Here is a 144,179-nt window from a genome sequence, read left to right as displayed (position 1 = left end):
GTTCCTCCTAACGAGTGAAAACCCTCTGAGCAGAAAAACTGTGATGTCTCTGGTGGCAGGTTGCAAAAAGCTTTCTCTTCGCCTCTGTCTCACCCTCACTCTCCTTTGCTGCCGTCCTAACTCCTCAACCCCCTTTTCCCTGCTGCAGCACACACGTGCTCTCATCCCTTCATCCATCCATAATCTATGCACATCTCCATCTTTCCCTCTAATCAGCCTTTGCATCCATTTATCCACCCCCTCCACATTTCCATCTAAATATCCATTAGAGATGTCAAAATAACCGGAATGCCAATGCTACTTCAGTGCTGTTGGCCAAGATTGAACTCAACATTGGAATTTCTAAACAGTCAAGACTTCCACCAAGTGTGTTCTGCAAGCTAAAATTTCATTTGAGCCTCACCCCTGGGGGCTAAATTAGAAGAGTGGAGTCGTGCGGAGAAAAATAGGAAGAGGAGGAGAAGGAGGAGGAAGGAGGTAGAGAATAAGGGGGATCAGAAAAATAGGATTTGAAATGGACGGAGCTGGCAGAGTATAAAGCTGTACCCCGACTCCATACATACTAATCTGAGGCAGGTTTCACAGTAAGTATGTTGTGTGATCAGGCTGGAAAACTGGGTAAATTTAGTACACTCAAGGAGGGACACTGCTGTCCCACAATGCAACGCACAAAGCAACTGAAGGAGTTACTCACAGCTGCAGACAGTACACAGAGATCGCAGACCGTGGTGAGACAGCTTGAGAATGATCCCGGAAAAAAGTTTGAAATCATTGGAAAAACATTTTTTGCATTTGAAGTCAGAAGTGTGTAAGTGATGCAATACATAGAGCACACAGTAAATAAAGCTTTACTTACTCAACACTGTCAGTGTATAGTGTGAAACTGGGACAAATCAAAAATGGACATTTTGACAGAGAGCTGTCTTGAACCGGATCTTAGTCCGTCTAAACTGGTACATAACTGGTGTCAAGAGCTAAATATGAATGTTTTTAGAGAAGATGGAAACCTGACTGACACCTACACCCCCATGTCAAATATGATGACAATGGTGCAGTATGTTTTCCACAATCTGCAGTGATTTATAGAGTACTGGTTCTGTATTTTGGTCTAAATTCTCTCATCATGCCAACACTCTCCAATCCAGTGATGCCTTAAGCCATTCATCCTAAAGCTTGTCTTTCGACCAAAAGAACAAAATACATCACTATCTGTCATTATTGCAGATTTTGTCTCTTCATCTCTTTCTTACACATCACTCTAAGAATGACGCCAACAGACACAGCAGCAACTATGTTCATCCATCACACATCCTCCCTCCTCCTTCCTCATCTCCTCCACCTCCCTTCCTCATTCTCACCTCCGTGTCCTCAGTGACACCTGAAAAAAACTGAGACGACTGACAAATCCCCTGTCGAATAGACAAAGAAAATAGTGAGCACTTGGAATAAAGTGGAAGTCTCAGCAGGCTAACCCACTCTGAATGCCAGTAAAAGCTCTGCTTTACCTGTATTTGTATGGAATGCCTGTAATCATATATTGTGATGCCCCCTCGGTTTCTGTGGCAGTGTGTCTTGCAGGGTTGGATGGTGACACACTGCTGCACTGAAAAACTGAGCAGCAGAGAGACGAAATTGCAAGACTGCAGAAAATAAGCAAAAGCACTCACTCTGACTTTGAATTGAAAGTTGCACCTCTTTCAATTTTTAAGGTGGCATGAATTTATTTTTAGGGAGCATATGCTTCTAAAATGAATACTGCTGTCTCATCTGAGGACTTCTCACTTAAGTGCATTTCAGAGTTTCTGTGCCTGCACGGACCTCGACGCACCCACAGGGAGGGTAAAAGCGTCTGCTGTGTAACTCACAGTTCAGCCGGTGTTTGGCTTTGTCCACACCGCTGCCGTTCACTGTCTGGAGACGACAGGAAGGGCAGGAGCACTTTGAACCACAATGGACATCTGAAAAGTCTGAAACGTTCTGAACAAAATATAAAAATTTAATTGTTTGGTTTCAGAAGCAAAGCATTGATCGAATGTTGGGGAAAATCATGTATGTAGTACATTTAGTTTCTCGTCTTTATCTTATCTTATCGAAAATGCTTTGGTTCACAATAAAAATGTTTGTTTACAACTTGCCCAATTAAAACACTTCCAAATGGCCCTCATATTTATTCCTGTGCTCACCTGAGCCAGGTGAGGCAGGCAGCAGCTGCACTTTGCAGTGTTAAGAATTTAAACAATGCTTGAGGCTTACGAAATGTGCTCCACAAAATAAAAGGCAGCATACAGTAAAAGGTGACTGTAAACAGTTTGTGAATTTCAATAAGTTTTCATGTACACCGAGGATCAAATGGATGTCTCAGCCTCAAGCTTTTGTGCTGAAAGTCTGTCACTGAAACATTATTTGTAATATTCTCACAAAACAAGAGGTGACACATCAATTGTGTAGTGTAGCCGTGAGGTTCAGCGTCCAACAGCTCCACAGCTGCATTTCTGAAATGGGATTTCAGTCGGTTCATACAAACTGTTTTTAATTTTATAACAGTAGTCAGGTTTCTCAAATAATAAAAAAGGCTTCTTAAAAGAAAGGCTTCAAGTATTGACTTTTAAGATTTGCAAACCTGCTGCAAGATGTCAGCAACCTTGGTGCAGGGACCTGCACAAAACACTTTATTTTTCTTTTTTTCTTTCTTCAACAAGAAAGCAAAACTTTATCTGCTTTTTGTTAGTTTTGCTAGTTGTCTGGTCAACTGGCCATTATTCTGTGATTGATTTACTGATTGGGTTATCTGTGCTGTATGCATCAGTTTTCATCTATCTAGACTTCATCCATCATCATCATCATCAAAATGAGAGGGATTATCTGATCTAATACAGACCTGATCGTCTGATGGAGCAGATCACTCGTGCTACACTGTATGTGGATAACTGTAGCCTGAATGTGTTTTTACACTTCATATCTATTTTCTTCTATTTTTTTTAGGCAGTGGCGGTGTGTTGGGCTGTGAGCGTTGCAGGTGGCCTACGCACAGTACCGTGCCTGAATGCATCCTGTGTAGACACAGCCTGAAGCTGCTTTCACTGCTCTACTAAAATGTTTCCACGATGCAGACATGGTGTTAGCATTTTGTTATTTCCCCCGCTGACTTTCCTGAGGAACTTTATGCATTAGATTCTCACCACTTTTGCATCATGTTTCTTGTTCCCCTTGTGTTTGTTTAATCAGTTTATAATTTATCATCAATTAATTAGCTTTGTCTCATGGTGATGCAATGTTTTCTGTGATTTTTCATGTAGGTATACAATGCTGACTATTCATGCATCACACCTGAGCAGTTATCACAAAACCTGAGAGTGTCTGTGGCATGTTTAACATGAATTCCTTGTGAACACAATGGAAATAATATGTGCCTGCTTAGTGGACCAGTGGATTCTGACACATTCAATGTGCATCCAATAGTGTTAAAATTTGACCCTGTGACCTGCAGCATTTTTTAGTTGTCTTGTTCCCTCATACATGACCATTTGGAGTTGAGCAGAAATGTGTGTATGAAATACATTAAAGCACATTGTAATGCTGTATCCTGCTGGAGGAGTGATGCATACTGTAATATTAAAATATCACAACACACACACACACAAGCCTACTCAATTAATCATAGCGTCCTTTGGCCCTATCTACTGAATGCTAACATAATGGACCTGAGTGATAAACCACTTCCATTTTCACTCTAAGCCTGTTTAGTGAAGTCTGGGAGGAAAGAAAGGATGGAGCGACAGGAAAAAAAGCAAGACTGTGATTGAGGGAGAGGAGAAAGGAGAGAAAAGGCAGAGAATAGGGGATCAGGAGAGGTGAGACACTGACGAAAAGCATGTTTATATTGCTGAGAGGAGAAGGGATATTAGATACAAATTATTCATGTGCTTACGCCACTCCACAGCTCATGAGAAGGGTCCATTTGTACCTTGAAGACAACATCAAGAGAGAAACAGAGAAAAAAGTCGAGTGAGGAGCATTACGTAATGGAAAATCTGCAACAAAAGCACCGTCGACAAATATGATGCAACTTGCTGTGACATTTTAGGCATGATGCTGTTGCTGCAATGAAGAGCAATAAAATAGACACAATGTATACACAGTGCAACTGATCATATCATGGCTGTCTGAACAAACCATCACTTCAGTGATAGAAGCTGCACTGATAGTATTTTCAAAGAAACATAAGAAGATCAGAACTCTGACACAGAGATTTAAAAATCTAATTTCCAGCTGCTGGCTGACGGAAACCTAAGTCATGTCTTTGCTAAGTGGTTGAGTGTTTGTCAATGAGCAACTAATAAAAGGTCACCCATAGCAGTATACTCTCTACCAGCACACTTCATTATGTCCTGTCTCAGTTGCCTTTTTTTTTTAAACATTAGCAGTGTACTGGAACGATCCTAAAAATACGCATAAAATTTAGCATTATAGAACTCTTAAGCAGGGTCTTTTGAGTGAGCACGTGAAGGTGGGAAAATTATTTGGGCAAACTAATGAAAAAATCTAAAATAAACAGAATAACAGAGCCAACGAGAGCCAGGCAACACGTTCAGGTAGCAGCTTTTTATTTTTAGCTGGCACTAAACATCGCTCTCCAAAATGACAAACCTGGGTCATTTCAGCTGCCGCTCATTAACGTCAACTTGAACAGAAGCAAATTAAACTTGGCTGTTGTCTGCAGCCGGTGTCTGCAGTCAGCCAGAGATCACCTGTGAGGGAATAATCTCCACACTGTGTGACACCACCATATAACCGTGTGGAGTGATAAAACAAGCGAGCTGAGCTTATCAGCTCAATAGTTGTGAGCATCTCTGGCACGCAGCTCTTTTGTGGTGAAATGAGTTCCTATCAAATCTCATTTTCAAGTTAAAGCTACAGGTTTTGAGCATTAATTAGGCTGCTGCAACTGTTTTCTCTCGACCTTCACATTTCTGATGAATCTATTGAGTTTTACCTGCATTTGATACTCAGTTCTGTCTGGAAACCTTGCTATTAAACCCCGGCCCTCGCTGCACTGCCTCACATGAATCAGCAGCTTCTACACAGTGTGAAAAGGGACACATTAATAAAGCACAGTGCATTCCTATCATTTGTTTGGTCCCAAGAGTAACCTCATGTGCATTCAGTATGTTTGATAAAAAGATCTGCAATAATGCTATTTCTGACTTTGATCCAACATTTTTGTTGTGCCCCTAAAAGCAAATGAAAGATTAGAGCCCAGCTAAGAAGTAACGAGGTAAAAAAGCTGTTGGTTACTACTGTACTGTAGATGTAAAGTGATATTTTGCCTCTTTGTGTTGTTTTGTATCTGTTGCTAAAATGTCTTAAAGACAACAACCAAATTCCCAATTCTTCTCTCTTCCCCTCAGTGTTGTTTTTAAACAAGGTCTCATCAGTTTTCCATGAAGAGTTTTATTCAACATGATGAAAACCTTGACCTAACATTAACCAAACTGCTTCAGTTACCTCACCTTCATCTGGAAGACCAGGCTCCCCACCCTGCCCCTTAGCAGGACTGTAGCCATCCTTGTACCACAGGTGAGGGCTGGAGGGAAGAGAGAATGGCCTTTAAACTCCCTCTTCACCATAACAACCAGGTACAATGACCCCAACACTGACAACGGTGCACCGATCCTCTGTGGATCTCCAGTTCCCTCTCACCCTCACTGGTGAACAAGATGATCTGAGGACGTTATTTGGGAGAGCAACTCAACACAAAAGAGGCATATTGTGAAAAAGTCCTGCTCAACTTTTCTTATTGTCATAATTACATGCTTCACTCATCACATGAGCAACAGTAAAAGCTATATGATAAGAGCTATGGAATATATATTCATTAAATGCTAGATGGACTATTTATACAGCGTTTTTCTGCGTCCACAAAGTAAGCACTTTACGATATTGCTTCTCATTCATCCATTGACGCTCACATTCACACACAGATGGCGGCACAACTCGAAGTTCAGTGTCTTGCTCAAGGACACTTTGACACAGACAGGAGGATTCAGGGAACGAACAGCCAACCCTGGGAGTAATGGACGAGCAGCTCTACCCTCAGAGACACATCCACCCCAGTATGAGTCCACTGCCTGTTTAAAATCCTGTTCTTATCTGCCTATAACTTGTTTACATCCACATGCCTATCACAGTACTATATTTTAATTGAAAAAAAAAAATATATATATATATTACATTCTTTTGCTATATTTTGCCTTGCAAGCTATTTTATGCTTTTATGTCTTAGATTCTCTCATTTTACTGAAGAGGTTTTCTTTTTATGCATTGTTCTTGGGCATTGTTGGAGGGAGCCTGAGAAGACTCCCGTTGCTAATGACTGCTTCACTGTAACTGCTGTGCACGACAATAAAGAGCTTAAATTAAAGGTATATTGAGGGGGTGAATTTTGTCTGAGTGAGAAGTGCTGGGAGAGAAGACGAGGCACACGCTAGCTTGGTTGACAGATTTGAAAGCGAAACCATGTTAACGTCCAAGAAATCGAGAGGTGGAGAGATGGATAGACGGAGACGGATGGGAAACCTCAGTTAAGCTGGCGGTGAAGGGCAAATGCAGCAGGAAGCTGATCAATGGGAGATGACTAATAAAGACTCTGATCGCACACAGCATATCAGTGTGTGTTTGTGTGCTTCTGTCTGTTTGTGTTACCGAACACGGTGCTGTCCACTCTGCCCGGGGGCACGCAGCAATGCGCTCACGGTACACCAATGTCTCATTGTGTACATGTGAGATTGTGTGTTGACATGTGTGCGTGTGCGTGTGTGCGTAATGTAACCTGACACATCCGTGCAGCTCTCATTAATGAAGAGTGAGTTGCTGCTTCTGGAGGACATTGACCACAAACTCCATGAGGCAAACACACATGCACCAGATTCCCTCGTCACACAACAGCATACAAATCCATATACACACACGATAGTAGCATGTGCTCACACACACAAGCACAGGTGCACACACACACGCACACAAAGGAGAAAGAAGTGCTCCAGTGCTTCTTCCAGCTTGAGAGTGGAGTTGAATAATTCAACACAATTAATGCTGGCAAAGGCCTCATCTCTCTCCCTCTCTCTGTCTCTCTCTCATTCTGTCTCTCTCTCTTTTGTGTGTATCCATCTTCTCTCTCTTGCTTTCAATCACTCTCTCCTAAAGTCATCCTTTATTCCTCCTTCTCTTACTGTCTCTTCATTAAGGGCAACAATTTATTGGAGTGTACTACCTAGCTAACCACCTTCACTCAGGTTATATCTTGTCAGACACACAAGTAACAATATTTGCTGCTCTAAACAACATACAGGTACTGCAGGTTTTCCTTCATGAAAATATGTCACAACAGGATATGTGTTTTACACTTCTAGAAGCAGCAACAGCAGCTTAATTGGTAACTAGACAGAGAAAGACCCTGTTGAGACTTATTTAACAGATGAAACAAGTATAGAAAATGAAGAGATGTCACAGGACTGGGTGCATTTTGCATGATTGTTAAGCATCCTCTGAGAAATATAGAATAAAACCTACAAAATCAAGATCACTTGGTACCAAAGGTGTCATAAAAAGAAAAACTTTCCTGTTGATTACATCAAATTGTCTGCAGTGATTGGAAGGCAGGAGTAGAAATTGCCGATGCAGATGTGTGCATCTCTTATGATGGTCATTCCATTGGTGCCATGAAGCTTTGGAAGAAATCATTGAGCTTCATTACCGTCAGCGTTCAGAAGAAATCTCAAACCTAAAAACCACCTCTCTTTCATCTGAGTGGTGTGACTGATGTCAGGGTCTATTTTTTTGAAATGTTCTTCAATGGCTTGACTTGGTTCAGGGGTCATGAATTGCATTTTGTACAGGTGAGAGTAAAGGCCAGCTGTCAGACTAAAATCCCAAATTGGAGATACAAGTGAACTGTGGATAACACTGGCATCGGATCTGTGTTTATTCGTTTTGATTCCCCTTCATCTTCTATCTCTTCCTCCCTCCCTCTCTCTTTCTATCTTTCTCTGTGTCTCTATATCTATGGTAGCCTGAAAGGTCGAACTTTGCCAGGCTTTAGTGGCTGGCTGACTGGCTAAAACGTAATCAAGCGTGCCAGACTATTTCCCCAAACTGAGACACACACGAACACACACACACACACACACACACACACACACACACACACACACACATACAAATACACACACAGGTGCAGCTAAGCTATTTCCTGGTGTTGACACTTTGTCATTTGTTACACAGACATCTCTTCTCCTTCACTGGCCTGACTGGACCATGGCCAGGGTTTTGTTTTGTTGTGTCTGCTAGCTAAATAGTAAAAGAGGCAGGGGAAGAGAAAATAGCAAGAAATAAGGGTTAAGGGAAGGGGAGTGGAGAGAAGGAAAAGGCAGATAGACCAGGACCAGATTTAAAAAAAAAAAAAAAGGAAATAGCGGTCTCAGCCTGGCAGTCTCTCCAGGATCTGTTATTGTGATTATTACAAACCTAAATGGATGAATTTGCAGCAAACTTGGACAAAATATATGTGACCTTTTTTTGTGGTGTTTCTGGGATGAAGTGTGGTCATATGTAACAATTGCAAGTCAGCTGCTATACAGTGCAACTGCATGAAGAACATACTATTGATCCTATCATGTGACAAGTTCAAGTAAGAGCAAAAATGAGTTGAGGATATCTTTTTTAGGATTGCATGAAAGTGTGCAGTTGGCTGGGCAGGAAACTGAATGCAGTTCTATATCTTAATGTGTGAGGTAACATTAGTTTCAACCTTGTAATGACGACTTACCGAGAAGCTCCATGAACCAAATGCTTTGTTGAAGGTATCCGATGAGAAATGGTTCAGTTTTGGTGAGACTTTGTTCAAGTGGAGAAGCCTGGTTGGAACCGTTGTTGCAAGGAAGATAGTTTATGGGGGCTGGAGCTTGTTTTCACTTGAATGTCTCATAAAAGTGGCTCCGATTTGGAACTTTTGGAACATAACTCATTTATCTCGTTAAATTATTGTTTTTTTTTGTTTGTTTGTTTTTTAATTGAATGAATGACGGATGGATGGTAGAGAATTTGGAAACGACAGATTTGTAGATGGGTTGATGAGCACTGTCTTGATTGTCACCACATCAGCTCTTGCCATTCTCAACCAAATGCTAAAGAGACAGTAAGTGAGGGAGAAAATGAAGGTAAGACGGGAGGCAAGGAGATAAAGTGGGATTTAAGAGAGAAAAGAAGGAGAGAGAGCGAGAGAGAGAGAGAGATGAGTGGGCAAGTGATGCACGAAGAGACTGCTGGCAAAGGCAAGGGTGAGCAAGAGACAAAGAGGGATGGATGAAGTGAGGGGCAGATGAAGTAAATGAGGGAAGGATAGGATAGAGGACTGTATGGCAGAGAGACACAGTCCATCATGCACCCTGTCTCGCTGTGAAAAGAGGAAGGACAAAGTTTAACCAGGATTTATCGCCTGTGTCTAGTCACTGGAATAAGGCTTGGGATATAGATCATTATGGAGGACACAAATAGACTTGCATGCACCTGAGCTGGGGTCAGTTCACTTCCTGTTCAGAGCATCCCGCCACTGGAGGTGCTCCTGCTAAAAATGTGTGAGGGACTGGGAGGGATATTGATCGATGAAGTGTCAATCACATGTCATGTTGCTGTAAAGAGATCATTTAAGTCACATTAGCCCTGTATCGCTCAGCCAGGACGCAGTTTATTCATATCTTTATGCCCCAGAAATGTCCCTATAATCTTCTTTAAGTAGCTTTACTCAGACTTAATGCAAAATAGGGGTCCAGCTTCTGTTTTTAGGCAGAATAAGCTTTTATCAGAGATGTATGATCCCATATAATTAATTTTGACCACATGTAAAGCTTTTAACTGCTCACTTTTCATCCTCAAAATGTTACTCTATAGTTTAAAGACTGACTTAAAAAAAAGGGAAAAATACACTTCAGGAGCAATCACGTATTATATGAAATAGAGTAAATAAAAAGGTTTAAACTACCGGCAGCGCAATGCTCCTCCAGAAAAAGTTTCACAATCTTGATCATATCAAAGAATTTAGTTTCGTGTCCGTCTCTGCTGGTATCAAGCAAGTCATGTGGCTCAAGTCTGAGAATGACAAAAAGATGGCAACAGGTTGTGAGACTGACCAGTCTTCAACACAACCCATCCCGGCAGGTGTTTGGATGATCATCTCATCAGACCTCCCACAGTCAGTTAACTCATTAGACATGGAAGGCTGCGAAAAGAACCAGCTCATGTTAATACCATCATTAAATTTAGTGTTGGCAAATTTGAATAACAGTTCTGTTTAATATTCATTAAAGTAATTTGTGGATGGTAAAATATTAATGCAAACATCAACAGGATTTGGGCAATAAATGAATAATCATTGGGAATTAAAACCTTATTAAATACACAGCATTTGCTGCAATTTTGGCTTTTGCTTGAATTGGATTTGTTCCAGTTCACTCCTTCTTCATATAAAGTTGCATAATTCAGAGTCAACATATAACCAAATGAAGCACTCAAAATTCAAGTTTTTGTGTCTGAGGATTCCAAGATTTGGAAAATATACTGTTCAATAGTTTGACCATGTTTCCCAAGTTATACCAAACTCCTGCAAATGCCTCAGGTAACCAGTCTGGAGAACACGAATGTAGGCAAGTGGCTGGAGGGTACAAACCAGGTCTAGCTGGATTCCTCAATATTTTGTATGGTTCTGAAGCACACGTTTTTAACCTTTATCAACTCACCTAATAATTCAAAGCCATTTCTGGCCATATCTAAATAAACCATGCAATACGTCTTGCTGTGTTTTCAGGAGTAATGACCTGGGAGATAAGTCTATGCAGTCATAGTTTGTTAAGACTCTTATTATCTTTGTCAAAGTTACTGTGTCATTGTGGTCACATAGCTATCTAAAGATGCGTACAAGTCGCAGGACAGAAGAGGTGTGTCTGTACTGTATCTAAGCAGTGGCTTCGTTGTGTTTAAGTGAGTGAAAAATCTAATTATCACAGGTCGTAGATGCACACTGTAAGGCTGTGTAAGACTGACCTTGTTCCCATGGTGGACATTTTAATCTTCATCACATGGGGCAGAGAAGTCTTCCCAGAAGGACACGTCCAGTGCAAGCTACAGACATTGAAAAATGGAGGTTGGAATTAAGCCAAAGTACCTCACTAATATGTAGGCAGAAAGCTCTTCGGTAAAGTTTAAGGAGTCACAGATGGGACTTGGAACAACAGGACTGTCATACCCCGCTGCGGCTACATGAGTCACTTCTGTGTTTATGCACATTCTTGCACAAACACGTGTCTTTTTGCAAATGTAGCATGCAATATAGGTTGGTGTTTGAAATACTTATCCCCGTTAAACCTATTCTGAGAAGAATCCTAATGCATGCTGGTGTTTAGATTATTATGAAGATAGGCTGCCCTGCCTTAGCTGTTGATGTAATGCCACTTTTATTGTATTTACAAACCATTTGTTATTGGGCCCAGATAACCCTCTGAACTGCTGTCTTCTGCTGTCTGATGTTGATTAGCTTTCTTTCTGAAATTATTGCTAAGCCACAGCTCACAGTCCCAGCCTGCAAACCCAGTCACTGGAAATGAGTTTCATTATCTGCTTTTCAATATGACATTTTTCAGCTACAATCATGATAAGGATAATTAGATGTGCGATGCTATATATAGCTTTTGCATCATTATCCAATCACTTAAAGCTGATGAATATATACTATACGTTCTTAAGGGAAATTGTGCATGTATATTGCAATAAATGTGTCATTTACTTAAATGTTTTCTGGGAACAAAGCAGAAGGAAGTAGGTTTAGAACTCAATAACAACTGCTTCGTAATTAGTTTGTGTGAGCTGTTCCGCCTACATTGTGTACTGCATTTACATAAAATGTAATGTGTCTCAGCTTTCCCTTCATCTTGAGTCGCTTTTGTGTCCAGAGTCAATACATTGCAATGCAAATAGGTAAACACTGTGAGAAACACACAGTTATACAGTGAAAATCCTTTTTTAGTAACGGAGAAAGTGAGACCTGGTCGAGCAGCACCATAGTAATCGAGTAGCAATTTCAGTTGGATGAGGACCAGTGAATCAAAGAGTGAAAGCCACTGTCAATGGGTTCAGTATGTTAAGGAGTGTACATTGGACTGCATTAACGTTATGGTGATTCACAACAGATGGCTCTGGAGAGAGAGACAGAGGGAGACAGAGGAGTGGGGATGCACAGTGAATGAGGAAGTCTGGAAGTTAAACTGAAAGAGAGAGAGAAAGAGGGATGGAAGGAAATTGAAGTAGAGGGAGTGTGTTTGAGGGAAAGAGGATGTCTAGACTGCAGAGAGTGTGCGTTGCTCTGTGGGAGGGTTTCTGATTGTAATGACTGCAGTAAGGTTACAGGTCTAATTAGTGGAAGGGTGCACAATCAGGCACCATTACTGTACAAATACTTTGGATAAAGTCAGCAAGGTTAAGAAGTTCTCTGTGTCTGACTTAAACTGCATCAGAGTCTGGTTTTCATTATGCCTCATTATTTTACTCTATTTGTGGCTCTGACTGCATGTATGAAGTAAAGCAGCAAGAATATGTTCACAGGAACCTGAAGAACCTGGGATTGAATAGTTGTGAGAATAAACTGACTTTCAAAGCAAGAGCTATTCATTAGCTCTTGCTTTGAGAGCCAGTTTCTTTTAATAAATGTTAAAATTGTGATTCCAACAGGAATCTGAGCAATGTTTACAATTTCATATACTGAGATGTAGCAGAACCGCTTGTACAGGCAGTATGTTGTTTTTAAGACACAGCAACATGTTTTTAAAGTAAAATATGTGGTCTAAGGTCTTGCACTGTGTTGTAATTCCTTTTCCGGTGTAAGACACTTCATGAGAAGTAGTATTCAGACTGTAAAAACAGATGTATAATGTCTTCTGTGGAGGGAGCTTTCCAGTGTTTGAAAAAATAACCCTGATGATGTTATCAGGGTTAAGAGTTTTGCATTACAACCTGGAGGAATTGGAAAAAAAAAAAGCTGGCAGGGAAGGAACAATGATAGAGTCTTAAACCAATGCCAGGGACAGAAACTCTGGATATCTAAGCCTCTGCTGATACACACACACACACACACACACACACACACACACACACACACACACACACACACACACACACACACACACACACACACACACACACACACACACACACACACACACACACACACACACTTTCCTAATCTGCCCCATGGGATTCTTCCAGCTTTATGGAGGTGCAATATTAAATTGCTGGAGTAGCCCTAAAATGACTCTTCACTGTCCCCAGCGAATATGTATGAAGTTGTTTTAAAGGTGGACTCCACTGATTTTGCACATCAAAGTCTGTTTACAGATCTTGGGGGGCACAACTGCATATGTGAAAAAAAAGTATAAAGCTTTTTGTGGCTTCAGAGGGAGATGTGTGAAGTCTGCTAAGTTGCCTCAAGTGATGTCACTTGAGACTACAAGTTTGAAAATGAAATAAAAACTGGTAGGTGGGGAGTAAGAGAGAAGTGACCTCACCAGACCTCTGTGCCCACTCCTCTTCCTTGCTTGAGGCTAAAGTCTCGAGGCGACATTTGCCACTACCAGCACAACACAACCAAATGCTTGACTGAACTGTCTGCGGTTGCGTTGTATTCTGGGTAATGTCGGTGCCAGACTTTGATCTGGAAGAAGGATGTGTAAAATTAAAGAAGAAGAATGAAATTTGAGTATGGGGCCATCTGAATAAAGGTGAACTGCAAACTAGTTTTGGCGCTTGATGCGCTGTCGTTGTGTTCATGCTCTGATTCCTTTGCTGCCCTGGACTGAAGTTACTTGACAAATGTATATAATTGACAAAGCTTGACATTTATAGCTAATGTTTTTTTTCTTTCTTTTGAACTGTGGCTGTTTTTGTTTTTTGCTTTTTTGTTTTTTTTTTTTTTGGTTATTTTTCCTTTTAAATGATGAAGAAGAAGAAATCCAAACATGTCGACCAGGTTTAAATGATAATCGGTTAACTGACAATATTTTTCCACTGTTTTGTATATCATACTGTTAAGTATGTCATTCTATAGGTTCATTTGCACACACACACACACACACAAACACACCTTTCGTAACTGCTTCTCTGATGTCCTCCCTCTCTCTCGCCTCCTCTCCTGATTCAGTGAATTCAGTGTTAATTTCAGCCAAACCAGAGTTGGTGGTGATCGTTGGAGCAATGGAAAGACAATCCCAGAAGGTTTAGTGAGCTGATTTTATATTACTGCCGAGTTTGAATTGTGTTTTGAAATGAAAAAAATACAGTTTCTGTAAATGGAGTCTGGTGGCTTTGGCAAGTTAGTGATTTAACACAACAAATAGCAAATGCCCAGCACATTTTGGACATATTTAGCAAACAGATGTCTTCGAGTTAGTAAATGTCCAACATGTGTACACATGTGCAGTCACCTTATTATACTGTCTATTGATCCTGGTCCCATTTTATAGTGTTTAATAAAGTAATTTCCTTTTTCCAGAGAAAATCCAGTAATTATTTCCACCAAACCAACAAAAACCACAATGTTTCCATGACATTTTCCCTAATTTTTGTGCCAATACCAAACCAATCTTAAATCATAGCATCAGGGAACAGATCTATTTTTCAAACAATAAACTGGAACAGTTTTGGAAGACACAGATAAATAAAGCTCTAATAGGAGCGTCAGATCAGAAAACGCTTCTATGTGTGGAGCACTTGTTGCTATGGACAGGACAAAGAAAATCCTGTTATCTCCATAAACAGCTTCACAATCTATTGGTGTGCGCTGTAAAACACTGCAGCAATGAGTGTTAATAGTACCTGGGAGCATAGTGCCAAAAGGAGTCTCACAGACTATCAGTTTATGAACGGAAATCTCCAGTCAGTGCAAACCCAGACTCTGAGCCTGTGTTTCATGTCTGCTTCCTCTCCTTCTCTTTCATTCTCTTTTTTCCCTAACTTTGAGATATTTTTTTTCAGAAAGCCTTTTCTATGAAATCACAGACTGAGGAGTAAGTGACTTCTTCCAGATGAGACAGCCACAGCTACACACCCCTGGCCTGATTTCCTTTCTGCACAGGTGAACTCCATTTTGACCGAGGTTATGACCGTTGATGGTAATCATACATCATTTGGTGGATGTGGACTGTTTTCAGGGACGCTTGAATGCAGTCGTGAGTTCAGTCAGAGAGCTTTAATGAATGTCAAATTATACTCTCTGCCACTGCTGCCCTCAGGGAGGCGAAAAGTGCTGTGCGCTGACAAAGACACACACAACACGTAACTCTGATGCACACATAAACCAATGACAACTGTCTGTTCCTCATTGTCCTCTCTGCTCTTTGCCCTGTGGGTGCAAACTTGGAGCATATGGTGGTGTTCCTGTTGTGCTTCCAGTTAGGAAGGCTTCGTCTGCATGTGCGTATGGTTCTGGTTAGGAAGGACTATACAGGGGACGCACAGGGGCTGTTCTGAGTTATGAATAAATGCATTTTAGCAAGTAGATTTGAGTGAAGAAATAGAAAGACATGAAATCTGATGTAATATCTAATAGCTGAGAGATAAGATGAGAACAGCAAGGATGCAGGGCAGGTACAGTCCTTGAAGTTTGCTTACTTAGCAAGAAACAGCAAGAAAAAAAGAAGAGAAATTTACCCATTATGCTAAAAACTAAACAACACAACAGCTGTATAGCTCATACTCTAATGGAAAACATTTGGAAAATGATTCCCTTGTGTTTTAATTTCTCATACAAACTCAAGATCACAGCTTGTCGGTTTTGGTTCGGGTGCTAAGAAGCAACTGCTTCATGATAAATCGAGACTTGTACTTTCTGTCAGATTTACAGCTGTTGTAAACCCACAAACACAATCTAATGACAACTGAGAATTAATGTTTTGTTACAAATACACCAGACTTCCTGTTTACATTCTGAATTGATTAAGAACAAAAGTGATTGACTCCAGGGCTGGCCAGAGCTAGCGTGACTTGATCCAATACAAGGATTTGCTGATGATGTAAGATGATGTCTGTGGGGTGGAAGGAATGAAACATTGCCCTGACTAGCTCAGCATATTTCATTATTCACGTCTTATTTCATCATTTTATGTTTCAGCAGATTTCAGCAGAAGCAGTACAATAACCATCTCTCAACAGAAAGCTGTGTTTCCTTTCGTTTTCCTGTCAGTGTCAGTCCTGTGGGCCAGCAAACATTTGAATGTACTCCTTCCTGGTCTTTCTGAGTGATTTATGCTGTTATACCCATTACAACCTGAGGCGTGCACTAAAACAACACTCTGAAACCGAAGGCACTGTTTGAAAACAATCTCCCAAAACCTGAGGGTTTTCTGAAAGACTTGACAGAACTGTCGACGTTCACTAAACCCTTTATTTCTCAGCCTGTGCAGCAGATAGAAACATGAAATAAAAACCATTTGAGAAATTAGTTGGTAATTATGATGTCTGCCCTCTTGATTATTAACTTTAAAAATATCAATACACAATAAAATAAAATACATTTGTACACATTTTACAGTGCCTTGCCCACATGCACTTCAGCCAATCACATTTCTTTCCATCAGTCATGAGTCTTGAAAACGATCCGGCTCGACAGGGAGAAGCTTGCAAACACAGAAACCTGATGTAAATCAACCAAGCTTGGAGTTTGACTTTTTAATGTATGTTTGAGCAACATTTATAATCTACCACAATTCAGCTGAGAGGAGAATTTCACTTAAGCATTAAAAATCTAACTCAGGGATGCAGTGAAGCTAAACTCACTTCCCATCATTTGCACCATGTTCTCATCACAGGTTGTCAAATAAGCCAACCAATGCTGCTTTTTCACAAGCCTTGGCGGCTCATACAGACACACTATGGAATCTGTGTGCAATACACAGCCTTTCTAACCTTTAAAACACTGATGACAAATGAAAAATTAGTAATTAGCTGCCACACACTGTCAGTCAGTCTCTGAAAATGTCAACCAATTCCTTTGGAGCAGAAAATCAAATCGACAAACGTGTTAAAACTGTGATAAAAAGCCAGAAATGGAACAATTTGGTATGTGATACCTTTTTAGCTGAGGAGACAGTGCATTGTTGCGCTAATGTAGATTGATAATACGGTAAATTATTAAAGCAAACCATCTTTTTCCTCTTTATACTTTAGCAGGCAAAGTTTCATCATCTGCTCTGTGTTCTGTATTGATTGACCAGCTTTCACTCCTGCTGAGAGCAACATCGTCCATAATAGAAACCCTGCTCAGGAAACCACAGTCCGCCCACCCTTCCAGTGGATTAGCACACCACAGCATGTAGAAAATAAGCATCACAACACAATGACAGACTGTGCTTCTGACCTTTTAAAACATCTATTACATTTACTCTCTTATCATGCTGCTTTACAGTTTTAGATTGTGTCTTGTCAGTGAAGCTCTATGGAACATTTCCATTAAAAGGCAAAATACTCTGTGTGAGTCGTAGCTAAACGCTGCACAGCATTAAAAGGTTTCTACAGGCTGTTAGCAAAGCACTCGCAGTAAGACAGGTAATTAGATAAGCAGGCAACTTTGTGAGAACAGTGTGAACAGGTGTTGTTGTGTCCTGAGCACAGATGCAAGCAGTTAATGACATTCAGATATCAGATGTGCTCTGTGAGATGTGCAGTGTTCATGCTGTGTGTAATCCACAGCCTCAGTTCAAGACATAGTGACAATGGAAACACCGGCTCATCTTTCTGGAGAGTCAACTTTAATGCCTAAGTTTCATGAAAGATTAATTACCGCACAATAAAAGGTTCCAGTCATAGTAAGCTGGTAATGTCAGAGCATTCAAACATATAAGAGAAATGTCTGAGGAACTGCTCAGCTGAGCAGGAGAAGCAGGTACTTCACAACATTAGCCTGTTAGGGACTGAGAGAGTTTTTCATGAGGGAAAAATACACTTGTGAAATTTTGTAAACGGATGGTCAAAAGTTTTTCAGTGTTTGAACTGGCGAGAAATATCACTTCCTGTGTGTGTGGCATGATGGGATAATAAATTGTACTAATCTATAATATGCACAAGTGCGCACTGTGGCTGCCATTGCATTCAGTCAACCATTATGTCTGCATACTTTCAGCTGTGGGAACCATTCAAATGCCAAAATGCTTACATTGACATTGACTTTTTTCGACCTTCTAAAAGTTTATTCAACAGTTGGTTACAATGGAGGTGAAAGGGAGAAATCCTCTTCAAAGCTAACCTTTGCAAATCTCCAACTTGAACATCCTTTCCCCTACAGACTTAATTCAAAAACGTCAAACGTAACAAGACTTTGAACTGCTAAACTTACATTCAGGTTTCTTTTATATGTTTTACAATTTTTGAATAGAATTTTGAAGTTTCATGCTTTTCATTCTCTTATCTTATACATCCTTTCCTATGTTTATCATGAGTGTCTATTATACCGCTTAGTGTGTCACATGACCCGCCATGTCACCCGCTGATCCTATGCTTTTTAAAAATTTGAAGACTTCAGCTCATTACTGCCCAAACATTTACTCAGCAGACAGAATTTAGACATCAAAATGTAAACAGCTTTGTCCACGTTCACACATCATAACTGTTGAAACAACAGGACTTTCAGTTTTTGAAATGTCTGCCTCAAAACAACAAGATCCCCATTGACTCAAATCTAATTTTGGCTCTGACACTCTAGTGGAAAACACAAATATAAAAAGTAAAAAAAAAAACCCAAACAAATAAATAAATAAGAATAAAATAAATGCAAGCTGTGATTTTCTCATCAATTTTTAGCTTTACTTGCACAAATAAATGTGCTGTCAAACAGACATGAATTTTTTGGAGATTTGAACTTTAACTTGGATGTTAAAATGTTTATGTCCCCACAACATCAGTAACACAGTAACACACACGCACGCACGCACGCACGCACGCACGCACATTTCTCTGAAATTTCGTAATTTGGTAATTAAATTTAGACATGTGCCATGTGAACTGCTTTGTGATGATGACAGATAAAAACATGACCGTGTCTGTATTTTATTGAATTATGTGGTCACATTCCTTCGTTCTCTGCATCATTAAGAGTTGTTGATTTTGAACCGTCCACTGACCAATGTTTAAAATAGCTTTTAAAGCTGTTTCCTCATACTGTTGTTGTAAAATGGTTGTTGAGAGACCAAAATGCTCTCATGAAATCATTTACCACAACATGACTGTGCTTCCAGTGCACAGTTCACCACAAGCTCTTACAGTAAAACCTCATGACTCAACTAGTGCCCTCAGGTTTGAGCCAAATAGTTGACTCCCCACATCAGTTTCACTTGTGAAATACTGGGGTGTATTTACATTTAACAGGCAAAAAAAACCAAACAAAAAAAGACCGGAGGGAGTGGAAAGTGAATGAAAGTTAATGTAATTCAGTCCACAACACATGCTTATTTTAAATTAAAGATCAGGTTTGTTGATACCTTGAGGCAATGCCACTCATTTTGCTGAGCTGATTGGATGCAGCCTGCCACAGTCAGCTCAAGTTCTACCTTGAATGTTTGGTCAGATCCAGTTCTTTAAGCCTTTCTGTTAAAAAAAAAAAAGTGACTGCTGTTAAGTTGACCGAAATATTGGCTGATTAGTGATGAAGAGCATTGCAAGAAAGTCGTAAACTAGCTGAAAGGCTACAGTTTAAATCTCGCAGTCTCTCCCTGCCATACAAATCACCCACATACTACATTTAAAATGCAAGTCGAAATCTTATGGATCTGAGTTGAACTCGCAGACATCGACCTATCCACCATCAGGATTGTCAAGAGGACTGACTGTTCTTGTTCTGTCACTCTAATCATCTTCAGTAGCCCTAACATGGCTGAGATTTAGTAAAGCTGTCAGAGACACTGCTGTTTTTCACAACAAACCTTTTGTACATTACAGATGAGCTCTTTTAGTAAAGGTAGTTGGAGTTGTTTCATAGGCTGCCATGTGAACAGAGCAGCTGAATCACCATTAAAGGGGAGGAGCATTGTCTTCCGTGGGTAGTCATTCAAGTATGAACCAGCAGACATAATTATAAAATCAAACAGGCCTAAAGAAGAGCTAATGAGACCAAAGAAAAAAGCTTGGCCAATAGACAGATAGTAGAAATCAGCAGGAGGCTTTTCATGACGAAGAGTTTAAACAAAAGACTTTGGAGTGACATTTAAGTTGCTTTTTTCTTCCAGTGGACAGCTCACTGACCAAAATATTAATTTGCCACTGTGATGGCCTGGCAGTGTGTTCAGGGTGTACTTAAACTCTTGCCCAGTGCATGCTGGGAAATGATCTCAACTGTGAACAAGATAAACTTAGAGATGGATGGACGAACAAATAACCAACCATAATAATAATTCATAATTTTGTCGATCATTATAGCAACATTCTCGGTGCACTACGTTCAAAGACATGTTGGTAGTTTTTAATGATGAGGAAGAACCATGAGGAAAAACTGATGAAAAAAATCACTTTGGGCTCAAAAAAATGTGCACTGCGGAAGTTTCAATGGAGTTAAATTTGTACACGCTTGAAAGTCGATTGCCTGAACTTGGAATCAGTGGGCTGACGGTATGTGGCAAACAAACAAAGGTGTTTAATGGACTTTTGGGTTGCTGAACATTTGTTTCGTGTGATTGTACCTGAAAACACTCAAAGAAGAAAAGAAAGAAAAAAAAGAGACATTTACAGCACTAAGTTTATTAGCTCAAATTAAAGCCTGCATACTGCCAAGAGTGCTACTCAGCCAGTTAATTGATCTGCAGAGACCACCACACACAAACACACACACACACACACACGCACACACACACACACACACACACGCACAGAGAAGGGAGGGCTGTCTATTTCAGTCTGTCCTCCTCCTCCACAGGCACCATGTCTCTTTATGTCATATTTCTGTTTCCAATGTGAACAGACAGCCTGGTAGCAAACAGTGACTTGGCCTAAACATGCAGTACCTGCTATTGCTATCAGGCATGACAGCAGGCCACAAAGAGGAAAGATCGAGCACACGTGTCTGTGCCTGAAAAGGGAGGCATAGATACTTCTGCCTTCAAGTGTGTGAGATAAAAGCTCTGGATAAATGACCTGTGTGTGTGGGTGTGTCTGTATGTGTGGGTGAGACAAAGAAGCAGGGTGAGGTGTGTGCAGACAGGTGCGTGTCACCATCTTAATTTCATATTCAACCAATTTTAGAAGTGCTCATATCATCATAGTGTGTGTCTGTGAGAGAGAGGGACAGACATCTGTTTAAATGGTAAATGGACTGTATTTACACAGCTCTTTTCTAGTCTGCTGACCACTCATAGTGCTTTTACAACACAAGCCTGCATGCACCCATTCACACAATGGCTTATTATGAGCTTTAACACACCCACAGCAATGCGGGGTTCAGTATATTACCCAAGGATACTTTGATATGTAGTCTGCAGCGGCCAGGGACCAAACCACCGATCTTCTGGTCAGTGGACAACCGCTCTACCTCCTGAACAACAATCAAGCTTTATGTTGAAAAAGTCCCCATAATGTAACGCCGACAGTTCGGGTGAGTGTCCAGGAAATGAATGTAAGTCTACATAACGTCCCAAGGTCTGTTTGAGGTCTTCAAGGCAACTTGATCATCCAGTTAATGACTGTTCACTTCAAAGCCACACACTCACACACAGAAACACACATGTCCCCATCTGTGTTACATCTATTGTGCCTCTAAAAACCACTGCTCACATCTCTGGTGAGCTCTCCAGCTGTGTGTGTGTGTGTGTGTGTGTGTGTGCGCGTTTATAGTTCTACGTGCTTTTATGCATGTGTGCATGCATATTGGACGAATGAGTCAGTGCATGTCTCTGTGTGTGTGTGTGTGTCTGTCTCTGTGTATGTGTGTGCACACTTGAATTGTGGATTCAGCAGTCCTGCAACATCTGCAGCTGTCTGACTCTCGCTCTATCTCAGTCACACACACACACACACATACACACACACACACACACACACACACACACACACACACACACACACACACACACACACACACACACACATAAAGACATGCACAGGACTATACAACGAGAATGATGGTCATTCGATGGAACAAAACAGATGTATGGGTGTGTGCGACTGGTGTGTGTGTTGTGTGAGCATCTTTCCAGAGTTAAAACTGTGGACAGGCTGATGAAACACTTATCGCTAAAAATAGGATATCAATTTATGAAGATATAACATTCGGTTCTGAGCAGCTGTCATGCATCTGACTTTTTAGTTAACAATAATTTAGTAAAAAAAAAAAACTAAAGACATGCTAGTTTGGTTAAATCGCAGTTCTCTCCACTGCAGAGCTGCAAATCATTCAGAGGCTGGATTCACTCACTTGTTATCTAAAAAACTGACATAATGACACTTCTTTAGCAAACATGGTGGATTTAGAAGAGTTAGACGGTGGGACTTCCTAATTCCTTCCAACAGCAACACGATTGATAGTCCACTGAAAGTAATGTCAACTCACAGCCACATCCGCAGCACCTGTGATGTTTGTGTCAACGTGGATAACATTACCAATGGATTGCAGACTAATTTAGTCCACTTTGAAGGAGATACTTCTTCTGACAGCAGGTCAAGCAGCTAAATAAACCTGAATATGTCTGATATTTTGGGTGGCAGATTGTTTCACTTAACAGAAGCTTGAGGCTACAGTATGTGATTCGGCAAATGAACGCAGGTCACTGAAAAAGACTTTGCAAGAGTAATGAGTTCATCTTTCTACCACACGTTTGTTTCATTTTTAGTCTTTAGCAGTGAAAAACAGGTCATCAACGGATAGTTTCTGGTAAAGAAAAAATAACACTGGTTCTGAGGTGGATAAAAGAGATGAGAGGAAGATGGGAAAGGAAATAGAAGGAGAGGAGCTAACAAAGAGATGAGGGCCTGTGCCACTTTTCTATCTCTTTTCAGACTTCCTGGTTTCTAGCTCATGGCCTCAGGGCCAGAGTGAGTCTCTCCCACACACACACACACACTGGTGTGTCCCTTCTTTCATGCAGTTGGTGTCCTGGTATGAATTATTAGCTAACTGTCCTGGTTACGTGAGTATTATGCGATGCAGCTTGTATCGGGCTTGTTGTCTGGCTCATGTTACTGTAAATTCAAGTCTTGAAATTCAATAATGAGCTCATGCTCCCTTTGTAGCATCCCAATTTGGTAATATCGATCTTCACACTAGTAAGTCATAGTTGTATACATTAGATGGTATTCTACAGAGGAAAAACTACAATAGGAAAATCACTGATGTTGGATACATCTGTCTGAGAAGAAAACATTACATTTTAGAATGAAAAAAGGCAAAATGTCTATCTCACTATCTTATTTTGGCGGTAAACAAATGAAATATCATTGATATAAATGATATACAGTATGCACATTTTAGACTTGCCGCCCTTACTTTCAGAAATTAAGAATTTATTTCCTCATTATGTTAATAAAAAACATAATCCAGTCATTGGTACAGCTGAATGAAGCTGAGCATCCGTGTAACAAGGTAATGTTTCTCTGACCACTGCCTGAAGGAAAACTAGTAATGGATGTGACCTATGACCCGCAGCACCCGCTTCTACAGGTGCTTTCCATTCAGCTAATTACGATTCCTCTTGTCCTCGACCTTCCAGCCTATGGCCTACAAATCAGTTGAGGAACTGGTCAACGTCGAGGATGTTTAAATCACATGAATGTGTCTCGGACAAGAGGGGCTTGACGTGGGGACCAACGGGAATCCCACATAGTTTTAATCAGATGACAACACCCCCTTCAACACAATTAGTTCATTACAGCTGAGATGCAGTGATGCAGTAATATTAAAATCATTGTATGATTGCAATACTGTAGATCAGGCAAACGACCTGTGGAAACAGGACCAACCACAGCTCTCACATAATTCATGCTTATTCATGAAAAAAAAATTAGATGTGATCATGTAATTAGATGTGCATTTTAAAGTGAATCATGAATGAATCATAAAAACAATTAACTTGCAACTTTGTGTTCTTCTTCAATAGCCAAAAGGCTTTTCTCTTCTTCTTCTTTTCTGTTTCAAGTGCATCTTGGCTCATTCAGGAAAGTGTCCAAATGTTTCAATATCCAAGCACTCGTCTTATATGAGACAGTCACAGTTACTATCGGGCTAGTAATAACCAGACAGTGTCCAGGTGTTTACTGGACCTGCAGTATTAGAGAAAAATGATTTGGTAAATTCCATTTCCCCAACCTCCGGCTGTCTCCTTCTCGTATCTCTCTCTCACATCCCCATTGGGAGGAGCTTAGACACAAGGAGGAGACGTGAGCGAGGGGACAGAGGGTGTCCTCTGCTTCTCCAGCCTCACTGATCATCTTTGGCTGCTCGCTCAGTGTACCTCAGCCTCTATTTTTCAGAAGCCTTATCTGCTGCATTTTCCAGTGGCGGAGAGAACTTTACGTACACAGACTGCCAAATGTTGGACCAAATGCCAGGTGACATTTCAGGTCGTTGCTGATGAGTTCTGGCAAGACAAACATTTTTGGATGAGGTTGGCTTGTATTTCCCTTTTGCTTGCATCATATAGTTGTCCTCAGTCATGCCTTGTCTGTAATCCCTTCTGGCTCCCCTTGTGTCTATGAAACCAATTTGATGCTAAATGTTTAGGACTGTGACATAACAAGAGTAGCCCACAGCTGAGAACAAACCCAAAGATTACTGAAAGCAACTGTACGGCTTAAAACATCACTTAAAGCCATGTCCACACATACAGTTTCTCTTTTGTATTCACACGCATAAAATACATAATGAACGTAGAGCAGCCTTGGGAAGGCTTGCTTTCACATGCTCCACATCAGAGAGGAATGATTTCGTATATATACGACTTCATCTTGACATTAAATAGTCAGTTATCAAAATTAAGAATGCATGGGAAGGGGAATTCGGATTACAATTGAGTGAAGAGGTCTGGGAACATGCTATACAGAGGATACAGTCTACCACCTCTTGTGCTCGTCTTGGACTTATCCAATTTAAAGTTCTATACAGGGTCCATTTTACTAAGTTAAGAATCTCTGAATTATATCCAGAAGTGGAAGACAAATGTGACAAATGTCATAGTTTCTGGACCTGCTACTTGACTATGATGTCCACTGTTCTTGGAGTAAATTTGCAGCCTTGCCCTCTGATTGCTATTTACGTGGTTCCTGATGTCTATGCAAAAGGATATTATAGCTTATACATCTTTATTAGCGAGACAGGTTTTATTGTTGCATTGGAAGTCTGCTAAATGTCCCAGTAACCATTAGCAGGTACTGGTCATGATGAGCTGAGGTGGGGTGAGGTGGGTTTGGGAGGTGGGAGGGTGTAGTTTGTTCATTTTATTCTGTTTTTCTTTTCTCTTTTTTAATTTATCAATTTGGTTTGTTTAGAGAGTGCTTTTTCATTTTATGTTTTTGTGTGTATATGTGTGTGTGTACATATGTGTTAATTTGTGCGCGTATGTGTGCATATATGTCCATATTTAAAAAAACAAAACAAAAGAAGGTAAATTGTCATTTGCGATTGGAAGTATCTTACTTTTTTCAATAGAAATATTTTGAAAAAAAATAAAATACATAATGAACTAGTGCAGATGACAACACAAATCTCATTAACTCATGTTTCAATTTCCACAGTGCAAGAGATCCAAGTGCTAAAAAAAAATAACGAATTTGTTCACAGTTTTCAAATAAACTTAATGACAATGACAGGCAGCGACTGGATCAGAAGATAAGAATCATTTAAAATCACTCACACTGTATGATTTTATCTCCCAGCTGTCCTCCCATTCAGTGATGACATGTCTGAATGCTGAAGAGAAATCAAGCCTCCATTGAGATATTAATTGAGGTTTAGGGTGAACGGGAAGCTATCATTGATGCACCATTAAATCATTTAATCCAGCTTCTGTATGACTTTTTCTTCTCTGTACTTTTCAGAATACTCGGGACAACATAAAACATGCTTTTTAGCCCAGCTTCTTGCTCCCATCGTGCTGTAGTTTCCCGTGGGTGCTGCTTTGTTTCTTGTGAGCCTTCGCACCTCCTCTTTTTCCCATAATTTCTCTTCATTTAAAGCTCATCTTGTGTTGTTATCTCCTGTTTTGTCTTGAGTTGTTTTATGTTGTCTTCACAAACATTTTGAGCAGAGCGTTTGGCAGAACCTGTGTGAAGCCAGGTTTCTACCCGTGAACAGAATACATGTTTCCTCACAGGCCAACTGATTATTCCTATCAGTCGAGTCTCAGTTTGCATAAAAAATCGTAGCTACTGGTCTCTGCTTTCCTCCTCTCTACTCGTCTGTCTCTTCACATTCCCTCGTCCTCAGCCAGACTTTTCATGCATAACAAGAGAGACCACATTTCTGTTCCCACTGCTAACCCCTTTCTAAAATTTATTCAGACTTTTTTCTTTCCTTCTCATTCACCAAATCCCCACACTGTATGGGTATTAAAATACGCGAAGCATGCGTGAGACAGAGCGAGGCAGAGAGAGTGAGTGAAAGAAAGAAAGGCAATGACACAAGAATGTGGGCATGCTCATGAGTGTGTGCAGGAGAAAGGGGGGATGACAGAGAGTGAAAAGAAGAAGGAAAGCGAGACAGTGTGTCCTGAAGACAGCATATTGGAGAGAGAGGATGTTCGAGTCGTGGAAGCAGAGGGAGGAGGGTTGGAGAGCAGAGTCGAATCGAGCTCTGTCCTCCCTCGCTAGCTTGTTAATCTCCCCGGTCTTGACATTTGAAAACCTCCACCCCTCTCTCCTTCTCCACACCCCTTCTTTCCCCCACCCCACCCTCCATACTCCCAGCGCAGTGATGTGTGTAAATCCAGTGCTACCACTGAATAGACTAAACTTCTCCTTGGCTCTAAATCCCTTCTGAAACCTGGCAGGACAACAATTTTTCTCAGTGGTAAAATTCACCTTGAACAAATGACTCTGGCTTTACATAGACTACAACACTATAATAGGGTAAATTATGGGCAATGACATGCAGGTAATTTGTGGACAAGAGCAGTGTTGCCTTCTAGCCCAGCGTCCCAAGGAATTACATTTATATTCCAGATTCTGCAGAAACCAGTGAGTCACTCGCAAAGTGAGGCAAAGAAAGGGCGTGGAGGTCGAGGTGGTGGACGGGAATCGGATGGGAACTGTAATGAAGATCAGAGTTTGCAACTTTTTTGCCACAGACTTCTAATTAAATGCATTTTCACATCTCCTTGTAACATCTGAAATGTCACTAAATCCATCCACTTTGCTGGAACTGGGTGTCTGCAGTTTTTTATTATTCAATTTTGTTTTGTTTAATCATTTAGAATTACTCTGACTTTGACATACTTGGTTTCCTAGGAGACCACATATTCACTCCAGGTCATTACAGTTGTCACTCATAATTGAAGTGCCTTGTAAAATTAACACACAGTTTGCCTGGGAACAACTGTAATGACTTTCACAGAGAAATTCAAGCACTGAAACCCAAACATGAGAATGGGAAACGTTAGTCTGTCGTCCAGGTTGCTTCTTACATCTCGTCAGAGAGGTATGCCGGGCATATGACAACACTAAGAACATCACTTCATCTGAAGAAAAACGCAGTTAGAAGAAGGAATCCAAGCAGTCCATGGTCCACAAACAGCACGTTAATTTTGTGAGGAAAAAAGACAGAACACAAAGCTGACGCCATGCCGGTACTTTCAATCATACTTGGTCTCGACTCACATTCAGTCACTGAAAAGCAGACAGCTGAGAAGTCGGGGACTTGACAGCATGTTTCATTTGTTTTCCCAACAATAGAACATCCAGTCGTGTCATTTAAAGCAAGTTTTTCATGGTTCTGTTTAGGCAATAAAAGCACTTCTTCGGGATGTTAGACAAAGATCAATGTCTTGGTTTAACACTGAAAAAGTCAACAATGACTTAAAGCACAGGACAAATTTGCTCACTTCATTTACATTTAACCCTAACTTTAGTGCGCTTGTAGCCTAAACCTAGCAACACATAATGTAACATAACATGTGTCTGTGGTGTCTTTATAGAGATATTTATCAGTTTTGACGTGATATCTATCGGTTGAAGCGATCAGTTTACCCATCGAACACCAACCAACATAAGCGAGAAAGAAATGGAGACACAAAACAAAAGAACTGAACCTTGTCACTTGAATTATGGATGTTTTAACAGCTGACAACAGCTAACAAAGTTCAATTCTTGGTGAATTATGAAACAAGGCAACCAGTTTAAATGCATGTGCAGTTATATTGAAATGGTTTTGCATTTAAAAGTCATCCAAAATTGACTTTCAGGGACCTAAAAAACTAATTCTAATTTAAACAACATTTTTTAAGGATTTATAAAAAACAAATATTGTTGGTTTGGCTTGGTCTCAAGATAATAAAACATTTTTTATATGTCTATGTGGAGGACAACATTGGTTTTCCTTGGCAATACAAACACAATATTGGGATATAAAATTGAGAATGTGAACTTTGTACTGAACTCTGCGGATATATAATGTATTTTCCAAACATAGCATAAGTCATCTGCGCGGGGAAAAGCATGAAGGGTTTGTATGTGAATGGAATGTAAAGAATCGCTGATCAGAATTCTGCTGTAGATTCAATCAGTTCAAAGCTGTGATGTGTTACGAGAAGTGGCAGTCAGACTAAATTGATTCCATAGAGTGTATCTGCAGCAGAGGTGTGTGTGTGTGTGTGTGCGTGTGCGTGTATTTGATCTTCAACTTGCAATGACCTGATTGCATAAGCAGCATAATGATGACCATGAACATAGCAGGCACCGACTGAACGTGCAGTTTACACTGATTGCAATCACATGACCACACACACACACACACACACACACACACACACACACACACACACACACACACACACACACACACACACACACACACACACACCTGTCAAAAAGAAGGCCAGATACACCAGGTGAAGGACTCGGTATCTAACTCAGTTACTGAGGAGTCAATCATGTCGTTTTGGATTTCATTACAGAAGAGGGCTGAGATTAAAAATGACAGTAACACATGGTCATATCGCTGAAACTGGAGCTTTTGTGTTTCATTGAATTAAGTCCAATATCTGATCTCATTAAATCAAACATACTTGCAATTGTTCTGAAAATGGATATCATGCTGTTACTATGATGTTATTCACATATACAGTACATAGATATAAAGTTGGGTGTGCCAGTTACTGACTTTGCAAACAGAGCCCCCTCCTCCAGATTTAACACACTTGCTGAGGAATTCAGCTCGAAAAAATATGGAAAAGAAGAATGCTGATTTGCACTCTGCGTGTGTCTCCCTGTCTCAGTCTGAGTACGGTTTATGTCTTAGGCAGCTGGATGCCAGCTGCCTGTCAATCACTCAGATAACTGGCTTGACCACAAACACACAGACAGGACCACCCAGGGGCCAGTCTGTCAGTGTGTGCGTGCATGTGTGTGCACTGGTCTTACTCACATTGTGGGGACATAAAGCTGTTTACACATTGTGAGGATTTGCCTTTTTATTGGAACAAAAAGGCAAATCTCTATCGTGTAAACCATTAAATCTTTGGGTGAAGACTTGGGTTAAGGCTAATGTAAGTTTAGGTTTAGGTTAGGCGAGCAGTGGTTTTGGGTATGGTGAGGGTAAGTTGACAAGAACGAGAGAGAGAGAGAGAGAGAGAGAGAGAGAGAGAGAGAGAGAGAGAGAGAGAGAGAGAGAGAGAGAAGAGAGTTGTTTTCTGTCCAGCTGAAGTCACTGGCCCTCACCCTGAGCCATCCATCACAAGGCAGATGAAGATGGAGATAAAGCTAAACATAGAAAAAGAGAGTCAAGGGCTGCTAAATGGTTGGACAGAGAGAGAGAGACAGTAAAAGAGGAGGGAGAGTGAGATAGAGTTATGAGAGAGACGCTAAGCCAAACAGTGGTAGTGAAGTTACTCAATGGTAACAAAGAGGAAAACAGTAAAAAGACAGAGACAAACAGACAGAAAACAGCTTGTGTTCAGTATCCTTCTTCATTTTTAGGACGTGCGGTTCTTCCTTCGTATCACTGTTTGTAAATGGAATCAGGAATGTTTGTTTCGTGATAAAGAACCCAAATATAAAGATTGCCTCCGAGGCCAGTCTGTAAAGTGTCTGTCATTTGTGAACCATCTTCCAGCTGGTGTCTGCACAACAAAATGTGAAGTTGTAAGTGAGCAAAAACTAAACTATCGGCTAAATTTATGACAGCGTGTGATGCAGTCTTTTCTTCAAAATTGTTCAAATTATAGTTTAAGCATTCTCACAGATGACAAAAGCTTAGCTTTCTCTTGAGTACAGACTGAAGCACATCAGTGACTGTGGTGCCAAAGCACAACACCAAGAATTTTAATTCAGGGCAAGACAGAGACAGACAGCTGGGAAACTTTTCTCTAAATTTGTTACTGGGAGACCAACAATATTTAGGGTTAAAAGTGGTTAGATATTTCTCTGCTTTCATTTTTTTTAATATATTGTTTAAACCAAAGCCTGTTCTCACATGTCACACAACTCTTCTCCAAAAATAATCAAATGAATAATAACATTTTTGCACTGGGAAAGGTCTCTCTGTTTTCTTGTTGTTCATTTGGCAGCTTTATAGCTGCAGCCAAAAAAATTGCATGTTGGGTCAGCACCCATTAAAATCAAAGCATTGAACTCCTAGTTGTAACCAGTAGTAATCTTAAAACACAAGACCCCAAACACACCCAACTGTGTTCTAATACTAAAAGGGGGGAAAAAAACGTGTTTTCACTTGGTTTTAGTCAAAAAAAAGCAGGAAGGAAGTTAACATGCAGGAAGCAGAGGCTCATTTTCACCGGCAGAATCTGTAAAAATTCACATTTGCATTCATTTGAAATATGTAAGCCGCTGTGAAATACTTTTGTCTCTGCCATACTTCTACGTTGTTGTGAAATTCAGTCCTGCTGAGGTGTTTTCATGGTCTGCAAAGAAACAGTTCTCCAGTGATTAGTGAAAAACAGCTTCCCATGCACCGCCACAGCACATGTTTAACAATATGTGAAGGATTTATGTTTCATTACAAATTTGTAATAAACAAATTATCCCTAAAGGGTTAACTGAATCCTGCTGTTATGCTTTAAATGGCTGGGCTTTTGGTGAGGTAAAATGTGCATGTTCTTCACCCATCGATCACTGCCGCTGTGCTTGTGAAGCAGACAACCGTGGTTTGAGTAACACATGTAAAACCGCTTACTGACGAGAGGCACAAAGCTTATCAGACAAACGCTGACTTCAGGTAAATGGGAGACATACCCATCATGTTTTCGCTACCTCTCACACACCTCATGAGACTTGAAAACAACATCAACTTTTGATTCGATTTTCCAATTGACACCCATGCAATCTTGGCATTTTACCTTTAGCAGTGGCTGTCTGACATTTTCTCACAGTCACGGACTGCAGTGAGAGGCATGAATGCTAATCATTTCAACACTGTGCTGAAATGTCTGTGTCGTACAGAAAGTACGGATATGACGAAGAATTTTAATGGAAGAAATAATAAAAAATAGCTAATTCATTCCTACAACCCACATATTTTTCTTCATTCATATTTAACAAAGCATTCTTAAGAGTCTGGACTTTGTACAGAAGAGTGCTCTAATGATTTTATATTGGTCTGTCATCTGATCAGTGGCCCATAACAGGCCCATGTACCCAACTTGGCCATTTTTATTTATATTCTTATGTGTGTGGGTGGGTGGGTGTCAGAGACAGAGAGAGGGTGTGTGCCTGCTTCTGAGGATCTACATGGCAGCTTCATAACTCAACCAATTCCACAGTGGGTGGTTGTGTTGTTCTATTGTGTTACAAATATGACAAATCGCTAACTCTCTGCTCGCTAATTGTCCCTTGAGCCTGGAATACAAGCGCTTGCTGTGAGCTAATTGTCACCCAAAGGGAATGCACAAATCCACTGAAGTGAGCTGAAACAATATGCACATGGTTGAGACTCTGTTATTAAAATCAAATCCATAATAGATTACTGATCACCTGAAGACGAATTCCAACCATTAATCCACGAGGGATCTCATAGATTCTTCAAAGCTGCTAACACAATGCCGTCAGTTCGAATGTACTGACCCTCAAAAATTCATTGAAGTTGAGGTCAGCTGAACAGTTTCATCTAATTTGCACTCTCATTGGAGTCATCTAAAGTGTCAATTAACTGCTGCCCACTGGGAGCTGCCTGATTGGAACTAAAAACAGTTGACTTCAATGCTTTGTGCAAACAGAAGCATCTTGTCCGTAACTTAGCCCTCGATATGCCGGGCACATGCATAAATGTGGATATTTTTTTTCTGTAAACTGACAGAACTCAAATGCTTTCTTGCATGTAAATACACTTTGTCTTTTTGGTTAAAGATTCTTTGAGCAAAATCACGTTTCATCATTTTCAACCAATGGAAATTGAGTGTAGCTGTTAACAATCTGACCAAAAGAAATCACAAAATATGATGTGGGTCCTGATCCATGATTGAACCAAACACAACCAATTTTTCAAATGGGACCATTTCCACATTTTCTTTGCTTTTTGCTGACTTTTATTCTTCTTTTTGTCAACTACAGACTGTCACTACTGTTATATGCGCATATAAAATCTTAATCTTACAATCGTTTCCTGGATGCAGCTGTGATTGGGTATGAGTCACTTCCTCCTCTAAATTAAACATCATTTAAAGTCACAACACACATACAAGCACTTAAAACAAATGTGCACGCAAACACATGTACAAAGACAAACACATAAAAACATGTGTGATATTCCAACTCTTTAAACAAGAGAATATAGATGTATTTAAGCAGTTTTCAGTTTTCTTATACCTCAGTCAGTCCCTCCGTCTCTCCCCTCTGAACAAATGTTAATTTTGACCCTGAGATGTCTTGCTGTTTGTTGTTCTTAATAAGTCTGTGTATCTGTATGCATGTGTGTGTGAGTACAATTTGGTGTCTTGCTGTTAGTTGCTCTTGGATGTGAACCTCAGCGCGTCCATCTGATTCATCACCTCATTAATTATTTGTTGCCATGGCATCCCACACAGAAGCGCTTCTAGATAAAGTCGCAATTCTCTAATTAAAGAATAAACAAAACCACGGGGTTGGATCAGGAGGATTTCTGTGTGGTTGCTATGTGGCATCCTCGGAACTGTAGATGCACAGCATATCTTCTCAACACAAATCCAAGTCACACGCTAAAGCTCCATTTAAACAGAGAAGTTGATTTGTTTAATTTCTGGTTTCCTGAGAAGATCTGATTCGTAACGCTGCCAGCACTTTTGTTACTTTTTTCTTCTTTTTTTTTCACTGTGCAGTTATTCCCTGCTGCTGATGAACGACTATGTTGAGAACATCTGATCTCACTTCCTCTCACTTCTACCCAAGACATGCTGTAAGTGGTTTGGAGACCCACCGTGAGCCACGCTGTGCAAGCAATCGTAATCAGAGCTCATGATGCGGGAACAGCAATGAAAATAAAGTGAGCAGATGAACAGGCTTTCATGAATTATGCTTTCTCTCTAGTTGCCTGCATGACCAAACTTGTGTTGTACAAAGCACGGATCTGAAAGTGGCCTGGCATCCCCTGCTGCAAGACTGTAACTGAAATGCATGTGATCAAGGCTCAGAATGACACTGAGAGGCTTGACCAGGCTGAGTGATGGGATCCTACAAAAACACAGCATTTTCTACCAAATTTAAAGCAGTTTTGGTTATTTAACATGAGTTCTTGTTTTCTATTTTACTATGTATCACCGGTTTAAAGTTGCTGAAACTCAGTTGACATTGATTGGAGTATGGCTGGGGGCTGTCTGATCAAATCAAGGTTTTTGAGTGTTACATATCAATCAAAAATAGTTAACATTTATTCAATTGTTTAATGTTATGGAGAAAAGCCCATTGCGCCTGCTGAACTTCCTACCAAACCATGACATTTACAGGTATTTTAAACATAAACATAAACAACTAATTGATGTCAAACCAATGCAGCACTGTTTTCAAACTGAAGCTGCAGATGTGAAACAAGAAACAGAAGTTCGGGGTTGGCACTAACAAACAGGGTTGAAAGCAATAAGCAATTCATCTTCTTTGTTGCATGAGTTCCCTTATTTTTCACTTTTAGCAGGAGCAAAAGTTGAGTCTGCTTGGCCATAAATATTAGACTCTCTTGCCAGGTTGGGAAAATGTGGGTGGGGAAAGTGAATAATTGCCATTTAAGTATCTTTGAGGAAGGCAATTTGAGCAAGGCAGTTGCTTAGTAGCCAGCAGGAGAAGGCTGTGGATGTACTGGGCAGCCCAGAGGGCAGAGAATTGTGACTGGAAAATAAACAGCGCTGTAGAGAAGAAAAGGCTTCAATGTACTAAAAACTAAGTGTTAAGTGTGTAAAGAAGACCATGCAAACAGAGAAGCAGATGGAGTAAAGTGTAGCAGCTCTGATGGACATAAATAGGGAGAGGGAACACAGAGTCTGTGTTTAGTCATTCATTTTCTTTATCTCTATCTCTCTCTCTCTCTCTCTCTCTCTCACACACACACACACACACACACACACACTCACACACACATGCACTCACACACACACACAGACACTCTCCACTCAGTCATCAGTGAGGGATAAGATAATGACAGGAGATGGACAGAGTGAGGAGTCCTGCTGAGAGACAAGATGCAGAAAAAAAACACAGGAGAGTGTGTGTGTGTGTGTGTGTGTGTGTGTGTATCAGCAGGGGGCTACGGCTAAAGAAAACAGAAGTGGTTTTCACAGATTAGCCGGCAGCATACAGTAAAACACACACACACCAGGAAAACGCAGGGGGCCTTCACACGATTGCCAGCCTTGTGGAAAACCTGACCAAACCTTATTTAAACACATAATATGCAACATTTCTCATTAAAATGTCAAGAAACAACTGGACCTGTGCTCCATATTTTGCTGAGTTACATCATCCCAAATGTTTCCAACAATGTTCAAACCCAGACAGTATGTAACTTAACATAAGGTAAAGCCGCGTTTCATTTGGTCGCCTCCAGTGGCGATGCGGGAAATACCAGATGATACCTCAGAGAGTGTGCATGACTAAATATAATGTGAATAAAACTTTAATACATTACGTCACCCGTAACATTTCTGTCTGAATAATGTCAGATAGATTTTCACGTGCACTGGTGGTTGTGATCCCACGCTACTTCATTACATCATCAAACAACGTCTTCTGTTTTCATTGTTTACATTGAGAGACCCGCAGTGGCAGAAATTACATCCTGTGTGTTTAAAGGGAAATTCTTCCACATCCAAAGAAGAAAGTGCAGAGAAAAGAGCAATTTATCATGTGAGATAAACATTCACAAAAATCTTGCTAATTTATCTACTTTTTATTTCATATAGACCTCAGTAATTTGAGGAAAAATATATTGGACTTTTACTGTAATTTATCTTTCCAAAAATAACAGCACTAGCTTGAGTCTAACTACGATTAAATCCCCAACATGACACAAATAATAACACATGGGTGCCTATTCAAGTGTTTACAGATGAAAAATGGGTTCGATCTTTAATTACCTGTGCTGTTTTTAGAAGGGATCTGAAATCTCAAGATAAACAAAATGGTGTACCCCACACTGACAACCAAAACACACCTTTCACCTTCAAACTGATTGATTGAGAGCTACAAACCCGTAGGTGTGTGACAGCTGAAAGGCGGCTCAGCTGGATTTCTAAGCTGGCTCAACACTGTTGGCAATTGCTGTGAAGTTTGAATTTAGCTGCTTGTTATTTATTGATGAAGGCAAAACATCTTACTAGAGTGGAAACGTGTCTAGGTCTTAGCATGAACCTCTTTGTCTCAAGGCTATTTGTGATGGTGGGATTCATAAATACTGACTTGCACTTATCCGAAGTGATCTACAGCGTCAGCTGAATGCCTGAAAAGCAAATTTGCTTACCATCAGCTGGAGTCGAGCAAGCTAAGTAAGCATAGCATTGTTTTGGCTCAAACAGTGTGCTGCAGTGATTCCCTAAAAGCTGTTGTGCAAAATCACAAGTTATGTTTCCATTAAAATATTGCACATATTGTGAGGTGATCTCTGAAATTCAAGCTGAATAGAAAAATAATCAGTGCTTCCATCAACTGACTTACATCATCAACGGAGCACAAGTAACTCTGATACATCATGGCAGTTTATTGTTGCTTCCCACCTAAGATGGCATTTGTGGTTTTTTTTGATTAATGAACCATATGTACCCCTGTGGTGTTTTTATCCCCGGGTACGGTGATGGTGGTTAGAGGAGGGGGGCATGTAGCAAAAGCCCCCGTCTGGAATCAAATCAGGCTTTCTTGTGTCGTGGAGGCCTGTAATGATTAGTGGCAGCATGACATGAATGCTTTGTCTGCAGTAGAAGAAAAAAAGAAGCTGGTATCACAACATGAAGGTCTGTTCAGAAAATATATTTGTCAGCTTTTATCACATCTCTTTTTCAATATGCCAACTTATCCACACCAGTTGTTTTTTGTTTGTTTGTTTTTGTACACAAAATGAAAAGAAGGCCTCGCCACATGTTTTCAAATACATCCAACACACATTTCTAAATGTTATGTTAAAGTGAGTAAAATGTGTTGGACGATTGGCATTCATGTTGAATTCAAGCCACTGGCAAAAGTTTGTTTCCAAGGACATGAGAAGTATCAGCAGGAATTAGCACTTCAGCGGGAATTTGGAGTTGGTCACTGTGACGCGATCAATTTGGAAAAAATTTACATCTAGTTAAGTGAAATGTTTTTGGATCCCCATTGACTTGCACGAGCAAAATGCCGGTCTCCTGCAGAAAGTCTGCATCCTTTAAATAAGTTAACCTTTGTTCAAGTAATGGAACAATTGAAGAAAAACCGAGGAGTGAAAACTAAACAGCTTGCATGTGGTTTAAAGAGTGAAATAGTTTGGTTCCCCATTGACTGTGACTACCCAATGCAAACAGGCCACAGCTGCCAATTTCTCCAGCACAACAGCATGAAAACATTTTGGATGCATGGAAGGAAAGTGTGGTTTCGGTAAGAGGGGGGGGGGGAAATCATCATGGTTAGGGATCTTTTGCAGGGACTTCTAAAAATGCCACCGACCCATTCTTTAGCTGCAGTGCGTAGCAGCACGCCCCTGTCAATATTTTCTAATTGGAATGAATTGAGGTAGAAAGTGGGAAAGGGCATGCTGTGTCTGTGTATGTGAGGGGGGGAGAGCTCGACTGAGAGAAGGATAGTATAAGGGAAAGGAGAGAAAGAGATGAAGAAAAAGAGAAAGAAAGTTGCTATGTACAGAATGATACTTATTCTGTGAAATCCAATAGTCAATATTTTGTCAGAAGCTTAATCTCCAATGTCTGGTGAGTGTGTGAGAATGGAATTTTGTGTGATGTGGTGTGCTTTGCCCACTGTGCGTGCTTCTGTCTGTGTGTTTGGAGGCTGTTTATTATGTGCATGTCTCCTCTCTCCCTCAGGTGTCAGCTTCAAGTTGTAAGAAAGCTGAATTCTGGTCAGGAAATTTTGACATCCCTGCAAGAAATATCACTTCTTCATACATAGCATTGTGTCATTTTGAGCATACAGGCATCTGAAGTGCTACTTGTGGTAAACGTTGGAAGTGTTGCCATTGTAAAATGCTTTGATCTGTGCGTATTTGTGCACATTTTATGATACACATGTAAATTGGAGGGCTGCTTCCCGCTGTTTGAATCAGAAAATATTGGCCTAGTTACCAACACTGTCTAAAGAGCTATGATGTGCTATCAGAGATAAGAAGAAGAGGAGAAACAGATAGAGAAGAGATCGAGATGTGAAGGGTGGAGCAATACAACAAGGAAGAGCCAGAGACAAGTACACACAGTGGTAACACCAGTGTAGATGCAAAGCACTGTATAGGTTCCTGTGCAGGACCAACCGCCTGAAAACCAGACTACCTGGTCTGACCTGAAGCAGGTTTTGATTGGGCTTCAATTTATACTGATACAGGTTCTGAACTATGCTTAATTATAATTAGAAGACCTTAAATTGATTCGAAAAACATGGATCTTGGGTGGATTGTAAAGTCGCATATGACACTCCTGACCAACATTTGATGCACATTCATGCCAACACTGAACTCTGCATCCTCGTTGCTGCACTTCTGCCTGCTTTCAGAAATTCTCCACTTGCACAGCCTCCTTCTACCTGAGCACGTATTATTCATTTATTTGCATGTTTCTTTTAACATAACTCCAAATCCCCCCCAAAAAAACTTGGGATGTCACGTAAATCCTAAATAAAAACAGGATGCTATTTGCAACCTGTGTTTACCGACAGCGTTTTTACCAATCGCCAAACCCAATCATGATACAATCACCTGTTACCAATCAACCTGTTTACCTGTGGAATGTTCCAAACAGGTGTTGTTGGAGCGTTTCTCTCAGTCAGCACCAGTGACGTTTTTTTCTGCCTCTTTTCAGGGGAAAGAAATTTAACATACTGGTGAAATCATAAATGGAAGTTCTGCTTTTAGCAATTAAGACCCAGTTTGTTAAACTAACAAATTTGGTTAACTTGTGCTAACTGTATGCTGGCTAACATAACCTTTCAGCTTAAAATTATGTTAAAGCAGCCATAATCATCCATTAAGACAAAATAAAATCTAACACAGACATGTTGGGCTGAATGATGTAATGTTAATTAAATGGCTTCTGAGACCATAATTAAAATCTTTATCATAATTTTCTGTCCTCGAATGTGTATATGTTAATTTCTGTAGACTGTGTTTTTCTTCTATATTTTAGTATTCTCATGCTGTCCTTTTATGCTGCACCTTTCAACTTTTTAAATTTGCATTATAAATAAAATTTAACAAGCATTTCATTAGCACTGGTGTGTATTATGTCTGGCCACTATTGTGACATCTTCCCTCTTTTCATTTAGTTTTTTGCTTGAAAGTCCCCACCACTCCCCGGCCCCCCTGTGTTTACTGCATCTCCAGTAAACCAAAACAGGTCGCCTGTCCTTTCTCTTAACTTATTCTTCCCTCTTTTCTGTTGGTGGACATGTTTTAATGAACGAGGGTAAAAGTCAAACGTCTCTCTTCTCTCTGTCTGGCTCCCCTTGCATTCTTTCTCAGACATATCCATTGAAAGCCTACTTTCTACTGCCCTTGCACTGCTGCAGACACCGATACTATATAAAAAGGAGGCTAATGCACAGAGTTAGGGCTCTGATTAAATGAGTCGAGAGTGTAGGAGGCCAGCTAATGTTTAGCATTATCTGGCTGATTAAAGCATAGCAAACAAGTGATTGCTATGCAGCTCTGCTCCTCACTGCTAACTCATACACAAGGCTGCTCTCTGTTCTCGCTCTCTCTCGCCACATCTCTAGATCTCTCTCTTTAATTCTGTCTTTGCCCCTTTGCCTCACTAATTCTCTCAATCCACTCTCTCTCTCTGTGTCACTCTGATTTGCTTTCCCTCTCACTATCCCTGAAGACGAAAGCTTCATTTCCATCCCTCCAGCCTTGTTTGTATTTGCTTAGACCATTTCTTTTCTCAGGATAGGGTCCGGCCTCGCGATGAACCTGAATAGGCATAAACAGGTACTGAATAATGATGGATCTCTTTTCTCCTCTCCTTCTCTCTGTCACTGCTTCCTGCCTTCACGTCTCAATTTTTTGTAGCATTCCCTATTTTATCCCTCCTCCTGCGTCTCTCTGTCTATCTCCAAATGAAACTCCATCCCTCTCTCATTCTCTGTCCCTCTAAGTCAGTCCCAGCTCCCTCAATTTCCCCAGCTCAGTTACCGTGCCGACAGCCAAAATTCAATTACTGCAGACTGTGTGATAATCCCAGGCCACTGATTGGTCACTGCAACCCTCTATTAAATGAACTCAGTGGGGGGTGGGGGGGTGGGGCAGGGAAATGACAGCAGAGAGGGTTAATACTCAGAAATAATAAGTGTGGTAAAATGTGAAATAAGGCATAGAAGGAAGGAAAGAAAGAAAAGAAGGAAACTTAAGACACAGGTTAAAGGAATGAAACAAAACATGTGCCCCACTCGTTTTTATCCCCTGAAAGCCCCTGGTATCCTTCAGGCTCAAGCTAAAACAAACAACCGTGCCCTTAAAAGCCCAGTCCATAATCCCTGTGTAATCACTCAGGCAGCCTCACCACACAGAACCAAAACATGAGAATGAAGACAGAGATATATGTGTGTGTTTTTTCTTTTTAATGAATTGGCTGGATTCCACATCAAAGGCAGAAAGCTGGAACCCAGTATATTACCCTGAAAATGTCATTTGAAAGTTTGTTTCTATCTGCAGTGTAAAATCAAAGAAGATCGGATCTGGATCAGACTGTTTAAACGATGATGGTTTAGGACAAATTCATAAAAGCTTTTTTTCTGTCTTTTAGAAAAAGTGGTGTAGAAGATTATTTGAAGTCAGTCTATGAACTGGGACTGAGTATCCTCCAGGAGTTGGCCACCTTTTACATGAGAAAACACTAAAGTATCAGGTTTTTTACCAACAACACAAAATGTGAAAATGACAGCTGTTATGGTATCTGGAGAATAGACAGTTTTCTCACCCTATATCCTGTGAGCTTTATATAGAGCACATGTAGGCGAGTGAGTGGTGAGCAAGGTGGAAGAGCACGATGGCAATAAAATGCCAAGATACTGATGCTATACTTCAAAAAGGCAACAAATTCAAAAGATTTTTGTCTGTGCCTTTTGAAAATCTTTAGCGAACTGCAATCAGAAAGTTTAGGCCATATGTTTTATCATGACGTTGAATAAGAAATTATCAAATAAGAACATCCTATTTTCTAGTTTCCAAAGGAAAGCCTCTGTGCTTCTGAAGCACTTCAAATGCCTTTTGTAACCAATAATGACCTTGTGAATGACAGTTATGCCGTCAAGCGTTTGTGTGTACGTTTTCTCAACTGAATGATGAAATGAGAATTCTATGAAGACCACTTCTAGAGTGTGTTATGGGGTCATGCATAGTGAGTTACAATGCATTCATCATGCTTTATGGCTTCACTCAAACACAAATAATGCTTTCTGATGCACTCTATCAAAAGTCATGGAACACTACAGACGTGACCTATAATGAACTTTAAGTGTCTTGTGGATGCTCTTTATAAACTAGAGGTTGACTGATGGAGCTAATAATATATTTTGACTACCTTCGCTCACCTATACACACCTCAGCAGTCAGTGTAGTAAGGATTTATAGTATGCTGTCATGCAGTGCCATAAGTTATAATTGTATGTGTTAGGGAAACTGAAGCACATATTGATGCATTTATCATCATGCATGCTTCATGATAATGTTTAATTGTTTGTGGTAAGTTAAGTGCATTTCAATGCATTTCAACTAATCTATGCTGCATCATAAGTGATTCTGCAGGATGCCAAAAAACAGAGAGTTAAAATTAATCTTGTATCAGTTTGATATTGCTTTACACATTCATCTTTTCTTCATCATGGCCATAGGCTTTTGTGCAAATAAAATAACAACACCAATTTATTCAAAAGTCATTTAGAGCCAGAACAAAAAAGAAAGGGAAAAAAGTCAGTTGGTGACATGTCTTTGCATTTCCACTATGCAGGCTGAAAAATTGCACTCTCAGGCCATGATGAGGAACGACACTGATCAGGACCCAAACACAAATAGGCTTTTCAACTCAACTCGTTAAGTGACAGACTGACAAATCCTCAGCTTGGTGACAACACTGAACATGTAGCCAATCCATCAATTGATTTCCAATCAGCGTCCAACATTTTTCCTGTTCAATAGGTTGCAAAGCTCAAAAGCAACACTGAAGCTGTCCCCAAACCAAATACACAGCTGTTTCAGCACATTTACAGAGATTATTTAGCGGAAAAATCAAACCATTTACAGCATCAGAGTGTAAACAACACTCAGGTCTCTGTTTCACAGTCAGTCGAGCATGTTTTGAGTGAGTTGTGTGTGTTCCTTTCTCTCAAGTTCAATCACCCAGAAGATGGCAACAGCCAAACTGAGGCTTAAATATCCTTAGTCATGACTTAATCAGCCTCTTTCTCTCTCATACACACAATTATTACGTTAACGCACTAACACACCCTTGCTAGAACTCAATTGTGCAAAAACACAAAGCGCAACACACACACACACATCAGCTTTCAAACACACACAAGCAGACACACATTCAGTTACTCGACTGATCTGTCTCTTGCACACATACAAACACACACACAGTTGTCTAAAATAGTGCAGTATGCAGCCTTGCCTGTTTGCCTGTAGTCAGAGGTGTTAATACTGTATAACCGAGCAGCGACACCATAGAGGTAAGGAGGAGAGAGATCTCTCTGCCTGTCGTTTCCTCTCCATGTCTTTTATTTTGCAGGCTCTTGCAATCTTTCTTTAAGTTGAAATTGATTTTTAGCTTGTGTTCCTGCTGTTTTCAATATGTCCCGGTGTCCCGTACATGTACTGTAAATGGTTGTGTGTGTGCATGCTTTGGGTGGCCCAGCTCACGGTGAATATTGCCTTACTGTTTGGGGTCTGTGGGTCAGCGTGTTCAACATCAGAATCGTCTTTCGACTCTAGGACCGTCAGAACTGCTGCCTCAGCTGAATGTTTACAACATGAGACTGCAGGCTCTCCTTGTGGCCACCACACACAGGATTACTGTACTTATCCCCAATGTGCAGTGTTTTAGTTTCAAATGCTCTCGGTGACGTGCGTTAATGTAAACGCTGTGGCTTCTGAGAGACAGACATCGTTTAAAGGTTTAAGAAGCAAGCTTGTGGTCAAAAGGTTGTGGTTTGAATTTGTGACCGGCTTAATCATTACTCTGTTTTCTCTTCTTTTTCACTGTAAAAAATATGCTGAATATCATTATCATTGCTAACCATATGATTATTCAACACAATGCTTGCCATGGCCTGTGCCTCTCTGAAGGAAGCCTATAGGCAGATGGACATTCACGAAAATCAGACCCAGATGCATCCAAAGCATGCATTTTTCAACATAATGATACTCACAAGTCATGTCTGTATTTGATTTTCTGTTTATCCCTGACCTGACAGCCCTCACTACATGCACTGCATTGCTTTACGCTGTGGTGCATAACGGCAGCTAGCCAGTTAGCAAAGAGTAAAGACGTACAGGTCAAAGCAACAGTGGAGCATTATGAGAAAGGCATGACCTCACATCCTTTCCAAGACGTGTCATGATTGGGTCAGATGGAATGAATCTATGCATTAAATTCTATATCATACCGCACACAAAAAAGAAAAGAAAAACAATCTGTCTGGCTAATTGTGATGCATGCTGAACATTTCCCCAGTGGAAATCTCAAATCAGCCAACTGTGTATTTCTTTCTTGACCACAGTGACTAATCGACTCCCTTGACTGCTCACAATCCAAGACCTCTGATGAAACTATCAAGTTTACTGTATGAAACAAACAGCTTGTTCATTCATCTCAATCAAGCTACCCTAACACAAGTTCAAGAGCTTTGGAACACAACTAAACTGAGTGATACCAACCTCTCACAGGTGGTGAACTGGTGTGGTTCAGTCAAACCGATATCCCCTTAGTTACTGTTGTTTTACACTTTCTGTCCTTTACCTCTTTAGTTCCGTGGCCAATAAAACATTTTAAATCAATCAACAAACTTTTTTTAAACAGCACCTTTTAAACAAGTCAAATGCAAATCAAAGTGCTTTGCAAGCGACTGACAAAATATAGGATGTTAAGAACTTTATTGTTATTAACAATAATCATAAATAATAAAATACAACACAGGAAAAGAGTAAAATGAGAAAAAGTAATAATAATGGTCATCAACAAAACAAAAAATGCTCCCACAAACCTTACCAAGAAAAAAGTTTAAAAATTGAAGACCTAATGTGTTCTGGTCCAGTCATTTTCTGGAGTGAAAATTGGTGGAACAGTTTTCCCCTCACTCAGCACCAGTGAGAAGGGTGTGTGCAAATAGAAGCTTTAAAAAACCATGAAATTCTTCTGTCTTTGAAGAGGAAAAACAAATCAATTCCTCTTTTAGTTCTTAGTATTGCTTTGCTGTCCCCTTGCACTTGCAGGCTTTGGCACAGAATTAAAAAAAAAAAAAAAAAAACAAAGATATGAGGAGACGTTGCATAAAGAATTTTAAATACATGCAAAGTAATTTATTGAAACTAATTTTAATCTGTCTGCATCCCAGACACCCTGAAATGAAGAGACTGGGTGCAAGAAAAGGGGCTGCAGTTGTTTACATGTTCATTCATTACGGCCAAAAATACCCTCTAATTACATTTGACAACCTGCCCTTTATCTTAATCTAATTATGTCATTTTGCATCCAAAGTAATAAAGGCCTGCTGAATGCCATAATGAAAATGTGTATTATCATCTACTGTTCCCCTCTGAATGAAAGCCCCTGCTGTCCCTTTTGCAAATGAGCAATACATCAAGAGCTTTTCAAACCTCTGGCATTAATGCCCAAAACACACAGAGAAATGTGCAGAAAGGACTGTTTTGAGCTTTGAGTAATTCAAAATTGACACAGACATTCGTATTTTCCTGAAATTTCTCTGTGTAGCACACAACTCTTGCACCACAGTGACAGTTGGACAGGAGGCAAGCTTTGCATGGATGAAGCCCTAGGTTCAATCTCCACTGCTTACTTCACACTGCAACTGCTGCACAAGTTTCTCTCAGGATGAATAAAGTTCTATCTTATTTTAAAAACTTGTAAATTACCAGCACACAAGAGCTCCCAAGCCAAGCCAATTACTTAACTGTGTATACAGGACTTCTGACAAGCTCCTGGCAGCCACTGGGCCCAGATGTTGATTATGAAGAATTATCTCAAGTCCTCCAAATTACATGACAAAATATGCTGTCCGTTCATGCCTTATAGAACAAAACAGAGGCACTTTCGGATTTGATGCCCTTTTTGCCAGAACATATTTTCTCAGTGCCTTTAAAAAACAAATCAATTTTTGAAAGGGAATGATTTTTATGGTGTGACAACACTGTGGTTAAGGCTTGGTTAGGTTTACGCACAAAAATGGCATGGTTTTGTTTCGGGAATGACCACTGTTGGGGTTAAAATGAGCACTTTGTTCAGGTGAGGCCTTTGTGTGGTTAAAATGATCATGACGTCTTTGGAGTTATGGAAAAGCATTGGCTGACAGAATTATTTGCTAACAGGAAACAAACTGCAATCTACTGTGTTAAAGTTCATCCACCAATTCACCCTGACTTCCTCTGTACATGGACACTGGCGCTCCATAAAAACGTCACCTGACTTCCTCCTTTGTTCCCGTCATAATCACGATGGCCGTGAAACAAAAATGCCTTTTTTGTGACATTGCTGAAACAAACAATACTGTTGTTTTCTCGAGAGCACAGTGGTAAATAGCTCCGATGTGTAAGCTAGCCACTCATGAAGCCATGTTGTCTCCTTTTCTAATTGTACACAAATAAAGTACAGCCATACAGTGTGTGCCTATCGTGCTTTGGAACTGCTCCAGTTCAGGTTTGACAACACAAAGGGCTAACTGTTTCCAGTTTTTCTGCTAAGCTAACCAAAACACATAACTGAACTCTTTTCTGAACTTTTTAAAGACAAATATAGAAAATATTGGAGATTTTCCTATTTTGATAGGATAATAATAATAATAATAATAATAATAATAATAATATTTCTATTTTGATTTTGAAAGCATTAATAATACAGAGCACTTTTACATTTTAAAAATGTCGATTGATACTGTAACAGACCCTGATCCATAATCTGCACCACACTTCCATCATAGGAGCCTTTTCTGTTCTCTGCTTGTCCAAAGAGGACCCCATTAACTGTTAACTGTAGAGAAAACTGTCTTCTGGCAGCGGCAAACACAGCTTTTGGACCTCACAGCTACTTTAATCTGATCTCTTCGTTTTGAGAAATATGGATATGTTTCTGTGAACATCTGGAAAAACATAACTACAATGTTTGGTTGAAATATGTCACGAAAACTTTTTTTTTTTATCAGTGAGCCTTTCAGGAACCAAGACCTACAGGGTTGCCTCATCAAAAAAGGTTTTGTGTTTAATCAGAATCAAATAAAATACCCCGATGTATGTGCCAGTCATATCTATTCCAAAAAACAAACAAACAAACAAACAACAACAACTTAGGCCATGATGATAGCAACCGGATAATCATTCAAAATATTTATGGTCAACAATCATAATATGTCAAATGTAAGCCTGATTAAAGTTGCATGACGTGGACTTCATATGATGTAATCTGTGATGGCGTTGTACAAATAAAGTAAACAAGGCAAAAATAATACAAGTTTTATTTGGTTAGCTGGCAATACATTTATGTTATGGTCTTGTCAGACTGGCTTTGGTGACTCGGCTAACAATAGCCAAGTTAGTGAAGGCTAGCTCTAATATTAGCTTTGGGTACATCAGCAAGGATGTATGAAATCATTTGACTGTCATTTCAAAAGCATCACATATATCAAAAAACAGAATGGACATGACAGACTCAAGCATTGACAGTGCTATGTTACACGACATTGTCAATAAAGACAGAAAAAAACAAAACTTGTACTGCACATGCAAACATCTAAAATAGTCAGTCTGGAGTTGGTTGGTAGCACCAGTACCAATGGTGGAAAAGCTAGTCTGGAGCCTTGCAGTGTTTCAATATGACAGCAGGACAGTAAGGCATTAATGACACATTACCACAACAATCCACATGTCACATGAAAGCGTTATATGTCTGCTAAATTAAAGATAAGTTTAGGTTGTGAATGAGTCAAGTTCTCTAGTATATGGCCCCAACAAATCAAATAATAACATGGATAAATAAAAACTGTTTCTGGATGGAGACTCATGAACCAGTTGTTAGATCTGACTGAAATCATGAGACTTTATTTTTTTTTTTTTAAGTTTTTTTTTTTTTTTAGTTTTTTTTTCCTCCTACCATTGGCCAGGAGATATTTCAAATGGGATTTTTATTCAGCCAATCACCTCTCAGAAAGACGGGTCTTCCCTAGCCACCCCTCCCTCCACACTCCCCTCCTCTACTCTCATTGGCTGCCTATGAGACTGCAAATCTGCTTCAGCAGCAGTGGGATACTGCTCTCAGCCAATTAGGAAAGAGCAACTGTTGCATTCAGTTACCCATCCTGCAGGGCTTCCTCTGCTGCAGCCTCTCAGTCTGGATTTGGATCTGAAATGGTGCACAGTGTCACAATGATGGTGACATAATGTGACCCATAATGTAAAACTTCCTCATTATACACAAGACATCTTACGCAGCGCAAGTGCTTTTGTACAAACACGTTCAGAAATATGCACAGAAATTTATTTATTTATTTATTTATTTTTCACTGCAGGCTATAATATTCCATCAGATCTGGGTGTCAAGAGATCTTATTGCAGGAGACATTTGCTGCTGTGCTGCCACTTACTCTCACAGTCCCGCGGCAGGCCATTTAAGTAGCATCCTTACAACAAAATATTATATGATTACTATGGCAAGCCCAAGAACACAGAGAGAGGAGAAAGTTGGAGGAGAGAGAGGGTTACTCTAGTTTCCAACGCCCTCCATCGGCAGCGACATCTCTCTCTCTCTCTCTCTCTTTCTCTCTGTGTGTGTGTGTGTGTGTGTGGTTGTATGTGTGTGTGCGTGCGTGTGTGCGTGCGTGCGTGCCTCGCTTGCTCGCTCGCTCTCTCTCGTTGCTGCCGCTGCGCGCCCGATCAGCTCCTCTCACTCCGCTTCCGAGGCTCTTGGAGGGAGGACGGATAAACGCCGCTGACGGTGCCGGATTTGATACCCGAAGGAGGGAGGGATGCTACGGTGATTACGCTTTTTTCTCTCCCGACACCCACATCCTCACCACCGCTCCTCTCCATCAGTTCAACTTCGGAACATTATCAAGACGCAGTCCTGCTCCGTCAAGCATTTTTTACCCTCTCTTTTTTCTAATTCATCTTCGAACCCGCTTGTTTGGTTTGGTGTTTCTATCCTCTGCGCTCCCGCGGATAAAAAATAGGAGAGAACATTTTGGGTTTGAGGGAAACCTCTTGGCTCTGTTTTTTTTTCACCTCCCCTCTTATCCAAGCGCACAAACAGCAAAAACTGGGTTATCAATCAGTGGATGTGTTGGACATCTGATAAAAGAAGCAATACTAGTTGAGAGAAGTGATCGTTTTCTGCTGGCTTGTATGTATTGGGGGAATTTCCTTGGAGAGGCGGGCTGCGCACGGAGTCTCTCACTTCAAGGTAAGGACCGCTCGAGTTAAAGGACTGGGATTTTGCCGTTGTCACACAGTCCCATTCATCTCTTCTGTCCCTCAGACTGTTTCTCTACCCCTCACTGTCCGCGCGTCTCCCTCCGCAGGGGCTTTATAAAGCGTAAAACAGGCGAGGGAGAACGAAGCGTAATGTTTCGGCTCCCGGGATGCTGGGGAGATTCTGGTTCGACTGTGGGTGAATTCAGACGCAGGGGTTGCCACATGAATACTGCATATACATATTGAAAGGGTCACTGTGAGAGGAAGTCGGACTTCGTTGTGTTTGAGCAAATGAGGGATAAGCTGAGAAAACCCCAGAGAGCCGTTGCGCATTAGCGATGGGAGAATAAATATCTCTGAAGACTTGCGTGTATTAGTTGTGCTGCTGGATGGAACAGTGCAGACTTTCTTCGCTCCTCGGGGCCACTGGATGACGGTTGGGATTTTCTCAAAACAGACCATTTTTTCACATTTCCAGCGCAGCGTGTGTCTGCAAATTTGCGCTCGTTTGGTGTGTGTGTGTGTGCGCGCGCGCGCGTCCGGCAATGTGTGCGTGTGTGCCTGTGTGTGCGTGCGCGCGTGTGGCCACGTATAGTGGCTCATCTCGGTGAAGGCTCTCTTTCGCCGTCTCGGTGTCTCCCGGCGCCTCCGCGTAACGGCGACGCACAACTTTTCTTTGGATCACCGTCAACACAAGATTGGCGTGTCGCTCTGTGTGTGTGTGTACGGCCGTATCCCACCATCCTCTAAAGCAAATAATTATGTCATTCAAAAGAGAAACAGTGGTTACTTTTTGGAGTGGCAGCTATATCTGCATTTATTTGGCATATCGGCCCACCTCTCCCAGAAAGCGCTTTCACCCACCTTCCGTTCAGGCAGTAAAGTGTCTTTTTACAGTTTAAATGAACAACCACAATCTCTTTCTTTTCTCTTTTTTCCTTTCTTTCTCGGTCTTACGTCGTTTTCTCATTTCCACAGAGGCTGCTCTTCGCGGGGTTCATTATCGCTTTGTGAAATTAAGATGTTAATATGTGAATCCCTTAAGAGTCCATACGGTGAAGCCATCTGAATACGACCAGAGCTGCGTCCTTTCCGTGTGCGCCAGCGCCGGTGAAACTGCATAAAAATTGCATACAGCTCACTTGCCCGGAGGCTCGTTTAGACTCATTCTGCACTCAATTAGGTCCGTGCGTTTGGCTTATCGCCCCTGTAGGGCCACATTAGATCATTTTTTTCTAAATTGTTGCACAGACATCTACTGAAATCTTCTGAAAACGTGTCCTTGCTGGTTGAGTCTCTGAGTGCGGCAGTCTGTTATGAATAATTGCGGATGGATTGAGTACTGAGCTACTGGTGAGTCGTTTGCGACGGAGAGTAAGTGAGTTATCGGTGTATAATTTGGGCAGCTGCAATTCCGCTGCGTTTTCAATGGGGGAGCAGAGAGAGAGAGAGAGAGAGAGAGGCGTTGACTGTCGGGCTGTGCAGTCTTTGGTATTCATGGCACCGCTCAAGATTGCCGCTCTCAAGCAAGCAATAATCTCTCTCACTCTCCACCTCTCCCTCCTTCTGTCTCCCACACTGTTGCGCTAAGAAATGTCTCCCCCTCTCTCTCTCCCCCTTCACGTTTCATCTTCCATCTCTTTCTCCCACTCCTCTTCCTCTCCTTCCTCCTCTGTCTCTCCATCTCTCCGCACCCTCTCTGTACTCTTCAGTCTTGTGGGAGCCATTGAGAAAATCATTTGCTGTTGTTGTGTTATATTCGACAGGGGGTTCTTACCAGCCAGGCTTGGCTGGTTTGCAGTGCTGTTTCTTGCAGTGCCTTTTTGTTTTTTTGTGTTTTGCAGTCAACAATGGAAAGAAATATGCACACAGAGAGATCCTTGAGAGGTGCAAGCTCCAGTTTGTTAAATAGAAAAGCGGGTTTGTAACTTCTTGAGTTACATTCTCACAGGCAAGAAGCTTTTTTTTTTGTCTCCCTTTAGTTTCCAGTGTTGCAACACTGTCGTTGTGGTTTTCCTCCACATTTACGTACTACGTGGTTACTTTTCAGACAGCACTTAACTGTTTATTTTCGCCCCCTGAATTTTGCTAATTGGCCTACAGACCAGTCAGCACTGCAGAGAAGAAAAGCAGAATTCCCCATTTTTTCTTTTTTGGTTGTGTGAGTTTACATTGTGGTTCAGTGGCTATTTAAAAGACACATCACAAGAAAAGAATGTCCTTAATTTTCCTCGTGTTGAATCGCTGCTTCTTGAATTCGCTCTAAGACTAAGCTTAACATCAGAGCCTTCTCACTGTGGCTCCACAAATGGGGATTTTGTAAATAGCACCACAGTATCGCCCCATTTGTGCTTTCGGTTGTTTGCTTAATTCTCTAATTAATTCTTCTAGCTACAGTACTTGAGTCACATAGTAATTCAGAGTGAATAGTGGAGAGGATCAAGAGGCAGGAAAGAGTAGCCGGAGAGGAAATGAGTGGGGGCAGAGGAGACAAGAGGAGAAACAACCGGACGGGCGTTTGGAGGAGCAAGGAAGAAAGAGAGCATGACTCCTAGAACATGAGGAGGAGGAGGAGGCAGGGGAGGAGAGGAGGGCAGCATGACTTCTATCAGCAGTGTATTTCGTCTCACTCTTCTATGAGAGCCACTGCTGTCTGAGCTGAAATGAGACCTGCAGCCAGAAACTGCTTGTCTTCACTTACCCATCTCAGGAACGAACATAGCTCCCTTTTCAGCTCAGGCAAAGTGAGGTTTTATGGGAAAGTGATTACCTTAAAAGCAGTACAAAAACACAGAATTCTCTTGTACCAATGCATCTTTGTGCTATTTAGGTTGAGTCGTATACAGAAGCCTGGCTTGGGTGACAGATGAAAGTGGGGTGGGTGAGGTATCAGATTTTTCACTGATGTTCAGCCAAGAAAAGGCACAGAAACTGACACAGAAATGTCGTCAGATTTGTTGGCTTCGTCAGAGCAGTTTCAGGACCTGGCACTGGTGATATTCTGCTTCACGGCAGAATGTGTTCCCTGTAGTTTGTAGAGACAAAATTAAACCTGCAAATATGTATGTTCCTTAATCAATGTTAGAAAAGACACAACCAGGCCAGTGAATGCTGTTGCATTCAAGTGAAGGTACACACTCTAATCAAGGTTACAGAGGACTTTGTGTTTGTCGGGACTTCAGGCACCTGATCTGTTTGGAAAAGGTCACGTGACTCCCATCAGGTTAATTGTTACAAACCCACAATTATTTTACATTTCTCTGTTTTCATCTTTTTCCACAGTAACTTAATTCTTTACATTTATTAACTTTGCAAATAAAACAAACAACATATGCGGATGAGGGTTAGAATTTACATCAAACATTCATTCAATATGCTTATGTCATGGTTTTCACTCAGAAGTCTGACTTTGGCTGCGAGCCACCTTGTTTTACTGTCGATTTTTCCACATTTTTGAAATGTGCAGGACTGAATTTTGAAGAAAGAATAAAACTAAAACCTCCCCCACTGGAATGAGTTTAAAGCCAAATGACTCCAAACACTGCTGACGTAGCTCACCAGGGAGGCAAAGAGATAGAGGGATTAATTTATTACACTGTAATCGTTATATTTATATTTAATTAGGCGCCAGCTGCTGATTCTCACAAGTCGTGGCATCGTAAACTAGTTTCTTTGAAAGTGGGAAAGAGGAGAAAAGAGATGTTGGAAAGAGAAACAGACGGTGCTGTTGAAGCTGAGGAGACAGAATTCAAAAGGAAGACAGAAGTAAAGAGGGGGGTGAGAGAGGTACCAGACCTTTCCTAGGTGACAACAGAGGGAGCTGTTGGGCTTCGCTGCAGCCACGGCAGCTCTGCTCTGTTCTCTCTTTTTTTTCCTGTCTGTTCTTTCTTTCTAATTCTTTCCAAATCTCCCTCCCCATCTCTGAGAGGGCTAGTCAGAGAGATGGAGAGGTAGTTAGGCTCCCCAGGGATGCAGGATTCAATCTGCACTCCCCGACACACACACACACACACACACACACACACACACACACACACACACACACACACACACACACACACACACACACAGTCGAGTCTGTCTGGATAAGCATGTCCACTGTGACTGGCTTCTGTTACCTTCAGATTCACATTACCTCCCAGAGAGCGAGAGAGAGGGGGAGTGAGAGAGAACAGGGGGACAGCAGTAAAGAGGAGGGGGTTTTCAGGGAGAACCGAGTTGGTTTCTCTCTGCACTTCCTTGTTTTGCTTTCCCCCGGTCTCTGGGTCCACAAGTTCGACAGAAGGCAGAGTCACTTTAAAAGGCAACTGGTTAAACTTCCTCTTCTCTCTCCCCCTTTAATTTTTTTTTTATGTTGCACACCCTTCCTGCTCTCCACCATTGTCCTCCAGCTCTTCATCTTTGTCTCCATGTCCTCTCACGTCTTCTCCTTGTCTATGCAGGGCAAACATAATGGGAAGCCAGGTAGATGTTACAGATTTATAATTTCCTGTAGCAGTGCGATGGGATTATAACTCTAATCTCCGGCCTCAACCAGATTAAATGACGGAGTCAGTAATTAGTGTTTTTGACCTCTAATCTCTTTACGTGCCCTCAAGAGAAAAAAAGACAGTGGCTGATTTGTCTGCATTTAAGGCCGGGTGCGGTGGGTGGGGAAATGATTTCCTGGGTATTGGTGCATGTGAGGAGACAGAGACAGCACAGGTGGTGTGCTGTTGTTGACACAGTTTCCTGGCAGTATAATGTCCTGGGTTTAGTTTCCTTGGCCTTTAAGCATGGAGCTTGTATGTTTCTCAAGGGGGGTTGTGCTCATGTGGTTTCACTTAGTCCTCCACTGCTTTACATTCTAGCTGCATGAATGTTATAGTACACAAACTGGAGAAGATGAATTACTCACAAGTCAAACACATGACAAAAAAGGTTTTAAGAATTACAATCATTGCCATTTTAGACCAAATTTTAGTCATTTAGTCCACTAACTTTGTGAAAACATCATATTTTCCATTTTTTTTGAACTTTCAAAAGCTCAAAACGGAGTCAACTTTAACCCTAGTTTGGGTTGAAAGATAAAGTTTGTCAGACAACATTTTGTTTAATGTGAGCCATCTCATGAGGCCTCAAAGCAAATAATTGTCAATCTGTTTTCAGTTTTTTTGAGGGTGTTTCTTAGCCTTGAACCAAATGCATGCTGGGATTTAATCCAATCCTTCTAAACCTGAAAAGGACGGGGGGGTGGGGGGAGAATAAATTAAACATCAAACTGAAGTCAGTAAGCTGGAAAATGCTTTTCAGTTTTGGGCACAGAAACAAACCAGTAATTCATGAATATGTTCCGTGCTCTCATTATTTGATGAGGAAAGTCACACTGAAGTCATTTAAGTAGCGCAAGCATTAACTGGATGGATGCAAATAAGGACTTGGAGACAGGAAGACAGCGCCACAAATAAAACCAGCAAACAACAAGGACACCACTTAGAGCAATTTAGAAACGCACGTGGCAGTACAGAAACACTCCAGCATCAATTAAATGTCGACTCATTTGCTTTTTATCACCTCTCATCCTGGGAACATAATGCCAGAAGCTGCAGCCCAAATGTGTTGCCTTTTATCAATATTTAAGCGTTGTCAGTTATTCACCAGGAGTAGCTGCTCTTCAGTTTGTGTGTGTGTGACCTTTTCTCCCATACATTGGAGAGAGGAGAACAGCCTGTGAGGATTCACTGCCAGACGATGAGGCTGTGCTGTAATTGTGATAACGGAGGAATCTGGATCAATGTTAATTCAGGATTAATGGGCGATTTCATTGATTTCACTATTGATGATCAGAATGCAGTGTTGACGGGGATATTGATCGGACTAGAATGAGAATTGATTACTTCAGATAGAGAGCGATATTGATCAGAGCACCTTGTGTTTTTGTGTGGATGTGCAGAATATATATGTGTGTGTTCTTTTACATGAATGCAACGCTGTATGTCAAAGCAAATGTAATGCCAATGTGTTTTTGCGGGTGTATATATTCTGTAGATTTGATGTGTGTGTGTGTGTGTGTGTGTGTGTGTGTGTGTGTGTGTGTGTGTGTGCGCGCGCGTTAGAGAGAGCACATCCACGTAATCCAGAGTAATTTGTTTTCTGTGACAGTTGTTAGGTGCAGTCAGGTGGTTTGTGGTCTCATTCCACCAGTCACATGAGAGAAAGAAAAGCAAGGTTGTTTGTTTCATGGCCAATTTTAACTGTGTTTTTTTGCTTTGGTAGACATTACCCAGCAGGGAGAGACACTGAACAGCAGTGAGGGAGAGAGAAAAGGGGTACAGGATGATGGTCGAAACCAAAGTTCATCTCACTTATGAATTTCAAGAGGTTTTCATTGCATTCTTCCATTGGTTCGGTACTAAATTGCTCCAGATTGGGGTCAGTGAATTTTTTTTGGCGTTTGTGTTGAAGCCAATTAATAATTCACAGCTGAAAGGCTTCTGGTTTGACAGATTTTGTATGAAGTCCAGTAAGAGTCAGTGAGAAAGAAAGGAAGAAGGAAAGAGGGGCTGGTTTCAGCGTGCAGGTCAAGGAGAGATTTAATGAGTCGTTTGCTTCTCATTATTCAGAATAATAATTAACAGTGTGTGTGTGTGCATGTGTGTGCGTTCGTTCTCTTTGGAGCCACCAGCGAAGCGGCCATTCACAGCTGTCTCTCCTGTCTCACTTTATACTGTCCTTCTCCTCTCATCCTCTTCCCTGTTTTCTGCAACCAATTCTGCACTTATTTTCATTGCTGATTAATTTCTTATTTCATTTTTTTTTTTCAAATATCATTCAAATCATTAATTTAATAAAATGCATGCATGGTTTATTCATCATCAACTATCCTCTGTCATCTGTTTCTCTTTGTCTCTCTGTCACCTCCACCCATCGATCTCTCCCGCCATCACTTCTCTCCGCTCAGCTTGCCTGTATGTGAAACTCACACACTGAGGTTTGAGTGTGTGTTTGCAGACGGTGCGCTGTTGATTACCATAATTAACATGGTTATGTTAATTGTAGCGAGTTAATTTTGCTGATGGAACACATTTGTAAAGGTGAACTCGATGGACAGACAACTATTGCCTCAGGCTACGGTGTGTGTGTGTGTGTGTGTGTGTGCATTTATGTTTGTGTATTCATACAGTGTGAGTGCGTGTGTTTGTGTATTCTGTCCATGTTAGCGGCTGACAGACCGGCTCCAAACAGGTGTGTCACCTCACCTGGAAACAGAACTTTTTTTGCAACACACGTGCTGACACAGACACACACAGTGATGCTGAAACCACACACTAAACAACCCATCATAAGGTCGAAAGTAAGAAACACACACACACACACACACACACACACACACACACACACACACACACACACACACACACACACACACAAACACACACGCAGTCTTAGTGGTCAGCCAAAATGGCAAATGCTGCATAGAGCTTATCTGATTATGAGCAGGGTTACATAGAGGACTCTGCAACATGGGGGTGGATGAAGAGACAAGCAGATGAAAAGACTGATAGATAGTTTAGCTAAAAAAGTGGCGTCCAGGTGGCTCACCGGTTTAAAAACCATCGAACTGTGACCTCCGTCTAGCCGAGAACATTTGTCATAAGTCCCTCCAACACATTTTCCCCTTGTTTTGCAACAGTTTCGAAGAACAAGAAAGTCAGGAATTAAACTGAATGACACACAGAGGACAGAAATAGCTGCATAATGAACATCTTTAAGATACAGCTTGAAGGCAGAATGCACGACAAATTGTTATGATGTGTGGTATCCAATGTCGTGATGAGAGGAGGGGCTCCGGCACCTATTTATAGAAACTTTCTCACTGGAAATAAGTGGCTTAATCGCCACATTGAATGTCTCCGCTTTATTTTAATAACTACATTACGACATTGTCTACAGCATCTGTAGCTTTCCATTGTGCTTCCTAGTTGCGAAAGAAAGAGCCTTCATTGTTTTCTGTATTCCCTTCAATGATGACAGAAGAGTTATGGCTCAACATTCAGACTGATTTACCGTTAAAATCATTTTGTAGGTTGTGCTATTTTGAGAAATGTCAGAAAAATAGAGTCATGGCAACCAATTTTTCAAGCAAGAGAATGGTTTTGTCGCGTCTGTTGTTGTATGGAGCAGGTTCTGTCAGTGTGACTGAGACGAGTCCAAGCTCTTTCTTCTTCCTGCATTGTAGTATGATAGGAGTGGGTGTTAGACAATGAGATTTCTACCCATGATTACCTGTGTTTAACGCAAATGAAAGTCACTAGGCACAGACAATCAGAATCCATGTCTTTGTCCATGTATGAAAAGCTGTGAGATGATCAGATCCAAACCATAAAGACTTGAAATGTGTATTGCTTTAGAAATATAGTCCATCTCTCTGTGCATATCAGTATCACTTGGATAAATATGAGAAGAGGCTTCTTAGTCACACATACGTTAATGTTTCAAAATGTGTATGTGCTTCTCTAGCATGAACAAGTCAGCATGCTGGCAAGGCCTGCTCTTGATGTCAGAGTAATGCTTTGATCACACTGGGACTTATCTAGTAGTTTTCATCCTCTCCCGTCTCTTCCTCTCTCCTCCTCTCCTTCCTCCCTTCTCGCCTCTATCCTCTCTTCTCATTCCTCCTCCCTCTTACTATTTCCCTCCACCTGTCCTCTTCAGTATGCCTCACCCTTCATCGCTTTCTCCCCTTCTCTCCTGTATTTATCCTAACTGCTGCGGATGAAGAGAACAGTTACTCACGACTGATATAGTTTGTCTAATTCAGTAAATATTGTATACGCCAGATTTCTGCATTATCACTGAATATAATGTTGACTAAATTTCGACGAAATTTTCATCACATATTAAGTAAGTTTGCTAATGAGCCACTCAAAAACCGCTTGTGTGAACAGGGTCCTTATTCCTTCAGCTCTATAAATATAAAGGTGTGCTCTTAAACCCAGGAGATCCTGCAATACTGCCACAATGACTATTCATGACACTGGGTTTGCTTTTTTACACCGAAAGAAAAAATGGCAGCATAATGCAACCCCAGTGTGTGATTTAAGATAGCATGGCGACACCCCAGCAGCAAAAGAGGCATGTCGGGTGACGTTCAACATGGGTCGGGCAGCGCTTTCTAAACAATCAGAATGGGACAACATGGCGGTAACAATTATTTATCATGATATCTTGATCTCTGCCTTTTCTCGAAGGTAAGGGGATCCTGGACCTTGCTGTCTCTTGAATTCACAGACATTTTCAGTGCCTCCTCTCCATCTTCGAGTTAGCTGCTAACTGCTGCTAGCTGCTTTTTAAATCCCTGGTGGTTGGTCACACGCATAACATGTCATCCAAAAGGTCTCACCCGTGCATGCCAGCGCACTCTTTCTACCCAGACGTCGATTCAGATCTGTTACTACCTCCACTGTCAGCTTAAAGGCAGAACAACAATTCCTCCACATTCCTTGTTCATACCTTATATCCAGAACGGCAAGGTGGAATAACGGCATAACATTTCCGCTTTGAAGAGGCTGTGTAAAAGGGGCGAGGGTTTTTGTCTTCTGTGTACTTTCACATATTCTGTTGCCACAGACGAGGCCTTGAGATGACATAAATGCTGTTTTAGCCCTACACTAAACACACAAACAGAAAAGCACATTCTACATGCTCTGATGTGATGGCATATCGGCAGATGATGGCTCAACCACATGCACATACACAGAGAGAAATAGAGACAGCAGTGCACTCTGACACACACATAATTCACACACAAAAGGCCTGTTTTCTTTTCTACAAGACAGAGCATTACGGCAAGGTTGACCTCTTTACCATAATAACCTCTTCCATTTTGCTCCCTCTGTCTCTTTCTGTTCATGTGTGTGTCTTTATGTTTTCACTCTCCTGTCTCTCTCCCTGTTATCACTCTCACTCCCATTTTGCATCTTTCCTCCTTTTTTCTGTGCTTCTGAAACCTCTTCCTTCCTCTCCCTCTGTCTCTCTCTAGCTGTGCTTCACTGACCATGACACTTATAATGGTGTAATATGATTGAATGTGACTGCTGCTTCTTCGTTGGACAGTATTAATTTCACTTTTTTCCATGTGAACGGCTTGACTCCAGTATATTTCTTTGCTCGCTCTATGCCTTAATCCCTAACCGTGACTCAGAGACTTATAGAACAGCACTTACAGAGACCTCGCTCTCTCTCTCTCTCTCTCTCGTGCTTTTCTTTTTTATATATTTTTATCTGTCCTGTACATTTTGTTGGTGTATCTGCTTGTTTCTCTCTTCTTCATCTTTTATCAGCATCTCTCCTTCTTCAAAGTCTCCATTTCTCATTCTCTGTCTGTTGTCATCACCGATACAGATACAGTTGCAGCTGTGACTGCATTGACCTTTTCAGTGACCGGGGAAGCAGTGAACGACAGATATAGCCTCCTCTAGGACTGGCTAATTGTTACTTCACAATAGAAGGCCATAGCTATACATAGGGAGAGGTGGAAGAACTGAAACAAGGCAAACCCAGTCGCTGACACTTTTCTTCACATTGGCATTAATCCATGTATGGAATATAATAAGAAACTCCCCATTTAACCTTGATAAGTGTGTGACTCAGTGTTAAGGCAATTCCTCTTCACTTTCACTTCAAGATGTGATGTCAAGCACATCCTATTCCAGTCAATATTACTGAAATTTTCAGTTTGTAGTGTTTTAACTAACATGAACAAAGCCATGTCCATTATATTTCACTAGTTTCACTAGTGATTACAATACTGCATATGGCAGCACATCCTCACCCACATACCCATAGACCCATAAACTGTAGTATGTCAAGTCAGGCAATGAAGTATGAAGAGCAAGAAAGCCTACATATGGAGGAAGGTGGGTTGGATGGATGGTTAAACACAGGACTTTCACCCTGGATCCCCACGTAAGGACAAAGGTGCAATATGCCCGTCGCTGGTTCTCTTCAACTGTCAAATGTCATATGTTGTTGTTGTTCTGGGCGTCACTTGCGCTCGACTTATTTAGGTCATTTGGGTATAAGGGCATGTTGGTAAATGAATATGTTTTTAGTGGACTATAAAATGGCAGTGGTTGTCACTGTAGTTAATTTGATATGTATACAATAATAACCCAGATAATCCAGTTAGAGTTATTTTTAAATCCATGGAAGCAGCAGTTGCTTTGAGCCATTTTCATACATTGTATGTGTTTTCAATGTTTATGTGAAGTGACATCAAATTTGTCACAGCCACGTTTATTTTTATTGTGATGTTATGAAAGCAAGTGCCATCAACACTGTTTATATTCTACTGGCAAGGTTGAACAAACGAGGTCACGGTGTGTGTGTGTGTGTGTGTGTGTGTGTGTGTGTGTGTGTGTGTGTGTGTGTGTGTGCACACAATGTGCACGTGGGTGTTTTCACATACAAGTGTGAAAGCTGACCAAGCAAGGTCACTGCGTAGTCTGTGAGTCTGTGCATGAGTGTGCACATCCCCATGCACCTGAGCATGAGCATCGCCAAAACAACAAAAAAAAGTTGTTTCAGGCAATCTGTCTGCATGTGTCCGTCTCACCTAAAGGTGTGATATGCATGGTCACCCTGGGCTCTGTGTGTGTGTGTGTGTGTGTGTGTGTGTGTGTGTGTGTGTGTGTGTGTGTGTGTGTGTGTGTGTGTGTGTGTGTGTGTGTGTGAGAGAGAGAGAGAGAGAGAGTTTAATCATGCATATTGCCTTGTGCTCTTATCTTTATGAGGACCAGGTGGCTCCACAACCATAGAAAGACCTGGAATTTCCTCCAAAGAGCAGCCAAGGTTTTCTCTTGGAATTAAACTTTTTTTTTTTTTCCTTTTTTTTTTAAAGCCAGATGAAGCATTGGGTTGAGTTTAGGTTTGGAGGTGAAGGATACAGAGTGGATTGGGAGCTTGTGAAGTGGATCTAATCTGTGGAAAGCCCTTACAAATATACTGTATTACAAAGGTATGAAGGCATACAAAGGTGCATGCGTTTGTGTGTGTCTGAGCATGAGTGCGTGTGTGCGCACACAGGGGTAAATACATCACTACATGTCTAGACAGCTGTTCTGACCTTTTTTCTATGAGAAAATAGTCCTGATGTTTTATTCACAGAGCATGCTAATATTTTATTCAGCAAGGCAATGCACCAATCTTTAAGAGCAGTTTAGAGCAATAAGAGTTGCATGTCACCGGGTTTCACTCTCGAGATGAAAAGAAATATATCAAAGGAAATATCTTGCTGTGACATTTGGAGGAGAGAAAAACTCTGCTCATTTAATAGGATTTCCACTTTCTATTTATCCTTCAGATACAGCATTTGTCTGATTTGGTGGTTTATTCCAGGCAACTTGCAGTGAGCAGAGAAGAACAGATTTCACTGTTTTGTCTTGAAAGTGTCTTTACTGCAGGTTTTGTGATCATCACGGTAACTTTTTTCTTATTTTGTGCTTATCTTGATCCAATATCAAAATACATGTTTGTCTGCTAACTACTGGTAGTTACACAGATTTGTAAGTACATTTGGTCAATCAAATGTACAAAAAAAGGGGGCAAATACTTTTTTACTACATGGAATTCATCCACACACAAACATGCATTATTTTTGGGGGACATTTGGCAAAACAAAGTACTATTTCAGCTCTGTTGAGATACAGTATGGATTCACATGAGGGTCTTTGGTTCGGGGGAGTTTGAGAATCAACAGTGCATGCTTTTTGAGGTATGTGATTGCAGCTCAGAACAACAAAGGGCTCTCTGTTTCAACCTGGAGAAAGAAGGTAGCGGATTTGGCCTCAACAACCATGTAGGATTGGAGGAAGGGGGGTTATTATCAAGTATCCAGCACGTCCATGAGTTGGTTTGGACCGGAATGAGGGGGGAACAGAAAAAGGGGAGGGAAATGAGAATGGAGGGAGCGAGCAGAGGGAATCATTTTACAGGGGGGGATGTTTTGGCACAATGACCCTTGTGTCCTCCAGTTTGTCATTGAGTCGAGAGCTTGTCGTTGGTTCGCGGGTGAGGGGTGGGAGAGGGCAATTCAGAGGGGTAATTAGGGTCATTACACATGCATGGTAAGTGTAATGGTCCGCAACATCACTGATCAATTCCTCCTTCTTGCCTCTGCGCGCACGCCCCTGCTCCCATCAACTCACCAAAACTCATTCACCTTTGTAATGTTTAATTCAAAATCATTTATTAACCATTTGAGAAAAGAGTAACGGTTACTTTTAATGATAAAACTCATTAAGCTACACTGTTTAATTGAAAGGTTGTCAATATATTTGCGTAAAATTGCACATATTGTCACGCCAATCCCAGCAAGTACAAATGTCACACACAGGTCAATACCACATTGAAATGAAGCCCCCCAGGCATTCCGTGAAGTGTTGTATTTGGTTTATTAACAACAGGATCAAAGGTCAAATCCATCTGGAATCTAATCACAATGCAAAACATATTCTGCCTTCTTGTGTGTGTGTGATGTGCAACCACAAAAACAAAGCATTTGTCTCCTTCTTTTGAATTTCCTAATTTTATATTGTATTCCATTTTAACTTGTCCAACACTGAGCAGCTGACATGAGACGAACTCGCAATTAAATATGAATGAAGTTATTACCTATCCTGAGGCCTTTACTCACACGGAAATGAAGCATTTGATGATGCACATAGTGCTTGGAAATCAAACCCATTATAGCACTTTATCATTATGAATAAAAACTGATTCAAAGCTATTAAAGCACTAATGACTTTGAGGTGAACAGATCATGACCTGCCTTAGAGCCTGAATGTTCAGCCTGTAAGGTCTCCATGGGCTAATGTCAATGTAAACGGTGTGTGTCAGTTACTGGATAAATGGGATGTGAGGGTGTATATCCCAGGCTGGAGGATGGTCTTTAAAGGCTTACTGGCATCCACTAAGACCCTGTGTTCTGCCCCTTGCCTCCTCAATAGAGCAAAGCTAATCTGGGTCTGCTTAGGGCTGCTTCTTTCGCCTCTTGGGCAACTGTCTCCCTCCTTCTTTCTCTTTTCCATCTCAACCTCAGCGACACACTGTCTCAAGGACACTCTGAGTGGACACATGGTTGTTGATGCACATACAGTATATTTCAGGGAGAGAAGTGTTGACCTTTTAGCCAGAGAGTCATCTATCAAACCATTTGATGAAAACCTGCTCCCAGTGTACAGAGGACTCTGACTCTGACATATGTCTACCTCACTGTGCACCCTACCGTGACCATCATTTTAGCCGTTTGCTGCCATGTTTTAGGAATACACAAAATGCTTTAAAGTTACCTGATGACAGATAATACATGCAAACATGTTGAAAGTGCTAATAGCATATTGATGATTTGTGTGTTGTAAAAGGTAGGCTGACCAAGATTTCTTAAAAAAAAATGTTGCTTTTTCTTGAAGTTTACTTGTTCATATAATACTTTTCAACTTGAATGTGTTCATTAGAATAAGTTATTTCAATGAAAATAAATGTGTCTTGCAAATCTATGCATCCGTCTGTCTCTATCACACCACCTCTTCTTTCTCGCTCCCTGACTGGCTCCCATGGGTCATGGTGTCAGCTGCTGGACAATAGGACAGCTGTATACAGATCAGCCAAAGAGCTACGAGACCCCGGGGGTGGGATTAAGCCAATTAGTAGCTGCCAATCACCATGACATATTATGGACAGTAAGATCAATACGGGAATGAAAGGAGGGAGGGTGGGAGAGAAGGTGGGACAGACGAATGGATGGAGGCTGGTGGTGAGGACAGACTGGGAGCATGAATAGACTGGGGAGCAAGTGTGGCTGGATGGAGGGATAAAATGGAGAATGGAAAGAAAGGCAGTCTGCAGGATGCAAAATGTACGATGGAGATTGGAGGGATGGCTGCACAGAAAAAGGAAGGGAAGCAGGGATTGGCTTTTGAATGGATGGGAGGATGACAGGAAATATAACTACACCAAAACCAGTGCCTGCAAAAATAGAGAAAGAAAGGGATTTAGAGATATAAATAAAGACTAGTGCCATAACAAAGCATAGCCTCAGCTTGCAACCCCAAGAGACGTTAAAAATGAATAGGTGTGCAAATCAGTCTCCTCTCTCTCTTTTCTCATCATCTTTTCTGCCTCCCATCTGTTTTGCATTTAAGTATTTGTGGGTTTGTGCTCTTTAGTCCAAAGAGTTTGTGGGAGACATAGAATTTGTTTATCATGGTTGGGGACATCAGAAGATCCCATCTCCTTCTGACAGCTGAGAGAGTAGAAAAAAAGGCCCCAGTAGAGAATCAATAGGCCTCAGAGAGAATGACAGGGAGGGAGGAGGAGGATGTGGGGGACTTTAAAGGGAAGGAAAGCAAGAAATGATGCAAAAAAGGAGAGGAAATGAGGGAGAAAGGAGGGAATAGGGATGCAGATGGTTAAAATAAAGAAACATGCCATCCAATTCAAGAAAGAGAGAAATGATGCAGGAAAGATGTGGAGGCTGTATCAATACAGACTAAAGTCAGTTAAATCAAGAAAGACCCAAAGAATGAGAATAAATGAGTATAAAGGAGGAGACATGGAGTCGAGTGGAAAAAGGAAGGATGAAGATCTTAAAAAGCACGGGCACATCTGCCATATCCAGATTATTAGGGAATAATTGAGAATGAATATGCCTTCAATAGCAAACAGCTACTGTTACTTTAAATGTTTTGAGCTGATTGAGCCGAAAGTGAATGAACTAGAAGTACAGAATATCAAACTGCATTTCCAGTAAAGGGACCGGGAGGGGATAGGGAGAAGAAAGGAGAGAGAGAAAGGGAAGGAAAGGAATGGAAGGGAAGACGCTGTACGAGCATCCAAACAAATCAAGGCTGTGGGGGAGCGTCGGGGAGCGTGGGGGACGCAAGTGACACAAAGAGTACAATGGTGCAAAATGGAAGGGGAATACATAAGGAGAAAAAAGAGATGTTTTAAAAAGCAATAAAGGAAACTGTGAGATGAGGGAGAGGAGGTTCTATAAAAATAGAGAAGGAAATTCATAAAAGGCCAGATGAGAGAGAAAAAGGAGGAAGTAGGAGAAAATAGCCAAAAAAAAAAGACAGGGAAGAAAAACAAGGAGGAGAGGATGTTGCTGCATGAATACGAAGCCTGGAACATCTGGCATGACTCTCGAAAAGTTCGGCCTTTTGAATTTGTATGTTTGAGTGTGTGTGTGTGTGTGTGTGTGTGAGTGAGAAAGAGAGAAAGGAGGGTATCGGGTGGGGGTTTGTTAGTCTAAAGCAGTGATGCACAAAGACACACAAACCAGGCCTGCCACACTCACTTATGTACGCTTGGATGGATACAGAACGAAAGATCGAAGGTTTGAGGAAGAGAGGGATGGAGAGAAAAAACAGAGGAGCTAGATGGGGATGGAAAGAGGAGGGAGAAGGACAGATGGAGGGAAGAGGTGGGGAGAGGCCAAAGCAAGACAAGCAGGGAAGGAGTCAGAGGAGAGATTTGCTTTTGATTGATTCACCTCGCTATCCAAGGCCACTGAGTCATGTAATCATCAGGATTTCTGATCTGCACTCTTTATGGAAGGGAAGTGTCATTTCTTCAGCTCATTCATGTGTCTGCTCGGAGGCGACACTCATGAAGTATATTTTCTTTCTGTGGCATGTAAATCGTACTCATTCAAAGAAAAAGTTAGAACATTTTCATCTTCTCTTTTAACCACACAGAAACACATGTTGTAAATGTTTTAAGTGTCAGTGAGGCGTTGGGTTAGTCATTGTTTTCTATAAATGTTTGTCATTACATCTGAGAATAATGGCTTTTTGTGTTCTTTAAATCTCAAGAAAAGTGCTTTATTATTTCAAAAACTCTTAACAAGTGTATTTTCTGCCTGTTTTCACTTGTAAGGGGGCTCTGAATAATTCATGGTGTTTCGTCAGCAACATTGCTAAAACTTCTGGAGCAGAAAATATTCCTATTTTGTCAATTTCTCTTCAATGTGTTTCAATTTGTACTTGTGTACAACTGCATATTTTGTAATTACTCATTTTACTTGATTGATGGAAGAAACCTTTTATATTTAATACTTCTGAAACTTCTAAGAAGCATTCCTTCCCTTTCTCCTGTTTTCTGCTGTATTTTGTCGCTTCTTTCCTCTTTAAAAGTGTATTTTGTCTGGTCTTTGAGATCTTAACAAGCATATTTTCCGCCTGTTTTAACCCTTAAGGAGGTGCTGAATAATTCATAAGGTTCTGCTCCTGCTAGTTTTGCTAATGGCTCAGTCACAAAGCCATACATTTGTAAATGAGGGTAATCCACCTTTATGAGTCCCTGTGCATGTGTGCAGGGCAGTGTGTGTGTGTATTTAGACGGGTCAGGCTCTCAGGTTTTAAGACAAGGAGCGTTTTGTCCAACAAGAATTTTGTGGTGTGCGTGTGCGCATGTGTGTGTACGTGCGTGTTTTAGCTGTTGAGTGCTGCCAGGATTTGTAGCTGCGCTGCCACAATGACCCTTTCATCCGAAGAACCATCTGATTGTGTGTGTGTGTGTGTGTGTGTGCGCCTGCTTGTGTGTGTGTGTGTGATTTTGTAGGCCTCTTTTCAATGCGACCCAATCTCTTTATCTGTCCAGAACAATAAAAGATGGCAGCCTGAAGGCACAGACACAAACGGACAGACGACAGACACAGAGACAGACAGCAGGAAGATAAGCAGACTGACAGAGACTGAATCAGACAGACCAACAGAGCTGTATAATTCAGGTCACTGGCATGGCCTCAACACACACACACAATCTTTAATCACAATCTGTCAATACAGTCAAAGCCTCTATACCTGCCTCCCTATCTTGCCATTAACACAGGTGCCGTGAACTGTAAACACTCCAGAGAAAGGCGGACAGGCTATCACAGCTTTTCTACCACCAGATAGACTACACGTCTTGCTGAATGCCCTGAAAATGATCTCTTGTCCGAAGTGTGCGCACTTACCTTCTACACATGCATCCGACACTTTTATAGCAACAGCCGAATATGGTAAAATTCCTAGATTACAAACATCAGCAGCATGCAGCAGCAAGAAGTGCAAGAGTCAGAGCCGCAGGAGAGAAATGAGAGCAAAGCAGTGAAGTAGAAAAGCTATTCAGCTGCTAGATAAGAGCATATTAGGGTGAGTACAGGTGGGAGAAGACGGGGGGGACCTGAAACGCTTTATTAGTTCTTGATGAGGCACATTTTCAGCCAACAAGAATAAGTGAAGCCTGGAATAAATGACTGGGTTGTGACTAGGAAGGTTGTTTCCACCTCTGGAAACTCAAAGATTAGACTTAGATTATATCTATCTAAAATAATGTATAGGAGTATTGCAGCTTTAGTCAAAGCTTCATCTGTAGTATAATAGTAGTCAGCATTTGGTAGGCCTCTCTGTTCACTAAATATGGAAAAAAAAATGAGAAGGGGAAGAGGAGGAAAGAGGAACAAAAACTGAGGCGAAATGAGGAAAGAAGGGTACAGAAATGGATGATAGGGAAGGCAAAGAATAGAAAGAAGAAATGAAGCAAGAGGAGAACAAGGACTGGGAATTCTAGCGGTGCTGGCCGTGCTTGTTCTTTGCAGTGGGGACATCTTTGCATGTATGTGTGTGTGATGCCAGTTCCCCAGCTGTGAACAGCTCTGTTGAAACAAACCTAGTCTGACAGCAATCACACACACACTAAATCTACCTGCTTCGAGGGGATGCCATTTCGGCTTCTTTCTTTCCTTCTCTGCAGATGTATTTTTTGGCCTTCTCTGACTCCTTAATTTGATGAGTTTTCCATGGCTGTGGCCCCCAGTTCCTCAGTGTGCACGAGCTTGTGTGTGGTTTTGGCAAAAGGGCCGAGCTATTTCTGGCGTTCTTGATTGGTTGGATATGCTAAGCAAAGTCTGGGTTTATTCTCCACCACTGTGTCTCAAATTTCACATATTATCTTGCTTTTTTTTTTTTTCCTCCTTTCTGCCTTCCCTCATTCAGGCTCAGATTCTCCTACTCCTCTTCATTTCTCTTACATCTCCACAAACCCCCTTTTAGACTGAGTATGCTGTGACGCATGTGTCAGAAAAAAGTGACAATCTTTTGTTATTGTCTTGTTATTTGTTTTGCAGAAAATTAAAATAAATACTTTCAGAGTAAGAAAAGATTTCTTTCTTTTTCCCCAAAATACAGGATTTTGAAGATGAAATTGGAAATCATTAAATACTTGATGGCCTCCACAATAAGTGCAAGGAGCACTTTATTCATTTGTAGGCATGTTTGTTGGCCCACGTAGTACAATACACAGTATAATATTCACCATCACCTTGCCATCTCAGGCACTAACCTGTTTATCAAATGCTAAATCTGTACATATGGCAAGAAACACCACTCTTTAGCATTGTCCTCATTTCCGTTCTATTCCCTCAAATATACAGTATGTATGCCAGGACTTAGCAAAAGGGATGCAGAGGAACAGTGCAAGCCTTTCCCAGAATTTTCCAAATGCATTGACAAGCTAATTAACAAATGTCTTTTTTCAAATTAAGCCAACTTTGATTTCATATTGTGGGTTCAAGTTCAATGTTTACCCACAGCAGGACATTTTCTGAAAGAAACCAAGTGGCCACACTTATGAGACCATCGGAGTGCCTCCATTAGATATTCACAGTGGTGATCTATGCAAACAAAAACCACAAACTAACTGCAGATGAACATAAGGTTCCTATTTTAAACTGTTTGAAGTAAACATCCATGCATACGCTCACTGCCCTCTATGTTTACTTCATATATGAAGTAGTCCACGTAATTCAAGATCATTTCTTCTTCTCTGAGTGCATGTTAACCAATCAGGGCAGAACTTGCTGGATTTTTCAGTGTAATCTGGGTGGTCGTAGAGGAGGCAGGGCTATCATTCTGGAGGCAGTGGTTGGTAATACCTTCTAACCATTCCATGTTAGTGGAGGGTGGATGTCAGAGACAATGTATTAGTAAAGTAGTAAAAGTGTTTTGTGTGTGAGAGAGAGGGAGGGAGAGAGGCTCTATAACATCACTCATTTACATAAGACTACAGTCAACTGCAGTAAAAGTGTTTTAATGGTGTGTGTGTCGAACCCACAGGCAGACACAGCAGGAGGTTAGAGGATGCGCACACACACACACACACACACACACACACACACACACACACACACACACACACACACACACACACACAGTAAACGGCTAACAAATAAGCTAAGTGTGGTGTAAATGGTAGTCTTTTCATCGTCTGCTGTTTGTTCCTGTTGAACAGTGAGTGGCAGCTCACACTGCTCCCTCTGTCATTTCAACCTTTTCACCCCAAACTTTAACCTCCTGAATGTCAGGCAAGCGGCTCTCCGGTGCATTACAATGCACGGGAATGTGTGTCTAAATATGAATGGTCTTTTCTGCCTATTTTAATTCGGTGTTTGCTTACCTAGCGTGTGGTGACACATCAGGACAGGACACTTCCGGCTGGATCACAACACACAGAGATGCTGATTTGAATGGAGGTGGACTGTTGTTTCCACTTAGCCTCGGTTTTACCAAACAAATACAGAAAAGGACAACTTTTGTTATCCTGTCGGGTACATCTCGATGCTGAAGTCAACAAGAGACTTTTTCTGGTCGATATTTTTCCAGCTGTAGATTTAAGCCATTTTCACATATTGGTCTCAGTAAATTAATGGGGTAACCTTTCAGGCACTGCTAGTGGTTTCACTATTCACACATGTAGCTACATTCAGGAACATTCCCGTCTTGTGCTTTTTCACACATGCAATGACAACGCCGCAACAGATGGGACGAGGGACAGTCCAGCAGATGGCGGTAATGTAGCACTCGTGGATGGCAACCACAGAAATCGTACTTGCTTGAAAGCATTGGCAAGGCTACCATAAACAAGCTGCAGATTCAGATACGTCCTCAGTGGAGTCATGTGACAGGTTTGCTTGCTCCAAGTGAAAGCGTCTTTTGCCAGATGGATGTAAGCCTTTCAGTGCCTGTCCCTGCAATGTTGCTGCTTTCATACACAATGCAGCTGTATTGGCATTTTCCCTGAGGTGTTGCTAGGTTTGTTTCCCTGAATATCGATCCGAGCTCCCATTCACACATGACGCCATGCAGAATGGATGTGTGAAAAGAGCTTTAAAGACCTCACTGTATGACCTCACACAGGTGTTGAAATAATTGCAGAACTGCATTTGAGGCAATTTACGTTCTTGTGTAAGTTCACCAAGATTTCTTGTCAAACAACTAATCACTTCATTGAATGAGCGACTGAGAATTTCAGTGCTACATGATTCAATTACTGACACTCTGCACAAACTTCTTGGTTTTGTTTTTCTATCTGAGGATGTTGTATGAACAAAAGCTTCATCTTTACTTTTCCAAAAAGAGAGTTTGATATAAATATATAAATTAGCACTGTATGTAGATGTAGAGATCAGGAGAAAGGCAGACAGAGATAGGATTTTGGATGGCTGGGTATTGCATATGGATGTCATCATACAGGCTTGTGCTCACAGGTAATGATGCCTCTCCCTTTATCTTTGTCTTTGTGTGTGTAGAAGTGTCTGTGTGTGTCAGGAAAGTACGACAGAGGCAGACAAAGTAGCCTTGTTCCACACATATAAAACGTTTCAAAAAGCCTCTGTACACCCACCACAAAGGGATTGGAGAGGGTGGGGGGTGTGTGTGTGTGCCTGTGTGTGTGTTGGGGCGGCTCAGATAGAGAGTGGGAGATTTGAGTCACATTGAAACACAAGAGTCTGTCATTACTGTGTCCTTGGAGAAGGCACTCCACGTCTCTCTGCCATTCTTTCCTTTAACCATTTCTCTTTTCATACATGCGTCACACTCTGTTACAGTTGTAAACAAAGCAACAGGTTAACGATGTGGCCCACTTATTATAATTTTAGCATTACTGATAGGCACCCTGATAGGCTCTTTCCCAAGTGGTTACGACATTCTGACGGTAGATAAATGTACGTCACCAAGATTAATATGACAGAAGTGGGTAAACTGTGTTTCGTAAGGTGGGTTTGCTTTTTGCTGTTTATCTGTCTCACTCTGTTTCCCTGCATGTCTGTCTGTCTCTCTACACAAAAGTCTGAACACTGAGCATGACCTCCAGTTGTTCGCTATTGTGGAGTCTACAAGCTGTTCACTTGTTGGATTGATTAAAGTGGAAAAAAAACTGCCCTCGGGTCTGGTTTTCAGACCACAGTGTAAAAGAAAGTGCAGCTTGGGGGATTTAAATTACTGCAAGTTGCTACAAACACTAACATAGTTCAAATAACAATCGTCAGGTTTCCCAGGAAATTGTGTGGCAACCAGTAAAAAGATGGAGGACTCAATTTCTTCTAGAGGTGTACATTGAAGACCTGTCTCCTCAACAAATACTGCAAGTCCCAGTGAGTGGAAGGGTTCAGATGTGGCTTATTAAACCACAACCAAACATTATGCTGTGAAGTGAAATTTTACTGTTTAAGTTTGAGATTTAAGACTTTTTAAGCCGATGTCAGCGTTTTGTGGTGTGGGGCGATACTGCCAAATGAAATATCGACACATCAGATCATCAGATAAAAGTGGAAAACAAAATGAACACTTTGAAGTTTGAGATTCTTGACTATGAATGCATTCTGTAAAACAGAACTTCTCTGCATAGGATCTCCTGATTTGGCCTCACTGTCCCATCCGAACTGATCTAAATTGGCCAGACTGACACAAATAAATCAAACCCTTAATTTCACTGTGCACCTTGAAAATGCCTGAACAAGTTGTGCTGTGAACGTGCTTGGAACCTCAGTTAGATTGGTTTGACCTCTGGTCATGTCTCTAATCAACATCCAACACTTTACCTCAATCGATTGCTGGAAGGGCTCCATTTCAAAAGGCCGTATTTCCACACAAGCCATTGGGGATCCTGGAGGCCACCAGTAACTTGCTAATAGCATCGCCAGTGTCTCTTACAGCCTGTTGGCTTTACAAATGATTCAGACTGTAGCCAGCTAATGTCACAACTAGTTAACAAAAGCACAAAAGAGCCTTTGAGATTTGGTTTAATGACACGCAAAAAATAGGTGGTTTGCCGGAAAATGTGCGAGTGGGTGAACAGGTGTTTACCCTCCCAGTGTGTTTTGTTCTGCTTTCCGTTTCTGTAGCGCAGCCCCTCTATGCTTGTCTACAGCACAGGACACACCCAGCATCTCTGCTCCCGCTCTCTCTCCTCTCTTTATCTTTCCCTGGATCCCCTGAGGCTGTTTATAGGGGATCTGTGACAGATTCTGCTGTGTGTGCGTGTAGCACCAGTAGCTCTCGTAGTAATGACAGGCAGATGGGGTTATTTATCACCAGCCAAGTCTCTGCAAGCAAAGCAACCATCCTCTCTCTCTCTCTCGCCATCTACAGTATTTATCTTTCTATCTAAATGATGCATCTGACTAGTGATAGATAAAATAAAATCCTCTTTACGTCACTCCTAAGCTCTTTATACTCTGTCTTCCTCTATCTTAGATGACCTTCTGCTGTCACAGGCGTATTGTCACTGAACTAAAGCGCTGACGACTACATTATGATTTGTTGCTTTTAAGTTCATGATCAGTGAATTAAAGATTTTTCTGTTGTGACTCTCACTGTGTGTCATTCTGGGAAATACTTGTACTTGGATGTAAAACTATGAATTAATTAGTCCTTATGTGAAATCCATATGGGAAGACATTAAAACCAATTACAGCCTCATTTGGGAGTTTACATTTGGCATGTGTGCACATGCAAATCACAGCTCACACCCTCTCTCATTTTCTCTTTTCTCACTATTTATCTCTCACTCAAAGAAACAAACACACGAAAACACTCTTGGAAACCCACACACATTGAAACACACATACATATACTGTAGGGATGCCACAGATCTATATTCTGAAGTGGGTTTTAAATTCCATGGCTGGTGCTTGAGGAAGTGTGTGTGTGCGCGTGTGTGAACACAAGTGCGTATATGTCTGTGTGTGTGTGTGTGTGTGTGTGTGTGTGTTATCATGATAGGTGGGTGGTGCTTGACAAAAAATGTGACATAAACCATTTATAGTGCTGCCCTAGTGCTTGAGTGCAGGCTTGTGTGTGTGTTTGTATCATACTGTGATGGGTGGGTGGTGCTTGACAAAGATTGTGACATAAACCATTCATAGTGCTGGCCAAGTGTTTGAGCGCAGGCTTGTGTGTGTGTGTGTGTGTGTGTGTGTGTGTGTGTGTGTGTGTGTGATTGCTGTCCATCAAATCATTAAATACTCTGTCCAGGTTCGGTGCACAGCACATACAACGATTAAAAAGAGAGAACAGGAGAGAAACTGATTCATGTCAAAAAGAAGGATTTGAGATGAGAAAACATTTCCTATGTTTTGTTGTGATCTGTAAAAATTTAAAAGTGTATGTCCCAAGTGTATTTGTTGCATTAATGCCAAATTATTTAAAAAAAAAAAAAAAAAAAAAAAAACCTATCACTGTCAAATCACATTTTCCAGCTCACCTGACGCCAAAAATTTAAAACACGGTCACAAATTTACAGAAAGGTGGCCTAACACCTGCTGTGTCACCAGATGGGGACATCTTTATGTTTCCATTGACGTTACAGATGGCTAACAGGCAGTGAAGCATCGAGGCAGGCCAGAAAACAGAACGACTGTGTGCAGAGACAGACAGCGTCAGGACCCGACCTGCAGCCTTGTGATGGCAAGTTTGAGAAAACATGGAAGCAGGGCAGAATAAATGTGAAGGACAGATTGAATGCAAATGGATTCACCTTTGTTTGCAAAGACTCAATTTGAAGGCAGTGAAAATGTTCAACTTTGAATCCCAACCCGCTGCATCGAAAAGTTAAATTTATGAAGGCATGACTGAGGTGGGGAATATGAAAAGTAAAGACAGGAAGTGACAAAAAGGTTTGAAAAGTGTTCTCAGGAGAAGAGGCAGACACAGCTTCTGAGATCCACCACTGGTTGTTGTTTTACCATTCTAGCAGCAGTTAAGAGTCTAATTGATTACGGCGACCCCTATTTTCTAACTGCAGTCTCTTCATTGATCCAGTTACTGCTGCCACTGCTCAGCTTTCTCCAAGTGATTCTCTCAGTCATTACTGCCAAGAAGAGGACAGATTCTCTCTGTGGCAATGCAAAACCTCAGTCAACTCCTCAGCAATTCTCAGAATGAGTAATACAGGCTGGGTGAAAAATTAAGACATGCAGTTGGTCTCCAAGTCTAGATTTAAAGTTGCAATTTAGCCAAGGCTAATTCTGGAACTGATATTTAACTTCTGGATGGAATTCACAGCCAGCCTAAAGAAATGAGTGGACTGAGGACGGGAGGAGGAAGTTTTCCTCTTTGTGAGATTTTGACATTAAGTAGCCAAAGTATTATTGAAATCATTTGCAGTGAGAAATGTAATATCATTGAAGAAAAATCATGTTTATTGATGATCTTCTTAAATTGTTTTTGTCTGTCACGCAGCAACAGTGAATAACATTTTCTCTTTTCCCTTCAACAGAGCAGTCACACTCCAGCAGAGGCCTCATATGTTCTGCTACTTTACCTTGAAATCAATTTCATGTTAGGTTACAGTGTGTGTGTGTGTGTGTGGTGCGTGTCCTCTAGCAGAGGTCATAACCTCTACCTGCTGACTGCGTCTCCTTTCCTAAATTAAAAGACTGCATCACATTACATACAGCACACAAACACACACAAGCTACAGACACTATAAGCGCAGATACACACACCCACACACAGCATGTCGTATTACCTATATAAGGCAAAGCTATTGCAGCTTGCGCAAAGAAACTCAATAGGCTTTTAACATTCATTTAGCCTGGACAGCAGGGCTGACTTAAGCTATACCAACTAGATCCAATAGCACATACAGAGAGAAAGAGGGGCAACAGAGATGCATGGAGGCTGACTTTACATTACATCCCTCTGATAGCATAGTGCAGAGAGAGGATGAGAATGATGTAGAGGTGGGCAGAGAGACAGAGTGCAGGATGGCCGAGGAAGGAGAAATGCTTCAACATGTAACATGTAGGATTAAAAAAGCAGAGCCCTGAAGAGGATAGCTGTGTTGGGGATGTAGCTCAATGCAACACACAATCACAAAGCCAATGAAAGTGGCAGTAAATGGTCCAGTGAGATAGATTTGTTTGCAGGTTTACTGTATTCCAACACAGTAAACACACTGCTGCAGTGGGGGCAGGCTGGCTAGCTGAATTTTTCTCGCAACCTCTTTGAGCCTCTCAGTGCATCCTTGGGTTTACATGATATTAACTGTAACTGGCTGGGTTTTTTGTTTTTTTGTTTTGTTATGTTTTCAGCACTGTGTGTTTGGCTTACTTTCATTCAGTCATACTAATAATCTTATATCTGTCTTTGAGGAACTGGGAGTCACGTTAGCTCCCAAAGCAAGTTCCAAGTTGCTTCATGTGGCACGGACATCACTCGATCAAAAGATCTGGGGTCGCAACGAAAGTACTGCCTTTCGCTTGCAGCGCTATATTCGACAGCAGTTTGAGAACATGCCAAATTCAATTTAGTTTGGAGTTTGCTGGCTGCCTCAGGTAAGGAGAAAGAGAGGGCGGCAGCAGGGAAGTGTTGATGGGGATGGAGAGAGGGAGACAGGTAAAGGCAGAGAGGAGATTGAGAGGTAAATGAACATCCATAAACACCCCAGTGCTGCTCGGAGGGGCAGAATGGTAAAACAAACATCCTCGTACTGAATGGACCTCTCTCATTTCTACCCCAGAATAGGACTGAACTAGTGCCGTGTGTGTGTGTGTGTGTGTGTGTGTGTGTGTGCGTGTGTGTGTGTGTGTGTGGGACATCAGTTCTAATCTATGTCAGCTTGTCTTCAAGTAGAAACTAGAGAATTAGACAAGAGCAGATTAAATTGGGGATGACAGGGAATGTTATAAACTCGAAATATTAAAAACTGCTTTGCATATATATATATATTCTGTGTGTGTGTGTTTGTGTGTGTGTGTGTGTGTTAAAGCATAAAACAAGCTGATATGTAATATATTTAGAAAACTGTCCAATAAGGGCAGTATAACTGAGAAATACCTAAGGCCGGTAGAGGACAAGTGAAGTGTGAAGGTTGTGTATTGAAGGCCATGACACTTGGTTCTGAGGTAACATCATCTGTTAGAGGGCAACTCATGATTGTTAGTGATGTGTCACATTTCTCTGAACATCATTGTAAGTGTGGTTGTGACCTTATTTTGTTTGCAGCAGGAATGGGATGGAAACTGACATCCATCGTGTCACACGCCCACCTGTATAACCTCTCTGTGTCCTTTCATGCTTCCCAGTATTACTATTAATGGATGTTTACAGAGTGAAAATCTAACACCAGCATCCATTTGAGACAATATGATTCTCTTTGACATTAGATTAATGGTCAGTGGAGATTTTGAGGGATGGCTGACAAGAAGCATTTTTCTCAGTAACGATGATGACTCAGTAAGTGTGAAAACTGTGAGCTATAATCTTCAAAAACATCATCAGAATATATTTGCGGTCATCTTGGGTGGAGAAATTAAACATCTTAATACCCTTAAAATGCTGCTCTTTTATCCTGTCCTGATGATGAAAGTACACCAGCAAAACAACACTGCCAGCATGTTAAAAAAGAGGAAGGACTATTTTTGTGGCATCAAAATGACAAAGGGTACAAAAGGTACAAATTCCTTCTTGCATTGATAACAGTTAATACCGCTCTCTGTTGCTCAGCTTAGCTTCCCATTACTCAGGCATATGCTGGATATTTTTTGCTGATTTATCATTGCCACAGGCTTTCAGCGGATCTTAAAATAAACGGCTAAGACGCTGTGAGCCTAGAAAATCGCCAGATGTACAGTAACTTTCATATCAAGCTACTTATTAAGTCTGCATGTTTTTCATGGTCCCAGCTTAGAACAGAAATCCATATTGCATTTTGCAGCAGCTCTCCTCTCTTCCTCTCCTTTTCTCTCCTCTCCCCAGATGCCTTTTAGAGTTGTCATTGGAGAGTGACCTGTATTATCTATCTCTGACTCGCTCTCCGCAGCTCTGTCTCTTTCTCCGTCTGAATGGAGATTTAGATAAGAGAGTCTGAGCTGCAAGAGAGCAGCCGCTGAATACCAAGACAGAGACCAAAAGAAAGGGAGAGGAGGCCAGAGAGGAGCAGAGAGGCAGGGCCAGATTTACTGAGCCATTTGCGCCTTGTTTCAGACTCCTCCTGCGGCCAGAGAGGTTCTGTTATTTATCAAACTGGTGCACTGGGCTCAAACAGCAGTTAGACCGTTATCTGCGACCCCTCTTGCTTGCTTGCTTCACCTTTCTCCTTTAAACATTTGCATTCAAGGGAGGATCATGCAAATAACAGGAGGATACTATATGACAAGTGTGACTGTGCTTTCCAGCTGGATTGACTGGGTGAATGCTATTCGTGGTTGTCACTTCTTTCAGCAGATCAGGTGCCGACAGCTGTCGAAACGGAAGACGTGGAGTTTAAAGTATATTTATTAAATGTTTATCATATATGTATCTCAGTGACAACAAATCAGTGGTCAGCGCATGACAACGACTAGTACAAGGGAGCTAGAGTGAGTTTGAAAGAAAATAGAGTGGCAATAAAACAGAAACACAATATCTGAAGGTTTCATTTTCGAGGAAGAGATGAGGAGTTAAAAATAAAAAGTTACAACTTCAGAGCCTGCAGTTTACCTTGTCCGTGTGTGCGTTTTGTTTTCCTTTGTGTGCGTGCGTTAGGGAGCTGTTTTCATCTGCCTCATTCTGCATATGACACACACAGAAACACACACACACACACACACACACAGAGAGACATGCGGTCCACTATTTAAAATGTCCCCAAGGTGATCGATGAGGTGGTGATGGAAATGTCATCTGGTGCTAATACATTTATCATCGCTCATCCAGCCTCATGAATTTCTCCCTTTGGTTTTCAATCATTTTTGCTCTTTTACCACGAGACCATTTGAATGCGGTGATTCATAGGACTGCCAGCAGTTTTCTCTGAGGAAGCAGACTGAGCGTGTAGGCATCCAGCACTCTGACTGGACTCATTAATTAGTGGGCAGGACAATGATAGCCTGTGTTTACATGAACCCATGTGATGGGGTGGGTAGGGAGAGTGTGAGATCTTCAATCAGCGATCATGATAAGGAAAACAAATACCTTCATAACCAAGAAATCAATTTTACATTCTTTCACTACATGACTTCTTTGGGAAAGCTTGAAGGTAATGGTCAAGCTCCAACTGTTTCATATTTGTCACCTACAATTTGGTAGCCCAAAAACTAAAAAATGTCCTTTTTCACTTTTGTTGGCTTATATACTATAAAAGACAAGAGTGGACCACTAATGTAATAAGTTATTGATCCCTGGAACATCTTTTTTTTTCTTGCCCCATTCACCAAAGACATGAGAACGTTGGCTCAGCAAGTGAACAGTCTCTGGTAGAGGGGGTGTCTCATCATTTGGGTCACGAGCAAAGACATTATAATAAATGGACGGAGCTTCCAGGTCTGAAAAGTAAAGCCAGTGCAGTAGCGCTCTAAACATTGTTTTTCTTTTTTTTTTTCTTTTTATAACCAGCCATGTGCGACTCTGCTTGCTGAAAAAGCAGTCTGATTATACGAAAGCTTGTCAGAAAATGATTCTACTTCTCATTTGATTCACGATCTCAAATATGGCCACTTCCTACTCCCAAAAAAAAGATAGCCAACAGCCATAATGCTGGAGGCTTCAAAACAAGTGTCCACAAACAAATGGGTAATGCCTCGGCGGCTCTGTCCACTGTTTAATTTCTAGTTTATGGTCAGAACACCAAAGGTCACCTGACATGCTAATTGGGTCACAGGTTGTTTAACTGATGTATATGATATAGATCATGGACATATCATGGACTTGAACAGGTTGAGTGACTTGGTAGCTTGCTGAAGGACACTGAAGCACAAAGGATGCTTGCCACTTTTCAGGCTTTGAATGTGCATCTTGTCCTCCAGGTGGAGGACTTGATGCTAGATGGAAATCAAAAAGAACATTTCTCAGTGAATAATGCAGAGATCATGATGGCAGCTCCTCGTAAATATGCAATTGATGCTTTGGAAATTATCTCTTGATCTATAGGCTGTGATGTGGTGTCAGTCGCGGCTACATTCTTATATGAAAGCAGGATTTTGCGTTCAACTCAGATGTGTGGTTGGTTGTTTTCTTTATGCTCTAAACAGACTTTAAAATGTGAAATCACACTGCCAAGTGTCAAGATGCAGCTATGAGAAAGCATTATATATTCATGTGGGTGCGTATTTCCGTGTGTGTGTGAACTGCTGGCTGGACTGCCATATGAGTAAGAGAGCGTGTCATACAATAACAAACTATCTAAATGAAAATCATCGACAAGTGAGGCGAGTCATAACGGAGTGTGCACGTACATACATAAGCGAGCCAGCCATGCAGAACTGAATATGTAAAAGGCGTATTTATTTTCCCTCTGCCTTCTCCTCGTTCGCTCTCTCCTTTTCTTTCTCCATCATCCATCTCTTTCCTCGCCCTTTATCCCTCCTCCTCACCCTGTCAGTTAAATGACTGCTGCTCGTTTCTCTCTTGTCTCTCTAAGTCAACACGTCAACTGGAATATATCTCCTTCCCTCAGTCACGTCGTCGTTAGCACACACCGTCATTATCTTTTTGTGTAAGCACTCACTCCATGTGCGTTGCCATCTCTGTGCCTGGATGTACGGTGAAGTTAGTTTGACTTGTGTGCATGTCTGCAAGTTTCATGAGTTTGTTTGCGCATTCTGCAGGTATTTGTTAAGCGTGTGTTGCTTATGTATGTTTGAAAATGCCAAGAAAAGTGAGACTGATATGTTGATGTGTACAACGTACGATGTGTGTGTGTGTGTGAATCTGTGTTTTATCAGAACTGAGTATTCCTTCATTGAAACAAAAGCACAGAAGGCTTTTCTCAATGGAAAATATGTTATTTGCTTTTCCTCCCAACTCCTAATACGTTATATGGTTCATTGATCTGATTGGTTGAAGTTAGCCCATGATAGACTGAGACAGACCAAGTATTTTTTGAAACGGCCTGCTCCTTTCAAAACACTTTCCATGTACTTCCCAGATGGTTCAGTGTAACAAACCATCTGGTGCATCAGGTTAAGCTTCAGATGTCACTGTTGTATTTTCTTTTTATGATCTGCCCCTCTCTCTACATCAGCTTTCACCTATGGCACATACAATCTCCCTGGTTCCCTCAGTGTCCTCTTGTTGTGTTACATTAAGGTAAACATTGCCATAGAGGCGAAAGTGACAGAGGATGCAGCGATGTTGCTCTTAAGTTCACATATAGCAGGCTGCAATACAGGCTGGTGACTGTTTGTTGCAACATAAGTGTAAAAGAAAGAAGCTCGAGGTCCATCAAATCAATCTTAGCAGTTAAAATCTGCTATTCCAGCCGTTTAGTGTACAACCCTTCATACCTATATCCCCCACACCAAATTAGGTTACCACATGTGCTCTTTGCCAAGCTTCACACTGCAAGTTCAAAATTAGTTTTCCTCTGAATACTAAAATGAAGAAGTTGAGATTTTAGCTTCCTTATTTTATTTTGGCAGCGACAAACGGGAAACAGAGAAATACTGATATAATTAAATGTGAAGAAACAATGAATATACAAGATGCAAATGACAAGTTTCTGCTGATGAGAACCACAAGGGGCTAATAAAAGCTTCGCCTAGTAGTAATTGAAAAAATTAAACCTGTCAAACTATAGGGACTCTGCATCTTGCGCTGGCTGCTCAGATCAAACTCTTCTTTAAAAAGCATCCAGCATCAACATGTCTACCGGTGACCTTACACCCACGCCTGCTGTTCACACATTCTGCAGATTTAGCAGTTGTACCGAGTTGGCTGCAGCTCACAATCAAAAGAGCATTTAAATATCCATAAAATCTGATGTGGTCTAACATGTGCCATGACCGTACAATTTAAGCTCCAGTCAGTACATTGATTATTTGTCGGTCAATTGATAAGGCAATCATTTGCTGATTCCATTAATCAAGTGAACATGTCTTTACAAATTCACACATTCCACTTTGGCACAGTCATTGTAAATCGAATATCTGTGAGTTTCAGACTGTTGGTCAGAAAAAAACAAGCAATTTGCAACCCTGTTCTCAAGTGGAGTCAGCACTATCAGCGCCTGCTTGCCTTTGATTTTGCTTTGATCTGCACACTGCCATGGTGGACAGGGGAAAGCTGAAAACCTAGGGGCATGTGTGTTCTTGTCTCGAAGATGAACATTAAGGCTGTGTACATAATACTGTGGTTCAGTCTCCCGCTTAAAGCAACATTGTAGTTATTTGTCTTTCTTTGTTTTTAAGGAATTCTAAATCAATATCAAGAAAATAAAAACTGCAGTTTTCAGGGGGAGACAGAACGTTATTACTACTCACTGGAGAAGAAAAACCAATCATACTGACTTCTATCTTTCAGGCTTATCTAATCACATAGAGCTATTTCAGAGCATCTGACAGAGAAGTGGGCTTATATTTTCAGATGAGGAAGTGGAAAAATACACGAGCTGTCTAGAGCAAGTGTTGTAGGAGTAGCACTATTGTGGGAGCAGGACGTCTGAGCTCAAAGATAAAAAAAAAAATATAGGCCTATAGTTACCAGCCAATCCAGTGTAAAATACCTGCCCGCCACTTGCACCTGCATCTCCTGTGCAGCATTTTATTTTAGACTCAGCAATGAGTCAGAAAGGAGGTGAGAGGAAGCGGAGGAGGATGAGGGTAGTTACAGGAGGGTGCTTGCCTGAAGATAAAATATATGAAAGGAATTGTGCACTAAAAATACGTGCAAAAAGTGCAAGATGAAGAAGAGGCACATAGTAAAACAGAATACATGATTATTCTATGGACGGATGGTGAATTTAGCCAGATCTCATAAATTCCTGAACCACTGCTTTGCCGACACCAAAGTTGCAATGTAGTTGCCAATGTGACTGTTAACATGGAAATCATGCAGGGCAATTTGAATGTGTGTGTGCAGGTGCACACAAGGTAACCCTTCGCTAACCTGCACACACTCATACAATAAAATGTGCTTGTGTGTGTTTGTCTACATGCCCATGCACCTGTGAATGCATACTGGCGCATGGATAATACTGACACAGCTGGGATCCACCAGTCCCAGCCAGCCAATATGTGCGTGTGCGTGTGTGCGTAGCTACCAGCTGCGCCCACTGTGCTGATCCTCAAAGCCGCTATCACATTCTGCTTGCATCATTTCACCGCAGTCGTACTGATCATCAAACTCATGAACACATGCTCACAGTTACAAGCCCATATTCACCCTTACATTCATGCATATAATCACTTTCTCACATAAACTTGCATTGACATGTGATATTGTGATTACATATCATGGGTGTTTTAAGCTACTTGCCATCAAACATATGATTCATAATTTAGCACAAGCTGCAGTCACCCTTCATCTGGAAGGAGCCACACAGAAACAAAGGTTTTGTTATTTTCAACCATCCTGTTGGATCAGATGCTGCATACTTAACTTCCGTGGTCAGCTAGTTGTCGAGAGGACAGTCCTGAATGAGATCCTCCCAATAACATCCACTATTGTCAAAAAGGTCTGCAGAAGCAGAATGCTTCTTAACCCCTGGGTCAGGAATAACTTCGAGGCCCATGGACAGAGCAAAGTGTCCCCATGTAAAGGTCATCTGCAATACTGCCCTATAAAGCCAGAGAGCAGGAGCTGTGTGAGGAGTAAAAATGGCTTCAAACTTTATCTCCAGGCCAGACAAACTAACAGCACTAGCTGTTCGCCTTTACAGGACTTTGGCCTTTCTCCAGTTTTAGTGGTAATGTTGAGATTCCAATTGGCTGCTATCATGGCATAAATCCTACCATCTTGATTTAGAAACTCGATGAAACACCAGATTTTAATCCGAGAGAGTGTAATGTGTTTGGAGAGAGCTCAGCTAGAGGACTATAATCAGAATAATTATTCTGGTCTCACTCCAGCTTCAGGCCTTTTAGCTAATGACAGTCACAACACTAATGGCTGGATTTCAATCTGTCTATTTGCATGTGCACATGAGATGTGTGTGCAAATATTGTGTGTTTGTGTGTGTGTCTTTCAGTCTGCATGACTACCACAGTTCTTCACTGGTCCAAAAATCCAAAAAATAAATACACAAATGGTAAATTTCTGATTATTTTCTGCAATTCTGGGTAGCTAAGCTGAGAAAGAGTGACTGTTTCTATCCTTAAATAAACTTGCTCCTCACAGCAGCAGCTAGTATCATGTCATACTGCTTTTCTTCTTCTGTTGAACAGAAGGGAACAGAACTAAAAAAACAATGCATCGTAACATAACATAAATATTCAATTTCTTGCATTACGAAATGAAAGCTTTGCACTTAGTGCTTGTGTTTTGCCTCTGGGTGCTTGTTGCAGTGTCAGAGAGTATAACATAGCAGGGATGTGCAGTGCTTTCATAATATAGATCCACATGATAACATACTCTGAAGCACTGAATAGTCCGATTAGGGAGGCGCACTACAGCCAAAACGTACTTCAAAATATTTCTCTTTTTTTTTGATTGGTTGTTATGTATTGCTGAAAGAAAAAAAATGATTTGATTCATAGGTTCTCACCATGTTTATCATGAGGAAAATTACGCTTAAGATATGAATGCCATTCATCAAAATAAATCAATACAAAATGATATCACTTTCTGGAAGCCTCTGTGCATGCAGTGACACATGTACGCAACAGAGTTGTTGGCGGTCGACTACCAATCAATAGGCCTTTATTCATGCATTGCACATTTCGCACAAGAACCGATTCAGACAGTGCTTTATAGTATTGACAGTATTGTCTCAGGGTCCCTTGCAATACCACAACATGGTGAAATCCATTTTCCCTCACATAACGAGCTGTCATTTTCTGGTTGGAATGAGCTCAATCGCCTCCGCATACAAAGCAGGCAGATTTAGCTGCAGAATGATAATAACAATAGCTCAACAGTGATTGGCATGATTCCATACCGACATTGCTCATATCACACAATAATGATTAGTGCGCAGCTTCATTTTTAAAACATCTGCGGTGTAGCTACGGACAGCACGTTGGACTGTTGCTGTTAACGATGTGTGCTGTGTCAGCACGTGTTGCTTCAGACCATCTGATGAAAATCCATTTTTTCTTCTTTAACAAGGTGAAAGGAGCCAGTGCCCTCTGCATACAAAGCAGGCCGATCTGCTACATGACAGTAATGATAGCATGATTATGATTGGTGTTATACTTGAGGGGCATTACCAGCGCTGAATAATAATGATTTGTTATAATGCTCTGCTGATGATGAAGGTGTTCGTGACAGAGTTATGCTGAAAACCATGATGCTGTTGATGGTGCTGTAAATTTGATTGCACTGCTGCTGTCACTTTCTTGTAATGTGCACAAGTTAATCCATTCTTCCAATTAATCTGATATTTTAGGAAACAAACGAGGGAAACTCAGCACTCTGAATTCCCTAAATTCTTCTTGATTTTACATGAGAGGCAATTATTATATTATTTAAAAAGTGCTTTTGATTTTATTTTAATGAACAGTATGTAATCTGATGCTAATAGTCTATCAATCAAAACAAAAGACGGACTTTGATCACGCTGTGAAGTAGCATGGGAGCAGGGCAGTCGTCTTCATTGTTCATGTTCACAGATGAAGTAATGTATTAATTCACCATACGTAAAGTCACAATCGCCAACTTCCTTCCTCCATATTTCCCTTGACGTTAGAGCAACTACAATCAAATGAAACAACGTAACTGAATAGAATTATGAATTTCTCTGGGTCTGAACATTGTTGGAAGAAATGCAGAAATGTCTACAAACATAATTTCCCAGAAGAAAGAAAATGAATAGGGTCAAAACTAATTTAACACAGCCGATATTAATTCACCATTTGAATACTTAAGTACAATCATGCTTAAATTTTAAGTTGTTAAGATGTTAGAATCGTATTTCCATTTGGGTTGTTGTTCTGAAAAAACACATAAAAGAGACATTAAATTTCCGACAAAAGTCTGCTAAAGCTGCGGGTTCTGATCTTTAGTTCCTGCAAAAAATGGAGGGGAGGTTAATTATTGCAGAGTCTCGGTCCTCCGAGCTGTGTGATCTCTCACTGCACATTTATAAAGATGTGGATAAAAGAAATGTGGCACAGAAGATAAAGGCAGTTTTTGGCCTTTTGATATTTAGTCATTACGACGTTATAAAATATCTCCCTCACAGTATTTTTTCCTACTCTCTTCACTCATGTATTATCACACCCACATAATTACTAGATGGAAGGGAACACATTCTTTTAGAAAAGCATGTGTTTCAAGGCTCCTTTATTCTCTTTCTTCACCCTTATTTACCCAGTGAAGGCTTGTTCAAATCACAAATTTTCCTTTTTTCATGACGCCATGTTCACATGCGCACATGTGCCCTGTATAACCACTCAGCACCACCACAGACCCTGAACTGCTCCACTGGGACAGGTCGGGGTTAAGTAGCTCGCCCAAGAGCTTCTCACTGGTAGTTACTGATGGAGGCGAGAGCATGTCCTTTTCATTCTCTTGCCCAGATAACACCTCAGGTGATCTGGGAATGCAATGGAAACATAAAGGCAGAGGCTTACAAATGTCCTCAAACACATTTGTCACCAATTCTGATCTTCAATTGCCCTACTTTTGGGTCCTGACCCAGACTTTGAAAGAAAAAAAGCAGTTAGCTCACTTGCTTTCAATCAGGGCTGCATGCATGTGCTGCTGCAGGCATTCACAAGTCTTAAATAAAAACTGTGACACATTTGTTATCTTTGTCGTACAAACATTAATTGTCTTTTATACCATCATACCAGCAGTGAAGTGACCGTTGTTTAATAGTAACTCGTTGTTTAAAGCTGAGATTTATCTGGTTGGCTTTGCAGTTAGAGACACAGTCTCATAAACAAAGGGCCTCAGTTGCCAGCAGTAACCCAGTGCCATGCTGAAGAGTCCTTCAGCGCACTTTACTGTACCTCTGCTCATATCTGAAGTCCCACTGTGTGCCATGTAAGCTGTAACACATTAGATATCCTGATCTGTGAAAATAACGGACAAGGTGAGAGTCAGGACTGCTTGAACTGCAGCATTGTGTTTAAACAACCACAAAAGAAAAGAGGCTGAATTCAAATTGCTTTCTGAAAGTTTGTTTGTAACCCTGCAGTTTCATTCCGCTGTATGTTAACTGGAAGCATTACTCTTGCCACAGAAGACCGAAAAAAAATACTTTAATGACACTGGCTGGCAACACTGACTATTCATCTCAATAAAGGAGTATGTCAAACCATGGAATACTGTTTTCTTCTGTTCTTAATAGATTCTGGGCGATAATGCAGTAGAGGCATAGGTTAAATGATGCTGTGGCTACACAGACAATACTTGTCATGGCAAAATTAATGTTGTTAATTCTCATCTCTTTATTAGAATTGCTCATAAAAAAGATGAGCAGGATTACACCAGGATTGTTTTTTAATACTGAAAGCAGTACCTCACACTAACATTTAATGTCAGCCCATCAAATGCTTTTGTAGTCCTTTTTTGTTGTCATCAGGGTGTGATGTAAACTGTGATAATTCAGGAAAATAACAGTAAAAGCTGATCTCTGAGTTTGTTATTCTGTGCGCGATGTTTAGACTGTGCATTTTGTCCCCTCTGTGCCCACATATCAGGCTGTATAGTAAAAGTCTTAACAAGCATAGAGTAGCTGCAGGCTGGTGCACTGTACATCCAGGAAGGGGCCTGGTGAATTTAGAGCAGTACTGACTCAGTCAACATATGAATTAAATATATTTTATTTATATTTCACTGATGCCAGTCATGCATTACTGTGGTGAAATGCAATAGATTGGTGCAGGCAATATGAACACAGTTTGAAAATCCCAAATCTCTACAGAACGCTGTCAGCCTGATGCTGTCTCTGTTGAAGCCGTTATTTAATGCCTTGAAACCATTTTTGAAACTTAAAATTTCTTATCAGAAGTTCAGAAAGGTGGGTTGGAAATAGTATCTGACAGCTTCACATGTATTTAGGTTGCATGAGATTTGTTTGTGAAGTTTAAATTTGCATATGAGACTATTTTAACTATTCTGGGTGATGCTCAAAAAGAGTATTTTATATCCCCAAGCCAAACCCATCACTTGGTATTGGTTTGTTTCCTGTTGTTCTTGTTTTCTGTTACTTTCTTTTTTCCCCCCAACTATTCTTACATAAACAAGGCACACATCTCTTCTCTTACTCCTGCATAACTACAGGCACAACATAATGAAATATACAATAGATTCAATTAGCACATATGTAATTACATCATAATCACATCATGCATAATGCCTTTGAACCCTTTCCTCTTCAATAAACAGCATTTCTTACACGTGATTAGTCTAAATTCCCCCTTTTCCTCTTCTCTTTCTCTCAGGCAGATCTGCATCGCCGTGCAGAGGAGAAAACCCTCAACGCACACCAGGAATGAGCTAAAGGTGCGTTCTGCCATTTTTTTTTTCTTGTGTGTGTGTGTGTGTGTGTGTGTGTGTGTGTGTGTGTGTGTGTGTGTGTGTGTGTGTGTGTGTGTGTGTGTGTCAAATCAAAAGGCCTGTGAATTGGCATTGACACATCAGGCCACAGCAGCCTGTTTAGCATTCTGTTAAACTGGCTTCATCTCTTTCAGAGAGATCTAAAGTGCACTGTTTTCTGAGAGCTTTATCTCCAATCCTTTCATTGTTTCCTTTCTTTTGTGCTTTCATAATATTAATACATTTGTTTGTATTGTTTTTCCTTCCTTTCATTCATTCACTCATTCTTTCTTTACAAAGACATTTTCTTGTAGCAGCCTCTGTCTCTCTCAGTAATGATCTCTGTCCTTCATGGTTAATAGAAAATTATTCAGAATTGTTTAGCTTGTATTTGCCTACAGCAGCTTGTTCAAGAGGACTTGTAAAAATGCATATTTAATATGATCTCATGGCTGAAAATGTGGCTTAGAATGCATTTGCCCTCTGGCCACGTGTACCCAAAGTCACCGTATCACGCACCTCACATCTCCCATACTAAGCATTTTTCCTTGCCTGGAAAAAGTTGAATAGATTAAAGGCAGATCTAATCGATCCTGAGTGTGCTTATCAGTGGCTGGCAGGCTGACGAGCCGATTTCAGAAGAGCACATTCTAATCCTTCAACGACAGGCTGGAAACTGGAAAAAGACAAATAGACTCGCAGACAGCAGGACAGAAACACAGTACACAACAGGAAACAGTAAAAAATAAATAAATAAATAAATAAATCACTGAATATTTTAATCAAGTCTGAACAAACTGTTATGTGTGACACCACGTGAGACAACAAACAAGCAGATTATTACACAGGTGTTCAAGCACCACAAATTAAAAGTGAATATCATGATTAAGGCTATAATTCAACATGCAGGCACAATGTTTAGTTTTTTATTCCCATCTATCTGTCAATCCATCCAGTAATAAACATGTATCCAGTTAACACTGGGTTCAGTGTCTGGCCATCAAAATCGGCTGTTGTGGAAACACTGTCTGCATTAAGGGATGAGAATGACTACATTTACAGATATAGAATATGGGCAAAGTATCAGTTATTACAGGCTTAAATGCTGCCCTTTGAAAACGCATATCAGGCAGACATAAAGGAAGAGTTAAGCTCTTCTTCCATCTGGTTTTGCTTTTATTAAACTTTGGGCCTGCCGATGAAACGTGTCCTCATTGACATCTATTGATTCCGCTGGTAACTTATTATGATTCTTGGTTTCAAAGGGTTTAGCTATGCTGTGTGCTGATTGGATGTTTAACCTTTTGACCTCCAAACCGAGATCTGAGCACATACCCCATAATAGGAGGCATTCATCCAGATGACCTCTTCTGTCACCGTGACAACTCAGCGGCAGGCAAACTGACAAAGACATCCTCTGTATGTGAGTGTGTGCTAGCTTCGTAGAAAAAGAGATAGAAAAGGAACAAAGGTGCTTATCTGAAGCAGTCTCAGGTCACATCACACCTCTCTCTCTTTCTCGCTCTCTCTCTCTCTCTAGCTGTCACTTCTCTGCCTCGCTCTCTCTCGGATTAGCACCTTCTCCTTTTGCCATATTGCTGCTGAAAGAAAGCAACAAATGTATTGTCCTGTGTGTGTTTATGTGGGTGTACGTGCATGCATGTGGTAGCCCCGGGCTTTGTTTCACAGTTATTTCAGTCTATACCAGTTTCACACACAGAGACAGCAGGAGGACATTAGGACAGGCATCCATTCTCCTTCTTCGTTTGTTGTTTTCATGATACGGGGCGATAGTTTCTAAATTACGCTCTATTTCAGCTTACAGGCAGTTCAGCCACAGAGCTTTGCCTCAGCCAAAGTCTTGGGGCTCGGGAGAATTAATCTTGTCTGGCGACAGAGCTGCAAACTTCAGCTGCACAATCCTCAGCAAGTCAACTTCAGGTTCAGCGAGACACACTTGTCATCACAGTTGATATGGCAAAATGTCAACAATTAGTTCACATCTCTCTCAGATCGAAGTTCTGTTGCTGCTTTGGCTTTGTTGGCATGCAGATCATGTAAACGGTGCGTTTATTTGACTTGCGTGATGATTTTGCATGCATTAACTACAGCAAATGTAATGCTTACAGCAGCATCATCGTAGATTAAGTGTAGCTGCAGCGTAACGATTCCAAAATGAGATATTGAAATGAGAATTCCCCTGAAATGATAGTGTGCTTCTGCAAGTGGTTTATATCAAACCACATCAAAAAGCCAACTCAAAAACCCCTACTATTGATCAGATATTCTGTGTATAAGACACTTCTACCTCAAAAAGTGGGTTAATCACGTCACAATTGCTTCTCTCAGCATTTTTGCCTCGTTAATTGTCCATTTGTTTGTGATCGTTCCGAGTCTGGAGCATGATGGAACCTGGCAGTGGATGTTATTCATCAGTTCTGGTGATTTATAATCATATGTTCATTGTGTGACCACTTAAGAATGATTTCAACATGCATAAAGACCTGGCTGCAATAGCAGAGCCATGGATGCATCACTTAAAAAAGGCCTTTGATCTCAAAAGAGGTAGAAATGTATTTGCATAAAAGCCTTCACGTAATGTCTTGAAAGGAAACCAGTTAGAGTTCAGGCTCTGTTTAATGTCACACTGGCAGTTAGAAATTATTTTCTTAACCTACAGAAAAATGTCTGGCATTTGCACAAAACGGCAGAAGTTGTGTGCAACAGTGAGTGTTAACAGAACAAGCAGAAAATGCAAAGTGCAGCAGTTTCTTGTATATTATTAACACATAAAAGTCAGTGAAGGGTGCAACACAGCCCTGATAAGCCTTTCTCGAGAGTGTAAAGTAGAGTAGGAAAATGTTGTTAAAACTCATTAACTATCAGACTCATACATCTTGAAAAATGTGACAGTGATGGGTGTCTGGGGCGACAGATAAGGAGCAGGAATTAGAGAGGAGAAGATTCCCTTTCCAGGGATTTACACAAACACACACAGAGTGAGTTTTAATGCCCTCTACCAGTATTGATTACCCAGCAGTCTGACTGATTGAGAGCTAGATATAGAAAAGCACACATCAATAAATACTCAGTAAAACCTGGGGAGAGTTTTAAAGACACTGTCCATTCCCACCCACTCATAGAAACACAAACAGCTGCCATGTGATTAAATCATTCCACAAGTTCAATGAGCTGCAACAGCGACAGTCTGGGAAGAAGTCTGTCATAAGAAGCCTGAGCTCTTGGATTCAAGGCTGTTTCTCTTTGAAGCTGGTAGTAACGAAATGCACACGTCAAGAGTTGAAAAGCAGGCAGATAATTATAAAAACAAACAAAAAACCCTCACCACTCCTGCTCTCCAGGACAAACATAAATCCAACTGATTGTTCTGACCACCTGCTCGGTTATGAATGGTCTGTTCATGACTCAATTACAGATTTTGCTTGTTTTCCATATCCTAGCTGCTTCGATCCCCATCCATCATCTGATGCTACCTTACTGGGATGAGGTTGGAGCTTGTCTGTTATCGCCTGTGCTCTTGTGGATGTTGCAAGGCTGGAGTGCAATAACAACTGACAGTGGGTGTGATTAATCAGCTTTGGAGGCTCATTATTGCCAGTTGATTGTGTGGCCACTTAAGAGTGACAAAAAGGCTGATTTTAAAGTGCAGACAGGCTTAGCTGTTGTGATGATGAGCGGATGAATCATCAGAAAATGGCAAGAAGCTACATAGAGTCCAGGCGTCTTTGAAACATCAATCCTTTAATGGAACCTTCAGAGATAAAAACAACTGCTTCTCTTGCTTGCTCATGCTGCCATCACTTCTCTGGGATCATTCAAGGGTAACAGAAGCGTGTCACTACAAATGCTATCTGGACACTGACTGTGGCTTTGATGCTTCTACTGCCTTCTTTGGATGTCTTTTGTAATATTTGCAATATAGTGGTTTAAGCTTATACTACTCTTGCACTCAGCCTTTCACCATTCTGAATAAGAGCATCAGCTTAATGCCTAAAAATGAGTGTGAAGTACATTACATCAGGAGTTTTGAAGACAGAATCTTTCAGCTTTAGATCATTTTCAACTGCACACAAAATCCAAAATGAGAGAGGTTTTCCTTTGGATGGCACAGTCATCTGTAAGTGAAGCATGACAAACCTATTGTGTGGACTGACACTCACAAAATGGCACAATTGCAGTCTCATTTCATGAAATAGCTAGCAATTTGAAATCCTCCCTCTTACAGAGTTAACACTGGCAATAAATTAAAACTTACAATTGAATGTCACTGACATTTTGCCATTGTATGGCCTAGGCACCTTCGGAGATTGGCAAATTCAATTGGCAGCTGAAATATCTGAACTCCAATACCCAACAATCTTGAAATGCCATGCAGGAATACACTTTGGTTTATCAAGCAACCAAAAAGGACAGAAAGGCACAACACCTGACATGGTAATCCATCTGTCTCTGGAAGGATTGATTAGCCACTGTCTAGGATACAGTTTGTAATTCTCTCTTAAACTTTGTCACTTCCTGCAGGCAGGGAAGTGAATATACCTGTGACCACAGTTTCAATTGGAAAACTGCATTGAACGTACAGAGTTTTATTTAGGGGCACTGGGAAGTTGCAGCCTGATTTTGTGTAAAAATACACAGCTTCACAAGTGATGATGTAATCTTCAGAGCTTTGGGAACACTGAGTGATGAAATCAGGTGACAATGTTTAATTTGAAAGCTTAAGGGATCGACTATCAGGAGAAAATGGCACTTCTGAATGGAGGGAAATTGCTTTGGGGGTGCTCAAAGGATGAACGATATGGAGTTATCCTCCAATATGAGATTACAGGCTTGGCTTGATCAACCAAGCCTACCGCCACAAAGCCACCTGCACTGGATTTCCACTAGAACTAGAAAAAACAATAGTCTGTGACCCAAATGTGATGCTTTTATTGCTTTTTAAACATAGGTCAACCATTACACATGGATCTAATAGGACAGATGGATGGATGACTAGAGATTTTCTTTTTCACACAGATTTTTATTTTTTAATTTCATTTTAAGGATCAGATGAAAGGTTTTTGTTTTCCTTACTCCTGCATGTAGGCCGTACATGGATTTCATTTTAATTCTGCTCTGCAATGGCCTTTATGTGTGGTGTTGTGCTCTGATTTGTATTCACTGCTCTCATACATCTTGTTCAGCTGTTCTTTCCTCTTTTCTCTTCTGCATTTCATTGGTCAGTTTTGTTCTGTTCTGCCCTCTTGGGTTCTTGTGTCTATACATTTCACTCTTCCATAGGCACAAATCAAATGTAAACATCCTATAAGCATCATCACACAGCTCAGAGCACAGCTGAGCAACAATAATAAAAAAAAGAAACGGAAAGGAAAGGAAGATAAAGAATGAGCAGATAAATGTGTTTGCAGTGAGATTACCATGCATCATAAACCCATAAAGCCTGCAAGGAGGGATGGAGGGGAGAGGAAAAGATGGAGAATCAGGGACGGAGGAAATTCAACAAGAGAAGGACATGGAGGGGAGAAAGAAGAGATGCAAATATGGTTAACAGCAGAAAGATGGTTAACAGCAGAATGAGAGCAGAAAAACAAAGAGAGAATGAGAGGGAGGAAATGTGAAGATCAGGAGGGAGCATAGAGAATGTCAGAAGGCAGAGATAGTGAAATACAGAGAGATAGAGAGAGAGAAAACAAATGTAAGCCCCTGAGGATTAACTCTCTCATTTCTCTATGGGGAAGAATGGAAAAAAGAGGATTTCCACCTCCAATCCTCTCAGCCTTGCTTTGATATCTCTCTTTTTCTGTCTCATATTCTAATATCTTTAGTCTCTATTCATCGTGTTGGAACAGACTCGCTGGGCTTGCACACATGGCTAGCCTAGCTGGACACAAATCCCTGTCTGTTGCTCTCTTCCTTCCTCTCCTCCCCTACTGCTTCAGTTGATCAGTTTCAGATGATCATCATCCCCATACTTTCACTTGACAGACATGGACTTGAAGTTAGCATATATTCTTTTTAACCTGCCTCTTTCTCCTCCATCTGCGGCAGTTTGGCAGCTGCATAACTGTTGCATGGGGTCAATAACACACAACAGCGCTCATCATTGTTGTGGTCGGTTTAACGAGCTTTGCTAATAAGATGAATGAGCTTCCTGCTGATCAGGTAATGGCACATTCACTGGTCCTCCACAGTGAAACAACTCACAGTTTTCACATGAAAAACGCTGAACTGGAGGTTGATTTAATCACTGATGTAATGTTTTCTAACATCGGCCAGATCGGAGGTTTTACAGCAGGAAAGTTCTGGCAAAGCAACACATTCATCAGATTATGAAGTTTTTCCATCAGAACCCCTTCATGTACTCATTTGTTTCTGACTACTTTTAAAGACATTTCACTGACTGCATTCGCTCTCTACCCTCGGACACTGTAGAAGAGGACATTGCTCAATGGAAACATTGCAACAACAAAATACAAAAATACAAAAATCAAGGTTCTACCACCTGAAAAGTCAGCACCCAATTTTCCAAAGTGGAACACCGTCCTCCCAACAAACATCATACGTTGGTGCTGGTTAGAAGATGCAGTAACTCCAAAGCTTTGCTTTATGGTGGAAAAGGACATGATGCCTGTAAATAGGGGTGACGTGACGGATTTCATGAGCTGCTGAACCACACTGAACCAGGCATCGCCTTAAGAGGTATGATTACTTGCCCCATTGAGAAACGGTATGACTAAAAGAACAACAAGCTAAAGGCACAGTTACATTCAGCCAACAAGGTGGCTCCAACCACACACTGTTGGACCACATTAACTTCAGAGTTACATCAGACACACTGCAGACATGCATATTTCATGTTATTAATTATAAATGACTCATCGTTTGTTAATTGTTAATGTGTTCAACTATCAGTTAAGAAAAATGCAGAAAATTTGCAACCCTAATATAAGCACAAACCAGTTGTCGTTAAGCCTAAACATCCAATGCGCAGTGTTTTTAGCACATTTTGTCTTGTTTTTCACAGTTGGAATTGTTCTTTGTTTTGTTTTGTGGATCAGGTTGTTCAGAAACCTGCCATATAAATAAAGTGATTAATACTGAGAAAAATTATTGAAGACATCTGTTGTGGCTGACAGGATGAGCAGCATCACTTCTCTCACTCTGCCACTTCAGCTTCTATCATAGACTCAGAGGACTTTTTAGGACGAGTGTCCTCACATTTCTTTTGGAAAAGGCTGATGTTTCAGAATGACCATACAGTGTATCAAGGCGTGCTTTCTGTGCATTTAATTGGTTTATGTACATTTTTACCATTTTGCAGTGCTAGTGGTTCAGCTCAGTTTGGATCTTCCTGTAAAGAAACATTTCCTACGTGTGTGGGGATCACAGATGCTTTTACACTGCTGTTGAAATGGGATAGAAAATAAACAGTTTCACAGCTGTAGTGTGAAACAGGTTTTAAAATGAATCTGCAGCAGTGTCTCAAGTTACTCTCCTTCCCTCCGGTTCCTCGCCCCTCTACTCCTTTTTTCCTCATCTTCCCTTCACTCCAGTTCTCCACAGCGCTTGCTCTCCTGTTCCTTTTCTTCTCTTCTTCATATCTATTTTCTCAATCTCCCCTTTGATTTTGCAGTCATCCTTCTCTTAATTCTTACACTAAACCTGAGTTACACTTCTGCTGTAGCTACTCTGCAGGTTAACTATGGCAAAGTGACTCATTTATATTCCTGCGTGTGGCTTCACTGATTGACTGGAACTACTGCAAAACTGGTGCCAAAGCTGATATATTGGATAATCTCATGCCTTGAATATAAAGTCATCTGGTGGTGTTTATAATCGGTCTTCAAGTGTTGTTTTTTTTTGTCAACAATTTACACCAGCACCTTACACAAAGAAGTACAAATTGGCCCTAACAGAAGAATAACAATGTCACGTAGCCGGTATCACCCTTTGTGCATTTCTGAAGAGACATACAAGATTCGGCCACAGTGGACTCATGGCAATCTAACAGAATGTGTTGCAGAAGTGTAATGCCTTATTTATGCTTTCTTTATATCTCCCGCCTCCCTTTTTTTTTCTCGTGGTTATGTGGCCTCTCTTTCTCGCTCTCCCCTACCTTTCTTCATTTCTTTGTGGTCGTCTGTCCCTGCTCCCCGAGCCTTTAAGAATCTGAAGTATTTTATTTTTTCCTTTAGCCTCAAATCAATTCCAGACGCCACCGTTTCCTGCCCCCCCACTTCTCTCTTTCTCTCCCTCCCTTAGGGGCTATAGACCAAAACCACACACACAGACACACACAGACACACACACACACACACACACACATAGATATGGAGTAAGAAAGCAGCATAGAGAGTCTCAGGTTTTGCTTGCTTTTCCATAGCATAAATTCCCCAAACTTTCCACCCTCCCCCATTTCTATTCCAGGAACCGGGTATTTGTGTGTGTCTATTCTTATGATTAAGCAGCATCATTACCCAATGACTAGCCCCTTCTTCTCTCTGTGTTTGTCTTGGCGCGTGGTACGTCCTGCCGCACTCATCTGTCTTTTTATCTCTCTCAGATTAAAAGGTGCAGTGACAGTGTCATGAATCTCTTGTGATGGAGAGTGTATATGTGACAGTGGCCTCTGAACCTCTGCAGATGTCCTCAACGAGTTGTTTTTGAAGTACTTCATTCACCAACCATGTGTGGATGTGTGCGCACATGAAGAAGATGGGATGATTGATCCAGGACTTTTTCCAAAGCAGTGGAAGAATATGTCTGGCCGCGGCAGAGCTTTGTGAGCCTCTTTCTCAAAAAGAGAGATGAAAAAGTAAAATGGGATGCACAAGAATGGAAAAAACAAACCTGTGATGTTCTGCAGCACCATGTGATTATCCATTTTCCATTCCTAAGTATATTCTAAAAGTCATTCGCAGTAATTACAGAGTCATTCTAACGCTGTAATGCAAAGCTATAATTGCAAGGATGGATCCTACTGGACTGTGACAGAAAAAAGAAAAAGACAGGAAAAAAAAGATGAGATGTAGGGAGAAGTAAAAACAGATGATATAAACAGCAAAAAGGAAGAAAGAGAAAGGGAAAATTAAAGTGCTGTTTAATTGAGGACGCCCTCTCACACCAGATTTAGAATCTTTCCATTTAAGGCAATAATAAGCAAATTCTAACGTCGTTAGATTTTTTTTTTTCTTTCACACTTTTAATTCTGGTGTTGGGCAGTTTGGAGATAACTCATCATAATTAACTGTGTGCATCCCTAATGTGGAGTTCATCGTTCCAATTGTCAGGAGCGAAAGGCCTAATAGTCACAAAGTTAAAGCCAATGAAGAAGGCATTCCAATGGCCAATACACAGCAGTCAGCAGGCTAATTGGAGCTACATTGTTTTGCCTCAAGCTTAACTGTATCTCATCAGCGCGCCCGTTGTTTTGCTGTCTATTTCGGCTGCTCATTTGGAAGAACACAGGGAGCTGATTGGTCCGGCCATTAGCTTGTTTTCAGCCCAGAGGATTTCCTTACGAATTGAAAAGCCAAATCCGAAACAGCAGAGTGACGCACCCTGCTGAAACATTCACCCCATTACTGGCATTGTTCATATTTTCATTATGTTTCACTGCACTGAAAACATATTCTTCCTCGGATTTATTGTCTGAGCTTCTTAAACAAGGAGGATGTTAGTAACAGTTTATGTTTGTGAATGCTACAATGAAGCTGACCTTTACTTTGTGTTAAGAGTGTAAGTGCTGAAAACATTCACTTCAATATTTAAGTTTTGTGACAACGTGGTAAAAGAATACTGCAGGATAAGATATTATGAGGCAGCTGTCTTTGTAGAGGTGAACTATTGTCAAAGCCATATATAACTGTAAAGAATGCTGGTCCTAAAAGTATTAACAAGGCACAAAACATGTTTGCCAAATGATTTTAAAAAGCCATCTCTGTCTCATTAGCAGAAAAAACTGTTCTGATTGCACATAATTTAGCACAAATTGCATATTATTTCCATACAAATTACTGTGATTGTCAGTAATTGAGGATGCTAATCAAAATGAGCAAAACAAAAATACACATGTAAACTGAGTTCATTTTTATGAAATAACGTGCTTTAAACAGAATAATTTAGCTGAGTGTGAATTAGACTTCCAAAACACAACAGCAGAGTTAATTAGGTGCTAGTTAGCTGAATGCAACAAATGGAAGTTTGTGTGTGCTGTCAGCACATTGTCTTCTTCAACAACAGCTTTGTTTATTTAGCATTCTTCAAATTAACACAACACGCCACTTCTTCTTCTTTGTTGTTGTTGTTGTTGTGCCAATAGCAGTGCTGGAGAAGTTACTCTGCTAATTTAATTCTCTTGATGGTAGTAATGGTGTTAAATCAATAATTACTCAGATAAAAATATTTAATGACTTGAATTTCACCCAAGGATCTGCATCAAAATGCAAAGCACGCTGACGGACAGTAATCCAGTGATTAATGAAGCAGGAAGATCTGGTGATCTCTTCCTGTATCTGAACTCTTCCTGTGTGCAGCATGTCTTCTGCTCTTTTCCAGCTGTCACTGACCTGTTTCTTAACTATTCTCCAAGGCTAACAAAGTTATTTCCAAATTGTGTGCACTGTTTCGAAGCTAAACAAGTCCATATTTAATCATAATGATTCGACCTCTTCCACACAGGGGCATCAGTTGATGCCTCTGTGTCTCCCAAGAGGAACAGATCTACTTGACTGAGGAAACTGATCCTCTGTTCTCTCCATAAAAAATCCATCAAAGCTCTGTGACACATAGTACATTAGCTTCAGAGAGAAAGGTAACAGGTGAAATCGCTTGGTTGTGACTAATGTTAGTCCCTACCACATGTGGTATATGTCTACACACAGCATGTTTTTCACTGTACCACTCTGACCATGGTAGTATCTAAGTCAGTGATCATGGTCAGTGCAGCCATGTGCCTTTGACTGGGCACAGTACTGTGTCATTGATTGAAGGGGGAAAAAGTGCAAAAGACAAACCCAAATTGCAGACCCTTGACTTATGTCTTTCCCTCTGTCCCCCATCATTTTTGTCAAGGTCAACTGCCTGACAAAGTAGAAATGCTGAGAAAGAGTAATGAATGGTATTATCATAAACTGCACAGTGATTAGATTTAATAATAATTCAATTTACTAATACATATTAGAAGTCCATGTTCTGGACAATAAGCGGCACAAGAACATTCTGCAATTCACTTCCTTTCATATAAAAAGGATTCTAATGGTGTTAAAGTGAGGTTGATTAGACATAAGCCTACATGAAAAATCTATGTGCGTGTGTGTCTGTGTGGGTGTATAAACAGCAGACTCAGGGTCTTGTGGGTGGTAATTAGCACTTGAATTTCACTAATGGCTTAACAGGAATCAGCAACCTCTACACACATGCACATACCACACACACACACAGCGAAGACCAACTTTGCAGTAACTGTGGGTCTGTGGAGTTGCTCGCTTCTCATTAATACTTATTTTCACAAATGCTGAGAAAGCTTTGCAGCTCTTTCTTTGTAATCGCTTCGCCACACACACATATACACGGAAACAGACACAGACACAGACACACACACACACACACACACACACACACACACAGGCCTATTAGTTCTTCTAATTGAAAGGCAATTAAGCCTCAGGTTTCGTGGTGTGAGCTAAACGCCGGGTGTCTGTTTTCAGCACCGCTCTGTTTTTAAGCTTTTAACAGACCACAAAGAGCCGGCCACCGAAACGAGACACCGAAAGTGAACTTTAATACACTGAGTCTCTGACTCTCTGTCTGTGGCTCTCTCTGTCCTCTCAGTCTCACTCTGTAGTCTGTGGTTTTCATATAATCATTTTTTCCCAAAATAATAACGATAATGATGACAAGAACTACTTATCAAGCCTATATTCGCTGGTGGAAATCTTGTGTCTTGTTATCTTGTTTTTCTCCTAATTTTCAAAAATCGCATGGATTTGCTTCAATCCAGCAGATGGAAACAATGATTTATGGTCTTTGTTAGATCTCAGAAGTTTCTGTAGAATTCATTTGACAGTTGTTGGACAGAAACATGATCACACTTTGTGTTTATCTCTGCTGGTGTTTTTCTCATTCTCCCTCCTTCCTCTTGCTCCCTGGTTGGTTCATTTCATCCATCCCTCACCTTGTTAAAGCTCCCCTTGCAGAACATGTCACTTGAAGGAACTTGGCATTCAAAGAAAAGAAAGAATAAAAAAAACCTTTCAGTTCACAGCTTTGCATCTACAGCAGAATGGCTTTGGGATTTGTTTTGGAGAGTAGGAGTGGATTTATACAGTACAAAAAATCTCATTTTAAACCTCATATGACCCTTTTTCTCATCCCAGCAGAAGCATGGAAAAAAATATCACATCTGGTTCAAATAGTGTTTGGGGTTAAAGCAGGGTCCAGTGGCTGGAGGGGTTTTCATATGAGTGAATGGTTACAGGTTTGGTCCTGGCAATAGCCACTCATTGTGTGTTTGTGGTGTCGCTGAGTGCATCTTCTCAGGCAAATCTCAAACCCAGTTACCCGTAAATAGCTGTGGCTACGCACACTTTTTGATCAGAACAGATACGGCTTTAGAGGATCTTGATGCAGTGATGAGAAAGCAAGGTAATGTTTATGTGTCAGCCTTTCGATTTTCATACAGAGTTCAAAATGAGGCAGCAGCACACAATTCTCTGCCGCACCACCATCTTGGTTCATGTCAGCACCCACTCGCCACAATGCCAAATGACACCAATGTGGCAGGAACAAACGATGATACAGTGGCCGTGAGAGCACAGAAGGGACAAATGTCGCCTTCAGGCTGCGCTGTGGGAACAAACAACACATTTTACATTCATTTCCTGTTCGTGTCAGCCGCTTGGCTAATTCCGACATAATCCTTTCGTTTCATGGCTTGGGGACAGTTCATGGTCACTGTGGTCCATTCAGAACAGAAACAGCAACTTGTAAAATGTGAGTCAACAATTTAGTTGTCATGGCAGCCATGATGATGTGTTAAAACGTCATAAATTATCATGGTCAAAAAGCCAGTGTTTACAATCGTCAACATCCATTGTCTTAACACAGCCAGTTGTGAAAATCCGCCTTTCAGCCATGTCACCTTTATGGATGAAAATCTATTCAAACAGCACCTGACAAAGCCAAATGATTAAAAATTGCTTTGCTCTATAGATGGAATGATTTAGGGCAATCTCTGATTTTCAAGATCAGAACAGGTCCATGTTTGAAAGGCTTTGTGAAAAGGAAAGTCAAGCTATATAGCCGTAGCTCTCCTGCTTTCTCCTTTAACTCACATGTATGTTGTTATTACTTTTTTACACATTGTGCAGACAAGGTACAGTAAGCCCACTGTTTGCCTCCATGTCCCTGACACAGGCAATATGTGAAGACAGGGGAAAAAGTACACACCGTCTGCTACATACACAAACATACACCGCTTGCCAAGACAGACGGGGATATATATCACATTCGTACATGAATGAATCACCTTTATTACTACTGACCCCTAGAGAGAGAGGAGAGAAAGAAAGTTGAAGCAGAGGGGGGAGAAAGCAGGGTCAAGTCTGCTTTTTTTCCTCTGTATAGTTTCCAGGCATTTTCCAATGTTATTTTAATGCTGCTGTTGAGGTTTGGCTCAGCAAGGCTAGAGAGGGAAATGAAGGCACAGTCCAGACAGAGAAACTGATGGAGGGAGTACTGGGAGAGGGGGGTAGGGAGAGGCAGGGACAAAGTGGGAGTGATAGAAAGAGAGAGAGTTAAACAGCTGAGACTCTGAGTTGAGTCTCTTAAGTCTCCCACATGTCTGAGATAGAGACAGAGAATGAGCAAAATGCACCAGAGTGGTTGAAATGATAATCCAGATTGTTTAAGGAAATACTGTGTATCAAGTTCATTGAACTCTGGAATTTCAATTTATTTTTGAAAAGGTGTATTTATCAAAACAGTGTGTCAGGAAATAGTCCAAAAAAAATGCAGTTCAAAAACACCAGCCAAATCTGTTCAGCCCCCCAAGTCTAGTATCTGCATTTCCAATTGTTAAAGTTCATACGCTATCAACTATATATATATATATATCAAATAATAGGAAATAGAGGTAAGAATCTTACTGTAAATCACAAACAGGCACATTTACTATGGTCCACACCATTGGGAATGTTCTCAGGGTGTACCTTTAGTCATACATACCTAATTCTGCAGCACAACATGGAATCTAAAGAACAGACTGAAGAAATAGACTGGTCGAAGCTAAAATAGAGAAGCTTGAAAATTTGTCTCAATTCATTCACACTTGGTAGAATGTTCCGATGGCTTCGTTTAGGCTCTGGAGGTAATCACAGTGATTGCAGCTGAGCAGCTATTACGGCTACTCTGACTGAAGAGGCACAGCATGAGAAACAACCAGAGAGACACACACACACAAAAAGACATGCATTTACCTACTCAAATAACCTTACAGACTCTCTGTTTAAAAGCAACTTTCTGCTCAGTATTGTGTTCCATATTCAAAGGTTTTGGTGCAAAGTAAAGGAATCCAAGATGGATGAAGGAGATTACAGAGCTGATTCCAATCATAAACTATCAAGCAAATTTGAATATGCTTAACTTTGAAGTAGACAATTCACTTCTGTCTTTTGTAGTAGTCGCACCCCACTTACACACCACACATATGCCTGTTTAATTAATCACAGGCGCACACAGTAACTCACACATGCACAGATCACATGCAATCCATCACATATAATTACACATTTAAAGATGCATTCAGACACGCTCAAATGGACAGTCAGTTATCCATTAATAAACACACACGTGTGGTGTGATTGGTCAGCTTGTGAGGATGTCAGTCTGCTTTTTTTTTCCCCCTTTTTTTTTTTAACTCTACTGCTCTAACCTCTGTGACACACACACACACACACACACACACACACACACACACAGTGTTAGCCAATGAATCACAGTAGTCAAGTCCAACACTTGACTCACAGATTCACAGCATTGCGACGCCCCCAAGGGAATGGTACACACACACACACACACACACACACACACACACACACACACACACAGACACACACACACACACACACACACACACAGTTCACTATTCTAATGTGACTCTTGAGTCATGTATTCAGACAGAGGAAGTGGTCTGGCCAAAAGGCATGCTTGCCCTGGGGAGTCATTATCTGTTTCTGTGTTGCATTTTCTTTCTCACTCGCTCTCTGTAGCTCTTTCAACCATGTCAGTAAAGGAAAGAAAACAACTACAGAATATTAGACATTGAAACTATGCACAGGAATATTCAGGATTCCCAATCAATAAATGCTGATCAGGCTTTTCACTGATATCAAAACTCACCAAATCTACCTCTATTGAGTCCATGAAAAGTAAACTAATATTTAAATTGTGTGAGATTTTTGTCGAGCAGTTGCTTTCTTTGAATTTGACAGCGGCCTCATTTCATTGTCATCAAGCAAGTCAAGCATTATCATATTCACAGTCACACTGAATATTTCTGACCTGTTACTCTGTAAGCTGCTAACAATCCATTTTATTGTTTTTTTTAATGTGTCTGACTTGACAGTTTTTGAGGCAAATCACAGATGACCAGTAGCAGGGCATCAGAATATTGGTGAAAGCAATTTATTTTGAAGTTGCCTTATTTTTACTTCTTAAGTAAAGGAGACACTTAATTTGACACATAAATGACAGTTTGACAGGCTGTAAATACATTCAGCATAGCAGTGTCAACTCCTTGCACAACAAGTGCACAACAGGGTTTATAATTGTTCCGGTGTTTTCTGTTTTTAAAACCACTTTGACGTTTCAGCTCATTCTCTGTTTCTTTCTGTTCAAATTCACAAATGAGTTCACCTGCAAATGACAATTGCCAGGACCAGATATTCCTGAGATTTTGCGATTGTTTTCTTGTTGTGCATTGTTGTAATTTTGAAACTAAAATGTGACACACACAAAAAAACAATCAGAAAATAACAGCTTGTTACAGATGGTAATCGTGTCTTCAGCTAATGCCTTTTCAGTAAAATGGACTAACAAGGCAAGATTACACAGAGTTCTTCTCCTCCTTTCTTCTGTTTTGGTCTTCACTGTTCTAATTCGTTTTGAGATTTCTCTTTAATGCTTAACTGAAATTAAGGAAAAAAACTCAGTCGCATATATGTCACTTCAAGCGGCCACCTTGCTGTAGCAACGTGAGACGAAGCAGCTTTGAGGCTGATGCAGATAAATGATAGACGGGAATTAACACACATACACCTACAAATACTCGAACAGATATGCACATCAATCAAAAGACTCAAGGATAATTAGCCAGATGATGAGCCGGTGTGGGATTAACTGTCAACACTACCTGGTTGGCTGGTCATGTGGTCAACAGTTGCCAATGAGCCCTGAGGGAATTTTCTCATCTAATGAGCTATTGAATATTAGACACACACACAAACACACACGTTGGTGTACACAACCTTTATTCATATGGCTCAGAAAAGAGAGCAGCAAAGTACAGGTTAAGACAAAAGACAAAAGACAAAAGAAAATCAGAGGAATGAGATACAGAAAGGAAAATAAACAGTCCCTGAGAGCCATACCATAAGAGATTGTCTACACAGTTATTTGTTGCTGTTGTAAAGGGATTTGTGCATGCAGTCACTGTCAGCGTTTCCTTCTCACATGTGTTGAATGATTCTGGAATACTGATGGCTTTGGTGCAATTATTTTGAAGTCTAATTTGGCATTGTTTAAATGCCTCCCTCTTCAATGAGAGAAACTGCAGGTCTATGTGGAAGATAACATGGAGTTGTGTCCCAAATCTCCTGTCAACCATGTCAGGTGGCATAATGGAGGTTCACTGGAGATGCAGCTGTGTGCAAATGATGCGTCAATGTACTATAACCACTGGCCTGGGAAAAGAGGTGATATCTCACAAATAGGTGTGGGTCAATACAGTGAATTTATTGTGTTTAGTGAAGTGTAATCAGGTACTTCAAGTGACTGAGCCCCCGACTTTCGCTTATATTAACCAAGCAGAGTTAGTCATCTAAGCATCTGAACTGAACCATACCATAAACATTATGGTCGTACTATCTAGAAAATCTAGAAAAACTCCTTCAACGTTGGTTTTGAAAGGGACTGACAAACAACCTGGGACTTGTTGGTACTAAAAGCAAGAACAAAGTATGCCTGCTCTGTTCGTGTGCGAGTCAAATAAGATAATTTAAGATAAAATAAAACTTTATCTCCCCAGCCGGGGAAATTTGGGCATTACAGCAGCATGTAATAGCAGTGGGAAGAAAAATAGCAACAGAGATAGAGAAATAAAAAAATAAAAAATAAACGAAATACAAAATTTTTAAAAAGTAGGCTATACATATGCACAGACTATACAAGCAAAATGAAATTTGTGACTATATAAAAGAAAAAAAAAATATGTAGAAAAAATATATAAAATGTATGTATGTATGTATCCAACATGCAAATTGGATGTTCTGAAATGCTCCATGGTCGCTGGAGGCCCAGTTACTGATTCAGTGAATCTTGGAGTCATTTGATTCACTCCTTCATTGTGTTCATCAAATTAATTTCACCAGAGACTCATATGCCAAGACTTTTTCATTAAAACTGCACTTAAGGCATTTCATTGGCATTCATGTACAGCTTCTTGTAAAAAGCTGGTAGTTTTTTTGCTTCACAGGTCAGGAGTGTTGATCAAATTTTGTCTTCCTCCTTCAGCACCATTCCCTATGAGGCAAAGGTGCCTTAATCATCACCTGTATGGTGATCAATGTGCTGTTTAACAGATCAAACTTAGACCCACATACAGGGATTTGAAAGAGAGTCATGATATAATATCTGCTTCCTGTGACTTTCACACATTATCAGTTCACTTTACAATATTTTAATTGTATTTGAAAGGGCTGTGTGTACGACCTGGTGTTGTACATGAGCTGTACCTCCCACACTGGATCACTGTGTCTAATTGAATTAAAGCTAATGAGTTTACAGACAGCATTGTGTCGGCAATTAGTACAATGTCCTAATCAAGACAACAACTATTTAAGAAGTCAGATCTTCAATTGCAGTCAATTCACTACAACAGACAGGAATGAGTGATGACTGAACTGTTAAATTCATCACTTTTATAAAGATTAATCTGTTTGCAAGGCAAAAGGTTTATTAAAATGAATATCAATTTGCTGAATTGTATTGGTTCTTTAATCAGCATTTTCATTGTTATGATTGTCATGAACCAAGCAGCTTTCTCCTCTGCTCTCTTTTAGGCTTTCTGATCAGAGGAGAGAGGGAGTGAACGAACTGTGAGAGACGACGACAACAACAACGACAAAAACGAGGAGAAGAAAGGCAATCACGCGAAATTTGGTGATGAATACCCGCACCAATAGGCCCCATCTCAGCTAATGAACTAGGAAGTTCATCAACAACATTTCGTTTGCAAAAGCAGGATATCACCTCAGTGGGAGCGGAGCTCCACTGAGAGGAACCAGAAAGTAGGGGGCGGAGTGAAGTGCACGGTTGCTCAGGTTGGTCAAGATGGCGATGCTGAAGCGGCAGGGCCTTGGACTGATGAGGGCCTTCCTGGTGTTGGTCGGAGTTTCTGCGCTATGTAGCGTTGCGTTAGGAACCCGGAAAGGAAACGCCTCTTTGGATCAAAGGACCCACAGACACAGACATCCAGGTATGACAAAAGCAACAAGGTTTCCTTATAGTTTGACTTAAACGTGTCGCGTACGAGGAGTGTTTCTACATATGGCTAGATATCACTCACAACCTTAAGCTGTAAGTGTGATGCATTCTGAAATACAGTTTCGCTTTAACCTGTCAAAACACAGATGGTCATGCACATCATTTTCTTTTTGTGATATTTGTACATTTTCAGACTGACAATCATGCCTTCTCTTCATTATTTTGTACTTCAGAGTCCGGACAGTCTATTTTTGGACCTGCTGTACACAGATGTTACCATCAAAGCTTTGAACCAAATGTTAACTTCAGCAAACGTAAACATTACTTTATCTTCACATGTACAACTTGGGAAAGCACAACACATTCACAATGTGGTCTTACTCTAAACATCTCCTCAGCCGGTTTGAATTATCAGGCCCTCAGTGGACCTCAAGTGTATTAACACCCAGATTTTATGCATTTGTGTTCTATCAAAGTACAATTTCAATCTTTTTTGCTTTTACCTCTACCGACAGACGAAAGATTTACTTAGCTATTCAAAGCTCCCTTCAGTTACAGATGTTTACGCACTGCAGCTGCTCAGTACAACCACAGTCTGCTCCTGTTAGCTGCCGAGCAGCTGTACTTTTACAAACAGGTTAAGTGCCTTGCTAAGAGCCACCTAAAAAAAAAAAAAAAAAAAAACCTGCTTGTTGGAGAGTGTGTCGTTCACACCACGCACCCACATTTTCTCAGCTGGGATTTGAACCGGTGACCCATAATTCCAAAGTGGGCCTCTCTGTCCATGAGGTCCCTGCTTCCCACCCACTTTTGAATTCAGACAATTGAAAATATTCTCAAAAAACGAACTGCAGCCGTGGTGAGGATCCTTTCATTGAACACAGAGTGACCTAAATGAACACTTTAACTTTGCTTCTAACCATTTACAAATTTGAATGAGAGCCGACAATAAATGTGCTGTAGATTTAACAGAAAAGTGTCTGTTTAAAGAGGAATTGATGTTTGTTTTTGTGCTTGTAGGTCACTTGTCACTGCACAGACACAGACAGAGGGGAGGGAAGGAAGGGCAGGTACTTCACAGGTCCAAACGAGGATGGGTCTGGAATCAGTTCTTCGTCATTGAGGAGTATACTGGACCTGACCCGGTGTTGGTGGGCAGGGTGAGTATCATAAAGTGTGAGTTATAAAGCTTTCGTCTGTCAATTTATCTTCTCTTGTCTTGCGTCAAAGGACATTAGTACCTAAAAAATCTTAAATTTGGCTTGCTGTTTATTTAATAGCCAAATTCCACTGACAGTCATGGCGGGGGCATGCGGGGTGAAAGCAGATGAGTGACTCCAAAAGGATTTCAAAGAGCTTTCCTAATTCATCAAGGAGAGAGAGGGAGATAGAAAAAAAAAGAGAGGTCATGTTCACATTCAAGGGTGAAGATGATTGGTGGCACTCCTCCACAACAACAACATCACTCAAACTGAGCTGCGGCTTTCATAACAAACAACAAACGATGTTTACAATGCATCATATTTCATAGTCTCAGGGTTGTAAAGGAAGAACAAGAGTTTAATTGAATGTTGAACATTCTTCATTTTTTTTTTTTTTTTTTTTTTTTGGATGACAACCTTTTAAATCTCTTACTTATTAGTGTTTGCTTGTCTCACACAGCACATCAACTACCCTGTCTATCTCAGCCTTTTAGTCCCTTTAATTTGTAGACTGCAGAAATGGAATCCTCACGTCACATCTGCCAACCATTCAAGCCATAGAATGTTTTCCAGTTTTGCCTGTGGACCAGACGACCTGTCTCACTGTGATCACCAAGCTGTCTCTCTTTCCCTTTAAGTTTCTGCACCATCTGAAATCCAGATGTTGTCAGCACCAATAACGTCCTGCCTTTGCATATCTCTCTGTCTTTGTTTTCCTTTTGGTTTGTCTCACTCTCTTTTTGTGTCTCACCTTCTTCCTCCTCCCATAATTCAGCTCCACTCAGATGTAGACTCAGGCGATGGCAACATCAAGTATATCCTGTCCGGGGAAGGTGCAGGAACTATCTTTGTTATTGATGACAAGACAGGCAACATCCACGCCACAAAAACCCTGGACCGCGAGGAGCAGGCCCAGTACACTTTAACAGCCCAGGCCGTGGACAGAGACACAAACAAGCCTTTGGAGCCTCCATCAGAGTTCATAGTGAAAGTTCAGGACATCAACGATAATCCTCCTGAGTTTCTACATGGGCCGTACTATGCCAGGGTGCCTGAGATGTCCAATGTTGGTGAGTAGTAAAAGAAAGGGTGAGGGAACAGGAGGGGAGGCTAAATTTGGAGATGGGGAAAAGGCAAAGGCTAAGGTTGAAGGTAGCTAAAACCATGAAATATCCAAACCATGTGAGGAACTGAAAGACCAAAACAGGAAAGCCAGATTTTATGATGCATTTTGAGATTAATACTATGAGCTAAATGCAGTGTAGTGGGATGCGAGGACATCACCTAGGAAGACAGATGCATGTTAGCTAAGCATGCCAAGTTACAGTGTTATCCATAAAAAAGTACACTGTGTGTTTGGGGTACAACTGGCAAGTGGTTCTAAGACTAAGGATTCAGTTGTAGTTAGCCCTTCTGCTGAACGTTTCTTAAATGCTCTATTTTAGTAAAGCCGACTCTTACTTTAAGTGAAAGTATATCTATGAAACTGACCAGCTGATTTGTTTTCTTTCAAAAACAAAATTCTGATATAATTTGATAACAACAGTGGTTCAGGAGAGATGATCAAATTCCATCTCCTTCGAACATAAAAGCTTTCCAATGAATATTGAGTGACGTTTGTTAAATGAAGCTGCTGATTGAGTTCATCGTCAGTGCTGTTTGTCTGCTAAACAGCCTTTTTCATACATTATTAATTATCACTGAAATCTGACCACAGCAAGTGCGACAGAGAATTGGATAACAGACAGCACCATTAGCTGACATGCTCAGTTCTGAAAAAGCACTTTCATGTTTTTTTTTTTTCTTTCTTTGCACCTGAGAGGGGAAAAAAAGGGCGAAACCACAAGCAAGGAAATATTTAGCACTCGGTTGGCATGGGCAAGAGCTCCTACCATCTCTTTAGAGCCTCCCTACTTAGAGCTTCTGATCTTGATAGATTTTCTTTCCGAATATTATGTGGTCTTGGAGAGTCTTCAACCCCTCAAGACTGACCTGAAATGAACCACACTGGCAGTGGTGCCGCCTGACACACTGAAAACCAGAGAAATCCCTTTTCCGAATGGACTGGACTTCCAAAGAAGGAACTTCTGAAAGGACTTCTGAATAATAAGCTCTGTTCAGGGTTTTTTCACCCATCCGCTTCTTAAGCTGAAACCTGAATACAGATGTCTGGCAGGGAGGGGGCACCGGTTGCCATCATCCTCGACCGAAGAAGTGGAACAGTTCTGCAATTTGACTAATTAGGTCCATGTCTCCTCATGGATGTCAGAATTAGAACAGATAGAGAAGGCAGCCTCTTTCAAATTCAGGTTCTTGGTAATTTATCCTGTACACTTAAGGTAACTGCCACATGGAGACCAGGATTGAATGAAACTTGATTACAGTTTTATGCCCAATGGATTTGTGTGGAGTAGGATAGGGCTGCTCACGAATCTGCAACTGGAAACTGAAATATCCAAACAGCACACAAAAAGAAGTTTATTACTAAATTGAACCAACAAAAACACACCTATTTATGTGAGGCACCGAAAGGGCCCAGCCAATATTGTTCTGCAGTAAACTCAGCACCAGCCATTTAAGAATTACAGTTCAGGTCCACCTTGTGCCGAGACAAGGCAAGGAATGGAACCACTCAAAACATGTGGCTGCTCCGTCCTGACGGTCCTCATGGTTACTTTACATGACAGATGGGGTTCGACAGATTTTTTTCTGTCCAGAGGGAAAAAAGAAAGTAAGATGCAAGCGACAATAGACAATTAAAAGTGGCAATTTAGGCAGATTAAGTCCTATCTTTGATGGTCTTGTAACTGAGTGCCTGAAAAAGATTGCTAAGTGTGAGTCATGCACGTTCAAAAAGAAAACTGAAGGACAGATTAATTTACAACTTCTTCAAAAGCTGACATAGTGGCAGGACTTTACAGTCACAAGCTGAAGTGCATTTTGATTTGGAAAATTAATATGCAATATTAATCTGTCTTCATTCATTATTTGTTGGTATAGAATGAAATGTAAAAATACTCAAATCAGAAGTTCAGTTTGGCATTTGCAGAACCGAGAACAAGCAGAGAAGTAATTTTGTGAATTTTCGTGTGAGTTTTACGATGTGTCATATTTGAAAAAGGAAATTTCAACAATTATGAAAAGTTAATCAAATGTTTTTTACACTTTTACAAATGGAAATTATTTTCCCTATTTGCTAATCTTAATTGTGTCAAGTTCATTTAACAGACACTTCGGGAAAGTAAATTGCTGTTGTTGAGTGGAAACAGCACATTTTCAAACTGCCTTGCTTTTTCAGCTTATCGGATGGATTTTGAAAGTGTTTCATAAATGCAGGGGATGTAGAACTCTGTCAATGCATAAAGGAAATATAATGTTTTATTTAAAACATGAAAATCACCAAAATTGGAGAGTGAATGTTTCTACCCGGCAATGATGAAATGTCGAGAAATAAAAGTGGAGACCAGCCTCACAGGTGCAGTTCAGATGCAGCGTCTGAGAGAAGGGAGAGAGTGTTTTTCATTCTCTTTCTACATGCAGCCGGTGCAGGCAGGTGAATCGGCAAAGACTCTGTGACAAGCTTGTTTGTCACACCACTCTTGAACCGAATCAGTGAGGTAGACTCCTGACTTGTCTGTCATGTATGTGTGTCTGTCCTGTAGGTACGTCAGTGATGCAGGTGACAGCTACAGATGCTGATGACCCCACCTACGGCAACAGTGCCAGGCTGGTGTACAGCATACTCCAAGGACAACCGTATTTCTCTGTGGAGCCTCAGACAGGTGAGGCTGAAAACAGAGCCCTGGCCTGGGTCTGCAGACTCTACACCACAACCAAATACAGGCGTACGGTGCTGATACAGTGTCACGCAAAGACACAGACTAGACACAGAAAGGCTTAAAGGGCGAATACATGCAAAACAAGTACCAATAAACATCCACACTTTTGGAAGTATATGCTGATGTTAGCCAGATAGATGTGTTATACAGGGCCTTCAGTCAGTTCTCATGGTTGGTGCAAAGAAGCACATTCAATTTGTTTCTCTGCAGCTGACTCTAAGTGTGTATCCACTTTCCTAAAACCTCTTTGGATTCACCTTTAGTTTGCAACTCAATCAGGCGATATGGACGAACTCAATACGGACAATACATTCTCAGACCTGATACGCTCACATCTTGATACTGATATGTGACAATATTCAACTTTTTTTGTAACAAATACAGCTATAAATAATTTTTCAGCTCAGTCTTACCTGGTCAGCCTCCTTTTTCAAGGATGTAAATGATACAATAAACAAATTTTAGTCCTCAAAATCTTCAGGTGTTCGTCATTATTCTTGCATTGAAATGCAATATAATGCCAACATTGATGCTCAATAATATGATTTTGTATCCCAGCTTTGTAGACAACAAGCCTTAACTGCTGTATCTGTGAGGCACCTTGTGGAAACTGCTTGTAGCTAAGACCAAAATTTGTTTTTACTGTCTACCACTTTTAATGTGAAAAGCTAAGAACTCGCTGCTGCAGGGATCATGTAACAGCACGTCCTTTCCACTGAAATTGGTGAGGAAAAGAAGGCACTGCTGTAAAAGAGGTCCCCAGAGGACATTCAGTATGGTCGCTGCAGAGCCAAGGCCTAATATTTGGGTTTGCATTAAAAGAAAAAATTGGATGTAAGGAGAGAGGTTAGGGCAGACATGGAGCTATGCTGGGTCGGAGAGGGTGAAGAAGAACAGAAAAAGAGAGGTTAGGAGAGAGGAGCAGAGAGAAATTGGTTTAGAGTGAGTGAGTCCATGGAAAGTGAGTGGTTAGGGCATAGAGAGGGAGAGAGATTTGGGCAGAGCAAATCTGGCTAATCAAACCAGTGTTGGGTATTTGACTGGCTCAAGTCCATAGCTCACATTTCTAATTTGTTTGGAGATTATCAGCTTTTCATGCTGTCACACACACACACACACACACACACACACACACACGCACACATATGCACACACACTGGGCATAATATGACAGTCGAAAGCCTCAACTCCCAGACACAGCAGCTCGACATGTGGAGAAAGAAAGAGAGATGGAAAGAGAGCAGCCGGTGATGAATTAAACAGATCGAAAAGATTACTAGGGCTTGAAATGGAGAAAAATAAGACTTCACACATGTTTAACTAGAGTTCTCATTAATGTGAACGATGACTGATGATGTGTTTTCTTGCAAAATGAAATATCTTGAAATAAATTGCACCCATTCTGAGGAAAGTTAATCACATTTGAAGTTTTTGCTCCCCAAACGGTTCAGCGAGAGTTTTTGAAACATTAACTTCAATGATTTTCAATTGGCATCAAATTCTCAAAATAACCTTTTGGAATTACACCGTTTAGGTAGATCATAGTGTGTACAATTTTCAGGCACTTTTTGCATACAAATACTTGTATACATGTACACAGATAGAGTCATAGACAGAAACACACAGAATTCATAAGGATTCATAAAATTCCATCCATAAGCTTCCACTGATATTTTTGGGTTTCAGATACCAATAGCTTGTGAAAATGTAATCTGAGTATTAATTTGTCCATTCAGGTATAATTCGTACTGCCTTGCCAAACATGGACCGTGAGGCGCGCCAGGAGTATGACGTCGTCATCCAGGCTAAAGACATGGGAGGTCACATGGGTGGGCTGTCGGGGACAACTGAGGTTAAAATCACCCTCACAGATGTGAATGACAACCCTCCAAAGTTCCCACAGAGTGAGTACAAACACTTTCTCTATCTAGCTGTCTATGTTTGTGTCTACAATATCTACTGTGTGACTGTATGCATTTTCCTCTGGTGTGACATTTCCTTTAGAGGAGTGAAAGAGTCATATACTTCACCAAATGACACACCAGCCATCAATCCTGCAGCTTCCTCTCCATTTCTGCACCACACATCTGTGCATGTGGATTACGTCAATCCACATACACAAGTGTGCACATCATTTTGCATGTACCGTAGGCACGTGTGTGTGTGCATACGACCCAAAAAACATGTTCCCCGCTAGCAATATAGAAATAAGGGAAGTCGCTGTAGGAGGCAGAAAACATAACTTAAGAAATCAATTATTAAAGGTTCTTCACTGCCCCCCTGCAATGTCCTCAGGCATATGCGTATATGTGTGTTTGAGCTCGTACTGACTGCATATTGAAGACAGGTTTTTAACCAAGAGAGTGAGGACATTTTGGCCAGTCATCAAAGCTTCAAAGGGCTGTTTGAAGGTTCAGACTTGGTTTAATGGGCTAGGTTCAAATTAGGTTTAAATTAGAGTTAGGCATTTAGTTGTGATTGTTAAGGTTTGGGTCAGGGGCGTGCGTGTGTGTTTAAACCTCTCCTTGGAAAATTTCTTGAATATTGAGACATAAAAATTAGTGAAATATTAAGGAGATTGATGCAATCAAGTACACAAAATGGTAGGTTTCTGATCGGACTGTCTAAATTCAGAAAACAAACAGCAGGAGGTAAGATGAGTCATTTTTATGCGACTTGTTTTTTTTGTTTCTTTCTTTGTTTCTTTCTTTTCTCTGGTTAGGGTGCTCGCTTCACTTTGCTCAAGATCCAAGTCACTGTTTACTAAAATATATGGCGACACCAAATCTAAAATGAAGCAAGGAGACAGCTGATGTTGTCTGTTGACACCATATCATGCTGTGCTGTGCCAAATATTAAAATGAAGTAAAAGGTTTCAAAAGCCTGTAACCATACCTGAAAGTCTTAAGCTCAACCAGAGATCCAATCTTTCTGGAACAATTTAAAACCTCAGCAGTGATTTGCACTCTTTTTCCCCAATCAGTTTCCAGTCTACCTGCACGTCCAACATCTCCTCTTTTGCCCTGTCTTTCAGTTTTTTTCCGGCCTGTCTCTTTATGCTTCTTATTTTTCCTTTCTACATGTTCTCTCCACCCTCCCCTCCCTCTGAGCAGAGCAACTCCTGGCAGAGATTCAGCAGTGTAGCTGCAGGAATGGATGGAGAGAAGAAGAGACGAGGGCTCAGGATTTACCCCATGGAGAAGCTGAATAGGCGAGAAAAGACAGACACGAGCAGAAGCAGTGAGGGAGGGAATGTAAAAGACAGAGGGAGGCAGAGAGAGAGAAAGAGACTGTCAAAGCCATCACTCCAGTTCCTGTGTATTCCAAGAAGCTGGCTGCGTTTCAGTGTCTTTCAATGCAAAGCCAAAATATGACTCCATAGGTTATGACGGACAACATTTGGAGGGCCCTTACCTTTACAAAGACAATGATGTGGGCCTCCCCGTCAGACAGGCATTAAATTAACCATATGTTTATTATTGAGGTCAGTTAGTGGTGGGTTTGTACTGGACTGCATTATATTGAAAGGTGTTAATATTCTCCCCTTATTTTGAATATATCCACTTATGATAAAATGTTAAATTAACTGCAATTGTTCAGCACTACTTCATACCTTCTATCCTTTTAAACCAGTGAGCTTACCAGCAACAAACTGGCTGTTTTACAGCACAGACCAGCAAACATTTTGCTCTGTTGACCAGAAAAATGTTGGAGAAGAAGGATCAAATCACAGACACATTCACATTCAAGTGTTGTTTGCTGTGTTGCTCTGGTTAAGATAATTATAATGGCAATCTTCTGCAAAAATGTGGTTGTTCTTAGGCGTCAGTGAGGATGGACTCTCCAACCACAGGCCACTCTTCTGTTCCCATATCCAAAGTGGATGTGAAACACTTTGAAAATCAGATAGCAAGGACAAAATGCAGGTTTTATAACCAAACATTATCATTCATAAGTGTTTACAAAGCACCTCCTTGCACATTACTTCGAAATATGAGGGGTGCATCACTGGCAGTTTACATCTGTGATACAAGACAACACATCAAATCGCAATATGTTGTGGTAGTGGGTACCCTTGTCTACAAAAAAAAAAAAAAAAAAAAAAGTGGAAGGACTACAAACACCTGCAAGAAAAGTCTCCCAGATGGTGTGAATGAGGACAGTGATTACTTATTTAGTAGTTGGGCAGAGTGAGAGAGAGCAGAGAGAGAGAAAAAATTGGAAATGAGATAAGCAAGTCAAGAAAGAAAAACAGAGTCAAAGCAAGAGGCAGAAAAAAGACAAAAATAAAATAGATACAAAGAGAGAAAACACAACGAAAGAGATAAAACCAGATAGAAAAAGATATAGGGCACAGCATGACTCCTCTCATATGTTCCAGCAGCTTTTCAGTTTTCATTCAAGCTGTTACATTTTTTCTTTCACTCAAAGAGGGCTTGATCTCTCTGTCTTCCTTTGTTTCTCACAGACTTTCTGTCCCTGTAATTCTCTCCTTTTCACCTCGTTATCAAGCATCTTTCGTTTGCCACCACAACAACCCATCACAGCACAGACAGGAAGAGCACAAAAACAAAGGCAAATAACAAGGGATTGTTCTTCGACACTCTCCAACTTCAGTGTTTATTGGACTGACATGACACTGATGGTTTTGTTAAATACTACTAATATATGTCAACAACAGACCTGCACAGCAATCTCGCTCTCATTCTTGTTTAAACATTAACAATGCAAAACACAGCAGACAATAAATGTTAATCAAAGCTGTGAAAGATAATCTCTGGGTTGACATCTGCAGGATTCTGTGTGCATATCTTTTACCTCCCGTTTCTTTAGCATTGTTAGTGCAGAAGTGTCTGTTTTCAACACCAAAAAACAAACCACAATCTATATTAAAAAAAATCCCTGACAAAAATTATTACATTGTGAAAGGTATTTCTATGTAACTGCATGTAACTTTATTTGAAGTTCCTCCTCCAGGTTTAAGCACAACTACAAGTACTACTGTGTGTTAAAACTGAGACAGCAGTGTGTCAATGTTCCAACAATAAAACTAGCACTAATGACAGCATATCTCAATTTTGTCTTGAAAAGTAATCGCACATACCTCTTCACAGCAAGTGGAGATGATTTGCTGCAATCAGCATTTAACCATGCTATTTATAGGTCCAAGACACTTTCACATATTAATCGTGAGAACGTGAATAGAATGTGGTATAACAGAACTGTTTCTGAGTATATCTGGGCAGCACCCTATGCTGAGTGCAATAATCACATACCATCATCTCACAAGTAAGAGAATTAAAGCATGCAAAGCTAAATTGTGCAAAACCGAATCATGTTCAGTGCTGTCAACCACAAAGTAAAACTCTGAGCTCCACACCCACCACAGCCAAATTAACACACACCACAGACACATATTAGATCAATGCATGAATAAACAACTCTTCAGTCAACACTTGTCCAATCCAAACACTTTTTTTGTTTGTTGTGGGGGGGGAGAAAGCTCACACATCTGCCCATTGCTAATTACTAATATATTCACCACATTCAATATAAAATGCATCTACAATATCATCTACATGGTAACAGATCAAAGGCCCATTATGAGAAGTAATAAAATACAAAGTAATATAAGGCATTATTGTTGTAATTTCAGTATCACATTAAAATTTGTGATCTAAGAGATTGTGGTCACCACATGAGTTATATTTATGAGGCTCTTTATTGGTGTTTACATCTAATCTTTGCTGGTTTTATGAGCTTTGCCTTCCAAGATTGTGCATCTGTGTGAATACAAACAGTGCAATCACTTATGTGGGACTAATGAAAGCAACTAATGAGTTTCTCATATTCTCAAACTCATTTTCTCACAGACTAACTGGTAAAATAGAACAGTGGTTTTACAAAAGAAAACAAGTATGGGTGATTTACCCGTGTGTGACTTCAATTTGTTGAAGTAGAGACTCACATTTGCTTGCACTGCGGCACTTGAATGTAAATGCACATTTCCTGTATGGGCTGTGCTTCATTTTAACCTGCAGCCAGGTATACCAGGCTGCCTGTGTGTTCTGTCAAACAATGTTTAACTCAGCTGCCAGAAGCCATTGAAGTTAAGCTACTTAGGAAAAGCAAGAATAGAACGACAGGAGAAGAGAGGCAGGAAAAGGGCAAAGGGAGGGCAGGGATGAAATGAGCTTTTAGCCAGAACTGGCAGACAGCAGAGGGAGAGAGAAGGAGGTGGAGGAGAGATAGACATGAGAGAAATAGGGCGGAGAGAGGGAGGAGAGGTAAGGATGAATGGTGAGATTTAGAAGGATGGAGTGGAAACGGGAGACCCAAATGAGAGACGGAGAGGGAGGGAAAGGCCAAAAGAGAGTCAAACGGTATGGAGAGCAGTTTAAAAATCAGGGACAGAGATGAAGAGGAAAGATGGAGAGGAGGGATTTGGTCAAAGGAGATGTAGAAAAAGGTAGAGGGCTGGAGGGATCAAGAATCGCTCTCCCCTTCCACTCTCAGACACCACATGGCCAAATGAATTTCATGATTCACAGAGTTGCTACACCTGGACGAGCAGGATAAACATGCTAATAATGTACAGCCCATAAAATGATGAGTCCACTCTGTGCTCAGTGCCTGAACCATTAAGTAGGAGGAGGCGAGGAAGGAGGGATTCAGGAGTGGACAAAAGAGAACGGGAAGAAGAGGGGAGGGGAGGACTCAAGGAGGAAATGACAGATTTGGGGAAAAAAATAGAAATAGGAAGATTGACAGAGATGAGAGCAGAGAGAAGAATGTTAAGATAAAATGAGCAGCGATAGAAGACAGATGAGAAGAAGTGGGGAGAAAAGGTTTGGGGTGAGGTGTAGAAAGAGTACCTGAGAGAGGGAAAAGGAGAAAAGAGGAGGGAGAGTAGACATATGGTCCAACTGCTCTCATTCTGCAAGCCAGGTGTCTACTCCCTCAGACACACACACCTGACACTACAGGGGATATTAATATCCGTTGGGCCACATGAATATCTTTTGGGCGATATGAGACAGATGGTATAGTTCATGTTAATCACCTCCGCCCTCCAAAACTGACCCTGCTTCAGATAATAAACACAGTGGAAACCAGCCAGGAGTGTTGAAAACAAAAGCAAGCCGTGACCAGAAGTTGACACTAAGATTACCATTGAGCCAATGAAGGCTAAGTAAATTTTCTGGCTTCATTTCTCTCCCAGGTGTATATCCAATGTCTGTATCAGAGGATAAAGTAACAGGAGAGGAGGTGGGCCGTCTTAAAGCCAAAGACCCTGACCTCGGAGACAACGGACTGGTGAACTATCGCTTAATAGAGGGTGATGGAATGAGCATGTTTGAACTGAGCACCGACTCCGAGACCAGAGAGGCTGTTATTAAACTGAAGAAGGTAAGGAATGAAAGAAAGAGGCTTATGAACCTGAACCTTCAGTAAATGATTTATTTTATCTTTTTGCGACTGGGGGCCAGCGGAAATAAGTTGTCAACACAATACTTGATATGCTAAACTTGTTATCAAAAAGTTGCTTATTTACACATCCAGCAGTTGCAGACAAACATTCAAAGTTATTTCGAGTCGTGTTTCTGGCCACCATGCAAATATTAAGTCCATTATTCCCTCTCTTTTAGCTCAGTTTTTGGTCTTCACCAACTTCTGAGGGAAATATCAGGCTCATTAATTGCTAAGTGCTCCACTTTGTTCACAGGCTAGTTGCTAACTATGGCTGTCTGCTGTTTGATGCTGAGCAGGTGGTGTTTCACAGGATTTGAGAGCTTTTGCTGCCTGTCAAACCTAGTGAAAGGATGCACTAGAACATACTGTAGATGGGGATACAGGAACAGTAAGTTTTCCCCCATAAAAATCTAAATGCCATAGAGCTGACAGGAAAAAGACAAGATTTAATGATTAATTTATAGCAAAAGTTCACATTGACAGTAGAGACAGTTGTTACTGTTGTTCCTCTGGTCCTGAAAATCCAGGACACAGAACATTCCATTAGTTAAGATAACACTTCACACACATTGATCCCAGAGGAGAAATTCACAAATGTAGAGGTTTCTGGAAAGGAATGCTGGTCAAAGGCACTATTCGCTGACAGTGGCTGCTTCAACAGCGAGCTCTTATGGAAACAAGTGCGTCATCAACCATTTTTTTCCAATTTACCAGCACAGAAATGTAGTTGAGGCTGCACTTTTCCTTCAGACAAAGCAGTTTAGTGTGAGCCTCAGCCAGCCCACATTTCAGTCCGTGTCCACATTTGTGTGTTAATGTTGTGTGTTATAAAACAAAGAGAGGAGGATTGACAAGAGAAAAAAAAAATGGAGCATTAAGGAAGGTGGTGGAAGCAAAGTGAGGTTGTGCTGTGTTCCCTCAGTTTCTTATTATGTTTGATCTGAGCACTGACTCCCATGGTGTGTGTGTGTGTGTGTGTGGTGTGAGAGTGAGAGTGCATTAACTTTCATGCTTCCCTAGGCCAGAGAGCTCATCTTCTGCACTGTGACTGTAACCCACACGTGCACAGAGACACGCACACACCCTATAACTATAGCTTTCAGTGATCCAGCTCAGCACACACAATTACTTTTTCTCACTCTTTCTGTCTCCCTCTCTGTCTATCTAATGCGTGCGCACACACACACACACACCCACACCCACACACACACCCACCCACACACACACACACGCACACACACACACACACGCACACACACACGCACACCCTCTTATTCTCTCAAATACACACATTCAGTCCCTCCATCCCAAACACACAGTTCTGTCAAATACACAAAAATTCACTTAATTCTTTTTTTCTCTCTCTGACACATACATACACATGCACACACGCACACACAGACAGACACACACACACCATTGTACTGTATGTGTAGCTGCAGGTCAGGATTATGAGTTGAATCTTACAGTGAGCTGTGGTAGCCTGCTTTTCCCTGCCGAGGCATCCAACCTCTGAGTCTCTCAGTTAAAAAATAATGAAATGTAGAGCAAAATCAGTCTTTGAAAAGGCTATTTTATCTTCTCTTTTGGGTAGATATCCTAGAAATTAAAAGAAGACATTTTGTAAAGCATTTTAGGTTATTAGACATTCAGCTCACAGAATCGCACCAAGGCGCTTGCTTTTTTTTCAAAGTTCCAAACCATATCCTTATTTTGTGAAAGGCTTGGCCTTCAAATATGTAATTACAGTATGTGCTTTAAAGTATGATGGCATTCGTGGCAAGCTATATTTCCTGTCCAGACAGCAATGACGTTGCTCAAAAGAGCAGCCAGCCTTCACCCACAGCTCGTTTTCACTGATGCTGTGGGAAAATCTCTGTCTGAATCAATCAATACAAGTCTGTTTCATGCTGTTTCTCACAACCGGCTGCAAGAGAGATTCCTTTGGAGCTCAGTGCTAGAGCATGGCATTAAGACTGCCTGGGTTAGGGACCCTCTTCCCACTGGTGTCACCAGGGCTTAGCAGGGAAATGAGTGAATGATAATAATGCCTCCTTTCTTCTTTCAACAAACACAATTTGTGTACCCTGGAGCAAGACAGTTAACCCAGAGACCCTGCATTAGTTGACAGTAGAAAACTGTGTTGTTGTACTGGGCAGCTCTCAGGTGGAATTTGAGATAAGATTTGAGTAAGAACTAAAATCTACATTGCTCCTTGCTACATAAAAGCACACAGGAATAGTTCAAATGTGTAGTTTTCAAAGGAAGATCCCTCAAAGAACAAGGGACAAATCACAGACTAAATGTACTGATGAGCTTAACAGGACAGCCCAATCAAAGTAATGAGAGCAGCTGATTATAGACATGAGGGGCACTATCTTTGTGCGTGCATGTCTTTGGCTGTAACCCATCCAAAGAAAGAAAACGTTGCTTGAGAAGTATTTAATGTGTGTGTCAACATCTCACGCTCAACTCAACATAACTAAAACTAGACGGGACCACTGCCCTCATTGTAAAACAGTCTGGCACAATACACACAGACACACACATGCAAAATAATTGAATGAAGCCGCATGTACATGCAGACACTGAGTTCCACTTTAGCCTTTCCGGAAAGCAGTGACAGTAAGAGCTTTAAAATATCCAGCAATTTAATTAAACTATAACCTAAAAGTTGTTGCTATCACAATGGCATCAAAACACGCAAAGTGTACAACTAATGAACTAGCTCAACCAACTATTCAGAACAAGTTCTGTAAATTTGCAATCTAAAAGATAGCCTGGTCACATTTTTCCCTTGAAATACATTTTTTAAAGTGTGATGTATGAGGGCAGAATGACATTATAACTTGATGCTGATTTGTGCACGCGTGTAAGGCCACTGACTAATGCCAGGAGCTATCACACAACAATCCCTCTTCACGGATCCCTGTGTCTCTTGGAATAATAGCTTAATAGCCTCATGCTGATTTGAAGTGTGTGTGTGTGTGTGCCTGTGTGTGTAGGCAATAAGAGATGCAACCCCACTTGTGCTCCTCTCAATCTGATTATGGTATCTTGTCGGATGTGTGCATGTGTGTACGACATGTGTGTGTGTGTGTGAGTGAGTGTGTGTGTGTGTGTGTTTATTGTGTCTTGATGCCTCTCAGGGGAAATCAACACCTTTTGCCCCCTGAAGGCAGTGCCACACAAAATTAAAGGCCAAACATACACACTCACACACAAGCACAACACAACACGTGTACACACTCGCACCTAAACACACTTTCAAATCAGCATCGGGAGTAGCCTCCACTAATCTCTATTCTCTCACTCCTTCACACACACACACACACACACACACACACACACACAGACACACACACAGACACACACACACAGGGATGAGCTTTAATCAGCTATTCTCTTTCAACTGTGTCCTGACGAACGCAGTCCACAGAATATTAAGGAGCTGTGTGTGTATGTGAGTGTGTATGTGTGCTTGAGAGAGAGAGGGAAGGCATTATTGTGAATATTATTATCTCACACTGATTACACAAAGAGGCAGAGAATGAAGAGAGAGTGGCTCTATAGACTGGAAGATGAAGGCACAGAAAGAGAGAGAGGGCAAAGGAGACAGAGGGAGCGTGACAAAAAAGGGGGAAAATGAAAGAACTGAGTCCTGTCTATCCTATTAGCACTGTACCTGTCATCAACACGTTAAACACCGACACCAGAGTCAGCGCTGCTGTGACTGAATGAGTGTGGAAAAATCCATTGAGGGGAGACATCCCGCCAGCATTGTCATTTGGCAGCTGTGTCACATGAAAACATTTCAGAATCTGAGCCACGGTTTAAAGGTGTTACCTGCAGATGATGGGGACTGGTCATCATGTCTGATCACTCACAACAGTAATCTAAAAATTCTTGCCCCCAGCTTGCCAACTTCTCTGCTATAATCTTGATTAGGTTCAGAAGGTTTTTATCAGTAAAAAGCAGGGTTGCTTCGATATGCAGTAAAAGATGAGACATTCCCACCATGCAAACTCTTATCAATCAGCAGCTTCCATCCATAATAGTTGGTATCGGTAGTGTTGGTAACCATCCTAATCACTGATAAACCTACATAAATCTATACTAGCTTCTCTGTGATTTTACAGCACTTCACACAGGGCTTATGAGCCTTCCCTCCTCCCACTGGGATTTCATCAAGTGATGGTGGCATGGAGATGAAAAGATCAAGCTTGCTCTTGGGACTTTGCCAGTTCAACATCCCCACACTGGCTGGAAAAATTGTGGTGGGGGAAAGGGGTTATTATCTGGGTTTATAATACAGCATTGATACCCGAAAGATTTTTTCTTTTTCTTTTTTTTACTGTGATTATGGATACGACGGAGCTGCGGATGAGTGCAAGTCTCAGCCAAGTGCTGCTGGCAACGGACAAGTCCTCATAATCATAGCAGAGAGCATCTCTTGGGTATTATAGCTTTTATACAAAGGCTGCCAACGCATTTGTTGACTTAAAAGTTGTCCCTGCAGTAGTATTCACTCAGAATATAAGAATAGAAGTCAGGAGAAAGAGGAAAGAGGAAGATTCATTGGAGAAATACACTGTTTAGCTGAGAGTCACCACTTTCTAACTGCTGCTGCTGCTGCACTTTGAAAACTATGAAAATGTGTTTTTCAGTTTGGGCATTGAGCAGCATCTCATAGCACACACCCAAGTCAATTCAATATCACTGCCATTAAAAGTCAATGGGTTTTCTTCCAATATAGAGTAAGTGAATTGAAGCTGGGTTCAATATGAGTGAATTGAATCCTGTCATATTGAAAAAGCCATCCCAGGGATTTTAAATGTATTAATTTTATGTCTCAATTAGAAAGGTGCAATAAATTAAAAAAAAATGTGTAGGAAAAAAGAAAAACAGTGTAACTGTCAGCAGACTTGACACCTGGGACAACTTCATCTCCCACTTTGTGACTCAAAAGACTTCCAACTCCTTATCAGGTGGCTCAAACCCAACCCCAGGTCATTAAAAACAGGCCAGTATTGTTTTTGTCTGATGATGAAAACAGCCCAACAGAAACAACCAAAAATGATTAATTCATGATTCACTGTGGTTCCTCAACATTCATATCACATCTTGTAATATCATGCAACAAAGGTAAAAGTCAGCATTTCAGTTACTCCTGGTTTTGCTGCTTTGTAATAGTAGTGGTAGTAGTTGGACTCTGACTTTCAGTACAAGTGACAACAAGCCTGTTTTCATTCATGTAGCAACAGCTCCCCCTACCACAAGACAAGGATACAGCACTGGGCACTCACTGCATTTCTCAAAGCCAGTGTCTGCAGTGGATGTATAGTGCATTCTCTTCAGTATTCAGATATCAGTACACTGTAAAAATACAATACACCAATTGAATGTGCATTTGCAGTCAATGGTTGATAAAACACGGATTAATTTTGACTGGAGATTAACTGATTAAATGACCTGCCTGCACTCCTCCTATCTGTTTCAGCCAGTGGACTTTGAGACTAAGCGGTCGTACACTTTGAAGGTGGAGGGATCCAACACTCATGTTGACCCTCAGTTCCTTGCTTGGGGGCCTTATAAGGATGAAGCCACAATAAAGGTATGAATGTGAAATATGTTTGTAAAACTGTGTGTTAATGTGTGCATGCTTAGATATACAGTGTTATGTGTTGATGTTAGTGTGAGAAGAAGAGTGAGTGTGCATGTGTGTGAGTAGAGAAATATCACAGCACTCTTTTAACAATTCTCTCTCTCCCTGTGTGTGTGTGTGTGTGTGCGTGCGTGTGTGCGTGCGCCTGTAGATATCAGTGGAGGATGCAGATGAGCCCCCTGTGTTCGTAGCTCCCAGTTACACTTTTGAGGTAGAGGAGAATGCGCCTGAAGGCACCCTGGTGGGACGAGTCCACGCCAAGGACACTGATGTTGCAAACAACCCTGTCAGGTAACACAAACACAGAGAGACGCACTGTATGCACTAACAAACACAGTTACCAAGTCAGGTTGGAGCAGTGGGAGAATTTGAATTTTCAAAGCAGTGTAAATTCTCATGGATCAGTGCCAAAAAAAACAAAACAAGAAAAACAACAAAAATTTTAAAAGTGTTCAGCTACACTGAACAAACAATATGACTGAAGCTTGGCTTTATATTCATATTTTTGGGTAGAAAACACAGATTACATATAAAGAAGTTTTCAACAGAATAGGGAAACAAAATAGGATTACAAAAGCATAGCCAGACACATTTCTAAGAATTAACTGAAAAACAATTACTGGGTATTTTAACTCTTGAGTATAGACTGAGTAAAGTAGATGTAATCTATCTACAATATAATCATTAATACATGCCAAATTATCTCTATAATAATGTAACTGAAAGCACAACTGAAAGCTCAACATGTCCCTCTTTCAGACTACAAGGATCACTTCATCTTGCAGCTACGATTTGTTTTAATGGATATCAATACAGTTTTTCAACCAGAAAATGATCCGATGTCTTAGAAACAAGCCATAAGTGTGTTGTACTGCACATTCATGCATAAATTCTGTCAATTCTCACTTAATCCTAATGTGTAATAATCATGTATGTGTGTTAACGCTCTCTAAAGGTACATGATCCCTCGGTACACAGATGTAGAGCAGTTCTTCAGCATCAACTCAGAAGACGGCATGATTACCACGACAAGACCACTGGACAGAGAAGCGCACGCCTGGCATAATATATCAGTGTCAGCCACAGAGATTGGTATGTAGTCACACTCAAAATCTAGAAACATTTTAAGAGACTTGGGACCAAATCTGATGGGTGTGGGCCATCATGGTATGAGCTTGACTGTGACTCTACACTCGTACCTATAACGTTTGAAAGTGAGTGTGAAGGAGTGGCTATGAGACTGTCAGCACTAATTTACTGATATTTTTAGCCATTTCACGAGAATGGTTAGTGAAAGAGCCACAGTCTGTCTGTACTTGATCCTGGCTCCCGTGTGATTTGCACCACTGAACATACCAAACAGTATACTGATAAACATAGGATGTAGAGACAAAGTCAAAGATGAACTAACAGATGGAAAAATCCCAGACAGCCACCAGGCTGTACATTTGCTGGCATCCAGAGCCCAACCTGTCATTCTGCGGTGCTGGATACACTCCATGACATCTTATGTACAAAATCTCAGTGGATTCAAGATGTTGTCTTTGATTTTTTTTCCCCTCTGGGTGGGACTTAAGTAGGACTAAAGTTTTTGCTGTGAATGTCAGTGAAGAAATGCCTAGACCTTGGTAAACTAATTATATATTCAGCTACAGCAAGGAGAGATCGGCTTTATACTGATCCATGGTGATCGTGATGTCGTTGAGTGTATCCAGCTGTTAGCGTTCAGTGTTGGGTGTCAACAATCAGTGCATGTAACTGCTGCATTCACATGCAGGTTGTCTGCATGGAATCTTCAGAAATAGAAAAAAACCTGGCTCTGCTGTGCTTAGTTGACTATTGATAGCTGTGCACACTATGTGAGATTTGGCAAAAAAAAAAAATAAAATAAAATAAAATCTGGCCAAATCTGCACCAACTATGATTTAAACTGAAACTCTTTGCGGGACAAAAAACTGAAAAAGCAAGAGAAAATCTGAAGCCTGAGTACAAACAGCTGTTGACTCACTGCTTAAGTTTTGACTGTTAATAGATTTCAACTGTTGGCTTGAATTTCACATTCAAAAACTAAATCCTGATGTAGTGAAAGAGGCGAAAAACTAAACTTAAAACAGCTGAGCCACCACTAAAACTTGAAATGTCCATCTCCACCACAAACACTCTTGCTAACTGGACTATATATACGTAGAGAGTGAGGGGAGAAAAGAGGGGAATGCCAGTCGACCCACAGGCCATCCGGAGCTTTCTCTCCCCAGCTTCAATCCCACAAACCCTCCAGCCAGCGAGCCACAGCAGCCCCACCCTGGTATTCTGTGGTTGGAGCTCGAACTAGCAGAGCGCCGCGTGGTTTGCCTGTGGTGTGCTCGACGCCAGACGACCAGATGGAAACGGGCTCACCGCCCACAAAGCTAGGACCATTGCAGGCTATGCTAGCCACTTACAGGGCCTGGGAAGCTAAATAAATGCCTCGTAATGACAGGGTAGTGGAAAAATCATACTGACTAGAATTGCAAATATGCAAGGCAGTGGAGTGTAGAAACGAATGGTTGCTCTTTTTCTTTTTTTAAAGATGAATGGATGCATAGAAAAACACACTATTCTCTCTGTCTTTCTTAGTTAATATTCTGGATGAATCAGGACTTCAGCTTTGCTGTATGTGTCTATTTCAGCTGTTCGGACATAATTTTGTCTGTATCACATCATATTTTCTTCATTTTAATCTCCAACAGGCATAACTTGACATTTGTCACTTTCGCATATCAAAATGGTTTTGGCAAAAAAGCGTGGGAGCAGGCTAACTGAGTGGCACGCTGTCTGACTTGATATTTTGATGTCTTACAAACTTATGTCAGTAATTTTTGCAAATCAAAATAACAAATAGCTGGCTGAGTGGCTGACTGATTGACAGGCAATCTTGCTGGAAAATATTCATAGTTAGCTTTGTGTTCAGCCAATGCCAAATATGGATTAGAATGCAGACAGACAAGCAATCACACACACACACACATTCAAGCACAAATGGCATTCTGTCTTTAATGAGTTTGACACTGTTTTGAATTTTTGTACACAGCAGAATGCTGATGATTTTGCCCTATACTGTGTGTGTGTGTGTGTGTGTGTGTGTGTGTGTGTGTGTGTGTGTGTGTGTGTGTGTGTGTGTGTGTGTGTGTGTGTGTGTGTGTGTGTGCATGTGCAGGAGGCCACCACCAAGACACCAAAGTACGTGTTGACATCAAAGTGAAAGATGTGAATGACAACTCCCCAGAGTTTGCTACCAACAACGAAGTCCTCATGTGTGAGACTGTGGCACCAGGGAAGGTATGTCTGTCTGTGTCTGTGAGTATGTGTGTGTGTGTGTGCATGTGCGAACTGCATGTATATTTTGGGAATTATGGTAAAACACAAACAGTATATAACATCAATGTCTTTCTGATTTGTGTTCCTGTGCGTGTGGTTTAGGTTATTGAAACAGTCAGTGCAGTTGACAAAGATGAGATGGCTCACAGACAACACTTCACATTCAGCCTTGCACCAGAAGTCGCCCACAACCACAACTTCTCCCTCAAAGACAACAGAGGTAGATGACCTTTAAAATACTGTTTTCTTTGTTTATTGCACCTCTTTTGTTTCTTTTCATTTCTCCCTTTCTTTCTGTTTCTAACCTCTTCTAGCAGCCGATCTTAGTGTTTCTTCATCTGTGGTCTCTGTCTCTCTTTCTCTCTACCCCTTTCGCTGAGATTAGATCAAAGCATAACCAGATGGAGGCTTACACTACCTTGTAGAAAGCAGCAGGTGCTCTGAATCTCTCTCTCACACACAAATGCACACATGTCCTGCGGGCTGTATTAATTGCAGTGGGGTCTCTGTCCGTCTGTACATATATCTTAGGGGGGCAACTGATTGAATTAGGTTTTGTGAGTTCTGGGAGACAGACTAAAAGAAGGAAAATGAGTGAGACAGGAAGACAGAGAGAGAGGCAAGAGAAGACCAATATGGATATAGCTTTAGCTGGAGGAGACTGAACATGAAAGTGGAAATGTGAATTGTGTTGAGTTTCATACAGTCAACAGGGGGGACCAGCAGTGTCTCCCTGTGTTTCAACACTGCACTGGGAGACTTTCAGAGCAGAACTGCTCAAACTGTCACCAAAAAATAATATTTATTGATAGATAGCTAGTTATGAGGGGGAGTCATCTCCACTCATACCATCTGTCCTAATACTCTCAGATGACACACAGGCAAACACAGGCACGCGCACGCGCACGCACACGCACACGTACACGTACACGTACACGTACACGCACACACACCTGTCAGGGAGTACCAGAGTTGACCAGAGGCTGACATCAGCAGCAGAGAGGGTTGGGGGTTACCTTCACTCTCTTTTGGGGTTTTAGTGCACCCATGTTAATTTTCTTCATCTCATTCCAGGTTTTTTTCTACTTACACGTGACTTGGTTGCATCATTCTTTCCATTCACCTGTGTTTTATTTTACTAGTTCAAGTTGTGTATGCTCTGTGCGTCTCTGCATTGTTCAATCACTTTATGTTGTTTTTTGAATAGTACTTGACAAAGGGGATGAGAAGGCAAGAAAGACAGCTGCTTCTGAATCTGCAAAAAAAATATGGAGCTTAAAAACATTACAGCTTTTAGGTTATTTAAGGTTATGAATGAAGGACAAAACTAGCTAAACTTGAGTTAAGATTAAGATTATAGCTAAGGTTAAGACAAAATGCAGCCAGTGGGACCCTATAGAGTCCTATAATAACAGTATCTGTGTACATGTAATAGATTTTTTTTGTTCATCCAACAACTCTGTACTATTTTCCTCATGTTGCCCCAAGCACCGTGTTCAGTGCAGTAAATTAGCTTCGATATGTTTCACTTACATTGCTTTGTAATGTATTCTTAATATAAACACTAAAGACTGTTTGCTTGGTGATGAAACTTCTGAAATGTCTGAGAAGGACTTCATCTCCTCCTTTGTCTGCAATAAAGCTGATGCGACATTAGAAAAGAACTGCTTTGATAGAGAGGAAGAGAGAGGCAGACAGAAGCAGAGGCAAAGCTAGTTGGTCCATGTCATAACAGCAGTAACAGAGGCTTTTGATTACATTTCCTCCTCAACTGATGAATGGAACCACTTTTTAACAGGAATTTAATATCACCAAAGTCACACCTCAACACCTCATTGGCTCTCATCGTTGTACATATGTGTGTCTCGATGTGTGGGTGGATGACATTGTGTGTATGGACAATGATAAAGAAGGAAAACGTGTGAGTTTGCTGAGAGAGTGAATCAATTATGTGTGGTATTGTGTGTGTGTGTGTGTGTGTGTGTGTGTGTGTGCGCGCGTGTGCGTGTGTGTGTGTGTGTGTGTGTGTGTAAAATGAAGTCACAAAAAAACACCAAGTTTGTTATTGACAAATTCAGCAGTGGGTATATGCTGTCTTCCATACTTTCCTGTTCTTTGGGAGTGGAAGAGAGTATCTTTCTATCACTTCACCAACTCATATTTCTATCTACTTACTCACTTATTTCTATCCTCCTCTGCAGACAGCACAGCCAGTATCTATGTGCTCCGTAAAGGATTCAGCCGTCTGACCCAGGATGTTTACTACCTCCCCATCGAGATAAACGACAACGGTTTCCCTGCTATGAGCAGCACCAACACCCTGACCATCAGAGTCTGTTCCTGTGACAGTAAAAACACCATCCTATCCTGTAACGTGGAGCCCTACGTACTACCAGCTGGTCTCAGCACCGGGGCGCTGATCGCCATACTGGCCTGTATTGTCATTCTGCTGGGTAAGGGGCAAAAATTTATTTGCTAGGTTTTGGAATATCAAAAAAGGATAACTGATTTTGATAAGTTTCGTTGCTGTCCAAATAATACACAAACATGCTTGATTTCTCCTCAACACTGAGGTGAAATGTGTACATTTCAGTGTGTGTGTGTGTGTGTGCATATATATATATATATATATATACACACACATACACAGTAATTTACTTGCACGCTGTGTCCTCACAGTTAGTAGTACAACAAAAGTGAGAACCTTTTAGATGCCTGACATGTTGACAACCGCCTTAAATTAAAATGGCGTGTGTGTATAGCACAGTACAATAATGATATTAATTAAACTGTCCAAGGTCTAATTACACGATCTCCCACAGTGCACACTAATTATGACTGCGTTCCGACGTTTTCACCGAGATTGTGTGAGGGCCGTTATGTAATCACTGAATTATGTGTTTGTGTGTTTCTCTTCCGCAGCAATAGTGGTGCTGTTTGTTGCACTGAGGCGTCAGAAGAAGGAGCCATTGATAGTGTTTGAGGAGGAGGACATCAGGGAGAATATTATTACTTATGATGACGAGGGAGGTGGCGAAGAGGACACAGAGGCTTTCGACATCGCTACATTGCAGGTATGATGGGGTGCAGAGTGGAATCATTTTACCACCTTATCTGACTGTTAAATTTTAAAACAAGGCTCTATGTTTCTAATTGTTCAGAACCCGGATGGTGCAAACGGTTTCCTGCCAAGAAAGGACATCAAACCAGAGCTTCAATATCCCATCAGGCCCGGCAGTGGCCGTCCTGCAGCTAACAGTGTTGATGTTGATGACTTCATTAAGACTCGAATTGCAGAGGCTGACAGCGACCCGACTGCACCTCCTTACGACTCCATTCAGATCTACGGATATGAAGGCAGAGGATCATTGGCTGGTTCACTGAGTTCCCTGGAGTCTGTCACAACAGAGTCTGACTTGGATTATGACTATCTGCAGAGTTGGGGGCCGAGGTTTAAGAAGCTGGCAGATTTGTACGGGACCAAAGACTGCTCCATTCATGATGGGGATGATGGTGAAGACTCTTAACAGTGGTCTTACTGAGTGGACGCCCCCCGATTGATTCCATGAGGATTTGTTAACTGAGGGTTAACACTCCTCAGTACCCAATTGTTACCGACCACCACCTGATCAATTCATGCCAATTTGTCAACGGACGTTAACAGCTCTCGCTCCTGTGGCGCCTCCCTGGTCCTCCAAGATGATTTGTTAATGAACACATAATGAACGCTTGGACTCAAACTGCTCCCGGCTTTTCCCAAGTCTGCCCTTTCCCTCTTATGTCTCTTTCCTGCTCTCTTTCTACAGACTGAGCATTGCAGGGCTGGGATATTTGTTATGTCACCACTTTGTTGGTTTGAAAGTAAATTGTTGGGAAAAAAATGTCGCTGTATGATCAAAATGACTTGCTTATAGCTAACTGTTTAGTTTATTAGAGGTTCTATATACTTTTGTGGACTGGATTCACGTACTTCCTCAACGGTTCCAGAAAGAAATGTTATTCCCTTCACAGGTTCCTGAGTGGGGTACATTTTTGCTGTCTTTGTGGTGTATGTACAGGACACACAGAAAGAGAGGATGAGGAAGAGACAAGCAAATTAAAAGAAAAAATTAGTATGGGATCAGAAAGTGCTTGATGAAAAGAGAAATAAAAGGTAATGGCGATGTGTCAGTAGGATCAAACAGAACAGATGAAACAACTCTTTCAAATGTGTTGTGTGTGCAGAATTCAGCAGGTACTGTGGTTTAGATAGCATGGCAGACTCTGGGTTGTTGATACTTTGAAGAAGCTCACAGCATCTTCACAGTATGGTGGCCTTATAATAAATAAACAACAACTCCAGGGGTAAACACAAGTGTAACGATCGAGACCGCTAGCTTCAGTAGCGACACACAGACAAATGAACACACAAGGACTGAGTATCTGTGACAATGCTACACAAATACTTTTTTTAACTCCCAAAAAGAGACAGACTCAAAATGGATTCAATTAAAAATTGTGGATGATTCTTTGTTTTCATTCTTCACTGCGGAGAAGGTCTGAAAAGAAAAGCTGTCCTTCTCCACACCCCGCCCCTATCCACGTCCCTGTGTGCCCATTCCTGCCATCAACAATCACTTCCCATACCGAGTCCACCAATGAATGATCACTTCCTCATTCAGAGTCCACCAATGATGATCAATCACAATGAGTAAAAACCTGTGAGCTCGAAAAATCGCCTTAAACTTAATGGACACTCTTGCAACGCAGTGCATTCTCTTTTTTTCTCCTTTTGTTTCTTTTTGTAACTTGAAAAGTATATTAAGACAGCAAAGTATTCTCCATGTTAGGTATGTACAGAGCAATGTGCAGACATGTGATATATCACTTTGAGGATCCAACTTGCGCCTCGTGCACTCTTAAAACGGGATGTGCTGTTTCTGCCAGTATGGTAAATGTCGACCGGGAAAATGTGCATTGTGTTTTTTACCAACACCAACTATGTTGCCAGCAACATCTGTTGTATCAACATATGTTGCTATTTAAACATGAAATGTGCCCATTGGAAAATAACACAAGGTGTGTTTTCTGAGCCACATATACAGAGAGGCTGAAACCAGAGCATCCTTTTTAAGTGTGTGGATTCTTGTTCAATCTCTTTTTTAATGTTATTATATTATTATGATTATTGTTGTTTTTTTATTATTGTTATTATTATTATTATTATCATGATTATGACAATAATTGTTCTTTCTTTGGCTGCAGCTACACAGGAACAAATTCATGTTTAACTCTTTGCAGCTCAGATTTGATGTTCTTATGGATGTCTAAACATGGAGAGACCACATGCTATTCGATCTTCATTTTTGGACAGCTAAAAGAAATGCACTGCCAAAAGTTGAACGCTGGCTTTGTTTTATGCCTGTGTGAACACAACCTCTTTCATTTGTTTTGTTTTTGTTAATTTTGTTTCATTATTTGGCGTTTCTTCTTCTTTCTCCCTGTTCAAGAGGAAAACTAGCAATCTGTGTTTGTTGCAGTGAGAGAACGCCTCGTTTTTATTCTCTGTCAAGTTTTATGGTACCGATTTGTACAATTTTAAAAGTTCTTATTTTAGTATACATGCAAAATATTCCAGTATTACAACAAAAACATGTTAAGAAGATAAGATTAAAAAAATGTTACAGCATCACACTTATATTTTCTGAACATTGTACTGTTGCTTTACTATGTGCTTCAATCTCCGAAGCGAAAAAAAAAACTTTGAAATAAATGCTCTTTTTATAAAATGATACTGCGCTCTGTGGGAGTAAACTTTGTGTTGGCTTCACATACTTCACTGCCTACATTGTTACTGATACTCATTAGCTGATAAAGTGGCAGTCAAGTATTATCATGAGTCATTGTAAATGTGTAAATGCTAGCACAACAACAAATGAGCAACTTTTGTTTCAGAGCAGTGTCATCTGGCAAGGAACTACAGTGACCAATCAAATTCATTAAAGGGCACATTCCTGGTAGATTACTTTGTAACGCTTGATCTACTGTAAAATTGTCTCTCATAAATTATAAACCGCCCTAGTTTGGCATCTGAGGAGCATTCAAATGGACACCCTGAAAAGTATTTCATATCACAGTGGTACCCGAAACAACACCACCAACACAGCCCTCTCAGTTGTTTTTAACACAGGGCTGTTTTTGGTCTAAATGCCTACTAAGACTCTAGAGCCAAGCTAGCATCTCTATCAGCCTGAACTTCAGCATGGTGGTGCTCAATGCTAACATGGTCTAAACAACAATGCTAACATGCTGATGTTCAGCAGGCAAGTTCATTTAAAAAGTATTTATCATATTTGACATCTGATGCATGCTAATGCTAATATTTGCCAATTAACACTAAACACTATGTGCAGCTGAGGCTGAAGGCACTACTTTTGCATGTATTTGGTAAAGACACAAAATTTTGACCTGATGAGTTGTACGGGTAAAAATCATCAGTGACAGTAGGCTGGCCTGGAGAAAACTGTTCTTAGGTTGAGCATACAGAAGGACACGTGCTGTAATTTTTACACTGTATCAGAACCTTATTTTTTGCCTATGTGGGTGCATGCTATGAACAAAACCAAAAACAGCTTTGACTCTTGAAATGAAGAGATATTTATTTTTTCCAATGAAAAACTATTGGCAAGCCTCTCAAACATTTTCTTAAAGCTATCAGACAAACCTATTTGATATCTCACATCAATTTAAACAAGGCACATTACTTACTGACAAAAAAGGCCCCAAGAACTGATGCAAATACATGCAACAGGATTACAAAAGTGCATTCCAAAAGTTTACAAAAAATAAATATACATCGAAAATTAATGTTAGACTTGTCTATGTAATCAAACTCAAACAGTGCACTCAATAGTAAGTCAACCGCCATCATGTTCATGATTAAATCTTCATTAACCTTAGCCCGTGGGTCATCTTCAGCAAATTTCTTGCATTTTTCTAGAGACTTGTCGATGTGTTTAAGTCCCGGTGGCTTCTTTGCGTCTGGCTTGCGAATGCTAGCGTCTTTAGCAGCCCGGGCGTCCTCATATGCTTTCCAGACTCGGTCGAAGTGATGGTTATGTTTCAGGTGGCTGATCAGGTTTGAAGTATTTCTCCCTCTTTGTGGAACTCGCTTGAAACATTTTTTCCGAAAAACCAGCGAACTGTCTTCTTCTGAAACTTTGAAGAAGTCTGAACTCTGTTTCCATAAGCATGCTGTGCCGCATGCTACATTCAAGGTGTAACGTAAATTTGCCCATTTCCTCGTTTGCTAGTTGTTCTTTCAGCCTTTTTAAGTTCATGTTTCTATTTTTCATGTGTAACATGTGGAAAATACTGCGAATATCAATTCGAGACAGCAACGACCAAAATTGTGACTGAGTTAATGAGTTGTTTTCTGGCATGAGGGGGTGTTCTTGATTTTTCCCCAGTGAGAAAGAGTTTCTGATTATGCCGACGTTATCTGAACGCAGCATTCACGGCAGGCCATTCGTGTCTCATAGTGGGAGCGAGGCACTGCTGTGCTGACAAAAATATATATGTTATCGGGGCTATTCGTCATGATATCAGACTTATCGGAATGACGTCATAATATCCTGTTATCGTGCCGATAATTATAGGCCAGATAGTTATCGTGCAGGCGTCACACACACACATGCACGCACGCACGCACCTTTGGAAAGACATTTCCGGTTTCAGTCACATCTATCATATAGAAATGCCATGTGCAAAAGCATTCACAAAAAGCATACAAACACACACAGATTTCATTTGCTCACTCCTCAGGGAGTGAATGAATACTGAGAAAGGTCAGGCTGCACTTTGGATGAACAACAAAAGAGGTGATATAGAAAGAGACAGACAGCAAGAAGTGAGGAAAGAGGGGAAACAGATCAGAGTGAGCAGGGAGAGAGAGAGAAGCATGCAAAGAGGAATGGTGTCGCAAAATTATACCTGAGACCAGGGGTTCTCAAACATATATTAAAAGGTCTGCGCCTGATTTTTATTCAAGAGAAGAGGTCCAGAACAATTCGCAATGACAAATAATATTTAATCAATTAATTAACATCACATCTCTTGTGACTGAGCCAGCATTAAACACAGGCACCCAAGGCTTATACAGTTAATATTTAATGTAGCTGTAGAAATTGTGTATCTGCAATTTAGGATCTTGCAGGAAAATCTCCAGTGTAATCTTAATCTGTGAACTCAACAACAGACAAAACTCTCTCCATCTTACTGTGGAACACAAGTAATTCTTTCTTATTCTAAGTTTACTGAAGGATCACTCTCCTGCCACACAGTGCAAAATATCATCAGTGCAATGAAAATGTCATCATAAATGCTCTCAACTGTCATGTAGTAAATCATGTTGAGCAGCTGAGAATGTGGCACTGTACATCCTTTTCAGAGGGAGCATTTGTTTGTCTAAATCTTCAGAGAGATACTTGGAATAGTTTGTATGAAATTTCGACGACATAAGAGCCTTCGAACTCAACTGCTGGAACTGAAGTATTTTCTCGAAATCACTGCCCATGTGCTTGATTGACTTAAATATGTAAGTCAGCTGTGCAATGATACTGTCCACTAAACCATAAAACACAGAATTCATAAATGATATATATCCTGTGCATCTGACCTTTCTGCTGTGGATGAACTCAGGTGGGATGCCCATTCCATGTGTAACCCCTCTACACCCGATGAGACTACAAGTAATTTTTAATTTCAGTATCAGTTTGGACCAGTATCAGAATCTCTAAGGTAGCGCTCACGGAGCCCTGGGTGAAACAACAACATTGAACACACTCACACTGACTTTAGTTTGCAAAAACTATATTGTTGGTTATGAACAAGAACAATACAACACTTCCCTTTTAATAGAAATATGAAAAATAAATTGTGTGCAAAACAAAAGAGAAAAATAAATAAAAAATATATTGTGTTCAGTCTTTATTGTCTTTAATTTCTTTTTATTATGAGCTCAGTGTTTATTTTCGTTGGGGCCCATTTATCTTTGTGTTTCTCTGTTTGTCCTACCACACCACAGGTTTGAGAGGTAAGTTCAGCTGAAGTCCTTTCCTCTGTTCTGGCTCGCCATTTGAGTCTCTGGATTCCTCAGTCCAGTAGGGGTCTGGTATATTCTCTCACTAGCGTCGACTACTGGTGGCTCTGATGTCCTCTCGTTCAACATCAAATGTCACCAAATCTCATCCTCTCAAAAAACCTGACCTGTCGGCCAAATTCATTCATTTAAATTGAATTAACTTAAATCACTACAGGCCATTAATTCTTTGTTAAAATAAATAACATAAATATGACCTATATATGTATTTAAATAAATTAACAAAAAGAAAAGAGAAACAGGAAAATAAATAATTCTCACTTTCTCTCATATGTCTCAATTTCTAAGTGCAAATCAGTTGAAAATACTCAAATAACTCAAATTAGCCTTTTTTAAACATCAATTATTTGCATAAAATGATAATATAAGGCCTCTCCCTCTTTTTCCTATATACACACAATGTATACGCACACACGGTACATTCACACACACGCTACACACCCGATATGCACATACACACCGCACACACACGATATGCACAGACACACCGCACACACACGATATGCACAGACACACCGCACACACACGATATGCACAGACACACCGCACACACACATTCACTCACGCATACGATAGTCCAGCATGTCACCTGGTTTACCTCACCCTGTTAACCGCTAGCTTGTTCATTAGCACTGTTTTTAGCTTAGAACAGCACACAACACACACTCCCATAGCCTGCTATCCTAGCGGCTTGCACACGAGGCACTATATTAGCATTTAGCGGCTAGATTGGCGAAGCGAACACTACTTTTACTCGGTGCTCTCGTTTTTCAAAACACACTTACCGCCGAGTGGGCGACTTCGAACACGAACTCTGTGAGTTCAGCTTTGAGTGAGTTTTACTCAGTTTTAACCGCTTCTAGACTTTTTGTTTTCCCCCACTAGATCGCTTTTTCCATGCAGCCGAACGGTGTCATCTCTCGCCATCTTTTTCCCAGAATGCTATGCGTGACTGCAAGGTGATTGGCCAATGATGTCATGATGCATCACGCTCTCTGCTCCGTGCGGCACAGTTAACCCTACAAATGCCAACTATCTCTCACCCACACACTCATTTGCACTAAACAATGATTTTCTAGTCACTTTTCTTTTAATCTAATCACACTTTATGAAGCCTGAGCTACACATGTGCTATATTTTGAGCTTCAGCAAGGACAGAATCCCACTTACTGTATTTCTCAAATAAATTGTGTCCTGCTGTAGAGCTTCAATGTTTGCTGCTTCCTGATCCAAAGATAGGAATTTGCTTCTTCAGACTGACAGCCTATCTTCAAAATGCAGTATTTTTACCCAGGCCAGTTCACATGACAACTTCAATGAGTAATGTGAAATATTCTCTCAGTCCTCGCTCATCTGATAAGGCCTCGTCGGATAATTTGCAAGATGATATTATGCAATCAACTGCATCTATCACACTGGGGAGGTGGCAAGCAATGGGCCTTGCCACGCATGTTCCATCATGTATCACTCAGGCAGTGAAGAGAGCATCTCGTCTTTTCCTTCAGCACAGACCATGTCATGACTTGCGCTAAAGAGTTTATCGAGGCAACTGACACATTCAAAACAAGCCAACATTTCCTAACTGGACAGCATATACACCTACTAGATTCAGTGTATGCAATGTGTAGGGGGAAACTCGGCCAATAGATTTACTTGGATAACCGCATACCTTCAACTTTTCCTGGCATATCAATTTCATTATCACACCACCACCCATGGCAGGTTGATTCCATGCCTTTGGAGCGATTCCTCTATCATGCTGGCAATTTATCTTGCTGTCTTTATTGCAAGTCTAGAGTTAATAAAATGTTTTGAAGTTCATTTGTTGTCCATCCTTTGCCGTGAGTGTCATCATTAGACATGAACCTCAGAAGCAGGACATTCAACTCAACACATATTACAGAGAAATAGACTGACTGGAGTTTTCCCCGTGAATAGTGTTAAGAATCTGATTCCACACAATTCAATGATTTCATTCTGAGCGCACCATTATAGATAGCCATCCCCTCTCTGGCTATTTTCTTGTCTGACAGAATCATATTTTGCAATCAGCAGCCCTAGAAAAATACCATTATGAACATCACTGAGCTCACTGGTATCCCCTATGAAAGATCATTGCCAAAAAGCACATTATATGTAATAATCTCTCCAACAAAGCTATGCTTTTTTCCACTTGCATCTTGAATTATTTTTGGAAGTGGCCATCAACTCCTGTGCCATGTATCAAGGAATGCAGATTCTGCAACTTTGGTGTTTCCAGTTGTGCTTGCTCTTGAGAAGTTGACTCAATAACATCATTATCAATGAATGCCCTCCACAGGAGTTGCTGTGTTGCACTGGTGACATTTTGACATTGCGTACCAAAAAAAATGACTCATCATGGAAAAGGTTACGTTTCACTCCAGCAACAATAAAAAAAAAATGTTTATTTTTGTAATGGTGAAAGTTTTGTTTGAAATTTGGTTATTATTGTTTGTATTCAGCATGAACATGATTATTTTCGATCTCCATGGGCTCCCCAGTAACAATTGTTTTCATTATCAATTCAATTTATTTTCTTAATTATTTGATCTATAAAAACTTCCTTCAATCAAAAAAGTGCTCATAATTTCCTAAAGCTAAAGTTTACATATTCAAATTGTTTGTTTTGCCTCACAGTCCAAAACCCAAAAGATATTCAGTTTACAATCATAGAAGACGAAGAAAAGCAAATATTTTCCTTTTTTTGAAACAAAAATGACTTGATTTAATAGATTACATTTTTTTATTCACTGCCTAACTGATGTGGGCTGCAACACAGAGTAATGCCTGCGAAGCAGAGAATGAAGAGACAAATGAATAATACCGCACATGAAATAAAAAAATATCTGAGATGTGAGGAAGGTGAAAAAGAAACAGGAAGAAAGATCAACAGGGAAGGACGACAAAGAAGTGAACATTTGCACCACCTGCTAACCGTGGTCCCACTGGGAAAGAAGGGGGTGGAGGGAGGAGAGGTGAACTTCTGCACCTGACAGAAGATTTCTTGCTGTGTCCCACTGGGAGGGAGAGAGAAGAGACAGAGGGAAATCGAAGGAGAATCAATAAGAAAAATGAGGAGAACAAGTAAAGTATTATGTTTGTCAGGTTGAGGTGAGAGAGGGGATGGAAGGAGCGCTGAGGAGACCGAGAGAAGCAAATGTGTAAAGGAAGGGGTTTGAGAAGAGGTGAGGATTAAAAAGCAGAGGATCCAAAAAGAGGAAAGGAAGGGAGGTGAACCTTCGCACTTGTTTATGCAAACTTAGCATCTCCACCTGGGAGGGAGACAGATGCGAAGACAAGGACAATCAAGTTTGGCTAGTTCAAGAAAGAAAAAAAAAAGCTTTAATAGCTAATGGGCCAAATGTGATCCTATTAGAGCGAGTAATCAGATATTTTTGCAGTTTAAACAGCCATCAGAAGATCAGCAGGATGTTGCACCAACTGTATGAGCAATTTAAAGTGTAGCTTAGTTTGAATGAGCAAAATGTAAGGTTTCCACAGAGTTCGATATGTTTTTCATGTTTCTCAATGTGTTTTTAGTTATGTACAGCCACCAAAACCTTAGGAAAAAGCATCAAAATACAACAGAATGCAGAAACGGCAAGCATGGTAAATAATCATTGAATAACTATATAATTGGAAGATAATAAACTAACAAAACTTTCTGTTTCAACCATTGAACACCCAAGTTGTTCAACTTGGAATGAAAAGCATAATCATTCTGGGTTTTTCAATGAAGGAGAGGGAGCAGATGAAATCTTAAGAGTTTAACAAGGTAATTTCTGATGGAAAAAACACTTACTTATTATTATTCAAATTGTATTTGTCTTAAGCCTTGCCTGGAGGGGATCTTTATACTTAGCAGAAAGCAGAAGTGGTGACAATACAACTTCATTGTTACTTTGCATTTAGTTAGTGTGAAACTAAATGTGTTTTAAGATCAAACTTCCAGGTAAAATAAAAGTTTTACTCTGTATATGTCTGTCCCCATTTCTTTGTCTCTCCCTCTGTGTGTGCAGATTGTGTATGACAGTGAATGTGCCCTTCCCTTGTTATTTCAATCCTTCAATACCTAAACTCCATGAGTCCCCTAGGAGCCGGACTCCATTCTGCTCCACAAAATCTCATCACTGAACACTGAGGGACACAGTGTTTGTGTGTGGGGACAGGATGAGTGTGAGTGTGTGTGAGATACGTTAGGGAAATTACTGCACGGCGGTTTTTGTACTTCTTTTCCTGTGGTTGTGTGTGATGTTGTAATGTGGTATTAGTATTCATGTCAAAACTGTACTATGTGGCAGTTTGGAGTAATCTGCAGCTCACCCTCAGTATTTTGAGCCTCCTGTTGAGAACAAGCTGCTGCTCTGTCTCTGCATAATAATTCCAGTATGGGTGTGTGTTTGAGTCAGGGCTTGTGTGTTTTTGTCCTCTTTTGTTTCTGTTTTCATTATGGCCAGTTTTGCAAAGTAAGAATGTGGACATTTTTTGGAAAGTTCAAGATTTTGTGTGGTGTCTGTGTGTAAATAAAGACTTCAGGTTTTCAGATTAGAATCAGGTGTAGGAGGCAGAGACAGAAAGACAAGACAAACCTAAACTGTAGTCCAACGTCCATCAGAGTCCAACCTCTTCTCCACTGTCAGTTATAAAGGCTTAAAATGTTCTACTACTTAAAATCAAAAAAAGTATTTAGTTAGATCCTTGTCCAAATGCACACAAACAGATGTGACATGTTAATGAATAGCAGCTAATGCAGAACAGTTTCCCCAAAATCAATAAGACTGTTAAGGGAGGTGAGCCAGTGTTTCACAGATTTACTATATTGTATATCATGGTGAAACATAATGGCTCACTAACTACCCCCTCAATCAGAGAACACTGTGATTACAGCGGTCTTATTCGTAGTTTTATGTTGCTTAGCCACAGAAGCAGAACACCCACAGTAGGGACTGCAAATGAGGCTTCTCACCTGTCTGGCACCAACTGTGGCCATAGCTTGCTATACTAACATTAGCTCGCAACCCCCATCCTCACCCCGCTGCTCAACTTGAGGATGGCTGGTACTGAAACACTGACCTCTTCGCCGATACGTGGCGATTTCTGAGCGATGGTGGTCAAAATCTGGAGCTATTCAGGAGGGCTCACGAGTCAAGATGCAGTTAGTGTGTCAGATTTCACAAGCAAAATAGCTGAGGCTGTTTTTCACGTGCTGTCGGCCACAGTGCCTTGAGAACTGAATCACTTGTGTTTAAGTCGAATCAGTTCAACAGCAACATTTTAAGTTACAGTAACCGAAAACAGTTTTCATTACAAGTATGACATCAAGAAGTGTCCCACAAGTACAGGTGTGTCTGTGAAAAGCCCAGGCAGAAAGCGGATAACCCCTGTCTCCCTAAATAAGAAATACTTTATGAATCCAAATGAATGACAATAGCACCACATTTTACGTTCAAAGGAGCAAATTTTGTAAGATAAAATAATATATCTATAATGTATCCATGGTTAAAAAAAAAAAAAGGTAACAAGTTATTCTTATGTCACAAGAAGTGCATTGGACCTCATTCAACCAAACCCCTCAGGATTACAAACATGTACATAAGAGTGTCCCTTATCTGGTAGTTACCATTTCTTTCATGGGAAAATCTGTTCTGACATATCTAGATCGGTATGGCCATATTTTTTTCTTCCTTAAAATGGGTCCCCTTGCATTGTTAATAGAGTGAAAAGGTGTTGAATCATGCTTTGATTGGAGTATCCCTTTTATTTTTGCAATACTTTCATATTATGCCATCATCATTAATTTGCATGGTCTTAACTGCTAATTCAGGAAGTGTAATGAAAAAGTAATACAATGACTATATAACAAATCACTTTCCCTGAGAGGACCAATTGCCATTTGAGTTGAAGCTTAGCACTGTCAATGTTGTTCAGTTTGTTTCTACACAGCAAACCTTGTGATATAATACGTTGTATACTTGAGCATTGTGGGAATAAACAAAAAAAAAAGCATGATTCAGCAAGTAGACAGACGGCAGAAAATACAAGTCATTTGAAGTGGTACTTTTCAGCATCACAAATCAGCTTTTCCTTCTTCTTCCTTCCACTTCCTACATTTAAACTTTCTAGCTGACCTCTACGCCTACATGAGTAGTTTAGTACCTCTAAAAGACACAAATATCTGATGTAAACATTTGATTCATGTTGAGTCACAATTTGTAGCTGAACCAAACAGAAAGTTGCCATTTCACCTTTTGCGAATGTTATATTAATATACAATCTCCAAGGCCAAAAATAGTTAAAGCTTGATATCTGAATATCCAGCTTTTAACACCTGCATGCCTCTTTCCTCTTTGTTTACCTCCCTTTATCTGACTGTTATGATGTGTCTGTGTACTCCCCACCTTCCCCTCACACTTGTCTTTTTACTTCCATATTTCGTCTCTGTCTGTCCATGTCTCTGTGCCTCTCGTACTTCACTCCCCTGTTAAGATAATTACAGTTCATTCTGTGTCAGTGTGTAAGGGGATCCCAGGCTGGCTGAAGCCTGATTAGTTTTTAATCATGAAGTGGCACTTGAGTAAACAGGGAAATATTCTTCCCGTCACTCCAGAGAGGAGAGATGTGTGTGCGAAACAGTTTGTGTACAAACTGGATGTTGGATGGATGTCCTTGGGTGCACTACAAACAGACAGACAGTAAGTTAATTAACCAGTCAGGCAGCCAGTCAGTAATGTAGTTATTCATTCAGTTTGCCAGTGACTCTGTAAGTTGGTTAGATGCATTTAGAATGTGTTTTTGTATCAGCTGGATGCCCTTGAGTGAACCGCAAACAGAAACAGAGCAAGCACCCGCACACACAGTAAATTAACCAGTCATTCAGTAAGTTAATTAGTGAAATGGAAAGTTAGTCAGTTATTTAGGGAGTCAGCCAATTCTACATTTTGCAAGTTAGCTTCTTCATATGTCAGTCGTTCAGTTTGGCAGACTGATCAGCATGCACTTGAATCCAACAGGTATCTGACAGATGGTAGAATGAGGTGGTCAAGTCTGACACCATCTCAAAACCACAAGGTCTCACAATGTCATATTAAACAGTAAAAATAACTTTAAAACTTTAAAGATTTCTTATGATCTCTTTTTTTTGACTGTTGACTGTTTTAATGCATGCATCTGCGGAGAGCCTGGTCTCAATACCACGTGCCAGGAGAAAGTAAAAGTGAATGATCTTTCCTAAACCTAACAAAGCAGTCATGATGCCTAAACCTAACCACATATTTTTCATGCCTTAAACTAACTATGTAGTTTTGGTGGCTAAACCTGTGACCATTTCACAACATTAACCACGTTAGAAAGGCTTTCTGGTAGGAAGGCTTTGTGCTTCACTGGAATGAGAATGTGCTGGAAAATGAGCATTTAGAGTAGAGAATTTCTTTTCTTGACATTTTGTGACTTATTTTGTTCGTTCATGAGACTAAAGGAAG

The 144,179-nt window shown here is 40.8% G+C and overlaps 1 protein-coding gene across 1 annotated transcript; it reads left to right on the top strand.

Moving 5' to 3' along the window:
- The first annotated feature begins 48,024 nt into the window (after window positions 1–48,024).
- On the top strand, window positions 48,025–133,288 carry cdh11 (cadherin 11, type 2, OB-cadherin (osteoblast)). The gene is made up of 16 exons (XM_041946832.1): window positions 48,025–48,500; window positions 87,129–87,189; window positions 105,582–105,997; window positions 107,026–107,165; window positions 107,983–108,277; window positions 110,870–110,989; window positions 112,783–112,950; window positions 118,269–118,456; window positions 124,020–124,133; window positions 124,336–124,475; window positions 125,140–125,276; window positions 127,381–127,502; window positions 127,644–127,761; window positions 129,743–129,994; window positions 130,464–130,615; window positions 130,703–133,288. Exons 3-16 carry the CDS (start codon window positions 105,853–105,855, stop codon window positions 131,066–131,068), a joined length of 2,457 nt encoding a protein of 818 aa, XP_041802766.1. The 5' UTR covers window positions 48,025–48,500; window positions 87,129–87,189; window positions 105,582–105,852; the 3' UTR covers window positions 131,069–133,288.
- The last annotated feature ends 10,891 nt before the right edge of the window (window positions 133,289–144,179 follow it).

The sequence above is a fragment of the Chelmon rostratus genome, chromosome 11, assembly GCF_017976325.1.
Source record: "Chelmon rostratus isolate fCheRos1 chromosome 11, fCheRos1.pri, whole genome shotgun sequence".
In the NCBI taxonomy this organism is placed as follows: domain Eukaryota; kingdom Metazoa; phylum Chordata; class Actinopteri; order Chaetodontiformes; family Chaetodontidae; genus Chelmon; species Chelmon rostratus.
Note: the sequence above shows the minus strand (reverse complement) of the source record. Positions and strands in the feature narration are given on the sequence as shown.

Bases quoted from the DNA above. Each gene is read 5' to 3' on its own strand.
- cdh11 (XM_041946832.1), top strand. From the start codon at position 105,853: ATGGCGATGCTGAAGCGGCAGGGCCTTGGACTGATGAGGGCCTTCCTG. The intron at 105,998-107,025 runs GTATGACAAAAG...TTGTGCTTGTAG, and splicing joins CCACAGACACAGACATCCAG to GTCACTTGTCACTGCACAGA. The intron at 124,134-124,335 runs GTATGAATGTGA...GTGCGCCTGTAG, and splicing joins AGGATGAAGCCACAATAAAG to ATATCAGTGGAGGATGCAGA.